Source organism: Oncorhynchus gorbuscha, linkage group LG13 (genome assembly GCF_021184085.1).
Source record: "Oncorhynchus gorbuscha isolate QuinsamMale2020 ecotype Even-year linkage group LG13, OgorEven_v1.0, whole genome shotgun sequence".
Lineage (NCBI taxonomy): Eukaryota > Metazoa > Chordata > Actinopteri > Salmoniformes > Salmonidae > Oncorhynchus > Oncorhynchus gorbuscha.
In genome coordinates this window covers 20,659,901-20,761,615 of record NC_060185.1, presented here as the reverse complement: position 1 = coordinate 20,761,615, position 101,715 = coordinate 20,659,901, and the positions used below count along the sequence as shown (strand labels likewise).

The 101,715-nt window shown below is 44.5% G+C and overlaps 5 protein-coding genes across 9 annotated transcripts; 2 read left to right on the top strand and 3 right to left on the bottom strand.

The window, feature by feature from the left end:
* Window positions 1-11,304: 11,304 nt before the first annotated feature.
* Window positions 11,305-26,196, top strand: vwa7 (von Willebrand factor A domain containing 7). The gene is made up of 17 exons (XM_046296364.1): window positions 11,305-11,423; window positions 14,029-14,274; window positions 16,693-16,926; window positions 17,112-17,208; window positions 17,286-17,420; window positions 17,649-17,844; window positions 19,077-19,246; window positions 21,213-21,325; window positions 21,530-21,646; window positions 21,733-21,942; window positions 22,257-22,389; window positions 22,495-22,647; window positions 22,754-22,846; window positions 22,981-23,261; window positions 23,602-23,738; window positions 23,970-24,129; window positions 24,357-26,196. The coding sequence occupies exons 2-17, from the start codon at window positions 14,035-14,037 to the stop codon at window positions 24,975-24,977; spliced, it is 3,090 nt and encodes a 1,029-aa protein (XP_046152320.1). The 5' UTR covers window positions 11,305-11,423; window positions 14,029-14,034; the 3' UTR covers window positions 24,978-26,196.
* A 1,964-nt stretch (window positions 26,197-28,160) lies between these two features.
* LOC123992247 (sperm mitochondrial-associated cysteine-rich protein-like) lies at window positions 28,161-29,853 on the bottom strand. The gene is made up of 2 exons (XM_046293427.1): window positions 29,815-29,853; window positions 28,161-28,496 (listed from the first exon to the last, which is right to left on the bottom strand). Exons 1-2 carry the CDS (start codon window positions 29,851-29,853, stop codon window positions 28,161-28,163), a joined length of 375 nt encoding a protein of 124 aa, XP_046149383.1.
* Window positions 29,854-35,950: 6,097 nt separating this feature from the next.
* Window positions 35,951-51,301, top strand: LOC123992567 (sodium- and chloride-dependent GABA transporter 2-like). 3 transcript variants are annotated; one of them, XM_046293791.1, is made up of 13 exons: window positions 35,951-36,327; window positions 36,589-36,723; window positions 37,521-37,661; window positions 44,609-44,696; window positions 47,633-47,765; window positions 47,931-48,169; window positions 48,312-48,436; window positions 48,539-48,651; window positions 48,740-48,877; window positions 49,164-49,266; window positions 49,502-49,602; window positions 49,867-50,037; window positions 50,782-51,301. In XM_046293791.1, exons 1-13 carry the CDS (start codon window positions 35,973-35,975, stop codon window positions 50,902-50,904), a joined length of 1,965 nt encoding a protein of 654 aa, XP_046149747.1. In that variant the 5' UTR covers window positions 35,951-35,972; the 3' UTR covers window positions 50,905-51,301. The 3 variants fall into 3 exon arrangements, with proteins under 3 accessions (XP_046149747.1, XP_046149746.1, XP_046149748.1); XM_046293790.1 differs by having other exon boundaries at window positions 48,996-49,266; XM_046293792.1 differs by lacking the exons at window positions 35,951-36,327; window positions 36,589-36,723; window positions 37,521-37,661 and adding an exon at window positions 38,089-38,116 and having other exon boundaries at window positions 48,996-49,266.
* Window positions 51,302-59,392: 8,091 nt separating this feature from the next.
* On the bottom strand, window positions 59,393-70,947 carry LOC123993890 (cyclin P). Of its 2 annotated transcripts, XM_046296361.1 has the most exons (9): window positions 70,775-70,943; window positions 65,200-65,325; window positions 64,686-64,761; window positions 64,421-64,593; window positions 62,364-62,462; window positions 61,987-62,142; window positions 61,596-61,754; window positions 60,235-60,413; window positions 59,393-60,100 (listed from the first exon to the last, which is right to left on the bottom strand). In XM_046296361.1, the coding sequence occupies exons 1-9, from the start codon at window positions 70,826-70,828 to the stop codon at window positions 59,923-59,925; spliced, it is 1,200 nt and encodes a 399-aa protein (XP_046152317.1). In that variant the 5' UTR covers window positions 70,829-70,943; the 3' UTR covers window positions 59,393-59,922. The 2 variants fall into 2 exon arrangements, with proteins under 2 accessions (XP_046152317.1, XP_046152319.1); XM_046296363.1 differs by lacking the exon at window positions 65,200-65,325 and having other exon boundaries at window positions 70,775-70,947.
* Window positions 70,948-71,802: 855 nt separating this feature from the next.
* On the bottom strand, window positions 71,803-96,402 carry LOC123992566 (RAC-beta serine/threonine-protein kinase). Of its 2 annotated transcripts, none has more exons than XM_046293789.1 (12): window positions 96,284-96,402; window positions 85,187-85,362; window positions 82,290-82,421; window positions 81,910-82,021; window positions 81,475-81,625; window positions 76,970-77,101; window positions 76,644-76,709; window positions 76,333-76,524; window positions 75,521-75,649; window positions 75,001-75,215; window positions 74,730-74,920; window positions 71,803-74,609 (listed from the first exon to the last, which is right to left on the bottom strand). In XM_046293789.1, exons 2-12 carry the CDS (start codon window positions 85,230-85,232, stop codon window positions 74,530-74,532), a joined length of 1,446 nt encoding a protein of 481 aa, XP_046149745.1. In that variant the 5' UTR covers window positions 85,233-85,362; window positions 96,284-96,402; the 3' UTR covers window positions 71,803-74,529. The 2 variants fall into 2 exon arrangements, with proteins under 2 accessions (XP_046149745.1, XP_046149744.1); XM_046293788.1 differs by having other exon boundaries at window positions 95,877-96,339.
* Window positions 96,403-101,715: the final 5,313 nt, after the last annotated feature.

Below are 101,715 nucleotides of genomic sequence, written 5' to 3'. Positions count from 1 at the left end.
GAAATATACCTGCTGGAGTGTGTGCTACGGGGGGGTTATGCTATGGTGACCAGTGAGCTGAGATAAGGCGGGGCTTTGCTTAGCAAAGACTTATAGATGACCTGGAGCCAGTGAGTTTGGCGATGAATATTAAGCGAGGGCCAGCCGACGAGAGCATACAGGTCGCAGTGGTGGGTAGTATATGGGGCTTTGGTGACAAAACAGATGGCACTGTGATAGACTGCATCCAATTTGCTGAGTAGCGTATTGGAAGCTATTTTGTACATGACATCGCCAAAGTTGAGAATCAGTAGGATGGTCAGTTTTACGAGGGTATGTTTGGCAGCGTGAGTGAAGGATGATTTGTTGCGATATAGGAAGCCGATTCTAGATTTAATTTTGGATTGGAGATGCTTAATGTGAGTCTGGAAGGAGAGTTTACAGTCTAACCAGACACCTAGGTATTTGTAGTTGTCCACATATTCTAAGTCAGAACCGTCCAGAGTAATGATGGTGGACGGGTGGGCAGGTGTGGGCAGCGATCATTTGAAGAGCATGCATTTAGTTTTACTTGCATTTAAGAGCAGTTAAAGGCCACGGAAGGAGAGTTGTATGGCATTGAAGCTTGTCTGGAGGTTAGTTAACACAGTGTCCAAAGAAGGGCCAGAAGTATACAGAATGGTGATGTCTGCGTACAGGTGGATCAAAGAATCACCAGCAGCAAAAGTGACATCATTGATGTATACAGAGAGTCGGCCTGAGGATTGAACCATGTGCCACCCCATTAAGACTGCCAGAGGTCCGGACAACAGGCCCTCCGATTTGACACACTGAACTCTGTCTGAGAAGTAGTTGGTGAACCAGGCGAGGAGGTAATTTGAGAAACCAAGGCTGTTGAGTCTGCCGATAAGAATATGGTGATTGACAGAGTCGAAAGCCTTGGCCAGGTGGATGAATACAGCTGCACAGTATTGTCTCTTATCGATGGCGGTTATGATATCGTTTAGGACCTTGAGCGTGGCTGAGGTGCACCCATGACCAACTCGGAAACCAGATTTTATAGCGGAGAAGGTACAGTGGGATTCAAAATGGTCGGTGATCTGTTTGTTAGCTTGGCTTTCAAAGACCTTAGAAAGGCAGGGTAGGATAGATATAGGTCTGTAGCCATTTGGGTCTAGAGTGTCTCCCCCTTTGAAGAGGGGGATGACCACGGCAGCATTCCAATCTTTGGGGATCTCAGACGATACAAAAGAGAGGTTGAACAGGCTAGTAATAGGGGATGCAACAATTTCGGCGGATCATTTTAGAAAGAGAGGGTCCAGATTGTCTAGCCCATCTGATTTGTAGGGGTCCAGATTTTGCAGCTCTTTCCGAACTTATAGATGAACATCTGCTATTTGATGCTAATGCAGTACACCACAGGATGCTTTTGTGCTGTCAAGGACAGTCAGGTCTGGAGTGAATCAAGGGCTATATCTTTTCCTGGTTCTATTTTTTTTGAATGGGGCATGCTTATTTAACCACTTACTCCTACCCGACACGCAGGCGTCCCATCTAGACATCTGGAAATGCAAATGCGCTACGCTAAATGCTAATAGCACTCGTTAAAACTCAAACGTTCATTAAAATACACATGCAGGGTACTGAATTAAAGCTACACTCGTTGTGAATCCAGGCAACAAGTCAGATTTTTAAAATGCTTTTAGGTGAAAGCATGAGAAGCTATTATCTGATAGCATGTAACACCCCAAAAGTCCCGCAGGGGACGTAAACAAAATAATTAGCATAGTCGGCGCTACACAAAACGCCCAAATAAAATATAAAACATTCATTAGCTTTGACCATCTTCTTTGTTGGCACTCCTAGATGTCCCATAAACATCACTATTGGGTATTATTTAGATTAAATCGGTCCATATATAGCCTAGATATCGATCTATGAAGACTGTGTGATCAAGGAAAAAAATTGTGTTTTATTACATAACGTAATTTTTTTAAATTAAAAAAGTTGACGATAAACTTTCACAAAACACTTCAAAATACTTTTGTAATGCAATTTTAGGTATTAGTAAACGTTAATAAGCGATCAAATTGATCACGAGGCGATGTATATTCTGGAAATAATGTCCGGGTAAATCTCAACCAAAATATCCGGTCGGAGACCGGAAGAAAGGCGCTACCTTGTGTCCGTTTGACCAAGAAACAAATTGTAGGCAAATGACAAGACTGTTGACATCGTGTGGAAGCTGTAGGTATTGCAACCTCGGCCCCATTTAATGTGGATCACATTCACCAATGGGTTCTAGTGGTGCATGGATATATTTTCCCATTTTCAGTGATCACATTTTCCTGCGCTTTTCGATGAAACGCACGTTCTGTTATAGTCACAGCCGTGATTTAACCAGTTTTATAAACGTCTGAGTGTTTTCTATACACACATACTAATCATATGCATATACTATATTCCTGGCATGAGTAGCAGGGCGCTGAAATGTTGCGCGATTTTTAACAGAATGTTCGAAAAAGTAGGGGTTAGGAGTAACAGGTTAAGATGGTGAGGAAAGCACTTTTAAAGAATAACCAGGCATCCTCTACTGATGGAATTAGGTCAATATCCTTCCAGGGTACCCGGGCCAGGTCGATTAGAAAGGTCTGCTGGCTGAAGTGTTTTAGGAAGCGTTTGACAGTGATGAGGGGTGGTCGTTTGACCGCTGACCCATTATGGACGCAGTCAATGAGGCAGTGATCACTGAGATCCTGGTTGAAGACAGCAGAGGTGTGTTTGGAGGGCAGGCTGGTTAGGATAATATCTATGAGGGTGCCCGTGTTTACGGATTTGGGGTTGTACCTGGTAGGTTCCTTGATGATTTGTGTGAGATTGAGGGCATCAAGATTTTAGGATGGCCAGGGTGTTAAGCATGTCCCAGTTTAGGTCATCTAACAGCACGAGCTCTGAAAATACATGGGGGGGCAATCAATTCACATATGGTATCCAGGGCACAGCTCGGGGCAGAAGGTGGTCTATAGCAAGAGTGAGAGACTTGTTTCTGGAGAGGTGAATTTTTAAAAGTAGAAGCTCAAATTGTTTGGGCACAGACCTGGATAGTAAGATAGAACTCTGCAAGCTATCTCTGCAGTAGATTGCAACTCCGCCCCCTTTGGCAGTTCTATGTTGTTGGAAAATGTTATAGTAAGGGATGGAAATGTCAGGGTTTTTGGTGGTCTTCCTAAGCTAGGATTCAGACACGGCTAGGACATCTGGGTTGGCAGAGTGTGCTAAAGCAGTAAATAAAACAAACTTAGGGAGGAGGCTTCTAATGTTAACATGCATGAAACCAAGGCTTTTACGGTTACAGAAGTCAACAAATGAGACCGCCTGGGGAATGGGAGTGGAGCTATGCACTGCAGGGCCTGGATTAACCTCTACATCACCAGAGGAACAGAGGACGAGTAGGATAGGGGTACGGCTAAAGGCTACAAGAACTGGTCATCTAGTACGTTCGGAACAGAGAGTAAAAGGAGCAGGTTTCTGGGCACGGTAGAATAGATTCAAGGCATAATGTACAGACAAGGGTATGGTAGGATGTGAATACAGTGGAGGTAAACCTATTTATTGAGTGACGATGGGAGAGATTTTGACTCTAGAAACATCATTTAAACCAGGTGAGGTCACAGCATGTGTGGGAGGTGGAACTAAAGAGTTATCTAAGGCATATTGAGCAGGGCTAGAGGCTCTACAGTGAAGTAAGGCAATAATCACTAACCAAAACAGCAATTGACAACGCATACTGACATTAGGGAGAAGCATGCGTAGCCTGAGTGATCATAGGGGTCCAGTGAGTAGCTCGGCGGGCTGGAGACACGGTGATTCAGACAGCTAACGGGCCAGAGATAGCAAGCTAGCAGAAGGGCCTTAGAGGGGCGTTGCTACGGAAGAAGGGGTAAGTTGAGCCACATTTATTTCTCAGAAACCATACACAACATTATTAATTTGACCAAAGATTTAGGAAAATGCCATCATTTCATGGTGTCTGTGAAGGAAGAAACCACATGGAAAAAGTGGTAAGTTAGGTCCAAAAATTGATTTTCTGTGTTAGAGTATTGTGTTAGAGTAATGGTCACCAACTGATCATCATGATCAACTGTTCGATCTTCAAGGCATCACTAGTCGATCACCAAAAATGTCTGTTGAAAACCCATTGATAAAAGCACAGAGTTGTCTTTGATTAAAGCACAAAGTTATCTTTGATTAAATCACAGAGTTGTCTTTGATAAAAGCACAGAGTTGTCTTTGATAAAAGCACAGAGTTGTCTTTGATAAAAGCACAGAGTTGTCTTTGATTAAAGCACAAATTTATCTTTGATAAAAGCACAGAGTTGTCTTTGATTAAAGCATAAAGCGTTTATCTTTGATAAAAGCACAGAGTTGTCTTTGATTAAAGCACAAAGTTATCTTTGATAAAAGCACAGAGTTGTCTTTGATAAAAGCACAGAGTTGTTTTTGATAAAAGCACAGAGTTGTCTTTGATTAAAGCACAAAGTTATCTTTGATAAAAGCACAGAGTTATCTTTGATAAAAGCACTGAGTTATCTTTGATAAAAGCGCAGAGTTGTCTTTGATAAAAGCACAGAGTTGTCTTTGATTAAAGCGTAAAGTTATCTTTGATAAAAGCACAGAGTTGTCCTTGATAAAAGCACAGAGTTGTCTTTGATTAAAGCACAAAGTTATCTTTGATAAAAGCACAGAGTTGTCTTTGATAAAAGCACAGAGTTGTTTTTGATAAAAGCACAGAGTTGTCTTTGATTAAAGCACAGAGTTATCTTTGATAAAAGCGCAGAGTTGTCTGATTAAAGCACAAGGTTATCTTTGATAAAAGCACAGAGTTATCTTTGATAAAAGCACAGAGTTGTCTTTGATAAAAGTTTGTTCCTTTTTTTAGAACTATTTAATATTTGTCTGAAAAGACAAACAGGTGGACCGGGAGATCTGTGGTGAAATCAGTGCACCTACTGCGCTGACCAATTCGATAGCTCAAATCACGACTCTGGCCACAGCAAAGCTTGATACGAGCCTACGTGAGATTTTCAAACTATGACCAGAGAGAGACTGTCAAAGAATACAGCAAAGAGCTGCTGTTTTCATGATTTAACTAGGCAAGTCAGTTACAAACAAATTCTTCTTTACAATGACAGCCTACACCGGCCAAACCCACAACACTGGGTCAATTGTGTGCCGCCTAATGGGACTCACAATCATGCCCCATGTTGATACAGCCCGGATTGAACCAGCGTGTCTGTGGTGATACCTCTAGCACTGAGATGCAGTGCCTTAGACCGCTGAGCCACTCAGGAGCCCATGAGTGAGTTCATTCTAAGTTTTTATTCTGCACTGTCAACACTGTTTAATCCAACACTATGACAAAACATCAAACAAACTTCTCCCTACTTCCACTTGCGCTGCAGCTGCAAGGAATGAGTGGCCAAGTGTATCGATAACCCTGCATTTCTATTATTATTAGCAGCGTGTCATGTCTGTTTTAATATTGAGGAATATTTCACTTTTTTCTGGTCATAGGAACAACATGAATTTGTGCACTTTGTAGCGACCAGAGCAGGCACAGAGTGCTTGCTCCCTGGGGCGCAAAACAAGTGTACCAGCAGGCTCCGGGGACCAAGGAACACATCACAGTGCTGGCCTTCTTCAACGCAGCTGGGGAGGACATCCCCCTGTTTATCATCTACCCCAAGTGTTTCCCAGGTGGCACTACACACTTGGAGCCCCCCCCCCAAGCCTTGTATGAACAGTCAAACAGTGGCTACATTGATAGGGACCAGTTCAGGAAGTGGTTTCAAATCAAATCAAATTGAATTAGTCACATGTGCTGAATACAACAGCCCCTAAACAACAATGCAGTAAAAACATTTTTTTTAAATGAATAAGAATAAGAAATAAAAGTAACCAGTAATTCAAGAGCAGCAGTAAAATAACATTAGCGAGACTATATACAGGGGGTACCGGTACAGAGTCAATGTGCAGGGCCACCGGTTAGTTGAGGTAATAAGTACATGTAGGTAGAGTTATTAAAGTGACAATGCATAGATGATAACCTCAGAGTAGCAAAAGGGGTGGGGGGTTGTAATGCAGATAGTCTGGGTAGCCATTTGATTAGATGTTCAGGAGTCTTATGGCTTGGGGGTAGAAGCTGTTTAGAAGCCTTTTGGCCCAAGATTTGGCGCTCCGGTACCGCTTTCCGTGTGGTAGCAGAGAGAACAGTATATGACCAGAGGCCTTCCTCTGACTCCCAACTGATGTAGAGGTCCTGGATGGCAGGAAGCTTGGCCCCGATGATGTACTGGGCCGTTCGCACTACCCTCTCTAGTGCCTTGCGGTCGGAGGCCGAGCAGTTGCCAAACCAGGCAGTGATGCAACCAGTCAGGATGCTCTCGATAGTGCAGCTGTAGAACCGTTTGAGGATCTGAGGACCCATGCCAAATCTTTTCAGGCTCCTGAGGGGTAATAGGTTTTGTCGTGCCCTCTTCACGACTGTCTTGGTGTGCTTGGACCATGTTAGTTTGTTCGTTATGTGGACGCCAAGGAACTTGAAGCTCTCAACCTGCTTCACTGCAGCCCTGACGATGAGAACCGGGATGTGCTCAGTCCCTTTCCTGTAGTCCACAATCATCTCCTTTGCCTTGATCACATTGAGGGAGAGGTTGTTGTCCTGGCACCACACGACCAGGTCTCTGACCTCTACCCTATAGGCTGTCTCATCATTGTCGGTGATCAGGCCTACTACTGTTGTGTCACTTGATCATGGTGTTGGAGTTGTGCCTGCAGTCATGAGTGAACAGGGAGTACAGGAGGGGAGTGAGCACGCACCCCTGAGGGCCATGTTGAGGATCAGCGTGGTGGATGTGTTGTTCCTTACCCTTACCACCTGGATCTAGGATCCAGTTGTAGAGGGAGGTGTTTAGTCCCAAGGTCCTTTGCTTAGTCACACTTTATGTGTTTTATAAAACTGCAATGTTTAAACTTTATTTTGTCCCTTTACATATCTACAGTCCATGCTGTGACTTCTTCCAGCACTGGTTCCACTGCAGGTGTGTGAAAAGTTGTTTTCATGAAACATGTTCTCCCAGCACTGGTTCCACTGCAGCAGGTGTGTGCTGTGACCTCCTCTGCCAGCACTGTTTCCAGGTACTGCAGAATCTGTGCTGTGACTTCTCAACTGCTGCAGAAAAGGAAGAGAAAAGCACTGTTTCCACCACCCATGTCAGGTTCTCAGTGCGCTGTTTGACTTCTGGTTCCACTGCAAGTGTGTGTTTCTGTGACTTCTGCCAGCACTGGTTCCACTGCAGGTGTTTATATGCTGTGACTTCTGCCAGCACTGGTTCCACTGTAAGTGTGTGCTGTGACTTCTGCCAGCACTGGTTCCACTGTAAGTGTGTGCTGTGACTTCTCCCAGCACTGGTTCCACTGTAAGTGTGTGCTGTGACTTCTCCCAGCACTGGTTCCACTGTAAGTGTGTGCTGTGACTTCTGCCAGCACTGGTTCCACTGTAAGTGTGTGCTGAGACTTCTGCCAGCACTGGTTCCACTGTAAGTGTGTGCTGAGACTTCTGCCAGCACTGGTTCCACTGTAAGTGTGTGCTGAGACTTCTGCCAGCACTGGTTCCACTGTAAGTGTGTGCTGTGACTTCTATCAGCACTGGTTCCACTGTAAGTGTGTGCTGTGACTTCTACCAGCACTGGTTCCACTGTAAGTGTGTGCTGTGACTTCTACCAGCACTGGTTCCACTGTAAGTGTGTGCTGTGACTTCTACCAGCACTGGTTCCACTGTAAGTGTGTGCTGTGACTTCTACCAGCACTGGTTCCACTGCAAGTGTGTGCTGTGACTTCTTCCAGCACTGGTTCCACTGTAAGTGTGTGCTGTGACTTCTGCCAGCACTGGTTCCACTGTAAGTGTGTGCTGTAACTTCTGCCAGCACTGGTTCCACTGCAGGTGTGTGCTGTGACTTCTGCCAGCACTGGTTCCACTGCAAGTGTGTGCTGTGACTTCTCCCAGCACTGGTTCCACTGCAGGTGTGTGCTGTGACTTCTGCCAGCACTGGTTCCACTGCAGGTGTGTGCTGTGACTTCTGCCAGCACTGGTTCCACTGTAAGTGTGTAAGCGTCTGCTTCTGACCAGCACTGGTTCCACTGTAAGTGTGTGCTGTGACTTCTGGTTCCACTGCAAGTGTGTGCTGTGACTTCTGCCAGCACTGGTTCCACTGCAGGTGTGTGCTGTGACTTCTGCCAGCACTGGTTCCACTGTAAGTGTGTGCTGTGACTTCTGCCAGCACTGGTTCCACTGCAGGTGTGCGCTGTGACTTCTGGTTCCACTGCAAGTGTGTGCTGTGACTTCTGCCAGCACTGGTTCCACTGCAGGTGTGTGCTGTGACTTCTGCCAGCACTGGTTCCACTGTAAGTGTGTGCTGTGACTTCTCCCAGCACTGGTTCCACTGTAAGTGTGTGCTGTGACTTCTACCAGCACTGGTTCCACTGTAAGTGTGTGCTGTGACTTCTCCCAGCACTGGTTCCACTGTAAGTGTGTGCTGTGACTTCTCCCAGCACTGGTTCCACTGTAAGTGTGTGCTGTGACTTCTCCCAGCACTGGTTCCACTGTAAGTGTGTGCTGTGACTTCTCCCAGCACTGGTTCCACTGTAAGTGTTTGCTGTGACTTCTCCCAGCACTGGTTCCACTGTAAGTGTGTGCTGTGACTTCTCCCAGCACTGGTTCCACTGTAAGTGTGTGCTGTGACTTCTCCAGCACTGGTTCCACTGTAAGTGTGTGCTGTGACTTCTACCAGCACTGGTTCCACTGTAAGTGTGTGCTGTGACTTCTACCAGCACTGGTTCCACTGTAAGTGTGTGCTGTGACTTCTCCCAGCACTGGTTCCACTGTAAGTGTGTGCTGTAACTTCTACCAGCACTGGTTCCACTGTAAGTGTGTGCTGTGACTTCTCCCAGCACTGGTTCCACTGTAAGTGTGTGCTGTGACTTCTCCCAGCACTGGTTCCACTGTAAGTGTGTGCTGTGACTTCTCCCAGCACTGGTTCCACTGTAAGTGTGTGCTGTGACTTCTCCCAGCACTGGTTCCACTGTAAGTGTGTGCTGTAACTTCTACCAGCACTGGTTCCACTGTAAGTGTGTGCTGTAACTTCTACCAGCACTGGTTCCACTGTAAGTGTGTGCTGTAACTTCTACCAGCACTGGTTCCACTGTAAGTGTGTGCTGTGACTTCTCCCAGCACTGGTTCCACTGTAAGTGTGTGCTGAGACTTTTTGTTTGTTTTGTTTGTTTTCATATGAAATTATTTATTTGTAAAAAAGAAAATACATGTCTAAAATATAATATACATATTTTTATTCAACCCATCTTGTGTATTTCTTCCTTTACTTTCCAAGTGCATCTCTGCAACACAAACTCCAACACTGTTTTAATTGTTTATGTCAATGCACATGACTGAAATTAACGTTTTATTTGATGTAAATTATTCATACTAATTTATATCTTAGTATTAAACTACTTAAGATTAATCTGTGAAACTAACGATCAGACATTTGAATACAACACTGAATATGTTGGTGAAGAACCATTTTTTAAGAGTCCACAGGAGGGCGCACCGGGCTACGCAATGAAAAGTTGACAGGCAAGGTTGGTAGGAAACGAGGTTGGTGTCATTTTTTAACAAAATTAAATGGATATATCTTGAACAAAATAGTAAGGTGGCCATTAACGGAACTGTATGCCGATTAATACGGGACGTATTTATTTAGTTAAGCCGCTTATCAAAAAGCTGCTAGTAGTATTTCCACTTAAATGTCAAACATGCTACGCTAATGTTAATAATTGTGATTATTTCCAGGGATACAGAACATCTTGAAATACAGTATATGTAGATGTCTTTGTTAGAAAGAATACTGTATTTCTCTTGACTGCGTGTAAAAAAATGGTTCAACTTACCCCACTAACCCCTACAGGAAGAATCATCAATAAGAAGGCTTTTGTTTTCTAACTGGTGAAAAAGCCCTAACCTACAGAACTCTCCCACACTGCTGCTCACAGACAGGTTGGGTAGGTTTACTTTAGATTGGGTTTTACAATTAATCTTTTGAGTCAAAAAGACCCGTGGTTAGACCTAGACTTTCCAGACAGGTGCAATGGGTTCTGTAACAAACTCTATTAAAACCAGTTAGTCCAATTCTTTCAGGTGGGAGGTCGCTAGTGCACAAGGATATCCCTACCGGACAAACCCTCCCTAACCCGGATGACGCTAGACCAATTGTGCATCACCCCATGAACCTCCCAGTCGGCTGCGACAGAGCCTGGTGGTGCAGCTAGTGCCCTAGACCACTATGCCACCCGGGAGGCCCTGACTATTTATATTTTTGACATCTTTTACTTTTACTTCACTACATTCCTGAAGAAAATAATGTACTTTTTATTCCATACATTTTCCCCTGACACACAAAAGTACTTGTTACATGATGAATGCTTAGCAGGACAGGAACATGGTCCAATTCACGCACTTATCAAGGGAACATGTGGTCATCCCTACTGTCTCTGATCTGGCAGACTCACTAAATATAGATGCATCGTTTGAAAATTATGCCTGAGTGTTGGAGTGTAGCCCTGACTATGCATAAATGTAAAAAACAACTAAATGGTGCCATCTGTTTTGCTTAATATAAGGAATTTTAAATTATTTATACTTTTACTTTTAATTTTGATACATATATTTTAGCAATTACATTTACTTTTGATACTTAAATATATTTAGAACCAAATACTTTTAGACTTTTACTCAAGTAATATTTTACTGGGTGACTTCTATTTGAGTAAATTTCTATTAAGGTATCAATACTTTTACAGAAGTATGACAATTGGGTACTTGTTCCACCACTGTACTGGATATGTTACAGCTAACCTCTCTGTGCCCCATCTCTTCTTAGAACAAACAGGCCAACGAGCTGAAGTGCAATGCTGAGTCTCTCGTTGGTTAGCAACTGCCCCCTTTCTTTATAAAGTCATAAGAAAGGATCTACTAGGAGGGAGAGGGTGTGGAGAGGGTGTTTTTCATCATAGAGGCCGGCCCAATGCTTTTCTTCCTGGGAGAAAAGAGAGGGAGTTAGGGATTGAGAGAAGGGGAGGGGGCCTTCAGTTGAACACTATGGCTGGTAATATATGCAGCCTTATTGTGGAGAGTCAATGCACCATGCATTAATGGGGGGGTACCTTCAGCCTTCCGTTTACCCCCTCAGAAAGACTCAGTGTCAACCAGAATCTCATGCAAGCTGCAACAGCGGCGCCCATCCCATCTATTACTTATTTATGTATTTTCATACCAGAGAGGACATCTTGAGACAAGGCCCAAGGACAACGGACTGGAAGACTCAATAACGGTGTGATATTCTAAATAACTTTTCTCTGGTTACAGACTGTGGTTGAAGGCTCAGCAGAACTCACATGTGGATTTCCTCTACAGACAGTTGACACAGCATGTCTGACACGTATGCCAATAGTGTCTGAACTCTGGAGATATATCAAACTCACTTATCAAGCAGGAAGTAGAAGGAACAGGATCAAGACAGGTCATGAATTAAGGTGAAAAAATGACTATGCCACGTACATACGTACAGTAATACATTAGATGATCAAAGTGAAGATGAGGGCTTTCGTCATCTGATATACACCAAGAAATTATAATAACTAAAGTAATTATAAGTAACAACTGCTTATGAAATGCAATGCTATTCAATGGTATTTATTTAAATCATTTTAGGTTCATATTTCTATGGCGGAAAATCCATGGTTACAAGTCAGCACAGGGGACTAAAATTGTTTATCTAATACAATATTATATAATACATGTATGTACAACTTTGTTTACTTTATTACTATGGCAATGATCATACACATTATTAGTTAACTTTGAGTGTGTTTGTAAATTCATTTTGGCAACTCCGGTTTCAGAGAACTGTCCTTTGAGTGTGCCAGAGTGCAGAATAACTGATGAATTTACTAACGCGTAACCCCCATTGAATATGACAGGTGTCAGTAAAGGTTGGCAAAAAAACTGAATTAAATTGTTGCAAGCAGCACAGTTACAGTCACTAATGCTCTAGATTGATGATAACAAGGCTTGTGATAGGACAAGCAGTAAAAGTGGTTGAGGTTAGAGACATGAAACTGATAGTCACTGTGGTGAGTATGCACAACAGAGAATGTGCTAGAATGCTTCAGAGATTCCAGAACACTGTTCAGTTGGAGGTTTGACATTTGGTGAGGCGTATTTAGGAGTTTTCACTTATCAATGCCCCATAAACATGGTGGATAAATGCAAAACGGTTCATGGCCTATTTTGTTCTACTTGGAAAATCTCTGTCACCACAAACAATTGTTTATGTGGCCACAAGGTTCAAGACACACATCCTCCTCAAAAATAAAGGAGGACAAAGGCACTCTTCATATAATGAATTAAAATGCCTTTATTTGTATGGCATGTTCAATGGAAACAAAGTTTCAAAACTCAGACGCGTTTCGGCTGCATGTCCTTCGTCAGGGAGTACAAAGATATGATAATACAATGTCCTCTTTTGAACAGCTTTTTCCAATCAACCCTGATTTGAAGAGGGAGTGGTTACAGAATTCATTGGACAACAGCTAGTAAGCAATACTATACACATAAAAAGTGAAATACTGTAGATATGTTATCAAAAATGCTATCAAAAATGCACATCCTCCTGTTCTCACAACTAACACAACACGTTATTACTATGGCGATGATCATACATATAATTAGCTAACTTTTGGGCGTGTTCGTAAATTCATTTTCGCTATGTATTCCGATTTCAGAGCACTCTCCTTTGAGTGTGCCAGAATGCAGAATAACTGATGAATTTACAAACGCAGAACACCCATTGAATATGACAGGTGTCAGTAAAGGTTGGCAAAAAAAAACATTCAATTGTTGCAAGCAGCACAGTTACAGTCACTAATGCACTAGATAGCATGAAAACAGCCTAACTAGCTCTGCTATGGGGAGTAAAATGGTCAGAGTGAGGTGTTCTCTCATTTGTGTCTGGAAGTAGCTAGCCAACGTTAGCCAGTTAGCTTGGGAGCTTGACTGCCATTGTGAGGTCAGAACACTCTGATCAGCCCTACTCCTCAGCCAGAGCTTCCAGTGTGCACTCTGAACACTCAGAGAGCGAAACACTCTGACAACGCTCTGAATTTACAAATGGCCCAGAGCGCACACTGACTCACTGGAGGCAATTGTGAAACGCACCCTTTAATTAGGGTTCAACATCAGAATTGTCAAGAAAACATCGCAGTGATGGGTACCACTCACAATCCAGCTAATCTAGTCATCAAGACATACTATGTCAGGTAAGCATCCTTATTTCAGTACAGTGTATTGTGACTCTCACCATGTCATTTCTGGTGAGCATGTACTTCAAAGTTAAATTAGGCTTCATTGTGCTAACCATTTTAACAATTTCCTACAGCAAGATAAGCATAGAGACAGAATAAAATATGTTTTCGGGTATTGATGAAAACAAGGCTTGTGATAGGACAAGCAGTAAAAGTGGTTGAGGTTAGAGACATGAAACTGATAGTCACTGTGGTGAGTATGCACAACAGAGAATGTGCTAGAATGCTTCAGAGATTCCAGAACACTGTTCAGTTGGAGGTTTGACATTTGGTGAGGGGTATTTAGGAGACTTCACTGATCAATGCCCCATGAACATGGTGGATAAATGCAAAAGGGCTTCATGGCCTATTTTGTTCTATTTGGAAACAATTGTTTATGTGGCCACAAGGTTCAAGACACTCATCCTCCTGTTCTCACAACTAACACAACACACATGGGAACATAACACACGTAACACACTGGTTTGCATTTTGTGTAAAGATACAATTATCAAAACAACATACCGAAGACCAAAGTCTAATGGAAATAATGTTTCAGGTGTAATGTCTTCTTCTCCCCACCCTATTCCCCAGGAACTGATGATGTCACAGAGCAGGGGTCATGGTGGGTCAGGGGTTCAGATGAGGGAGCTGTATGTTCTGCTGTGTGTGGTACTGACTCTACCAGGCTGCAGAGGCTTTCTCCCCAACTTCTGGTCCCGTGTGTTAACCCTGTCCTTGGACTCCTACACACACCAATTCATCACTGAGCAGGGTGTCCTCAATGTCACTCTGGAGACACTGAGCATGGCCAACACACACCAGCACACACAGGAGCAGGTGAGGCTGTGGTGTGTGTGTGTAAACACACATAATCACATTGCAGTACTGTGTTCCATCTTAAGAGCGTTTAATTCAGCTCCAGGTAATGCATGGAAGGCTGTCTATAGACACAAACATGTCTATAGACACCATGATGATGATGATGACTGCTGTCAGTATCACGACCAGCATTGTTTTATTGCTGCTTTTGGGAAATGTTGCTTTGGCTGCCTAGTAGCCTAGTGGTTAGAGCGTTGGACTAGTAACTAGAAGGTTGCAAGATCGAATCCCTGAGCTCACAAGGTAAACATCTGTCATTCTGCCCCTGAACAAGGCAGTTAACCCACTGTTTCTAGGCCATCATTGAAAATAAGAATTTGTTCTTTGACTTGCCTAGTTAAAGGTAATAAAATACAGAATCAATTAAATAGATTTCTCAAAACATAATAAAAAATATACAGTATCTGTGAGCAGCAATGAACAGGGTTCACAGGATGACAGAAAGGACACAGTTGGATAACAAAACAAGTACTATCATATAATAACTATATTCCTTCATGTACAACATCTGGAGAGAATCTGATGTATGGTTGATTAGGAATACATATGCAAAGAATGAGTTGAAGAGTTTAATTCCAAAACCCTAAATAATGTCATGTCGTGTATGTAGGTGGCTGGAAAGTCAGGCGCAGGAGAATCAAATTCGGTACAAATGGGAGTATTTTAATAACTTAAAACACAAACTCCTAAACCAAAGTCCATAATAAAATAAATGTGGGTACAAGAACCCGTCGCACACCAATCCATAAACCATGAACATAACAACAAACAATCTCTGACAAGGACATGAGGGGAAACAGAGGGTTAAATACACAACACTTAATGAATCGGATTGGAACCAATGTGTAAAACAAGACAATACTAATGTAAAATGAAACATAGATCAATGATGGCTAGAAGACTGGTGACGTCGACCGCCGAGCACAAGCCCGAACAAGGAGAGGCATCGACTTCGGAAGAAGTCGTGACAATATATCAATTTTCAGAAATGTTGGTAAATGAGCTTTTATTGTTTAAAGAAATTATGAAAGAGATTGGTGTGTTTTTCACTATCTAATCATGGCATGGCGTTGTTCAATAGTACCACATTATGAGTCATAATACCCATAAAACCTAGCGTTCAAACAGGAAAATTATTCCAATCGTTTTTTCCCACAATTTTCCCCATAGCGGATTTTAGAAACACTTAAAACAAGGTCTGTGTTTCGTGTAGGCTTACCCTGGCGTGATGTTTTGTTAACCATGTAAATCTCTCTCAGACAACATTACTTTTATTAATACTCAGATTTGAAAATACCAATTAGCATCAAAGTAGATATCATGGAAGACTTCAAATCCTTGCAAGCTTCTTTACGCCATCTGGTTTCATTTCAGAGAAACAAATAACAATGTTTTTTTTGTGCAAAATGCTATATATCCACCTCACTCTCAGAGAAATAAGTAGTACTACTAGGTTTTACACAGTCAAATGTAACAATTAAATGTGCCTATTTTCCTCGAAAGTACTTAATGTCACGATTCCAAAACAATACAATATTACAGATAGCAAATGAATTATCTTACATCTTGGAAAAGATTTGCAATGTTGTTCTTCTTGTTGATGAAAGTCATGCTAATGTTGGGTTTTTGAGCTCGTGCCCAATTGACTTCCATTCACTCCTTGAAGGAGAGCGCTCCTCGTCCCAGAATCGCCCAGATTGCACCCCGCGGCCCATTGATGTAGCATGGGCTGCGTACACAATGGCCGTTAATACAATTCAAAGGGAGTTTCCAATCTCCTTTAAAGTATCTCTGGCTCTGCTCAACTAATGAAGAGACATGAGAGAGCAGTTAGCTACTTTTGCTCACTCAAAACTCCGTCAAGGTACATAATAATGTTTTTGAAATAATCACTCCTATCTTAAATTTGACGAGGTGTAAGCACTTCTGACACCCTGTTATGATGACCTTATGGTACGTTCAAGACAACTGGGAATTCAGAAAAAAACGAGGTCATTTCATGACGTCTGTGATTTTATGTTCGGAAGGTCGGAGCTCTAGAAAGAGGCCCGAGTTCCAGACTTCTCCGACTTTGAATTCCGAGTTCAAAACTATTTTTCCCAGTCAGAGCTAGTTTTTTTTCCTGAGTTCCCAGTTTGAACACACTGAAGTCAGAAGTTGGAGATTTCTGAGTTCATAGTTGTTTTGAACGCTGCATTAGTCAGATATCACAGGAGGTTGGTGGCACCTTAATTGGGGAGGAAGGCCTTGTGGTAATGGCTGGAGTGGAATTAGTGGAATCCATAATGGTGCTGTGAATTCATAATGACGATGACAATGATGATGATGAATAAACTCAGTTGCTGGATGATGATGATGATGTTGACGGTCTCACAGGCAGGTCTGGGTCGGGGGTTCTGGCATGCAGTGGGGGAGGTGGTGCATTCCAATGCGGCCATGGACTTCCTGAGCTCCACACGGTCCGACCCAGTCTACCACTTTGACTCGGAGCGCGTGGAGGAATCTATGGCGATGCTACGGCAGTTCTGGGCCCAAACCCTGCTCTCTGCACAAGTCAAAGAGTACCAGGGGGCGAGACACAGTCTGGGACAGCTGCTACACTCATTGCAGGTACAATAGACAAAACACACGATACTCTGTAAGATAGCACATCATGTCAAATGTAAATATCACTCATCCAATAATAATTGGCGTTGTGGCAATTTGAATATGCAATGAGCCTTTTACATGAGAATGACAGGAGATGTCCCCAGTGTCTGACCTGCAGGATGCTGACTGTCTGTCTCTGTGAACAGGATTTCTACAGCCATAGTAACTGGGTGGAGATGGGTCAGGACTCAATATACCTCCACCTGCTGCATCCTGGGCAGCCAGCCTTCCCTGTAGCCACAGGTACAGTTAAAACACATTGTGGGTTAAATTAAAGAGATCTGAGTTCATAGTTCTCTTTGTCTATCTGTCCTCCCCAGAGGACACTCCTACCTGTATGGAGTGTCACAGCGCTACCTGCAGAGATAACCTCCTGCCCAGACTGACCCAAAGTCAGCAGTACCCTCTACTGCTCACCACTGGGTACTTCAGCACCTACCCACCCAAACCACAAGGTACGGAGGCCTAGCTATTTTCATTCCTGTGTAGATTGAAGAACTAACATCTGAGCCAGATACAGTATATTGATTCAGTTATTTGTAATCATAAATATATTTTTTTGAAATACTTCAAACATCTGCAAGCTTCAGCATGAGTGTGGTTTCCATTTGAAAAAATCTCCGTCACACTTTTTAATAACTTTATCTTTGATGAAGAATCATTATAAATACTGTGTTTTTCAGGGAAGTGTAGTCACGGGGGAGTACTGGACAGCAGTCGTCACCAGGGGGCCAAGGGGGGCATCAATAAGGACAGCACCTCCCCCCTCTTCTCCCCCCATCACTACCTCCATGTGGAGGCTGCCCGCCTCGCTACCACGGCAACCCTTACTGTGCTCAGAGACCTCCGAGACAGTGTGGGCAACATCAGCTTCCTCAGGTGGGGTCTATGTAGCCTTCATTATGATGTTAAATACACTTTTTTAAATAAAGTTTGATATGATTACATTTGAACTTGATCTATAGACAATCCATTTGTGCTGATATTCTGAACATGGTAAAAATGGTACACAGAACTCATATAATGTGTTGTAACTACTCGTGCTACTGTGTTTCCTGTTCTTGGCTGTACTATCCTGAGGGCAGACTGTTTCCTTCTGTTGGCTGTACTATCCTGAGGGCAGACTGTTTCCTTCTGTTGGCTGTACTATCCTGAGGGCAGACTGTTTCCTTCTGTTGGCTGTACTATTCTGAGGGCAGACTGTTTCCTTCTGTTGGCTGTACTATCCTGAGGGCAGACTGTTTCCTTCTGTTGGCTGTACTATCCTGAGGGCAGACTGTTTCCTTCTGTTGGCTGTACTATCCTGAGGGCAGACTGTTTCCTTCTGTTGGCTGTACTATCCTGAGGGCAGACTGTTTCCTTCTGTTGGTTGTACTATTCTGAGGGCAGACTGTTTCCTTCTGTTGGCTGTACTATTCTGAGGGCAGACTGTTTCCTTCTGTTGGTTGTACTATCCTGAGGGCAGACTGTTTCCTTCTGTTGGCTGTACTATCCTGAGGGCAGACTGTTTCCTTCTGTTGGTTGTACTATTCTGAGGGCAGACTGTTTCCTTCTGTTGGCTGTACTATCCTGAGGGCAGACTGTTTCCTTCTGTTGGTTGTACTATCCTGAGGGCAGACTGTTTCCTTCTGTTGGCTGTACTATCCTGAGGGCAGACTGTTTCCTTCTGTTGGTTGTACTATCCTGAGGGCAGACTGTTTCCTTCTGTTGGCTGTACTATTCTGAGGGCAGACTGTTTCCTTCTGTTGGTTGTACTATTCTGAGGGCAGACTGTTTCCTTCTGTTGGCTGTACTATCCTGAGGGCAGACTGTTTCCTTCTGTTGGTTGTACTATCCTGAGGGCAGACTGTTTCCTTCTGTTGGTTGTACTATCCTGAGGGCAGACTGTTTCCTTCTGTTGGTTGTACTATTCTGAGGGCAGACTGTTTCCTTCTGTTGGTTGTACTATCCTGAGGGCAGACTGTTTCCTTCTGTTGGCTGTACTATTCTGAGGGCAGACTGTTTCCTTCTGTTGGCTGTTCTATTCTGAGGGCAGACTGTTTCCTTCTGTTGGCTGTACTATTCTGAGGGCAGACTGTTTCCTTCTGTTGGCTGTACTATTCTGAGGGCAGACTCTTCAGTGTGAAGCAGCCTCCAGCGCTGGTGTTTGTCATGGACACTACAGGCAGCATGTTTGAGGAAATCACCGCAGCCCGCCTCCGTGCCCACTCTATCATCCAGGCCCGCGCCAACACTCCCGAGCAGCCTGGCACCTTCCTGCTGGTGCCCTTCCATGACCCAGGTGAGGGAGAGGGCATGACCAGGCCAGGGTGTTAGTTGACAGGGTTAGGGTCAGGGCCAAACCATGGAACCCTAAATGTTACCTGTGCCAAAAGTGTGTTACAGGCTAAACTAATTTCTTCAGTTTTGGGGCACCATTTTACGTGTAATTGTCTACAAGAGTATCAAACCTATATGACAGGCATTATGTTAATGTTATAGCTGCAATGTACAAGTTATTTGTTAGTTTATTAGGTTCTTCATTAGCTACTGCACTTGGAGAAGCTCCTCTTCCTGTGGTCCACATAAAACTATATTACATGAAGAAAATAAAAAAAATATGTACGGTATACAGTGCATTCGGAAAGTATTCAGACCCCTTGACTTTTTCCTCATTGTTAGGTTACAGCCTTATTCTAAAATTGATTTTAGCCCCCTCATCAATCTACACACAATACGGCATAATGACAAAGCAAAAACTGTTTTTAATACATTAGGGCAAATGTTTTAAAAATGTACATAAGTATTAGGACGCTCAGTACCTTGTTGAAGCACCTTTGGCAGCGATTACAGCCTCAAGTCTTCTTGGGTATGACACTACAAGCTTGGCACACCTGTATTTGAGGAGTTTCTTCCGTTCTTCTCTGCAGATCCTCTCAAGCTCTGTCAGGTTGGATGGGGAGTGTCCCTGCACAGCTATTTTTAGGTCTCTCCAGAGATGTTTGATCGGGTTTAAATCTGGACTCTGGCGGGGCCACTCAAGGACATTTAGAGACTTGTCCCAAAGCCACTACTGCATTGTCTTGGCTGTGTGCTTAGGGTTGTTGTCTTGTTAGAAGGTGAACCTTCACCCCAGTCTGAGGTCCTGAACGCTCTGGAGCAGGTTTTCATCAACTATCTCTCTGTATTTTACACATCCCTCGATCCTGACTAGTCTCCCAGTCCCTGCCCATGAATACAGCATGATGCTGCCAACACCATGCTTCACCGTAGGGATGGTGCCAGGTTTCCTCCAGACGTGACACTTGGCATTCAGGCCAAAGAGTTCAATCTTGGTTTTATCAGATCAGAGAATCTTGTTTCTCATGGTCTGAGAATCTTTCCAAGCGGGCTGTCATGTGCCTTTTAGGAGTGGCTTATGTCTGGCCACTACCATAAAGGCCTGATTGGTGGAGTACTGCAGAGATGGTTGTCCTTCTGGAAGGTTCACCCATCTCTAGAGAAAAACTCTAGAGATCTGTCAGAATGACAATCGGGTTCTTGGTCACCTCCCTGACCAAGGCCCTTCTCCCCCGATTGCTCAGTTTGGCCAGGCGGCAAGCTCTAAATAGAGTCTTGGTGGTTCCAAACTTCTTCCATTTAAGAAAGGAGGTCACTGAGTTCTTGGGGACCTTCAATGCTGCAGAAATGTTTTGGTACCTTTCCCCAGATCTGTGCCTCAACACAATCCTGTCTCTGAGCTCTACGGAGAATTCCTTCGACCTCATGGCTTGGTTTTTGCTCTGACATGCACTGTCAACTGTGGGACCTTATACAGACAGGTGTGTGCCTTTCCAAATCATGTCCAATCAATTGAATTTACCACAGGTGGACTCCAATCAAGTTGTAGAAACATCTCAAGGATGATCAATGGAAACAGGATGCACCTGAGCTCAATTTTGAGTTTAATAGCAAAGGGTCTGAATACTTATGTAAATAAGGTATATCAGTTTAAAAAATATATTTTTTAGAAATTTGCACAAAAAAACTCAAACCTGTGTTCGCTTTGTCTTTATGGGGTATTGTGTGTAGATTGATGAGGAAAAAAATAATTTAATCAATTTTAGAATAAGGCTGTAATTTTTATTTTTTTGTTTTTTTAAGTTAAGGGGTCTGAATACTTTCCAAATGCACTGTATATATAATTATATTGCGGTGCTACCAGTGTAACTCACGCAGTGTGTACGGTGCTGAAGTGAATACATTTCCCTGTGTTCCCTGTGCTCCAGGGGTGGGGCCGGTGTATGAGACAGAGAAACCGGAGGAGTTCATGAGCTATATGGAGAACCTGATGGCTCTGGGTGGAGGAGATGAACCTGAGATGTGTCTTTCTGCCATACAGGTAACACAGAGAGTAGCTACAGCTGATTTGACATCAAATGATTATCTTTTAATAACAGCATAGGATAACATACAGTAAACAGAACATCAATTGTACATAGCAACAGCCAAATCATCATTTTCAGAGGATTTCATATTTTAGCAGTTTTTTTTACCCTCTCTTTGTTGATAGTCTTATGTACATTCATGTACCTGTGTGTTACAGCTGGCCCTCACTCATAGCCCACCCTTGTCAGAGATATTTGTATTCACTGATGCCTCCCCTAAAGATGCTCACCTGTACAATGCTGTGAGGGCTCTTATACTAGAGAAACAATGCAAGGTAACACTTTTTGTTTTTGTGATCAAAATGATAAATGATAACAAAGGATCCCAGATAAACAATCCAATCCCTTCTGACTCCACCAGATGACCTTCCTCCTGACTGAAGACCCCAGTCACAAGATGAAGGGCAGCAGGAGGAAGAGGAGGAGGAGGAGGAGGGAGACTCTGTCCCCTGACCGTTTCGCTCTCTACTCCTCCCTGTCCTCTGTTTCCGGGGGACTGACTGTCTTCACCACTAACTCAGACATCCACCGTGTCTCTGCCATAGTTGAGGACAACACAGCTGCAGATAAGGTACCGCAACAAGGCAAAATGCTCACTGTGGTAGAGTACAATCATTATCTACCGAGGTATACCTGCCCATACTGATCCACTATTTGTCTGAAATTAATAGGTTTTGTTACTATATGATACAATGCTAAATAAAATAGTTTCTTAGAATGGTACTTCTCTGTTTATTCTTTTCAGGCAGGAGACCTGTCATTGGTATTATCCCTAAGCAGATGAGTTGCCTCCCACATGTTGTCCTAGGTCTGGGATTTTTAGACTACAATACGTCATTTGGGAAACACTGCCCTCACGCCAAAGCCTTCTGTCTCCCTCTGTAGGTGACTCTGCTACATGCAGAGAGTGATAGTGACTCCAACTTATCCCACTCCTTCAGTGTGGACAATGCAGTGAAGTGCGTGACCCTTCACCTCACTGGAGACCTCAGACAATGTGTCCTCAGCAGCCCAACTGGTACGACTACACATGTCACACACTGACATGCAGATACACACATGGACGACAGCCTTTTCTGTATGACATCTTCCTTCTCTCATTGTCTCCCTCCACCCCTCTCAGATCGTACTCAGTCTCTGTTGAATCAGCAGGGTCCCCTGGCAGAGTGTGAGCAGTTTCAGGGTCTGTACAGGATCAGTCTGCTGTCCCCTATAGAGCCAGGCCAGTGGCACCTCAACACCATTGCTGATGGTCACGTCACCTTTAATGCCATAGGTACCCCATCTGTCACTATACTACACACAGTACCTGTTCCCACAGAGTAATCATGAGCAAAACTCGAGTAGGCCGAATGATAACAGAGTAATACCTGTCTCCAAAGCTGACAGCAATGTGGACTTCCTGTATTACTTTGCTGTGGAGGCCAATGGAACGCATCCAGGCCTGGCTAAAGTGGAGGGGAGTCCAATTGCAGGTGAGGGGGGTGTGGTTTTTGGCTAGAGTACAGTATATATTTATTTATCCTTCATTTGTCTAGCCTATACGCTTCATGACTAAAAAAATCATGACCACATCTATTCATCCATTTGCTGTTTCATGTCCATTCAGGTGTCCCAACCTTTCTAGTGCTGACTGTCACAGGTCTATTGCCCAATGAGAAGGCCTCTTTCAGTCACGTGACCCTGCTGGGAGCCAATGGGGAGAGCCTCCAGAAAGTGTGGCTAAACTCGTCCTCTTCATCTGCGTCCTCTGGAGAGGAGCTGGTTGGCTGGATGGCCTCTGTTCCCAGGGTGCCGTTCTGTGTCCGTCTATCCGGCAGAGACGGGGGAGGGAACCGCCTGGAACGCGTCTCCACGGAGATGATCCAGCACACACACATTAAGATACAGGTACAACAACAACAACAGCAACAAACAGCCAACTGATACTGTACAGCCCAACATCTGGACATCATGGACAATAAGGCCAAGCACAATGCTGCACTGTGCATAACAGAACACACCACAAAAATCAGTTGTCAAGCAGAACATTACAAATAACAAGACAGTCTAGCACAACACAGCCATGAACACAATAGAAGAAAGAGTAAGACATTATGCACCTTCTCCCTCCCTCCCTCCCTCCCTCCCTCCCTCCCTCCCTCCCTCCCTCCCTCCCTCCCTCCCTCCCTCCCTCCCTCCCTCCCTCCCTCCCTCCCTCCCCCTCCCTCCCTCCCCCTCCCTCCCTCAGGTCCTGTCTATCCCACGTCTGGTTCCTGGCCACAGTACGACAGTATTTTTTGATGTTCAGAACCACGGCCCCGCCCGAAACCTCACCCTGACCGCTGACGATGACCGGGGATATCTCTCTCAGAGAGGACCACACAGGTAGACAGGGCAAAACGGACCAACAATGTCAAACTGTCACAAAATGGCTAATTATTATAATAATGAATAATTTATTACACTTTTATAGCACTTTGCATTACAGACAGAATCGCAAAGCTCTTGTTAAGCAAAATAAACAATAATTAATTAAAAAAGATATACTGTATAGCAGATAGTAATCACTGCTCCCTGCTCTATGTTATTTCTCATTCTAAAATGTTTTTCTCTCAGCCTCTCTGTGGGGGAGAGAGGGTCAGTGAGGGGGGAGGTGGAGCTCCAAACTCCTAAGGGGGCTGAGGCAGGAGGGGCTGTCACTATGACTCTGACAGTGCGAGTGCTGGACTCCCTGGACTCCAACTACGCAGTGTTGCACCTGACTGTGGTTCCTCCGGTGAGACCCATACACTGAGACAACCGAGCTTCTACTATGAGTACAATACATACATACTGTAGAAACAAGGCCTTTGAATCTCGGCTTTGGAGATCAGAAGCTCACTGGAATCAAGCATTAAAAATACATAGGGAAATGTCTATTTAATATACACATACTACCCCTCTTTATGTCATCATTTCCTGTGTTGTATCCCTGATATCACATCCTGTCCCCTTCTCCATCAGAATCCTGACATGTCTCCCCCATCATGTTCCATCATGCGGGTAGAACACACCTGCCCAGGCCCGACTCAGTGCACAGGAGTCAGATGGACTGTCTCTCTGGCTGTGACAGACAGGGGGTGCTCTGGCCTGGCTTCCCTCCAGCTCTCTCAGGGTCAGGGCATTCTCACCCTGCTCCACAGCCCCACAGACCCCCTAGGGGACAGCCTGGAGGAGAACCAGCCCACCCCCAAGCACAAACCTCAGAACCAGAGAGACAGTGAGAGGACAAGCCCAGCACATGGGGAGAATGGCTATGCTGAACTGGATCCCAGGCTGGCACAAGGTAACCCTCCTCTGAACGTGGCCCAGTGGACAGGTAGATTGCCCAAGCCTCTGTGGGTGAGGTACACCTCCCCCTGCTGCTCCCCCCAGGCGGAGCTCCTGGTGTGGGACAGGGCCGGAAATATGAGGCGCTGCCATCTGACCGCCAGCCAGCAGAGGGGTATACGGGAGAGGAGTGGAGTGTCAGACAGTGCTGGAGAGATGCCGGTGCAAAGTTGCTTCCTGTTGTTTTCATTGTTGAGTTTGATTTGGACTGTTCCCCTGTTGGTTGATGTGGGATCATTTCTGTATGTCAAATAACCTTAAAGATGTTCTGTAACCAAAAGGCTTCTGTTTTTATGGGCCACTAGAAGCACACTTTAGACTTCAGTTCCTCACTTGAATCTTTCACTGGAAAGCAGACAATGATGAATTAAGTTGATTTTTAAATAGTACTTTCTTGACATTGTGTCATACAAACCCTTATCCTTGTTGTCATTTGTTTTTGTTAATATATTTTTTTATTACCCCTTTTTCTTCCCAATTGGTAGTTGCAGTCTTGTCCCATCGCTGACTCCCGAACAGACTGTTTACACCACTACAAGGTGTTAGAGACAAATAAATGCTGTGTCCTTTTTATCTTTTATTTAACTAGGCAAGTAAGTTAAGAAAACATTCTTATTTACAATGACGGCCTACCCTGGCCAAACACTAACCCAGACGAAACTGGGCCAATTGTGCCCTGCCCTATGGTACTCCCAATCACGGCCGGTTGTGACACAGCCTGAAATCAAACCAGGGTCTGTAGTGACGCATCTAACACTGAGATGCAGTGCCTTAGACCGCTGCACCAGACTTGAATTACCCGTGAATGTAGTTCACCCAGTCCGAACCATTCACGGTGGTGTTCAAATCAAATCACCTGTGTGCACTACATTGTAAACGTTCATTCAAAGGCTAGGATGTAGCAACCTCATGCTGGGCATAGGGAATGTTTAGTATCATGTAGTAGTTTAAACCTATCCATGTTACATTGAACTGGGTGAATGGAATATGAATGACAGTCATCCAATATGCTGTAATAAAAATAAGGCCATGCTCATGAAAAAGAAGTCCACCCTCATCTTAAACGGCTTCGACTGCCACTGGTCAACATGTTGTTGTTCTTTAACTTGCACTCACGCACACACGCATGGGCACACACCACACACCACACACCACACACCACACACATAAATCATTACCATGGACAGTCACGTCATATTTAGATTACATTGATTAGACTAAATCGTTTTTGGTAAATGTTAGTTGTCACTGTATTCGACTAAGCATACTGTAGGTGATTAGATGATGTTGAAATGGTGCTGGAATAGTGGAGGCAGCGGCTGTTTTCTTTGCCACTTGCTGTAACAGGTTGTAAGTTATAGTTGTTTAGTCGTCCCAACATTTCGGAAACATGAACTCGCTTGACCATGTTGTTGGTCATGTAACTATTTGTTACATGCAATATGTTTTGTGGACTTCACTGGACAGATGTTGCTCTCCGTAATGTAATGAAAGAAATGTGTGGTTCAATTTATTCTGCCACTGTGTCTTCGTATTGTCTCGGCCTTTAGGCCTATATATCACAGTGGCAAGGCATATGAACAGGTTATAGAGCAAACAATGCCATTATCACAACACATAGATTGTTCTGTGTCTTTTTTTCCTGGCTTGACTTCCCTGGCGATTTTACCCAGGCACAGCTACTGTTTAACAGTCACACAAAACTTCTCCAGCCCTGGAAATGATCGATAAATTCTCCATGGAGCTACTTCCTGATGCTAACCACTCCTTCAATGATATGCTGAAACATTGATTTGTGGTTTCAAGTGTATCTTGCAGCTAATGTAACAGTAAGATAACAATTAACAGGATTTGTTTTTACAACATCAACCACAACAACAAAAACAGAAAGTCTACCATTTGTAAATGACAAGGTTTTTATAGAGCACTAATTCATACAGATATTTCTTTGGTGTTCAGAAATGTATACAGATCAACTACTTCGTTAACTGAAATACAAAGCCCTTATCGCTCAGAATATGAGCTAGCACTTGGAAGACCAGAACACTGTTAGATAATACTTGGCAAGTGCAGTATAAAACGGTAAATGACATGCACCTCATCTCTCTCCACTTCTGAAAATGACTTTTTAATGAATCATTGGTCACCCTCTTCCTCTTGATTTTGAGCTGAAATAACATGTGGCTTGTTTACTTTACTCTGACCAAACATAACACCTAGTGTAGCAAGAGGTTATAAGATGGACTCTTACCTACTACTCTCCTCCATACTAAGTTGAAATGATCCACAATGGCAATGAAAGGCCCAATCACACCCCTCATGAACAGGACAGCGAGTATTAAGATGAATTTAACAGATACCATTTTTTATTTGACCTTTTTTCGGTTACTAGTCCAACGCTCTAAACACTAGGCTACCTGCCGCCCAAATGATGCCTTTCACTATGTACATGTTGGCCAGGTTCTTCTTTGGAACTGGATAGAAAGTTCACACGTGTGAACAAACTACATGCTGTCAGTGGAGACTGAGGGAATGTCGGCTCATAATAATGGTCAGAACGGTGTTTCTTGTGTTTGATACCATTCCATTCACTCCATTATACTCCATTCCAGCCATTATTATGAATCGTTCTCCCTTCAGTGGCTTCCACTGCATGCTGTAGTATATCTCCAGCCAATTCAATTGTAAATGATATTGGGAAATGTACCTGTGCCTTACCATCCCATTCCTTACTCAACAAATGCAACTTAGTCACTTGGGCTCCTGAGTGATGCAGCGGTCTAAGGAACTGCATCTCAGTGCTAGACGTTTCAAATCTGACGGCTTGTATAGCCATGCCTTTAGCTCTCTGTTGCACCGTCTTGGCACACATATTTCGTCTTACCATGTTAATGATTGTAATATTCACTTGTTACTCTCACAACCGTATCCATTACATATCGATTACAATTCAGATTTCGATTGACGTCCCGCCAGAATTCAATTCCCTCGGGGTGGTTCAACCATTCTGGCATCACAGCCACTTGTTTACCACTGCTGTTGTACGAATAGACAATGACATCATCTATCATTACTGAATGGACGAGTTTTGGATTCAAGATCCATTGGGTTGCGATGCAATGAAGAGGAGGGGCTGGAAGACAACATTTGAAGTTATCGTTTCTGTAGCCTGTTTCAATAGAAAACATTAAGACAACATGGTGTAGTCGTTGTGTTTGCTGGGTTTAGCCTTTAAACAAAAGTATACCAAGTAAAACTGCATTTGGTTTGTTGTACTATGATACAACTTGGTGAGACAAGAATTCCAAAAGCATAACTCAAATAATGAATAAACTAATATATTCTTGTTGGTGTATTCATGAACACAGCTTATGAGCTGAAGTGTAACAGGAAGTTGGCTTGAGTCAAATGACAGAATATCCCACTTCTGATGTTTTTTTAGGGCTCTGGAGTGGTGCAGCGGTTCGATTCTGGAGTGGTGCAGCGGTTCGATTCTGGAGTGGTGCAGCGGTTCGATTCTGGAGTGGTGCAGCGGTTCGATTCTGGAGTGGTGCAGCGGTTCGATTCTGGAGTGGTGCAGCGGTTCGATTCTGGAGTGGTGCAGCGGTTCGATTCTGGAGTGGTGCAGCGGTTCGATTCTGGAGTGGTGCAGCGGTTCGATTCTGGAGTGGTGCAGCGGTTCGATTCTGGAGTGGTGCAGCGGTTCGATTCTGGAGTGGTGCAGCGGTTCGAATCTGGAGTGGTGCAGCGGTTCGATTCTGGAGTGGTGTAAAGCTAGTGAGGGAGATGTGAGTCTCAAGCTTCAGAGATCTTTGCAATTTGTTCCAGTCATGGGCAGCAGAGAACTGGAAGGAAAGACAACCAAAGGAGGAATTGGCTTTGGGGGTGACCAGTGAGATATATCTGCTGGAGCGTGTGCTACGAGTGGGTGCTGCTATGGTGACCAGTGAGCTGAGATAAGGCGAGGCTTTACCTAGCAGAGACTTGTAGATAACCTGTAGCCAGTGGATTTGGCCACGAGTATGAAGCGAGGGCCAACCAACGAGAGCGTACAGGTCGCAATGGTGGGTAGTTTATGGGGCTTTGGTGACAAAACAAATGGCACTGTGATAGACTGCATCCAGTTTGTTGAGTAGAGTGTTGAAGGCTATTTTATAGATGACATCACCGAAGTCGAGGATCGGTAGGATGGTCAGTTTTACGAGGGTATGTTTGGCAGCATGAGTGAAGGATGCTTTGTTGTGATATAGGAAGCCGATTCTAGATTTAATTTTGGATTGGAGATGCTTAATGTGAGTCTGGAAGGAGAGTTTACAGTCTAACCAGACACCCAGGTATTTGTAGTTGTCCACGTATTCTAAGTCAGAGCCATCCAGAGTAGTGATGCTGGATGGGCGAGCAGGTGCGGGCAGCGATCGATTGAAAAGCATGCATTTAGTTTTACTTGCTTTTAAGAGCAGTTGGAGGCCACGGAAGAAGAGTTGTAAACAACAGGTGTAGACTTACAGTGAAATGCTTACTTACTGTGCTGTTTACTATGCAAGCGAAATGTCAGAAGTCAAAATCAAGCTGGTGTAAGCACTTAATGACAATGTCCATGCAAAAAAGATTATATCCATGATAAATCCTCTAACTAACTCTATGGGATGGGTGGCAGGTAGCCTTGGGGTTAAGAACATTAGGCCAGTAACTGAAAAGTTGCTGGTTTGAATCCCTGAGCCGACAAAGCGACACAAATCTGTCAATGAGCCCTTGAGCAAGGCACTAAATGACTAAAATGTCATTGAAAATAAGAAACTTGGCTGCCAAGCTATATCTGGTTTTGAGTTTAATTTGGACTGTTCTACTGTAGGTCAGCATGTGTGGCATATATACATAACTCAAGCTCTGCTGTGAGACCAGTAAAAGACATCGAACTCAAGCAACCACTGGAAACCACTCAACCTAGCACTGGAAACCACTCAACCTAGCACTGGAAACCACTCAACCTAGCACTGGAAATCCCTTTGACAAGACACACACGATTGGGGACCAGTGCAGTTTAAACACATCTCGTGCACAAACATAAACATTTCACTGTGGATTAACTTACCAAAATACCTTTGTGTTCATCATGGGCCACAAAGTACATTTTTGTTAAATTTCTCATAGGAAAACCACTGACTCCGCCTAGGAGAGGGTTAAAAATCTATGAATCTTTCTGTCTGAATTACAGCTGTAACGACCTTTTGGGAATAATTAAGCTTGGTTAAGCTTCTCTAGTGTCCGTGAGTTATTTACTCTGAGAAATTAGAACCTAACAGAGGTTTGTTTGTTTTGTGACACTTTCTCTCGCAGCTCTTTTTCCCATCCTTCAGTCCTATGTTGGTTTCTGCCTCACTCACAATGCTTTCTGCCTCACAATGCTTTCTGCCTCACTCACAATGCTTTCTGCCTCACAATGCTTTCTGCCTCACTCACAATGCTTTCTGCCTCACAATGCTTTCTGCCTCACTCAATGCTTTCTGCCTCACAATGCTTTCTGCCTCACAATGCTTTCTGCCTCACTCACAATGCTTTCTGCCTCACTCACAATGCTTTCTGCCTCACTCACAATGCTTTCTGCCTCACTCACAATGTTTTCTGCCTCACTCACAATGCTTTCTGCCTCACTCACAATGCTTTCTGCCTCACTCACAATGCTTTCTGCCTCACTCACAATTTTTATTTCATTTATTTTTAATATTTTTTATTTTACCTTTATTTTACTAGGCAAGTCAGTTAAGAACAAATTCTTATTTTCAATGATGGTCTAGGAACAGTGGGTTAACTTCCTGTTCAGGGGCAGAATGACAGATTTGTACCTTGTCAGCTCAGGGATTCGAATTTGCAACCTTTCGGTTACTAGTCCAATGCTCTAACCACAAGGCTACCCTGCCGCCAATGCTTTCTGCCTCAATCAAAATCCTTTCTGTCTATTCCCTCACTGTACTGTTGCCACTTTGGACCTACTGTGTATGACCTGCCTGCCTCCTGGTCCCTTCCATTAAACACCTTCAGCTCTGTCTCCTATTGTGTTCATTACAGTATGACATGTTTTTACAAGTCTGGTTTAAGCCTCTGTCTTGTCATAGGCTGAGGATAAAAGCACATAAACCAAGCCACTGGTTATAGCAAATGAGCTCCTTCCTCTCGGTTGACGCAAAACAGTGACTTGTGGCCTGCAGTACCCGGACTGGGTCATACCGTGGTCAGACTTGGGAGTCACAGTGGAGGTCTCTCTGACTGCTCCTCTCTTCCACAACAGACCAACACAGACTGAAAGAGAGAGCCAATCACTGTTAAGATACTGTTCCTCCAGAAGCTGGATCGGGTCTTGAACTGTGGACATACATGAAGACAGTTCAAAGTGTCAGTCATTTAAAAATGACGTTCCAAATGACCAGGTTACATTTTCCTCATACTGTAGGTAACAGTTCATTCCTTGCGGTTTGGCCCTGTCCGGGGGTGTCCTCTGATGGGGCCACAGTGTCTCCTGACCCCTCCTGTCTCAGCCTCCAGTATTTATGCTGCAGTAGTTTATGTGTCGGGGGGCTAGGGTCAGTTTGTTATATCTGGAGTACTTCTCCTGTCCTATTCGGTGTCCTGTGTGAATTTATGTGTGCTTTCTCTAATTCTCTCTTTCTCTCTTTCTTTCTCTCTCTTGGAGGACCTGAGTCCTAGGACCATGCCCCAGGACTACCTGACATGATGACTCCTTGCTGTCCCCAGTCCACCTGGCCGTGCTGCTGCTCCAGTTTCAAGTGTTCTGCCTTATTATTATTCGACCATGCTGGTCATTTATGAACATTTGAACATCTTGGCCATGTTCTCTTATAATCTCCACCCGGCACAGCCAGAAGAGGATTGGCCACCCCACATAGCCTGGTTCCTCTCTAGGTTTCTTCCTAGTTTTTGGCCTTTCTAGGGAGTTGTTCCAAGCCACCGTGCTTCTACACCTGCATTGCTTGCTGTTTGGGGTTTTAGGCTGGGTTTCTGTACAGCACTTTGAGATATCAGCTGATGTGCGAATGGCTATATAAATAAATTTGATTTGATTTTTTATTTGATTCCTTAACAAATGGAAAGATGACACAAATTCATGTTCCCTTATCCCGGGTTACTGTGATGTTCCTGGCTACACCGCTGTGGAGCAGCTGTACCTCTGGGTGTCCTGGGATCCCTGTGGGACACTCGGGCTCTTCCTCAGCTGGTACGGACCATCTCCGTTGGGCAGCACCTCTCCAATGCTCACCCTGTCCACCAGGGGAAGCCCCTGTGCGCCCAGCCACTCCACCTGCACTGTCTGCGGGTAGAACCCTGTCACATACCCTCCAAGGTGGAGGTCATCTGTAGGCCTCTTCAATCAATAACACACACTTGAGGGACTGCGAGAACGCCAGGCGTAATCAAGCCACCTCAACGTTCATAGTGTTGTCAACATTGTCTCTACCACTGACATCCTTTTCATTTCAAGACTAAACTTTGTCTACCTTTTTTTTTGTCGTGGATCCAAGGTGCGTATTTAAATGGTCTTTAGCCTTTCGATGCCTTTAGCCTTTAGCCTTTCTCGTAGTAGTAAAGGCTCTCCAGGTCAAATGCCCCGTTGGCTCTGCACTTCATGACATGGACAGCTTGAAGGACTGCAGCCACCCAGGTCTGCCCAGAATTGTCAGGGGTGTATATGGAGGTGTAAATACATACAGTTCATTATTCTTCAATGAAAATTAAATAGAAAAAAACGACATCCTGTTTAACTTGTTATTTTGTAAATAAATTATCAAGATTATAATCTAATGGCTATACAAAGACAGAGTCGACAACACTCACCTGTAAGGTTATCATGCTGCCCAATTGTAGTCCAGGTGAATCCCAAAAACCTGTGAATGATTCTGGAGACGAAGTTCATTCCCCTCCAATGAGAAACACGTTGCTCGTTGCTGCTGAGCCAATCAGGCATTGGGGCGTCAGCGTCCATGTGCATGATGCTACTGTCATACTGGAGGATGGTTCTGTCATCTAAACTCCACGACCCCATGAACTCTGGCAGACCTGCCACACCCTATGACCCTATGTGATGTAGGTGGAGGACCTGGGCATCTGCATAACAACAGAACATTCAGAGAGAAAATGTAATTGTAAATATGTTAAGCAAAGATGGTTAATGTGATTAATATAAATAATACATGTGCCATGTAAATGTCCTTAAATACACCAACCTGCATATGGTATGATATGATATGGTATAATATGATATGATATGGTATGATATGGTATGGTATGATATATGATATGTATGGTATTATATGATATGGCATGATATGATATGGTATAATATGATATATGATATGGTATGATATGGTATGGTGTGATATGGTATGGTATGGTATGGTGGGGTATGATATGGTATGGCATGGTATGATATGGTATGATATGGTATGATATGGTATGGTATGGTATGATATGGTATGGTATGGTATGGTATGGTATGATATGGCATGATATGATATGGTATAATATGATATGGTATGATATGGTATAATATGATATGGTATGATATGGTATGATATGGTATGGTGGGGTATGATATGATATGATATGATATGGTATGGTGGGGTATGATATGGTATGGTAAGATATGGTATGGTGTGATATGGTATGGTATGGTATGATATGGTATGATATGGTATGGTATGGTATGATATGGTATGGTATGATATGGTATGATATGGTATGGTATGATATGGTATGATATGGTATGGTATGATATGTATGATATGGTATGTATGGTATGGTATGATATGGTATGATATGGTATGGTATGATATGATATGATATGGTATGATGGTATGGTATGATATGGTATGATATGGTATGGTATGATATGATATGATATGGTATGGTATGATATGATATGGTATGATATGGTATGATATGGTATGATATGGTATGGTATGATATGATATGATATGATATGGTATGGTATGATATGGTATGGTATGGGTATGATATGGTACCATTCTCCCCTTTCTTTGATTGTTTGAACCAGTGCATAACTCATCATGTGTCTTTAGTAGGGTCTCTCTAGGCCATGTCTTTGATGGTTTCTAGAGCCCATGTCTTTGAGGGTCCTTTCAGGCCTCCTTTCACTCTAGGCCTTAAGGCCTCAGTAACTCTCTTTGAGTAGCATTTCAGGCCTCAGTAACTGATTGATGCACTTTGTCTTTGAGTAGGGTCCTTTCAGGCCTCAGTAACTGATTGATGCATGTCATGTTTGTCATTTATTGATGTACTCTAGAGCCCATGTGTCTTTGAGTCCCAGTGTCATTTTTTGTCTTCTCCTTGTCCCTGACTTCTCCTTCTATTTTCCCTCTGCTGGTCTTATTAGGTTCTTTCCCTCTTTCTATCCCTCTCTCTCCCCCCTCCCTCTCTCACTCTCCCGTTCTCTTCTCTCTATCGTTCAGTTCTGCTCCCATGGTAAGATGTGATATGGTATGGTATGATATGGTATGATATGGCTGCAAAGCAGAGCCCAAATCAAGATAAGCTTCATGTGAAGATGGATGTGTGCACCTTGAGTGTGAAGAGACGAGTTTCCATTCACACTTTTGTTACTGTGGGTTTGTTGACTAAGCCTCATTACCTTGTTGTACAACACACTGATTGGTCCCTTGCAAAGATTGCATCACAGACTCCGAGTAGCACGTCAGTTTTCCTCATACACGTACAGCAGACAGGTTTGACTAGTTAGGAATTTCCCCTTCATTTCTGTCAGGAATCATGATCACACTGTTGAACATAACAAATGGCACAGTGTTAATGGTTGAGACAAAAGACATTTAGATTTAAATTAAATTAAAAACTTTATGAATGCAAGGAGATGGAATGCCATTCCTCCCCTTTCTTTGAACATCGTATTGTTTTGAACCCGAAGTAGATTATGTAGGTTAATCATAACTCATCATGCTAATTTATTGATGCACTCTAGAGCCCATGTCTTTGAGTAGGGTCCTTTCAGGCCTCAGTAACTTATTGATGTACTCTAGAGCCCATGTCTTTGAGTAGGGTCCTTTCAGGCCTCAGTAACTGATTGATGTACTCTAGAGCCCATGTCTTTGAGTAGGGTCCTTTCAGGCCTCAGTAACTTATTGATGTACTCTAGAGCCCATGTCTTTGAGTAGGGTCCTTTCAGGCCTCAGTAACTGATTGATGCACTCTAGAGCCCATGTCTTTGAGTAGGGTCCTTTCAGGCCTCAGTAACTTATTGATGTACTCTAGAGCCCATGTCTTTGAGTAGGGTCCTTTCAGGCCTCAGTAACTGATTGATGCACTCTAGAGCCCATGTCTTTGAGTAGGGTCCTTTCAGGCCTCAGTAACTGATTGATGCACTCTAGAGCCCATGTCTTTGAGTAGGGTCATTTCAGGCCTCAGTAACTGATTGATGCACTCTAGAACCCATGTCTTTGAGTAGACTGGTCCTTTCAGGCCTCAGTAACTCTGGGAATTGAAAGACATTGATGCACTCTAGAGCCCATGTCTTTGAGAATGTAGGGTCCTTTCAGGCCTCAGTAACTTATTGATGTACTCTAGTCCTTTCAGGCCTCAGTAACTGATTGATGTTCACTCTAGAGCCCATGTCTTTGAGTAGGGTCCTTTCAGGCCTCAGTAACTGATGTGAGCCCATGTCTTTGTGACCTTTCACTCTAACTGATTGATGCACTCTAGGGAGCCAGCCCATGTCTTTGAGTAGGGTCCTTTCAGGCCTCAGTAACTTATTGATGTTCTCTCTCAACCCAACACATACTCTAACTCTAGAGCCCATGTCTTTGAGTAGGGTCCTTTCAGGCCTCAGTAACTGATTGATGCACTCTAGAGCCCATGTCTTTGAGTAGGGTCCTTTCAGGCCTCAGTAACTTATTGATGCACTCTTTGGAGCCCATGTCTTTGAGTCTAGGGTCCTTTCAGGCCTCAGTAACTTATTGATGTACTCTAGAGCCCATGTCTTTGAGTAGGCCTCAGGATGTCCCCATGTCTTTGATTTTTCGTAGGGTTTTGGGTTTCAGGCCTCAGTAACTGATTGATGCATGTCTTTGAGTAGGGTCTGTAACTTATTGATGTCTTTGAGGACTCTGATTGATGCACTCTAGAGCCCATGTCTTTGAGTAGGGTTCTTTCAGGCCTCAGTAACTTATTGAAGGATTGTAGTCGTCCAAACGCAACGGTAAAGTTGGAATGTGTCTGTCTGAGTCAATGAGTACATTTCAGACTCCTGCTGCTTCAGTCACGCTGGCTGAACTTGGGATAGATACCAGCCTTCAGAACACAATGGACGGACAGGCATATGGGAGAGATGGAACAAATGGAAAAGCATGGATAGAGGGTGAAAAAAGAAAGGATGACGACCTGGGTCAGAAGGAAATGTTGGTGAAGGAAGGATGTGCAGTGAAGGAGGGATCAGCGAAGGTGAAGATGGAGGAGAGAGGTCACTGGGGCAGCAAGACGGAATTTCTTCTGGCCGTAGCAGGCAATGTGGTGGGACTAGGTAACGTGTGGAGGTTCCCCTACCTCTGCTACAAAAATGGTGGAGGTGAGTCCATGAAGGAGAGGGTGCCATTGTTATTCAAATGATGATCAGCTGATCAAATTAGGCAACTTAGATCACTTAAACCCATGTATCATACGGTATGTTTGATACAGTACCGTTCGTACAGACCAGGTATAGAGATCACAAAGCCAAGGTATGGAAGCATGGCATTTCTCTTCTTGTTTCTATAAGGTACTTTATAGTAGCTATATAGTAGCTATCATTTTGTTCTCATGTAGTGATCTGGTGGTGTGTATTTGTCAGGGGCGTTCCTGGTGCCGTACCTGGTGTTTGTGATGACCTGCGGGGTGCCCTTGTTCCTGCTGGAGACGGCCATGGGACAGTACACTCAGGAGGGAGGCATCACCTGCTGGAAGAGGCTGTGCCCATTGGCCGAGGGTGAGCACCATGGCAACACGATGACACCCCCACCCACTGAGGAGTCACAGAAACAGGGCTGTAGACAGGACAGGCAGAAGAACATAGGAATAGATGATGCTCAAACCTTTTCAATTCATCTGAATTGGACTGTGTAATTAATGAATTAATCCTAAATAAGTTGACACAAACTCCTGACGACAAATGAAAGGAATCCATCGCCGTTCTAGGAGGCCGAAAACACTGACACCACCTCGGTGCCACTGGATAAGAATAACATGAAGAGTTTCATTTGTGAATACAGAGGGGTTAATATGTAAGCAGGCTGGAGGCACAACAAGTGCCAAGCCTGGGGACACTTTCTCACAGATCAAAGGTAAATGCTTCTGTCATTTACATATACATTTTTCATTTGAGTCAGATGCTCTAATCTAGAGCAACGTATAATTAGTTCAATCAGCTTAATTAAGGTGGCTAGGTGAGACAAACACATATCACAGTAATAGTAAGTACATGTTTTCATTCAGTAGAGCAGCTATCAGCAAAGTCAGTGCTAGAAGGAAAAGTGTTAGAGCAGGAAAGGTTTTATTACATTTTGTTAGAGGGAGAGGGGAGTAATAGTTCCTTTTTGTAATCAAGTAATCAAGTTTCTTTTTGAAGAGATGGAAGATGAGTGGGAACTGTTTGTCTGAGCCTTGTTCCCCAACCTTTGGCAGAAAGAACGTGTGGTAATTCACTCTTGATAAAGTTAGGGTTAGTGTAACACCTGTCCATTCAGGACCATGTGAAAATCATCTGGTTATGTGTCTCCCTCTCAGGTATCGGCTATGCAGGGCAGTTGATCCTCCTCTACAGCTGTATGTGTTACATCATCATTTTGGCCTGGGCTCTGTTCTACCTGGTCTTCTCCTTCAGCGCTCAGCTCCCCTGGGCAAGCTGCACCAACCCCTGGAACACTGGTAGGTAACCGGGGCAAGCTGCACCAACCCCTGGAACACTGGTAGGTACCCTGGGCCGGCTGCACCAATCCCTGGAACACTGGTAGGTACCCTGGGCCGGCTGCACCAACCCCTGGAACACTGGTAGGTACCCTGGGCTGGCTACACCAATCCCTGGAACACTGGTAGGTACCCTGGGCAAGCTGCACCAACCCCTGGAACACTGGTAGGTACCCTGGGCCGGCTACACCAATCCCTGGAACACTGGTAGGTACCCTGGGCAAGCTGCACCAACCCCTGGAACACTGGTAGGTACCCTGGGTCGGCTACACCAATCCCTGGAACACTGGTAGGTACCCTGGGCCGGCTACACCAACCCCTGGAACACTGGTAGGTAGGTACCTTGGGCAAGCTGCACCAACCACTGGAACACTGGTAGGTACCCTGGGCAAGCTGCACCAACCCCTGGAACACTGGTAGGTACCCTGGGCCGGCTACACCAATCCCTGGAACACTGGTAGGTACCCTGGGCCGGCTACACCAATCCCTGGAACACTGGTAGGTACCCTGGGCCGGCTGCACCAACCCCTGGAACGCTGGTATGTACCCTGGGCAAGCTGCACCAGCCCCTGGAACACTGATAGGTACCCTGGGCCGGCTGGACCATTGGTACGTAGTACTCCAACTCTCCTCCAGGTGATTTCACTCACGTTTTTCGTATGTATTTTAACTAACTTTCCCCAGGTCATTGCTGTAAATGAGAATGTATTCTCAGTCAACTCACCTGGTAAAATAGTAAAAGAAATATAACATAAAGGGTGTTCTTTACCATAAGAATTGTTAGAGCAAGTTTTAGTTGTAAACATTATGTTCTCGGGAGCACGTGATGCCGCAGAGCTGAATAGACGTTGACAAACCGAGATCTTCAAAGTTATTCTATTTTTACCTAAATAACAATATTCTAACATCGGCTGATAAATTGTCAAGTACTTACCTTCCCAAAGAGCCATGGACCTCCGACCGAGAGGCAAGAAGGACGACCAAAACGTTGTTGATTCCCAAGATAACGATAACGCTACAGCTAGCAAGATTAACATTAGCCCTCAGATGACAGTTCCAGACTGTTGCTCTCAGCAGCCTCTTGCGAGCCTGCCGACATGCTGGCTACTTTCCTCCGGGAAATTCAGGATGGTAACAGAGGTCTTTCTCTGAAAATTGATAAGAAATCGGCTGAACTCCATTCTTCCATTGACAACCTGAAATCCTCCATTAATGAGCTCCTTTTGAGAACGACTGAGGCAGAGTTGCGCATTAGCACAGTTGAAGATACCATCTAGACATGACCAGGTCTTGATACAACTGCAACAGGACAATGCCTACCTCAAAAACAAGGTAGATCAGATGGAGAACCAGAGTAGACGTAGTAATATCTGTGTGGTGGGATTGAAAGAGGACAGCGAGGGCCGTGACCCGGTCCGTTTCTTCACTCAATGGATCCCGGAGGTCCTAGGCATAATCAACTTCACCAAGCCGCTGGAAATCGAACGCGCCCACAGAACATCAGCGCCGAAAACCCAGGCCAGATGAGCCCCCACGAGCCGTCCTGATCAGGTTCTTCTGTTTCCAAGACAGAGAGAAGATACTGCAACTCGCAAGAGCCAAAGGGGACATCACCATCGATGGAAAGAGGGTCAGCCTTTTCCCAGATATGAGCGCGGATCTCGCCAGACGTCGCAAGCAGTTCAGACCTGCCGCCGAAGCACTGAAGGAGAAGAACATCACGGGCTACCTCATCCACCCTGCGCGGATGAAAGTTCAGTACAAAGGCCGAAGCCATCTCTTCAACACACCGGGAGAAGTGCACACTTTTCTCAAAGAACTGAGCAACGTCTGAGCCAGGACGGTCTCTCTGGGGGATAAGACGCAACGTCTGAGCCAGGACGGTCTCTCTGGGGGATAAGATGCTCTGGGGGATATAAGATGCAACGTCTGAGCCAGACGGTCTCTCTGGGGGATAAGATGCAACGTCTGAGCCAGGACGGTCTCTCTGGGGGATAAGATGCAACGTCTGAGCCAGGACGGTCTCTCTGGGGGATAAGATGCAACGTCTGAGCCAGGACGGTCTCTCTGGGGGATAAGATGCAACGTCTGAGCCAGGACGGTCTCTCTGGGGGATAAGATGCAACGTCTGAGCCAGGACGGTCTCTCTGGGGGATAAGATGCAACGTCTGAGCCAGGACGGTCTCTCTGGGGGATAAGATGCAACGTCTGAGCCAGGACGGTCTCTCTGGGGGATAAGATGCAACGTCTGAGCCAGGACGGTCTCTCTGGGGGATAAGATGCAACGTCTGAGCCAGGACGGTCTCTCTGGGGGATAAGATGCAGGACGGTCTGAGCCAGGACAGTCTCTCTGGGGGATAAGATGCAACGTCTGAGCCAGGACGGTCTCTCTGGGGGATAAGATGCAACGTCTGAGCCAGGACGGTCTCTCTGGGGGATAAGATGCAACGTCTGAGCCAGGACGGTCTCTCTGGGGGATAAGATGCAACGTCTGAGCCAGGACAGTCTCTCTGGGGGATAAGATGCAACGTCTGAGCCAGGACAGTCTCTCTGGGGGATAAGATGCAACGTCTGAGCCAGGACGGTCTCTCTGGGGGATAAGATGCAACGTCTGAGCCAGGACAGTCTCTCTGGGGGATAAGATGCAACGTCTGAGCCAGGACAGTCTCTCTGGGGGATAAGATGCAACGTCTGAGCCAGGACGGTTTCTCTGGGGGATAAGATGCAACGTCTGAGCCAGGACGGTCTCTCTGGGGGATAAGATGCAACGTCTGAGCCAGGACAGTCTCTCTGGGGGATAAGATGCAACGTCTGAGCCAGGACGGTTTCTCTGGGGGATAAGATGCAACGTCTGAGCCAGGACGGTCTCTCTGGGGGATAAGATGCAACGTCTGAGCCAGGACGGTTTCTCTGGGGGATAAGATGCAACGTCTGAGCCAGGACGGTCTCTCTGGGGGATAAGATGCAACGTCTGAGCCAGGACGGTCTCTCTGGGGGATAAGATGCAACGTCTGAGCCAGGACGGTCTCCCTAGGGGATAAGATGCAACATCTGAGCCAGGACGGTCTCTCTGGGGGATAAGATGCAACGTCTGAGCCAGGACGGTCTCTCTGGGGGATAAAATGCAGTTTGTTTGTTTTCTCTTATCCGGATTGAACTGCTGGTATCTCCCGGTCACTATAATTGATTTGTACATTTTCAACTAACCGTATATCTATTCACAACGTTTGTTTTCAATTTAGAGAGCTCACAGGTTTTAGTTTACGCCAAGGTTTAGCTAGTAAGAGCAAGATGGAAAGGGAGCAGCAACGTATCTCTACAAGTGTGTTCATGTTTGATTGTTGGGATTGTTGTTTTCGTCTGACAATCGGGGTGGGTGGGATTTTTATTATTTTTTTCTTCCTTTTTTCTATATTTATTGTTTCCTTCCTAAAGAAACACACAGGTCACTTTTTATTCACACCCACACAAGACACACACACACATAGATAACTTTTTACTTTTGACCCAACTGTTTCATAGAGTGTTAGATGTCGAGTATCTCCCCAGATTGCTTAGTGACCATTCTCCTCTGGTATTATCAATCTCCATTTCTACCAAGGTAAATGGAGCATATAGATGGAGACTAAATTCTACACTCCTAAAGCAACCTGAATTTTGTGCATTCATCAAAGAGCAGATCAATATTTTTACTTTGACAAACAAACCCTCTGCTCCTGACAGCTTCATTCTTTGGGACACATTGAAGGCCTATATGAGGGGACAGATTATTTCCTATACTAAAGGGCTGAAGAAAAACATGGTGCGGAACTGAGTGCTCTTGAATCTGAAATCTCAGAGCTAGAGAAAACCTACCAAAGAGGTTCGACTAAAGATCTATACAGGCTTTTGGTAAATAAAAAACTTAAATATAATATTCTGAACACATATCAAGCTGAGATGACCCTCACTCAATCAAAACAGTGTTATTACGAGCTTGGAGGGAAAGCTCACAAAGTATTGGCATGGCAACTGAAAGCAGAGGAAAGTAAGAGGACAATTAATGCCATAGAAACTCTTACTGATGAGATATCTTTCGACCCTACTGAAATTAATAATACTTTTAAGAAATACTATGAAGACCTTTACACTTCCCAATCAAGCGATGATCTATCAGAGATCGACTCCTTTCTCTCCTCTCTCAACCTCCCATGCCTGTCAGGGGAAGACAGCGAGCGCCTGAGTGAACACTTCTCAGTTCCTGAATTGTTGGAGGCCATTAAATCCTTACCTTCTAATAAATCTCCTGGGGAGGATGGCTTCCCTCCAGAGTTCTATAAAGAATTTAGGGAGCTGTTGGTTCTCTACCTTATGGAGGTACTTAAAAAAGCCAGAGAAGACAACTGCTTTCCAGAGTCCTCTCTCAAGCAGTGATTACTGTAATCCACAAGAAAGGGAAAAACCCGCTAAAGTGCACCTCCTACAGACCAATCTCTCTCCTTAACACAGATTGTAAACTGGTCACCAAGATGCTATCTAAGAGACTGGAGTCATGTCTTCCCCTGTTGGTCAACCCAGATCAGACTGGCTTCATAATTAATAGATTGTCCTCCAATAATCTCAGAAGGTTCTTTGATATAATTCACCTTGCTAACAAAAACAAAAGACCTAGTGTCGCAGTCTTCCTCGAAGCTGAAAAGGCCTTTGATAGGGTTGAATGGCCATCCCTCTTTCGCGCCTTGGAAAAGTTTGGTTTAGGTACCGTGTTTGTAAATGTGATAAAATCACTCTACAAATCTCCTAAAACTAGGATTGCTACCAATGAGACTACTTCCTCCTCGTTCCCTCTTTATAGGGGGAACAGACAAGGTTGGCCAATTAGCCCCCACCTCTTTGCCCTCGCCATCGAACCGTTGGCTGAGGCTATTAGAACGTGCCCTGACATACATGGCTTTGAGGTGGGCCCCCATACCCATATATTATCACTCTTTGCGGACGACCGTATCTTATTTCTAACAAACCCAGAACACTCCCTCACTTGCAGATCCTACTACAGTGTTATAGTTCTTTCTCTGGATATAAGGTCCATTTTGATAAAAGCGAAATCTTACCGTTGTCTGTCTTTGACCATCATACCATCAAGCACAAGTTTCCTTTTAGATGGTCGCCTATGGGCTTCACATATTTGGGCATAATGGTGGATGGTAATCTGAACAACCTCTATAAACTCAATCTGGCCAGTTTGTTGCAAAAGGTGGAGGTTGACCTTTGTAAATGGATGGACTTAATTCTCACTCTACTGGGTAGAATCAATGTAATTAAAATGAATGTCCTGCCCAGGTTTCTATATCTGTTTCAATCTCTCCCTATCCCTGTTCCCGCAGCATTTTTTTCCTCTCTCAACAAGCTGACCAGACGGTTTATCTGGCACGGCAAAACCCCTAGGGTTGGCCTGGATAAACTGACCCTTGATTACAGTCAAGGGGGCTTAAACATCCCCAATTTTAAAATGTACTACTGGGCTGCACAGTCTAGGTTTCTGGCTCAGAGGTTTGACAATGGTCCCTCTCCCTCATGGTTGAACATTGAAAAGCTTGAGGTAAATGATGACACTGGGGCATAATTGTTTTACAAATGGGACAGAAAATCTATAAAAACCATCACAGACAACCCTTTAATCATACATTATGTCCTGGCATGGTGCAAACTGCATGAGCTGTTCGGACGAGAGGGATTCCTTTCCCCTAAAACCCCTTTATGGAACAATAGATTGATTCCTATGTTTTTCCAGAATAGTAACTTTAGACCATGGTCTGATAAGGGGATCACACTTCTGGAACATTGTTACGAGGAGGGAGTTCTTATGTCTTTTGATCAGCTGAAACAGAAATACCACATGCCTAACAGGGACTTCTTCAGCTACCTACAACTACGAAACTTTATTAGGGTGACTCTCAAGGGACAATGGAACCTACCTAAGATGTCACTTATTGAACAACTCTGCCACGCAGACCAACCACTGTTCAAGACCATTTCCCGTGTTTACAATGCTCTTATGTCAGGTCTAACACTGCCTGGGCTAGATAAACCCCGACTTAGATGGGAGAATGATCTGGGTATTGATCTTGATGAGGATCTATGGAGTGACCTATGCAGGGATGGTGTTACATCCACATTGAACTCCAGATACAGACTGATCCAGTTTAATTTCCTCCATCAGCTCTATATCACCCCATCTAGACTGCACAAGTTCAACCCAGATATCTCCTCCCTATGTTTTAGATGTGGCTCAGATGAAGAAACATTCCTCCATTCCACTTAGCAGTGTTCAAAACTACACGGTTTCTGGCAGGGGGTATGCGATACCATATCCTCAATTCACGGGGTTGCAACTTTACTAACACCAATCTTAGGCAAAGCCATACTATAAAGCTAACAGAAATATTGCTAGCGATTGCCAAGAAATGTATTGCCTTGAAATGGAAATTGGATTCCTCCCTGCCAGTTGCAATGTGGCTATCGGAAGTTAATAGTTGTATCCCTTTGGAGAAAATCACTTACTGCTTGAGGAATAAGTTAAAGACATTTTACAGAATTTGGCAACCTTTTATTGACTATATGGAGAATCTCCCCTCACATCTCATTGATTGAATCTATATATAATCCTCACATAATGTTTCACACGTAATGTATAATATGTAGCCTACAGCAGGTGATCCAATGTTTCGTTGTTATTTTTTTATTTATTTTATGTTTGTTTATATAATAATAATACATTTTTACAAATTGTTACGCTCGTCTGTTACTGTCACTTTGTCCTATCGTTGTCTAATCTTTTCACTTTTGTTTTGAATGTTGTTAATTGGAAAATGCATTTTTTTTTACAAAATTAAAATTAAAATGACATTATGTTCTCTCTTCCCCATTAGATGACTGTGTTGACTTCTCCTCTCAAAACCGTACTTTCAATTGGACTGGACAGATGAACTCAACCTCTGCAGCCACTGAATTCTGGGAGTAAGTTTACGGATTCAACATACCTTGATCTTCCAGTTGGCCACAACATAAAAGACAATGTCAGTTTGTCTATATTCTCCACAAGTCTCTTTCTCTAGGCGTCGTGTGCTGGTCATCTGGGGGGTATAGGGGAGGTGGGCAGTGTCACGTAGGAGTTGCTGCTGTTTCTCACCCAACTCTCTGTCTTATCCCCTCTCTGTCCCTCCTCTCTCTGTTTCTCACCCCCTCTCTGTGACACTCCTCTATCTGTCCCTCCTCTCTCTGTTTCTCACCCCCTCTCCGTCCCTCCTCTCTCTGTCTCTCCTCTCTCTGTTTCTCACCCATCTCTCTGTCTCACCCCTCTCTGTCTCACCCCCTCTCTGTCCCTCCTCTCTCTGTCTCACCCCTCTCTCTGTCTCTGTCTCACCCCTCTCTCTCTGTCCCTCCTCTCTCTGTCTCACCCCCTCTCTGTCCCTCTCTGTTTCTCCTCTCTTTGTTTCTCCCCCTGTTTCTCTCTGTCTCTCCCTCTCTCTCTGTCTCCTACACCCCTCTCTGTCCCTCTCTCTCTCTCTCTCCTCTCTCTGTTTCTCACCCATCTCCCCCTCTCTGTTCTTCCCCTCTCTGTTTCTCCCTCTGTCTCTCCTCTCTCTGTTTCTCCCCATCTCTCTGTTTCTCCTCTCTTCTGTTTCTCCCCACCCTCTCTGTCTCTCCCCCTTTGTTTCTCCTCTCTCTGTTTCTCTCCTCTCTCTGTTTCTCACCCATCTCTCTGTTCCTCCTCTCTCTGTTTCTTCCCCCACTCTGTTTCTCCTCTCTATGTCTGTCTCCCCCCTCTCTGTCCCTCCTCTCTCTGTTTCTCCTCTCTTTGTCCCTTCTCCCCCTCTCTGTCTCACCCATCCCTGTCCCTCCTCTGTTTCTCCCCTCCACTCTCTGTTTCTCCTCTCTCTGTTTCTCCTGTCTCTCTGTTTCTCCCCCTCTCTCTGTTTCTCACCTATCTCTCTGTTTCTCCTCTCCTCTCTGTTTCTCCCTCTCTGTCCCTCTCTGTTTCTCCCCTCTCTCTGTTTCTCTCCTTTCTCTGTTGTCTCCTCTCTCTGTCCCTTCTCCTGTCTCCCTCTCTGTTTCTCCCCACCTCTCTGTCTCTCCCCTCTCTGTCTCCTCCTCTCTCTCTGTTTCTCCTCTCTCTGTTTTTCACCCATCTCTGTTTCTCCCCCTCTGTCTCTCCTCTGTCTCCTCTCTCCTCCTCTGTCCCTCCTCTCTCTCTCTCTGTCTCTCCCTGTCTCTCTGTCCCTCCTCTCTCTGTGTCTCTGTTTCTCCTCTCCACTCTCTCTGTTTCTCCCCTCCTCTCTGTCACCCCTCTGTTTCTCACCCATCTCTTTCTCTCTCTCTCTGTTTCTCCCTCTCTCTGTTTCTCCCACCCTCTGTCCCCCCCACTCTCTGTCCCTCCTCTCTCTGTCCCCCATCCTCTCTCTGTTTCTCCTGTTTCTCTATGTCTCTCCCCCCTCTTTGTCCCTCCTCTGTTTCTCTGTTTCTCCTCTCTCTGTTTCTCCCCCCTCTGTCTCTCCCCTTTCTCTGTTTCTCCCCCTCTCCCTCCCCCCTTTGTTTCTCCTCTCTGTTTCTCTGTCTCTCCTCTCTCTGTCTCTCCCCTCTCTGTCCCTCCTCTCTCTGTTTCTCCTCTCTCTGTGTCTCCCCTCTCTGTCACCCCCTCTCTGTCCCTCCTCTCTCTGTTTCTCCTCTCTCTGTTTCTCCCCTCTCTGTCACCCCCTCTCTGTCCCTCCTCTCTCTTTTTCTCCTCTCTCTGTTTCTCCCCTCTGTCACCCCCTCTCTGTCCCTCCTCTCTCTGTTTCTCCTCTCTCTGTCCCTCCTCTCTCTGTTTCTCCCCTCTCTGTCCCTCCTCTCCCTGTCCCTCCTCTCTCTGTCCCTCCTCTCTCTGTTTCTCCCCTCTCTGTCCCTACCCCCTCTCTGTCCCTCTTCTCTCTGTTTCTCCCCTCTCTGTTTCTCCTCTCTCTCTGTTTCTCTCCTCCTCTCTATGTCTGTCTCTCCCTCCTATCTCTGTCTCTCCCCTCCCCCTCTGCTTCTCTCCTCTCCCCTCTGTCTCTCCCCTCTGTGTCTCTCCCCTCTGTCTCTCCCCTCTGTGTCTCTCCCCTCTGCCTCCCCTCTCTGTTTCTCTCCCCTCTCTGCTTCTCTCCCCTCTCTGTTTCTTCTCACCCCCTCCCCCTCTGTGTTCTCCTCTCTCTGTCTCCCCTGTTTCTCCCCTCTCTGTCTCTCTCCCTGTCCCTCCTCTCTCTGTCTCTCTCTCTGTTTCTCCCTGTCTCTCTCTGTCCCTCTCTCTCTGTTTCTCCTCTCTCTGTTTCTCTCCTATGTCTGTCTCTCCCCTATCTCTGTCTCTCCCCCCTCTGCTTCTCTCCTATATCTGTCTCTCCCCTCTGTCTCTCTCCCCTCTGTCTCTCCCCTCTGTGTCTCTCCCTCTGCCTCCCTCTCTGTCTCTCCCCTCTCTGTCTCTCACCTCTGTGTCTCTCTCCTCTCTCTCTGTCTCTCTCCTCTCTCTCCGTCTCTCTCCTATCTCTGTCTCTCTCCTATCTCTGTCTCTCTTCTATCTCTGTCTCTCCCCTATCTCTGTCTCTCCCCTCTCTGTCACTCACCTCTGTGTCTCTCACATCTGTCTCTCCCCTCTGTCTCTCCCCTCTCTGTCACTCCCCTGTATCTCTCTCCCCTGTATCTCTCCCCTCTGTGTCTCTCCCCTCTCTCTGTCTCTCTCCTCTCTCTCTGTCTCTCTCCTCTCTCTCCTATCTCTGTCTCTCTCCTATCTCTGTCTCTCTCCTATCTCTGTCTCTCCCCTCTCTCTGTCTCTCCCCTCTCTCTGTCTCTCCCCCTCTCTCTCTCCCCTCTCTCTGTCTCTCCCCTCTCTCTGTTTCTCCCCTCTCTCTGTCTCTCCTTTGTGTCTCTCCCCACTATCCATCTAGGCGTCGTGTGCTGGCCATCTCGGGGGGCATAGAGGAGGTGGGCAGTGTCAGGTGGGAGGTGCTGCTCTGTCTCATCGTCATGTGGGTCATCTGCTACTTCTGCATCTGGAAAGGGGTCAAGTCAACAGGCAAGGTGTGTGTGTGTGTTTATGCACAGCACATATGCACACACACACAGCATATGTTCAGTTTAGCATTGAAACAGTACAATCTCTTATCCTTTTTCTCTCATGGCTTTCTTTCTTTGTGATTTTACAGCCTCTCCCTGTCTCCATCCATACACACGCTCTCTCTCTAGGTTGTATATTTCACTGCTACCTTCCCCTACGCGATGCTGCTGGTACTACTGATCAGAGGCCTGACTCTGCCAGGGGCCCTGCAGGGGGTCCTGTTCTACCTCTACCCTGAACCAGACAGGCTCTCTGACCCCCAGGTGTGGATGGAGGCCGGCTCCCAGATCTTCTTCTCCTACAGTGTGGGAGTGGGCTCCTTAAACGTGCTGGGCTCCTACAATACCTACAACAACAACTGCTACAAGTGAGTCCTTATCCTCTGTGTGTGCTGACACGGTGTGTGGTGACTGTGTGTGTTGACACTGTGTGTGGTGACACTGTGTGTGTTGACACTGTGTGTGGTGACACTGTGTGTCCCCCAAATGTTGTGTCTGTGTATGTTTCAGAGACTGCCTGTGGCTGTGCTTGCTGAACAGCGGCACCAGCGTGGTTGCTGGGTTCGCAGTTTTCTCAGTCCTGGGGTTCATGGCTCATGAACAGGGCGTTCCCATTGAGGAGGTGGCGGAGTCGGGTACTGCACAAATGAGTTTTTATTGTTGTTTTCAGGACAGTTGGACACTTGGATGAAATGAAGTGAAACAAATCCGTTGTATTTTAAACTGGGTTCTCTCAGGTCCTGGGCTGGCGTTCATAGCGTACCCCCAGGCAGTAGCCATGATGCCCCTGCCTCAGATGTGGGCTGTTTGTTTCTTCATCATGATCATTCTACTGGGTCTGGATACACAGGTTAGCTATTATCTACACAGTCCACACACAATAGTTCACACATTCATCTCTAAAGTTTAAAGGCGTTCTGCATTCCTCCCCCATCCAGTTTGTTGCCATGGAGGTGGTGATGACGTCAGTATCAGACCTGTTTCCCACGGTGCTGCGGAGGACTGGGCGCAGGGAGCTCTTCCTCCTCTTCTTCTGTCTCACCTGCTTCTTCTTCCAACTCATCATGGTCACAGAGGTCAGAGAGAAAGAGAGGGTAGAGAGAGAGAGAAATGCCAGGAATTGTGTTCCAGATCTCTGTGATCTACTTAAAGAGAGTGTTTGTCCTAGTCACACCTCTCTCCTCCTGTCCCCAGGGTGGGATGTATGTGTTCCAGATCTCTGTGATCTACTTAAAGAGAGTGTTTGTCCTAGTCACACCTCTCTCCTCCTGTCCCCAGGGTGGGATGTATGTGTTCCAGATCTCTGTGATCTACTTAAAGAGAGTGTTTGTCCTAGTCACACCTCTCTCCTTCTGTCCCCAGGGTGGGATGTATGTGTTCCAGCTGTTTGACTACTATGCCTGTAATGGAACCTGTTTGCTCTTCCTCTCTGTGTTCGAGTCCCTGGCCATGGGATGGATATTTGGTGAGGCTGATGTGAACTAACCTGGAATACATTTCTGTCAATGATTTCTGTCGAATAAAAAATATAATTTATAAAATATATATAAAAGATAAACACTGTAGTGCCATAGAATCCTATAGAATGGTAAACCAGTATCATTCCACTATCAATCTTATTGAGATGATAAACCTGATATCAATACAACATGTCAACATTTGGATAATGTCAATAACATGCACCCAATCTTGCGCACCAGGTGCAGAGCGTATGTATGGCGTAATAGAGGACATGACAGGGATGAGGCCTAACCCCGTCTTCAAGCTCTGCTGGCTCTACCTGACCCCTCTGGTTTCTCTGGTGAGTTTCAGGCTTTGATGGACAGTAAAGGCAAGCAAGACTCACATTGTGCAATCCTCTAAGGTACCAGGAGATGGCACTATCACAATGCAATAGGTTACAAATTCATATTTTGCCAAATGGTACCTGTTGCATTTGGACGTTCACTTGCTTTACACAAGCAACTATGTTCACATGCTCACGTCAACAAGGACTGATCTGGAGTTATTCTAGAAGTTAAAAGCATTAATGTTGAAGAAATCCTCATTCCCTCGTCTCTCCCAGGTGTCGTTCATCTGCTCTCTGGTGGAGTACCAGCCCCTGACCTTCAACCGCTGGTATGTGTACCCAGGATGGGTGTATGTTCTGGGCTGGCTGTTGGCCCTCTCCTCCATCGTCCTGGTCCCCGGGTGGGCCCTGCTGCAGATCTGCACCGGGACAGGCAGCCTTAGAGAGGTGAGAGTGGGACTGCCGTGTGACAGGCAGCCTTAGAGAGGTGAGAGTGGGACTGCCCTGTGACAGGCAGCCTTAGAAAGGTGAGAGTGGGACTTCCTTGTGACAGGCAGCCTTAGAGAGGTGAGAGTAGGACTGCCCTGTGACAGGCAGTCTTAGAGAGGTGAAAGTGGGACTGCCCTGTGACAGGCAGCCTTAGAGAGGTGAGAGTGGGACTTCCCTGTGACAGGCAGTCTTAGAGAGGTGAGAGTAGGACTGCCCTGTGACAGGCAGCCTTAGAGAGGTGAGAGTGGGACTGCCCTGTGATAGGCAGTCTTAGAGAGGTGAGAGTGGGACTGCCCTGTGACAGGCAGTCTTAGAGAGGTGAGAGTGGGACTGCCCTGTGACAGGCAGTCTTAGAGAGGTGAGAGTGGGACTGCCCTGTGACAGGCAGTCTTAGAGAGGTGAGAGTGGGACTGCCCTGTGACAGGCAGCCTTAGAGAGGTGAGAGTAGGACTGCCCTGTGACAGGCAGCCTTAGAGAGGTGAGAGTGGGACTGCCCTATGACTGGAGTTAAAACTCGGGTTTCCTTTGTGGATTGGTCATAGAATAATTATGTTAGAGGGTCAAATTGGAGGACATATAGATCTTAAATTATTTTTGTAAACTGAGTGGGTAGGTATTATTAATTCACTATAAATTATTGAAGAAACCAACAACCACTAAAGTTGACATGTTGATGTGCTGACTTTCTCCTCAACTCCCCAGCGTTTCCTCCACTTGTGTCGGCCAGACAATGACCTCCCGTTGACCCGGAAGAGAAAGGCTGTCCTCTGGAGCAGAGATGGAGGTACACTCATGACTGCAGCAGAGGAAAGCACAGACAACTGATACACACCCAGAAAAGCTTCTGTGTCAAAGCTCTTCGTATACTGAACGTTTATTTCAACACCAAGCTGAACTCTTGTATCTTTACCAACACGTTGAGAGAAACGCATTGATAATGAACAATGGTGCATGTTTCAATAGTGTCATCATGTTCCATATTTGAAGTGTTGCCACCTTACATTTGAAAGGACAAAGCTCAAACAACCTAGAGACACTGTAGGTTGTCATTGTACAAAACAATGTTCTTTCAACTGTCCCCACTCAGGGCTTAACATGTGTAGTGGCTTCCTTTAGTTTTTACCATAGCCACTGCCCAAGCCTGAAGTGGGGTTGTTTGATACGCACACAGTCCACACTCAAGGTTTCCAAACGGCCAAACATTCAATGACATCCAGGGATATGGTGCAACAAAAATGTTTATTCTTCTTATATCTAACAAATAAATGATTCTTCAATCAACTTAAAGCATAGAATACTTGATATGGAAAATACATATTATGACCTGTCTGTATGTCTGTATGGTCAAAAAACTATACCGCTCCCGCATCTAGCAAGGACTCCCTCCCCCGAAGGCCCAACTTCCTGCCTTTATCCTAACACACTTACCACAATACAATGAATAGGCAAGAGGTGGGGCCAAAAACTGAGTTACACAAACAAATGAATATTTCTCAATCAGGTAAATATAAATCATAAAACGTACATACCTAATATTTCCTCATTTACAATAATATTTAATATACATGGAGCTCCATATATTAGGTCTTTTATACAAATATGTCCAAATCGGCTCCAACAACATGGGTTACTGGCAGCTCATGACTTTCCTTTCTGAAGTCACTCAATCCAGTTTCCATGGTAGCAGTTGTAGTCACATAAAAGGTTATCTAGGTTGTCAGTTTCTTATTATGAAAGACCACCTTTGGCTAATATACAGCAACTCTGACTAATGGCATTTTTGTTTTGTAAATTAGTGCTTTACCTCAACGTTAACCTTCACTTGCATTTTTATAATCCTTACTAGACATCAGAAACAGGATGTTTTTCTAGAAACACCAATTAAAGTAGATTAAAAAATGAAGCGTGTTTTGTCTTTGTCACATAGAAATGTGTGTATTGGCACTCCCTTAGATGAGACTCAAGAAGCAAACACAAACACTTTTTTCTACTACACAGTATTTAGTCTAAAATCACAATACTTTGTCAATACTGAAGCCGAAAGGAAAGACAAAGGGAAGATGAGAGAAAGAGAGGCAACTCCTCATGCTAACACATACTGTAAAGAAGGGGAACTTATTTAAAGGGGACTTGACTTGCTGTAAGAGGATGAGTCTAATGGTGCCATCAAATACATCCCTAAAATCATTCAGTCGTTTTGACTTGGCTCACTGTGACATTTACCACCTGTAACCTCCTCCTCCACCTGTCACCTCCTCTTCCACCTGTCATTCCTCTACCCATCAGTCACCTCTTCCACCTCCTCTACCCATCAGTCACCTCCTCCACCCATCAGTCACCTTATCCACCTCCTCTACCCATCAGTCACCTCTTCTACCCATCAGTCACCTCCTCTACCCATCAGTCACCTCTTCCACCTCCTCTACCCATCAGTCACCTCTTCCACCTCCTCTACCCATCAGTCACCTCTTCCACCTCCTCTACCCATCCGTCACCTCTTCCACCCACCAGTCACCTCTTCCACCAGTCACCTCTTCCACCAGTCACCTCCTCCACCTGTCACAACATTTATTTCTCTCCTTTTAGTTCTGCTGTCCTATGATTGGCAACCTCCTACACTCTTGTTACAGTTTCATGCTAGTACCCCTGAAGTACATTTTGTGGATAGGCCCTCTGTGGATAGGCCAAGTACCCCCTGGGGTCCTAGTACCCCTGAAGTACATTTTGTGGATAGGCCCTCTGTGGATAGGCCAAGTACCCCCTGGGGTCCTAGTACCCCTGAAGTACATTTTGCGGATAGGCCAAGTACCCCCTGGAGTCCTAGTACCCCCGAAGTACATTTTGTGGATAGGCCCCCTGTGGATAGGCCAAGTACCCCCTGGGGTCCTAGTACCCCTGCTCGGGAGCCATTGCTTTAGCACACGTTAATAAACCCCACATACAAAACGCATGAAATAAGTAAAATAATTAGGCCTAAAAAATACATCTAAGAAATAAAATTACTAAACAATACTTGTCAAATTTGTATCTATGTGCTTCTTAATAGTGGATAAAGGGCCGGTTGAGCATGGACAGCAGTGAAATAGTCCACATAAAGCAACTGTGGTCAGTGAATTTTTAATAAAATAGTTTTAAAAATCTGTCTCAAAGTACATATATATAAAAATCACCAACAGTTTACCTAATAATTTACACTCTTTGCCACTGAAGGCTCACTTCCCAAGAATAGCGCTCCGTCTCACCTTATTGTTGATTAGAGCACTTAATTTCTAGATCCTTCTTTATGTCATCTCGAAGCGTCTATCGCTGCGTTTCTATTACACCTATCTCATTCAGTTTATAATCTAGCTGCCGGGATGTGAAGACTGCCTGAAGCCTAACGGTTAGTTCATACGAGACGATTCTCAGTCCTAAAATTGATAAAATCGGTACCCAACCTGAAAAACCCCCCCGCTTCCTAGACCTCCCCTCTGGTTTCCACTAGTTGCCACAGCCACAAAGTCAAATTGGTTATAGGCCTATTGTAAAAATTCATGAAAACAATAGCTTTTTTTGTCGTAATTTAAGGTTAGCAGTATGGTTAAGTTTAAAATCACAGTTTAAGAGGAGACATTGCAGACATGCGTGTTGGACTTTGTGGCTGTGGTAACTAGTGACGACCCTCCCCTTGCTAGAACGACAAACTGTTCTCGTCGATATTAAGGAATTGTTTGTGTGCTGCCCTCGAGCCCCAATCTGGGAGAATGTAGAATAATAAATACTACTTAGTTTGCGGTGGAAACTGAGCTGCACTTCCGAACCTCCTGCCAAATGTATGACCATATTAGAGACACATATTTCCGCAGATTACACAGATCCACAAAGAATTTGAAAACAAACCCGATTTGGAAAAACTCCCATATCTACTGGCTGAAATCCTCCTTTGGCCACCTCTCCTTCCAGTTCTCTGCTGCCAATGACTGGAACGAATTGCAAAAAAAAAATCACTGAAGCTGGAGACTCATATATCCCTCTCTAACTTTAAGCACCAGCTGTCAGAGCAGCTCACAGATCACAGCCCATCTGTAAACAGCCCATCCAACTACCTCATCCCCATACTGTTTTTTGTTTGTTGCTCCTTTGCACCCCAGTATCTCTACTTGCACATTCATCTTCTGCACATCTATCATTCCAGTGTTAAATTGCTAAATTGTAATTATTTCACCACTATGGCCTATTTATTGCCTTACCTCCCGAATCGTACTAAATTTACACACACTGTATATAGATTTTTATTTTGTATTATTGACTGTGTTTGTTTATTCCATGTGTAACTCTGTGTCGCCACTGCTTTGCTTTATCTTGGCCAGGTCGCAGTTGTAAATGAGAACTTGTTCTCAACTGGCCAACCTGGTTAAATAAAGGTGGAAAAATATACTAGTGTGCCATCACAGCAGCAAGATTTGTGACCTGTTACCACAAGAAAAGGGCAACCAGTGAAGAACAAACACCAACGTAAATACAACCCAATTTATGTTTATTTTCCCTTTTTAACTTCAACTATTTTCACATCGTTACAACTGTATATATCTACTTCACTTGCTTTGGCAATGCTATCATATATTTTCCATGCCAATAAAGTCCCTTGAAGAGCCAGAGCGATTCTTACGTGCTGACCAGACCGGACACGTAGCGAGCGTCACAAAATAAATGTAGAAATCCATGTTATTCAATTATGGCTCCCACACTGCTCACGTGCAGCAACGAGCGTCTGCGTTGCCAAGAGCTAAAATAGAAGTCATTCCTATTTCTGACGCAGATCTTGCTGAAAGTCCTGCCTCTCCCATCTCCTCATTGGTTTATAGAAGCAGGTACCCACGTGCCATCTCCTCATTGGTTATACCCACGTGGGTGATTGAAAGACGAACTGTGTTGCCGGTCGGTGTAGTAATACAATGAAAGTTTAGATTCCGATCACCATATAAGTTCAAAGATGAAAAAGCCTGGGAGGAGGAGAGATGACTACAAAACGGCAAACAGAATCGTTTATGTGTGGGTTAATTGTTGGAGTAGAGGAACTTGTGCATTTCAGGTAAAATAAGAACTCAATAACTTTTCCGCCGCAACCAGTGATCCGGGTCAACGGCATCAATGTAACAGCATGGCTTCCATCCATCTCCTCGCCCCTACCTGGGCTCGAACCAGAGACCCTCTGCACATATCAACAATGAGCATCGCTCGACAAAAGCTACGGCCCTTGCAGAGCAAGGGGAACAACTACGTCAAGGTCTCAGAGCGAGTGACGTCACTGATTGAAACGCGATTAGCCGCTAACTAGCTAGCTATTTCACATCGGTTACACCAAATTAAAAAATGGAAATATATTTACATAAATATTACAGCGATTACAGCTTCGAGTCTTGGCTATGACGCTACAAGCTTTGCACACACGTATTTGGAGAGGTTCTCCCATTCTTCTCTGCAGATCCTCTCAAGTTGTATAGGGAGCTTTGCTGCACAGCCATTTTCAGGTCTCTCCAGAGATGTTTGATCAGGTTCAAGTCAAAATCTAATAAAATTTTATTGGTCACATACACATGGTTAGCAGATGTTAATGTGAGTGTAGCGAAATGCTTGTGCTTCTAGTTCCGACCATGCAGTAATATCTAACAAGTAATCTAACAATTTCACAACTACCTTATCCACAAGTGTAAAGGAATGAATAAGGATATGTACATATAGATATATGGATGAGCGATGGCTGTGTGGCTTAGCCAAGATGCAGTAGATGGTATAGAGTACAGTATATAGTGGGGCAAAAATGTATTTAGTCAGCCACCAATTGTGCAGGTTCTCCCACATAAAAAGATGAGGTCTGTAATTTATCATATGTACACTTCAACTATGACAGACAAAATGAGAAAGAAAATCACATTGTAGGATTTTTTAATGAATTTATTTGCAAATTATGGTGGAAAATAAGTATTTGGTCAATAACAAAAGTTTCTCAATACTTTGTTATATACCCTTTGTTGGCAATGACAGAGGTCAAACATTTTCTGTAAGTCTTCACAAGGTTTTCACACACGGTTGCTGGTATTTTGGCCCATTCCTCCATGCAGATCTCCACTAGAGCAGTGATGTTTTGGGGCTGTTGCTGGGCAACACGGAATTTCAACTCCCTCCAAAGATTTTCTATGGGTTGAGATCTGGAGACTGGCTAGGCCACTCCAGGACCTTGAAATGCTTCTTACGAAGCCACTCCTTCGTTGCCCGGGCGGTGTGTTTGGGATCATTGTCATGCTGAAAGAACCAGCCACGTTTCATCTTCAATGCCCTTGCTGATGGCAGGCTTTGTACTTTGGTCCCAGCTCTCTGCAGGTCATTCACTAGGTCCCCCCGTGTGGTTCTGGGATTTTTGCTCACCGTTCTTGCGATCATTTTGACCCCATGGGGTGAGATCTTGCATGGAGCCCCAGATCGAGGGAGATTATCAGTGGTCTTGTATGTCTTCCATTTCCTAATAATTGCTCCCACAGTTGATTTCTTCAAACCAAGCTGCTTACATATGGCAGATTCAGTCTTCCCAGCCTGGTGCAGGTCTACAATTTTGTTTCTGGTGTCCTTTGACAGCTCTTTGGTCTTGGCCATAGTGGAGTTGAGTGTGACTGTTTGAGGTTGTGGACAGGTGTCTTTTATACTGATAACAAGTTCAAACAGGTGCCATAAATACAGGTAACGAGTGGAGGACAGAAGAGCCTCAACAAAGAAGTTACAGGTCTGTGAGTCAGAAATCTTGCTTGTTTGTAGGTGACCAAATACTTATTTTCCACCTTTATTTGCAAATAAATACATTTTTAAAAAAATCCTACAATGTGATTTTCTGGATTTTTTCCCTCATTTTGACTGTCATAGTTGAAGTGTACCTATGATGAATGTTACAGGCCTCATATTTTTAAGTGGGAGAACTTGCACAATTGGTGGCTGACTAAATACTTTTGCCCCACTGTACGTCTTGTATTTGTGCCGTTGAATTGAGACTACTTTGTCTCTATACTGACACTTTGCTTGTTTGATTGCCTTGGAGGGAATAGCTACACTGTTTGCATTGCATTCGGCCATGTTTCCGGTCACCTTGCCATGATTTAAACCATGGCAGCGAATGCAGATCCTCTGAAGGCCATCATTCCACGGTCTCCGGTTGGGGAAGGTTTTAGTCGTCACCGTGGGTACGAATTCATCAATGCACTTGCTTATAAACTCACTCTTGAATCAGCGTATACATCAATGTTGTCGTCTGAGGCTATACGGAACACATCCCAGTCCATGTGATCGAAGCAATCTTGAAGCATGGAATCAGATTGGTCGGACCAGCGTTGAACAGACGTGAGCACAGGTATTTCCCATTTTAGTTTCTGTCTATAGGCTGGGAGCAACAAAATGGAGTCGGTCAGATTTGCTGAAAGCAGGGCTTTGTATGAGTAGCAATGATCCAGAGTGCCGCCAGCAAGTCCAGGCTTTGGCTGGGCCACTCAGAGACTTGTCCCGATGCCACTCCTGTGTTGTGTTGGCTGTGTGCTTAGGGTCGTTATCCTGTTGGAAGGTGAACCGTCCCCCCAGTTGGAAGTCCTGAGCAGGTTTTCATCAAGGATCGCTCTGTACTTTGCGCAGGTCATATTTACCACAATCCTGACTAGTCTTCCAGTGCCTGCCGCTGAAAAACATCCCCATATCTTGTCTCGGAGCTCTACAGACGATTCCTTCCACATCATGGCTTGGTTTTTACTCTGTCATGTACAGTCAACTGAGAGACTTGACAGGTGTGTGCCTTTCCAAATCATGTCCAACCAATTTAATTTACCACAGGTGGACTCCAATCAAGTTGTAGAAACATTTAAGAATGCTCAATGGCGAGAGCATGCACTAAAGCTCAATTTTGAGTCTCATAAGAGAGTCTAAATACTTAAGGGATTATGGCTAGCGGAACCCCTCAACATTCCGCTGAAAAGGCAGCGCACAAAAATCTAAAATATATTTTAGAAATGTGTAACTTTCACACATTAACAAGTCCAATAAACCAAATGAAAGATAAGTCTTGTTAATCTACCCATTGTTCCGATTTCAAAAATGCTTTACAGCGAAAGCACAACATGATTATGTTAGGTCAGAGCCAAGTCACAAAAACACAGCCATTTTTTTAGCCAAAAGATAGGCGTCACAAAAAGCTGAAATATAGATCAAATGAATCACTAACCTTTGATGATGATCAGATGATATTCATAGGACATCATGTTAAACAATACATGTATGCTTTGTTCGATAAAGTGCATATTTATATCAAAACATTGTTTACATTGGCGCGTTACGTGCTGTAATGTTTTGCTTCCAAAACATTCGGTGAGTTTGCAGAGCCACATCAATTTACAGAAATACTCATAACATTGATAAGATATTGTTATTCACAGAATTAAAGATAGACTTCTCCTTAATGCAACCGCTGTGTCAGATTTTAATAAAAACTTTACGAACAAAGCATACTATGCAATAATTGGAGTACAGCAATCAGAGACCAAAACAACCCAAAAAGATATCCACCATGAGTCAACACATGTCAGAAAAAGCATAAATATTCACGTACCTTTGATGGATCTTCATCAGAATGCACTCCCAGGAATCCCAGTTCCACAATAAATGTTTGATTTGTTCAATAAAGTTAATCATTTATGTCCAAATAGCTACTTGTTGTTAGCGCGTTCAGCCCAGTAATCCATCTTCATGAGGTACGAGCACTAGATACTGTAGACACTATTCAATAGGCCAAGCTTTGAAAAACTACAAAGCTCTGATTTCCCACTTCCTGGTAGAATTTCTCAGGTTTTCACCTGCCATGAGTTCTGTTATACTCAGACATCATTCAAACAGTTTTAGAAACTTCAGAGTGTTTTGTATCCAATACTACTAATAATATGCATATATTCACAACTGGGACTAAGTAGCAGGCTGTTTACTCTGGGCACGCTTTTCATCCAAATGTGAAAATGCTGCCCCCTATCCCAAACAGATTTAAAAAAAAAAACATAATAAATGGGCACATTTTTTCCTAATAGCCTGTTTTTCCTGTCATTATATGTAGAGGTATTACATTGTTTTTCATAAATGTTTAGAATAATGCTGTAATGTAACAAAATGTGGAGAAACAGGTCTGAATACTTTCCGAGATCACAGTAGACAGTTTATCTGCTGGACAAGGATTGTCCCAACTTTCAAGAAGCCCTGAGCTAAGGTGGCAGATGTAGCCAGGCTATATAAATAAGTGCAGGCAGAAACTTAGAGGTAGCTTACAACAAATGCTAGCAGACAACTTTATTTAACATTATTAAAAAGTTCCATTAAACCATCTCACATTTAAACAATGGAAGCCTGCTTTTTTGTCCAACATTTTCAAGAAACAGTAAAAATGATAAACATCATCAAAAGACAAAACATTTTTTTAAATTTTATTCGCAATTAGATCCAAGATAAGAGCATAAAAGAAATGTGGCACTGGCCAGTCCAGAACAGGCACTCAAGTCCTGCTTAACCATACAAATCAGTTAGGTACTGCATATTATATTGACGTGCCCTTCCTCCCCCTCACACCTCTTCTTGATGTGGTGGGTCAAATGTAATCTCGCAAGCCTTCATCTCAAGCTCTCTCGTTTACAATATGAAATGTCTGGAAGTAAAAGTTGACTAAGGGCCAGCAGTCCTCATTTAGGATGTCCGTCTCCCTTCCTCAAAATGTGATACTGATTCCTCCTAAAAATGGCCCATTCCCAGAGAAAAACAGTGACGCGCACCTCATGTGTAGGCTACTGTGGGGCTTCAGGTGTGTGTAGTTGGCAGGCCCAACAGACAGGGGGCACTCAGCAGGGACGGGTGGCTGCTGACATGCATGGTCCCTGCTGTGGAGTACTTGAGGAAAGTAGCGCGAGTGTCTTTGCTCTGGGCCCGGGCTGCAGCCCCTGCCTGGATGAGCATTATCCTCAGCAGGGTCGTCTCACTGAAGGAGGCAGACAGGACAAAAGGTGTGGGTCAAAACACAACAGAAGTACATTCTACTTCAAAGTCTAATAGTGAAAATTATTGGGTATCATATCAAGTATATTTGCAATCAAGAAAAGAGCCTCTTCTCACCTGCCTACGTGGATACTTGAGGCAACACACCAGGCAGTCTCTCCCTCTGGGGTGGGGGGCTCCTGCAGTACCCTGCGGGACAGACAGAGGGCAGCACCAGCCAGGTGGGCAGCCAGGAACACAACACACTGTCCCTCCAACAGAGAGAGCTCCAGAAGGTAACGGGCCATCCACACCACCTGGACGTAGAGACACGGAAAGGGGGACGTTCCAGGTTGTCTTAATTGCGGTTGTGCTGCACATCTCAGATTACTAATATTTTCATGTGGATCTGATAATGTGAGCAGTTTGACTAGCAACTAGGTTAAAGCAGTCATTTGACTAGCAACTAGGTTAAAGCAGTCATTTGACTAGCAACTAGGTTAAAGCAGTCATTTGACTAGCAACTAGGTTAAAGCAGTCATTTGACTAGCAACTAGGTTAAAGCAGTCATTTGACTAGCAACTAGGTTAAAGCAGTCATTTGACTAGCAACTTTGACTAGGTTAAAGCAGTCATTTGACTAGCAACTAGGTTAAAGCAGTCATTTGACTAGCAACTAGGTTAAAGCAGTCATTTGACTAGCAACTAGGTTAAAGCAGTCATTTGACTAGCAACTAGGTTAAAGCAGTCATTTGACTAGCAACTAGGTTAAAGCAGTCATTTGACTAGCAACTAGGTTAAAGCAGTCATTTGACTAGCAACTAGGTTAAAGCAGTCATTTGACTAGCAACTAGGTTAAAGCAGTCATTTGACTAGCAACTAGGTTAAAGCAGTCATTTGAGTCTTTGAGCAACTAGGTTAAAGCAGTCATTTGACTAGCAACTAGGTTAAAGCAGTCATTTGACTAGCAACTAGGTTAAAGCAGTCATTTGACTAGCAACTAGGTTAAAGCAGTCATTTGACTAGCAACTAGGTTAAAGCAGTCATTTGACTAGCAACTAGTCATTTGACTAGCAACTAGGTTAAAGCAGTCATTTGACTAGCAACTAGGTTAAAGCAGTCATTTGACTAGCAACTAGGTTAAAGCAGTCATTTGGCCAATGCGGTTTCTGTCTGAACATTCCCAGGGCGCCACATAGCACTTGCTAATTGACATTCTGCATTGTGCGGTTTATTTCTGAAAGTTGTATATCCCTATTAAGATGTCCAGTGAAGGTAGACATGCAATTTGTTGACATCACAACACCGTACCGTTTACATATTATCCTGAATGCTAAACAAAAAACGTGTGTTAAATTCACTGCTCTGTCATTTGAGGGAACTGTCGGAGGCACTCGTCTCGTTAACTCTCCAACATTTAGAGAATAAAGGAGCCAACATAGCATCCATTCTAGAATCTGGCCAAACTGCTCAGGGTTAAAGTGGTGAGGGTTCACCCACCTTGGCACTGCAGTGGGCGATTGAGGCAGAGAGGAGCAGGAAGTGCAGGGGAGAGCAGTGGGAAAGCTCAAACTTCAGCTCAGTGAGGACTCGGCGCTCCATACGGAGCAGCTGTCTATTGGAGTAGCCATTCTCCATGAGGAAGCACAGCTCAGACACCTGGAGAGAGGGAGATGTTTAGAGAACACTAGAGAAAGCCCTGGTCCAAAAACAACCCTGCTCAATCCCCTTCTCTAGCTCCCACTGTCAGTGTTTTAAAGTCTGGAAGAACCAGACATATATCCAACTCTTAATTGATTATGCTACACCAAGCTAGGCATAATGGCTTCAGTGAGGGAAAACATTGGTCAAGAACACCATATGTATCTGACCTAGGTTTGATGTAGAGTACCTCAGGGAGAAGACACTCTTCTTTCTTGGCAGCCAGGAAGAGACAGACCACTCCCAGTAGCTGCAGTTTGGCTGTGTTCACCTTGATCTGGTGTAGGCAGCGGTTCAGGAGGTGGACAGACAGGTAGAGGGTCTCCTCTGAGAAATGGAACACCTCCTGTAAGAGGCAGGGGTGATGGGAGGACACAATGGCCTGAATTCTACCACATACATTTAGTCTTAGATAGGCTGAAGGGCATCTGCTTAAAACCTGCTTCACTTTAGAGGGTCAACCTGTTGTCAAGTGCACATTTTCTAAATTTAAGAAGTAGCAAGTTGAGTACATTTTAACCAGGAAATCCTTTTAGATAAATAGTAGAGGACACGAGGGCAACTCACATGGACTTGGATGAGCCAGTCGACCAGGATGGCACGGGTGGTGTATGTGAAAGGTCTGGGTAGGTCTGCATTGGGGAAGGTGAACCGCAACTGACTTCTCTGGAAAAGGAGGCAGTGTCAATTAGAGGTCGAACGATTATGATTTTTCAACGTCGATACAGATTATTGGAGGATCAAAAAAGCCGATACCGATTAATCGGCCGATAAAAAAAATGTATTTGTAATAATGACAATTACAACAATACTGAATGAACACTTATTTTAACTTAATAAAATACATAAATAAAATAAATTTAGGCTCAAGTAAATAATGAAACATGTTAAATTTGGTTTAAATAATGCAAAAACAAAGTGTTGGAGAAGGAAGTAAAAGTGCAATACGTGCTATGTAAGAAAGCTAACGTTTCAGTTCCTTGCTTAGAACAGGAGAACATATGAAAGCTGGTGGTTCCTTTTAACATGAGTCTTCAATATTCCCAGGTAAGAAGTTTTAGGTTGTAGTTATTGTAGGACTATTTCCCTCAATACCATTTGTATTTCATTGACCTTTGACTATTGGATGTTCTTATAGACACTTTAGTATTGCCAGTGTAACAGTAAAACTTCTGTCCCTCTCCTCGCTCCTCCCTGGGCTCGAACCAGCAACACAGCGACAACAGCCACCATCGAAGCAGCGTTACCCATGCAGAGCAAGGGAAACAACCACAGGCTCAGAGCGAGTGACGTTTGAAACGCTATTAGAGCGAGTGATGTTTGAAACGCTATTAGCGCGCGCTAACTAGCTAGCCATTTCACTTCGGTTACACCAGCCTCATCTCGGGAGTTGATAGGCTTGAAGTCATAAACAGCGCAATGCTTGACACACAACAAGCTGCTGGCAAAACGCATGCAAGTGCTGTTTGAATGAATGTTTACGCGCCTGCTTCTGCCTACCACCGCTCAGTCAGATACTTGTATGCTTGTATGCTCAGTCAGATTATATGCAACGCAGGACACGCTAGATAATATCTAGTAATATCAACCATGTGTTGTTAACTAGTGATTATGATTGATTGTTTTTTATAAGATAAGTTTAATGCTAGCTAGCAACTTACCTTGGCTTACTGCATTCGCGTAACAGGCAGTCTCCTTGTGGAGTGCAACGAGAGAGAGGCAGGTCGTTATTGTGTTGGACTAGTTAACTAAGATTGGATCCCCCGAGCTGACAAGGTGAAAATCTGTCGTTCTGCCCCTGAACGAGGCAGTGAACCCACCGTTCATAGAACGGCATTGAAAATAAGAATGTGTTCTTAATTGACTTGCCTAGTTAAATAAAGGTATTACATTTTTTTTTAAAGGCAAATCGGTGCCCAAAAATACTGATTTCTGATTGTTATGAAAACTTGAAATCGGCACTAATTAAATCGGCCGACCTCGTGTCAATGACAGAAGTACAGCAAACCAACAAAATAACTCCACTTGCTTGGTTTCCAGCCCATTGGCAAAAGATTTATGTGGATATTCAAACAACTTCCCAGTGCCGTTTCCACCAAATTGAAATTTGCAGACAAAAATAAAGTTTGCATTTCCATCACAGCTTCAACTCTACCGATAGTTTTGTCACAAAAACTGTTGCATTAAATAGCAAATGTGCAGACTCTGTCCTTCGTGACTCAAAGTTTATGGTTGCTAAAATCAATAGCTTGCTGAATTAATTTTACAGACAGAAAGATCACACCATGTTGAACGAACAAATGCTCTGTCCACATTTATAAAATTGTACCAAAACTTCCTATTGGAGCACAGCTGACGTGATATATTTTTTTATTATACGGTATGACTACCAGCATAAAAACTGTAGATGGAAACCTATTTACTGATTCAAATGTAGAGCGTTTCTTGACTAACAATACAAGCCTACTCCCAATCTTGTTCAACTTTCCTAAGTTGTGACAAGAGTGTGAGCTAAAGCCTAGGAAGCCAAAAACCCTAGGAATTAACTCTGGGATCTAACAAGACTATCTGGGTCTGACGCAAAGCTACTCATGAAATGGAACCACCTCTATTACACCCCCCACCATCATGTCAGAGAAGATGTCCCATGCGTAGCTCCTGTCGTAGATAAGACCAAGCGTCTCCATGGCCAGCTCAGTCTCATGACGAAGCATGCCAGGCACCAACGCCTGCAGGCTATAGAGGCCCTGGAGGCCATGCAGGTAGATCAGCACAGCCTCTTCCTCCATACAGCCACCTGACCTTAGTAGAGATAGGGTTAACTTAGTACAGACATGGCTTGACACACAATTATATGTTATATTTGGTAGAGGAATATATTGCAGTGACCTGAATGAGAGGGGCTGTCGTCCTCATGGAAGCCCATGATAATGCCATCATCTGTTGACACAGGCAGCCTCCTGGCCTGCACAGACATACACAGCAGGACAATTACATTAACACAGAGCGTGAAACAGAAGGATAAAATATCAAAATATGGTATTGTAAGATTGCATTAATATGGAGACTCCACATACTGTTCTGAGACTTCATTAATTGATTTGATGTGAAGTGTACTCGATGCATAAAGACTAGAGAGCAAGCAATGGGGTGAGACATTAGTATATGCACTTGAATGTGGGCCTTCGCAGCTGGGGTTTATTCATTATGCCATTTATGTTGCAAAACCCTCCTTAAACATAAGCCAACTGAAAGGAACCTACCTGAATTTGTCCAATAGAACCTCAAATTTTACAGTATGGACTAATGATTACACTCCAGAACAGACGGAAGAGCATTAACCGGGGGAAGAGGAAGTGGAATAGAAGGCAGGTCAGGCTCTATTAGAATGAAAGAGGTGTACCCATCTGGCCTCTGGTTCAGTTTTCTGGTAGGTCCCCTTGGACTCTCCCTCCTGGGGCTGCCAACGCTCTTTGGGCCCACAGGCATTGGCCAAGGCTCTTAAGGGGGCTCGTCTCTCTTCCGCCACCTGTGTTGGAGGCAGCCAAAAATACATCTTAGGTAACCCTTGTGTACATCTTCATCCGTCCCTATATAAACTCAGCATTGCCTGCAATGACAAGCAAAGTTAAGATGCGGTGACACCCCAGACCACGACGGAACCTCCAGCACCAACACGATCCCGTTCCAGAGCACAGGCCTCGGTGTAACGCCCATTCCTTCAACGAGAAACGCGAATCCGACCATCACCCCTGGTGAGACAAAACCGCAACTCGTCAGTGAAGAGCACTTTTTACCAGTCCCGTCTGGTCCAGCGACGGTGGGTTTGTGCCCATAGCCGACGTTGTTGCCGGTGATGTCTGGTGAGGACCTGCCTTACAACAGGCCTACAAGCCCTCAGTCCAGCCTATTGTGGACAGTCAGTACTAATGGAGGGATTGTGCGTTCCTGGTGTAACTTGGGCAGTTGTTGCCATTTTGTACCTGTCCAGCAGGTGTATGGATGTACCGATCCTGTGCAGATGTTGTTACACGTGGTCCGCCACTGCGAGGACAATCAGCTGTCCGTCCTGTCTCCCTGTAGTGCCGTCTTAGGAGTCTCACAGTACGGACATTGCAATGTATTGCCCTTGCAACATCTGCAGTCCTCATGTCTCCTTGCAGCATGCCTACGGCACATTAACGCAGGTGAGCAAGGACCCTGGGCATCTTTCTTTTGGTGTTTTTCCAGAATCAGTAGAAAGGCCTCTTCAGTGTCCAAAGTTTACATAATTGACCACAGTCTGTAAGCTGTTCGTGTCTTAACGACCGTTCCACAGGTGCATGTTAAGCATTTCACTGTAGGGTCTACACCAGTTGTATTTGGCGCACGTGACAAATAAACTTAGATTTAATGTTCATTAATTGTTTATGGTTCATTGAACAAGCATGGGAAACTGTTTCAAGCCTTTACAATGAAGATCTGTGAAGTAACTTGGATTTTTACAAATTATCTTTGAAAGGCAGGGTCCTGAAAAGGGGACGTTTCTTTTTTTTGCTGAGTTTAAATCCTAATAAGCATTCTAAAAACAGAAATGACAAATTACAATGCCCCTCCCCTGGACTACATTTAAAAATCACTAAACCATCCACTGGTCTGAAATTGAAAATGCATTTAGAAAGTATTCAGACCTGCACTTGTTCCGCATGTCGTTAGCCTCCTAAGATGGATTCAACCCCCCCGCCCCCCCTATCAATCAATCTACACACAATACCACATAATGACAGAAACCAGGTCTAGAAATGTACTGTATTAAAAACGGAAACATTTACATAAGTAGCCGGACCATTTACTCTGTTCTTTGTTGAAGCACCTTCGGCAGCAATTACAGCCTCAAGTCTTCTTGGGTGTGATGCTACAAGCTTGGCACACCTGTATTGGAGAGTTCCTCCCATTCTTCTCTGAAGATCCTCTCAAGCTCTGTCAGGTTGGATTGGGAGCTTTGCTGCATAGCCATTTTCAAGTCTCTCCAGAGATGTTTGATCAGGTTCAAGTCTGGGCTCTGGCTGGGACACTCAAGGACATTCAGAGACTTGTCCAGAAGCCATGCCTGTGTTGTCTTGGCTGTGTGCTAAGGCTTGTTATCCTGTTGGAAGGTTAACAGTCGCCCCCAGTCGGAGGTCCTGAGTAGGTTGTCATCAAGGGTCTCTGTACTTTGCTCCATTCAGCTTTGCCTCAATCCTGACTAGTTTCCCAGTCCCTGCCACTGAAAAACATCCCCCCCCAGCATGATTCTGCCACCGCCATGATTCCCCGTAGGGATGGTGCCAGGTTTCCTCCAAATGTGACGCTTTGAATTCTTTGGCCTGAATGCCATCTTGGTTATATCAGACCAGAGAATGTTTATGTTCTGAGAGTCCTTCAGGTGTCTTTTGGCTAACTCCAAGCGGGTTGTCATGTGCCTTTTACTGAGGAGTGGCTTCCATCTGGCCACTACCATAAAGGATGATTGGTGGAGTGCTGCAGAGATAGTTGTCCTTATGGAAGGTTCTGCCATCTTTAGAGAGGAACTCTGGAATTCGGTCAGAGTGACCATGGGGTTCTTGGTCACCTCCCTGACCAAGGCCCTCTCCCGATTGCTCAGTTTGGCCAGAAGAAGAGTCTTGGAAGTACTTTGGAACCACCATTTAAGAATAAATGGAGGCCACTGTGTTCGAAGGGGCCCAACAATGACAGTCATTTTTTGGTACCCTTCCCCACATCTGTGCCTTGACACAGTCTTGTCTCGGAGCTCAACAGACAATTCCTTCAACCTTGTGGCTTGGTTTTTGCTTTGACATGCACTGTCAACGGTTTAACCTTATATAGACAGGTGTGTGCCTTTCCAAATCATGTCCAATCAATTTAATTCCCCGCAGGTGGACTCCAATCAAGTTGTCGAAACAGCTCAAGGATGATCAATGGAAACAGAATGTACCCGAGATAAATTTCATAGTAAGGGTCTGAATACGTAAGTGAATAAGGTATGTTTTATAAATTTGCCAACATTTCTAAAAACCTGTTTTCGCTTTGTCATTATGGGGTATTGTGTCTAGATTGATGAGATTGTATTTAAAAAAAAAATCAATTTTAGAATAAGGCTGTAATGAAACTAAATGTGGAAGGGGTCTGAATACTTTCCAAATGAAGTGCACACACACGTGCGCAATGTCACCCCTCATCTCTGATTCTCCACTGGGTGGGCAATATCAAATGCGCCTAGGGGCCATTTAATGTGGTCTCAATCATTTGATTCACAAGCTACTAAGCAGATAAAAGTTATATTTCTAAGACGCTGGGATGGTGTAAATAAAACAAGGCAGTTTTTACACACTGCAATAAATATTCCAACCCTATGCCCGTCTGCTCTTCTCTTGCTGATCAAAATAGTTTGTGTGCTTCTTAACCAATGGCTGTGCAGTGTAGAGCTATGGTGGCAGTTCAGGAGGGGAGTCAACGGAGTCAAATAGTTTTTGATTAGAAACCCTAACCCCACACGGCCGCGTGGAAACCCTAACCCCACACGGCCGCGTGGAAACCCTAACCCCACACGGCCGCGTGGAAACCCTAACCCCACACGGCCGCGTGGAAACCCTAACCCCACACGGCCGCGTGGAAACCCTAACCCCACACGGCCGCGTGGAAACCCTAACCCCACACGGCCGCGTGGAAACCCTAACCCCACACGGCCGCGTGGAAACCCCACACGGCCGCGTGGAACCCCACACGGCCGCGTGGAAACCCTAACCCCACACGGCCGCGTGGAAACCCTAACCCCACACGGCCGCGTGGACCCCAACGGCCTAACCCCCCCACACGGCCGCGTGGAAACCCTAACCCCACACGGCCGCGTGGAAACCCTAACCCCACACGGCCGCGTGGAAACCCTAACCCCACACGGCCGCGTGGAAACCCTAACCCCACACGGCCGCGTGGAAACCCTAACCCCACACGGCCGCGTGGAAACCCTAACCCCACACGGCCGCGTGGAAACCCTAAACCCCACACGGCCGCGTGGAAACCCTAACCCCACACGGCCGCGTGGAAACCCTAACCCCACACGGCCGCGTGGAAACCCTAACCCCACACGGCCGCGTGGAAACCCTAACCCCACACGGCCGCGTGGAAACCCTAACCCCACACGGCCGCGTGGAAACCCTAACCCCACACGGCCGCGTGGAAACCCTAACCCCACACGGCCGCGTGGAAACCCTAACCCCACACGGCCGCGTGGAAACCCTAACCCCACACGGCCGCGTGGAAACCCTAACCCCACACGGCCGCACACCACACACTAAACTAGTGCAACACAGTTTTCCCTGCCATGACCCACCAAGAGAAGATGACGTGCAGCCTCGTGGAGGGGGAAGAAATGTTTTATAGTTATGATTATTTGTATGTAGTATTTGATCTATAGGCCAAGAACGCGTTAAACTGATTACTCGATTGTGGGGGTTGAATAGTGTGATCGGTAACAGTTGGTGGGAATCACAATCAAATAAATCTGTAGAATAAATTCTAGCTCTTAAAGGGGCAGTAGCCTACCTTGGGTGTACAATCTAATTTAAAGCAGTTATTAATCTGCAGTAATTCTGCCATTTCTTCTGTTACCAATACTATTTACATGTTAATAGTAGCTTCTGATTACAATTACATCTAATCTTTTAACTAAATTCAATCTATTAGCTTCCTAAATGTACATAGGCACACATACACACATATATATATACACACACTGTTCAATAACACGTCCTGATGGAATGGCTTGTGCTTTACCATGTAAAACCCTGAGAGCATTGAGTGACTGTTGTAAAAAGACCTTGGTTTGTTCCTAAATATAGCAATGTGAATGCAAAGAGAACAGAAGCCTAACCAACAACGAAAAGGGATGAGAGTTCTCACCCAAAGGCAGTACAAACATTTAACATTTATTTTACCCCAGCGTTCACTTTAAAGACTGAGATGGCTTATTTTATTAAGAGGAGATGTGTAAACACCCTTATTAACAAAACTCCCTCCTACAGAAGATGCCTTTGTCCAATGACATGTGTAATGGACCTGAGCATCATGATCAAGGGCTACAAATGATTTATGAAACCATTCCCACACAAAACCAGAAAATGAATGTAAATTGTTTTAATACTTTTATTTAACTAGGCAAGTCAGTTACTAACAAATTATTATTTACAAATTGCGGCCTACCAAAAAGGCAAAAGCCCCCCCTGTGGGGTTGGGATTAAAAACATAGGACCACTAACATCACGACAAGAGAACCCACAATACATAATGGACCTAAGAACACAGCATGTTAGCGCCACATAACACAACATGGTAGCAGCATAAAACATGGTACAAACATTATTGGGCACAGACAACAGCACAAAGGTAAGGCAGATACAGTTGTAGCTGCTTCGCGTGTTGTATTGAATGTAAGTGTCCATGATTGAGTCTTTGAAGAGATGGAGATAAGTGTTTTTTTTTGCAGCTCGTTCCAGTCGCTAGATGCAGCGAACTGAAAAGAGGAGCGACCCAGGGGTGTGTGCTTTGGGGACCTTTAACCAAATGTGACTGGCAGAACAGAACGGGTGTTGTATGTGGAGGACGAGGGCTAAAGTAGGTATCTTAGGGCGAGTGAGGCCTACGAGGGCTTTATAACTTGAGCATCAACCAGTGGGTAGTGCGACGGGTATAAAGATATAAACAGTTTATTTAGTAAATATTTTATTCACCAATCATGCAGTTAAAATAGAGTTACGGGCTTCTAAGTAAGCATTTAACGGGAAGGTTAACACCTGTTACATTCGGCGAATGGGAAAAAATAAAATGTGATATACTTGGAAAGGGATAAACAAACTCGCAGGTGTGGGTCACCGGTGTTGTGCGCCATTTAAATGTTTAGACACATTATGGGACGTCGAATACACAAAACTGTACGCATTATATTTAAACTTTAAACTCACCTTCTTGTGCAAGTCCAGCAGTGGGATGGAATCGCAGAATCCAGTCTTGGCCATGATGCTTCGATCCGGAGAGAAATTCACTTCGAGGCGCTGCAGCTACTTGAAACCACGAGGAGTGGGAGATGAGACGCGAGACACAAAACAGTCAACATTATCTGACAGTCGGCTAATAAACACACGTGATTGACTAATTAGGGTTGGGGAGGTAGACGTCATGATTTGCATGTGTGTGACTGATCCCTGATCAGTTTACACTCTTACATAATTCAGCACACATTTGGCAGATGAGGAATTAGCCTACATCAATCAATTTGTCATTCAAAACTTTTACAATACAATGCTTATTTGCATTTTTGTTGTCACGATACCCAAACGGACACACAACATTTTATTAGATGTTCAGGAGTCTTATGGCTTGGGGGTCGAAACTGTTTAGAAGCCCCTTGGACCTAGACTTGGCACTCCGGTACCGCTTGCCGTGCTGTAGCAGAGAACAGTTTTTGACTAGGGTGGCTGGAGGCTGAAAATTTCAGGCCTTCCCCTGACACCGTCTGGTATAGAAGTTCTGGATGTCAGGAAGCTTGGCCCCGGTGAGGTACTGGGCCGTACGCACTACCCTCTCTAGTGCCTTGCGATCAGAGGCCGAGCAGTTGCCAAACCAGGCAGTGATGCCTGTTTTGCTCTCGATGGTGCAGCTCTAGAGCCTTTTGAGGATCTGAGGAACCATGCCAAATCTTTTCAAACTCCTGAGGGGGAACATGTTTTGTCGTGCCCTCTTCATGACTGTCTTTTTGTGCTTGGACCATGTTAGTTTGTTGTTGATGTGGACACTAAGGACCTTGAAGCTCTCAATCTGGTCCACTGCAGCCCTGTCTATGAGAATGGGGATGTGCTCGGTCCTCGAACACATCACAGGCTGGGAGCAGGGCACCGGAGAAATTAGGGGTATAGTGCCTTGCTCGAGGGCACAACGGCAGCAGGTAGCATATGGGACATTGAAGCTGGTAACCAAATGAAGAGACAAACACTTAATTCAGTAAAAGTCTTTACTGGCACATAATTGTCACAATGTAAAATCTTGTAACAAGGGAGCTGAAGCTGTCTACCAGGACATCGTCTTCTCCCTAAAAACATAGCTCCTCCCCAGGTAAACCTCAACTCAAAAACAAGCTAAGAATTATTGGTACACCAGCATTGCGATATGACATTCGTGACTATTGATCACATTCAAAATACAGAGAAGCAAGGTAATCATTGTAAAGCTACAACTCACATTCTATCTACAAAGCTGTGGATTTCCCCTCTTCTAGCCTATAAATGATGCATTCATCAAACCTTTTTGGTATTTACATTGCCAGTGAAGAGTTCCATATCGATTGTCTGTGTGTAAAGCCTTCAAGAGAGGTCAGGGGTGTTGGCTTGCATGTTAGGTGTACACACTACTAGACAAAGCATGTTCAATTTATTGAGACAGAGAGCAACAAGGTTCAGAGACGTGTGGCTTTACTGCCAGTGTCAACATTACAAAAGGTCCACAACACCCCCTCGTGGCCATCCTAACATTGAAGACGACATGAGAGGTCCATCAGAGGGAGGTTGTTCCTGAAATCCGGTCCTGCCGTTTCTGAAGCTGCATTTACCAGGGCTGAATATGGGCCTTAGTCAAAAAAGGATGGTGGAGGGATGTTTCCCATAGCCTCAGCCGTGGAGTACAGCAGTCAGACTATACTAACCCACTGAGGTACGGAGGATACAGGTACAGAGCAGACTCGAGAGCTGTTCTACAATGCCCCACATTGTACACACACAAAGGAACACATGAATGATCGAAATAAACAACCTAAAGAAATATCAACATGTTTAAACTTGTTTTATACACAAACACACACATTTAAAATAATATATAATTGAGACAATGTCTTCCAAAGTTTTGGAATAGGTGGACCAAAAGGGAACAACTTATATCAAGAACAAAGATAAATGAAATGTTCCATGAGTGAAGGAATCTTTTTTTTAAAGGCAAAAATGAAATGTCACAGCACTTAGCTGTAGCCCACAATGGTTGTTTCACCTGTGACCACTTCTCTATATGCCTTACGGGGAGTAGGCACGCATTCAAGACTGGTGCATCATGTGAGGGTTCCGCTCCCGTCAAAATCTGTCTACGAGAGAATACAGCGATAAGCAGATTGACTACCCTCCCGCCTTTGGGACGACTCCCTTTGTTTGAGCAGAGACAAGACCATCTCGTCATTATATACAGCATCACACCAGAATTGGAGTCAATTCCATTTCAGTCCATGACTAACGCCGTTGACTTCCTAAATTGACCCCAAAGCTTGTTTACATGTTCCTACTCCGGCATACTGACAAATGACTTAGTCTGTGTCTTATATTACTTTAAAAATACAAACCACAACCTTCAATATCAACCTCGTGATGAGTCCAGCTTGGCCTCATCACAAATAATAATTGATCCATGATTATAACGTTTTCATCCTTAAATATGGAAACGTTCCAATTATTTAAAAAAACAACAGATCTTTAAAATCAAAATAAAAAGTGAACAGATGATTCGAAAAAATGATTGACAGCTATTCTCCAGGATATTTCTGCTCAGAGGGAGTGACAGCTACTGGAAAAATGTGAATGGCTGTGGGGATCTGGACTGGGCTCCGGACAGGGGATTGGTCAGGCTGGCGCTGTGGTCACTCTTCTATTCTTTATTTTCTCACGACCATTCTAACCACCAGGGGAACAAGTCAATCCACAGGGCTGCTGAAGTTACAACTCCACCACCTCTCTTTTCCCTTTTAAAAGTCTCATCGACTGTGCTGTCCTTTCTTCTCCCTGTTTAGCCGACATGCAGAATCCAAAGATATCCATGCAGATGCATAAACATAAAACTGATGTTGAAATTCAAATGGTTGTTCATACATTCTCTTCAACACACTCAAACCCATTCCTATACACAGTGCAAGCAGGGAAATGGCTACTCTTCAAGGTACACACTTCTTCTTACCCCTCTCCCACTCCCAACCCACTTTCCCTCTGTAGGAACAGTCCACACAACTTGTAACAGCAAGTTTCAGCAAGAGCACTTGTAAATTGCAGAAATATGGCTTTTAAAACCGTAACAATCTAAATAAAAACGTGTTGAAATATTTTTCTTCTTCTTTCATGTGTTTGGATTATTATTATTTTATTATCCAGTTAGTAAAAAAAACTAAAAATCATCTGCGGTGTATGGAAGGATTGATGTGTTGCTTGTCAGAGTGTTTGTGTGTGTTGGATAGGTGCCGCATGCGTTTGGCTGGTGGTGGAGTGGTATTTGCTGGCATAACCCAGGGATGGTAAAGTGTTGTCGATGTTTTGATGTGCCCAGTGTAGTAGTAGTGTGGAGGGCAGACAGGTGGGGTCCTGCAGGCATGGCCAAGGGCAGCCCTGTCCTGTTCCACCTGGTCCCGTCAGAATGAGAGACAGGGCCGCCAGTCTAACCACACAGGCCTGCTGAGGTCAGTCATCACGTCATGCTCTAGGATCCATGTTTTCACCACTTCCTGGTGTGTGTGTGTGTGTGTCTTGTGCAAGTGTTTGTTTGAGTGTGTCAGTTTGTGTGCACGCGCGCACCCATTTCCCCAGCAGTGCTAGTGTATGAACATGTGGTAGCTTGCCTGCTCAATGTGAGTGTGTGAGGTCAGTCCCGTATGCTGGTGGCGGAGTAAGAGAACTGAGGGAAGTGTGTGCGAGAGAGGTCAGTCCCGTATGCTGGCAGAGTAAGAGAACTGAGGGAAGTGTGTGCGCTGGTCCTGGTCTTCTGCGTCTAAGCTGTGGTCTGGAGTAGACAGAACCACGAGATTTAATACACAAACAAGGACATGTTTTATTTTTCTTCCTACAATGAAAAAACATTTTTAAACAGTGAGACAAACACAAAGAGACACATTCAACTTACACTTGTCCGGGGGCGTTACGGTGATGGTCTGTGCCGTGAACTCATCGTCAAAGTAGCGCGTGTCTGTCTCCGACGTCACCTGGGGCTTGAAGGGAGGCAAGAGCTTCCTCTCTACCACATCCTGCCAGTTGATGGTGGTGAAGAACATATGAGTCATCACGTCTTTGGCATCTTCTTGTCCACCTCCAAGCCTACAAAATGATCAGTAATCATCAGCATCGTCACTATTTTCTTCACTCAATATATATAAATATAAGACAGAAATACACACCTCTGCTTGGGGTCCTTTTTGAGCAGGCCAGCAAGCAGGGCCTTGGCTTCGGGGGCCAGGTTCTTGGGGAAGCGGATCTCCTCCATGAGAATGAGCTCAAACAACCGCTCGTGGTCCTGGTTGTAAAAGGGCAGTCGACCGCACATCATCTCATACATGACCACACCCAGACCCCACCAGTCCACCGCTCGGCCGTAGTCATTGTCCTCTAATACCTGGAGGGGAGAGAGATACAAAGCGAAATAGAAAATCCAATTATATGGAAGCCATTACAATGTGAACAATGAACTATTTGCAGACGGGCTGTCTATTCCGGTTGATAATCATTTACTTTACAATGGTAGAGTTATTAACATTGTATGTTAAGCATTCTTTGCTGGATAGAGAATTATTGACTGGAAACCAATCCAAGATGAGAAACCAGCAAGGAATGCATCTGGAATTGTTAACTGGACACACTGCCATGTACTGTTCAAAGCACAACTAGAATGTATGATTTTGTTCACTACACTGTAGTTACCTCAGGTGCAAGGTATTCTGGAGTCCCACAAAAGGTCTTCATGGTAGCCCCATCTGTGATTCCCTCTTTACACAGTCCAAAATCGGTGATCTTTATGTGTCCATCTTTATCCAGCATTAAATTCTCCAGCTGGAAGAGGAAGACAGAGAGAGTGACCACAGGAGAATCAGCAGCAGAAAACACCACCGCTGACATGACAGCTAACTGTAGAATGGACCACAGACTTACAGGCTTTTCATCAAGAGGCTGGTGCTCAAATCAAATCACAATGTAATGTCGCATACACATATTTATATATGATGGGATGTATAGACGCTGTGGACAGAATATGTAGTATATCTGAAGAACACGTAGGATAGAATAGTCACACACACACACACACACACACACACACACACACACACACACACACACACACACACACACACACACACACACACACACACACACACACACACACACACACACACACACACACACACACACACACACACACACAGCTGAATAGAATGGACTTGATTAGAATACAGTATTTACATATGAAATGGGTGAAACAGTACAGAAACATTTCAAACAATAGGAAATATGGGCCGTTTTCCTTGACCCAGATTAAGCAGTCTGTGGTAGTATAGGACTAGGCTCAATCCTAATTCAGAAGCACTTTTAGTCCAAGACTGGGCTTCATCTGGGTCCAGGAAAACAGACCATATTTCATATTGTGCGAAATGTTAGTCTTGAGAAAATACTTTCAATGTGAGGAGGTGCGTCAGGGAAACATCAGCCAGACATCCAGTCAGGGAAGCAGCCATTACCTTAAGGTCTCTGTAGACAACGTCTTGTGAGTGGAGATACTCCAGCGCAGACACAATCTCCGCACCGTAGAACCGTGCCCGGTCTTCTGTGAAAACACGGTCTCGCGACAAGTGAAAGAACAGCTCTCCTCCGTTTGCATATTCCATCACAAAGCATAGCCGGTCATGTGTTTGGAACGCGTATTTCAGTGTCTGTGTTTGAGGTGGGGGGAGGAGTCAGAATTAGTGACCACATTTGAATCAGGTGGCTCCTTGATGAAATGTTGTAATCGGTGTTCAGTAAGGTCAGATGATGTCAGATAGGAACTCACCGTTAAGAAGGGATGCCTTGTATTCTGAAGGACTCTGCTTTCTGTTACCGTGTGTGCTACCTCATCCTTATGGAACACATCACACAAAAACACACCATGAGGGACAGATGTTCACCCAGCAGTATACAGCTGGACTTGGACTTCTGAGCCACTCAAGAACCCACAATAGAACCAAGTAGTAACAGTCATCAAAAGCAGCATACTTCCAGGGGTATGGTGCAGAAGTCTGGCCTCGTACAGAACGGAACACTTTTCCCTATACATAAGGAACCATTTGGACGTCTCTGTCTGAGCGACTGTCATTTCCTTTGATGCCAAATGGTTACCTTAGCGATGATGACTTCTTTCCTCAGGATCTTCATGGCGTAGTACATTCCTGTGGCCTTCTCCTTCACCAGGATCACCTTACCAAACGTTCCCTTCCCTAGCAGCTTCAGGTAGTCAAAGTCACTCATGGTCTGTGGGGGGGAGACAAACACCATGAGAGTTCAGATCTCAGGCTTATTTCAAGACAGTTTGGATGACAGGATTTATTTGACCATGACAATTACAGAGTATAAGTAATAAAGAGTTTACATAGACCCGCACAACGGTTTTATATGAAGAACGGGCAGAGAATGGAGCAGAAAACGCACCAACACACACTATGGCCCAGGTCACATAGGGAGATGGTAAACCCGCTGTGATGAGGTACTGTTACTAAGGAGGAGATATTCAGAACGAGGATACAGAGTTTCCAATGGACAAACGCAGCCACATCTAGAGGAGGGCTGTTGGACAAACACAAAGAGCACTGACAGGTATGCTAGGTTGGTAGGGGACAGTGGCAGGTCTGCTAGAGGGACTGGAGGACAGGTCCACTAGGTTGGTAGGGGGACAGTGAGGGACTGGAGGACAGGTCTGCTAGGGGGACAGGAGGACAGGTCTGCTAGGGGGACAGGTCTGCTAGGGGGACAGGAGGACAGGTCTGCTAGGGGGACAGGAGGACAAGTCTGCTAGGGGGACTAGGGGGACAAGTCTGCTAGGGGGACTAGGGGGACAGGTCTGCTAGGGGGACAGGAGGACAGGTCTGCTAGGGGGACAAGAGGACAGGTCTGCTAGGGGGACAAGAGGACAGGTCTGCTAGGGGGACAAGAGGACAGGTCTGCTAGGGGGACTAGGGGGACAGGTCTGCTAGGGGGACAGGTCTGCTAGGGGGACAGGTCTGCTAGGGGGACAGGTCTGCTACAGGTCTGGGGGACAGGTCTGCTAGGGGGACTGGAGGGCAGGTCTGCTAGGGGGACTGGAGGGCAGGTCTGCTAGGGGGACTGGAGGGCAGGTCTGCTAGGGGGACTGGAGGGCAGGTCTGCTAGGGGGACTGGAGGGCAGGTCTGCTAGGGGGACTGGAGGGCAGGTCTGCTAGGGGGACTGGAGGGCAGGTCTGCTAGGGGGACTGGAGGGCAGGTCTGCTAGGGGGACTGGAGGGCAGGTCTGCTAGGGGGACTGGAGGGCAGGTCTGCTAGGGGGACTGGAGGGGGACAGGTCTGCTAGGGGGACTGGAGGGCAGGTCTGCTAGGGGGACTGGAGGGCAGGTCTGCTAGGGGGACTGGAGGGCAGGTCTGCTAGGGGGACTGGAGGGCAGGTCTGCTAGGGGGACTGGAGGGCAGGTCTGCTAGGGGGACTGGAGGGCAGGTCTGCTAGGGGGACTGGAGGGCAGGTCTGCTAGGGGGACTGGAGGGCAGGTCTGCTAGGGGGACTGGAGGGCAGGTCTGCTAGGGGGACTGGAGGGCAGGTCTGCTAGGGGGACTGGAGGGCAGGTCTGCTAGGGGGACTGGAGGGCAGGTCTGCTAGGGGGACTGGAGGGCAGGTCTGCTAGGGGGACTGGAGGGCAGGTCTGCTAGGGGGACTGGAGGGCAGGTCTGCTAGGGGGACTGGAGGGCAGGTCTGCTAGGTTGCTAGGGGTACAGGAGGACAGTGACAGGTCTGCTCAGTTGCTAGGGGGACAGTGACAGGTCTGCTAGGTTGCTAGGGGGAGTGACAGGTCTGCTAGGTTGCTTGTGGGACAGTGACAGGTCTGCTAGGTTGCTTGGGGGACAGTGACAGGTCTGCTAGGTTGCTTGGGGGACAGTGACAGGTCTGCTAGGTTGCTTGGGGGACAGTGACAGGTCTGCTAGGTTGCTTGGGGGACAGTGACAGTTCTGCTAGGTTGCTTGGGGGACAGTGACAGGTCTGCTAGAGGGACTGGAGGACAGGTCCACTAGGTTGGTAGGGGGCAGGAGGACAGGTCTGCTAGGGGGCAGGAGGACAGGTCTGCTAGGGGGCAGGAGGACAGGTCTGCTAGGGGGCAGGAGGACAGGTCTGCTAGGGGGCAGGAGGTCAGGTCTGCTAGGGGGCAGGAGGTCAGGTCTGCTAGGGGGCAGGAGGTCAGGTCTGCTAGGGGGCAGGAGGTCAGGTCTGCTAGGGGGCAGGAGGACAGGTCTGCTAGGGGGAGGAGGTCTGCTAGGGGGCAGGAGGACAGGTCTGCTAGGGGGACAGGTCTGGGGGACAGGTCTGCTAGGGGGACAGGACAGGTCTGCTAGGGGGACAGGACAGGTCTGCTAGGAGGACAGGTCTGCTAGGAGGACAGGTCTGCTAGGGGGACAGGAGGACAGGTCTGCTAGGGGGACAGGTCTGCTAGGGGGACAGGTCTGCTACAGGTCTGCTAGGGGGACAGGAGGACAGGTCTGCTAGGGGGACAGGAGGACAGGTCTGCTAGGGGGACAGGTCTGCTAGGGGGACAGGAGGACAGGTCTGCTCGGTTGCTAGGGGGACAGTAGGTTGCTAGGGTGACAGTAGGTTGCTAGGGTGACAGTAGGTTGCTAGGGGGACAGTAGGTTGCTAGGGGGACAGTAGGTTGCTAGGGGGACAGTAGGTTGCTAGGGGGACAGTAGGTTGCTAGGGGGACAGTAGGTTGCTAGGGGGACAGGTCTGCTAGGTTGCTAGGGGGACAGGTCTGCTAGGTTGCTAGCGGGACAGGTCTGCTAGGTTGCTAGCGGGACAGTGACAGGTCTGCTAGGTTGCTAGCGGGACAGTGACAGGTCTGCTAGGTTGCTAGCGGGACAGTGACAGGTCTGCTGGGTTGCTAGCGGGACAGTGACAGGTCTGCTGGGTTGCTAGGGGGACAGTGACAGGTCTGCTGGGTTGCTAGGGGGACAGTGACAGGTCTGCTAGGTTGCTAGGGGGACAGTGACAGGTCTGCTAGGTTGCTAGGGGGACAGTGACAGGTCTGCTGGGTTGCTAGGGGGACAGTGACAGGTCTGCTGGGTTGCTAGGGGGACAGTGACAGGTCTGCTAGGTTGCTAGGGGACAGTGAGTTCTGCTAGGTTGCTAGGGGGACAGTCACAGTTCTGCTAGGGGGACAGTAACAGGTCTGCTAGTTTGCTAGGGGGCAGGAGGACAGGTCTGCTAGGGGGCAGGAGGACAGGTCTGCTAGGGGGCAGGAGGACAGGTCTGCTAGGGGGCAGGAGGACAGTTCTGCTAGGGGGACAGGAGGACAGGTCTGCTAGGGGGACAGGTCTGCTAGGTTGCTAGGGGGACAGGTCTGCTAGGTTGCTAGGGGGACAGTCACAGTTCTGCTAGGGGGACAGTAACAGGTCTGCTAGTTTGCTAGGGGGCAGGAGGACAGGTCTGCTAGGGGGCAGGAGGACAGGTCTGCTAGGGGGCAGGAGGACAGGTCTGCTAGGGGGCAGGAGGACAGGTCTGCTAGGGGGCAGGAGGACAGGTCTGCTAGGGGGCAGGAGGACAGGTCTGCTAGGGGGCAGGAGGACAGGTCTGCTAGGGGGCAGGAGGACAGGTCTGCTAGGGGGCAGGAGGACAGGTCTGCTAGGGGGACAGGGAGACAGGTCTGCTAGGGGGACAGGGAGACAGGTCTGCTAGGGGGACAGGAGGGCAGGTCTGCTCGGTTGCTAGGGGGACAGGTCTGCTAGGGGGACAGGAGGACAGGTCTGCTAGGGGGACAGGTCTGCTAGGTTGCTAGGGGGACAGGTCTGCTAGGTTGCTAGGGGGACAGGTCTGCTAGGTTGCTAGGGGGACAGGTCTGCTAGGTTGCTAGGGGGACAGGTCTGCTAGGTTGCTAGGGGGACAGGTCTGCTAGGTTGCTAGGGGACAGGTCTGCTAGGTTGCTAGGGGGACAGGTCTGCTAGGTTGCTAGGGGGACAGGTCTGCTAGGTTGCTAGGGGGACAGGTCTGCTAGGTTGCTAGGGGGACAGGTCTGCTAGGTTGCTAGGGGGACAGGTCTGCTAGGTTGCTAGGGGGACAGGTCTGCTAGGTTGCTAGGGGGACAGGTCTGCTAGGTTGCTAGGGGGACAGGTCTGCTAGGGGGACAGGTCTGCTAGGTTGCTAGGGGGACAGGTCTGCTAGGGGACAGGTCTGCTAGGTTGCTAGGGGACAGGTCTGCTAGGTTGCTAGGGGGACAGTGACAGGTATGCTAGGTTGCTAGGGGACAGTGACAGGTATGCTAGGTTGGTAGGGGGACAGTGACAGGTCTGCTAGGTTGGTAGGGGGACAGTAACAGGTCTGCTAGGTTGGTAGGGGGACAGTGACAGGTCTGCTATGTTGATAGGGGGACAGTGACAGGTCTGCTAGGTTGACAGTGACAGGTCTGCTAGGTTGCTAGGGGGACAGTGACAGTTCTGCTAGGTTGCTAGGGGGACAGTGACAGGTCTGCTAGGTTGCTAGGGGGACAGTGACAGGTCTGCTAGGTTGCTAGGGGGACAGTGACAGGTCTGCTAGGTTGCTAGGGGGACAGTGACAGGTCTGCTAGGTTGCTAGGGGGACAATGACAGGTCTGCTAGGTTGGCAGCAGAACACTGACCACTTTGTTGCGGGACTTGGACATGGCCACCTCCATCTCCTCCATGCTGCTGCAGTCGCTGGGGGAGCCAAACGTGACGTCCATGGGCGCCTCTTCCTCTCGCATCTTCAGGCCGTTGGCCACCGCTTGGATCGCCCTCATCCATTCCTCCCTGGAAGGAGAGAAAAGGTTAAATGTAGATGACTTCAAGCCCAAAAGACATTAATGTACATTGACTGAGTGTATGTGTGTTTGTGTGTAGATATGGTGGATATGAGGGTGATTAACTAGTGAGGTCAATTGAGGTCACTAATGGGGTCAATTGCAGATCTCTAATCCTGGTTAAAGTAAAAATAATACAACTTGGAGAAGGAGGGCATTGACCAGTTTAAAGAGAAACAAACACCCACTCAACTCTTCCATGTTGTCCCTGCCTCTGGACCTTTCTGTTCTCACCTTTCTTCTTTACTCTCCACGTGGAAGGTGCGCTCTATGACTGTGGTCCACTGTAGGCAGCGGATGACAAACGTGTTGGGCCTGGGCCTTTCTGTCTTCATCAGCTGGCATTCTGCAGACAGGAAGTAATCGAGAAGTTAGAGTGTGCTACTCTGAGTGAATCTCAATAATCGTCCCTCGATTCCTCTCCTCCAGTCTTCTCTAAAAACCTCCTCAAAAAGTAATCTTATGATGTGAGGAGAGGATTCCAGGAGAGGAAACACATAATAAAAAAATAATAAAAAAAATAAAGAGAGCCAATCTGTGTGAACACCACCAAGCAACTCTCATCCAAGTACCACCAGGCTCTAGAAGTTGGCCCAAAAATGACAGAGACCAACCTGCCACAGAGAAGTTGTTGAGGGGTGGGAGACTGTGGTCGGACGACATTTCTGGTTTCTCCTTGTAGCCGATGAAGGAGCCATCACTCTTCAGGATGAAGTACCGCGGCCTCCACGTCTTAATGTACTCTCCTGCAGGGAGCGGGAGTTAGAGAGGGGGGAGAGCGGGAGTTAGAGGGGCACATGAGCCATGCATACAGTGGAGAGAACAAGTATTTGATACACTGCAGGTTTTCCTACTTACAAAGCATGTAGAGGTCTGTAATTGTTATCATAGGTACACTTCAACTGTGAGAGAATCTAAAACAAAAATCCAGAAAATCACATTGTATGATTTTTAACTTAAGATATAGGGGGAAGCATTTTCACTTTTGGATAAATAGCGTGCCCAATTTCAACTTCCTGCTACTCATGCCAAGAATATAAGATATGCATGTTATTAGTAGATTTGGATAGAAAACACTGAAGTTTCTAAAACTATTTGAATCATGTCTGTGAGTATAATAGAACTTATGTAGCTGCCAAAACCCCGATGACTAACCGTTCAGATTTATATTTTATTGTAATTTTTTAAAAGTCTGTCTGTCTGTTCACTGAGGTCTCATTCGTAAACGATATTTCTTAGGAACTTGTTTTCAATTCCTACCGCTTCCACTGGATGTCACCAGTCTTTGGAATTTGGTTGAGGTTATTCATTTGTGCAATGAAGAATTACGGTCATCTAGGAACTACGTAACACTGTTGAGAGTTGCGCAAGACTTGAAAATTAGCTTGGTTTGTTGTCTTCCTGTGTTGAACACAGATAGACCAGTCTTCAATTTGATCGATTATTAACGTTTAAAAATACCTAAAGTTGTATTACAAAAGAAGTTATAAATGTTTTGGCAAAGTTTACAGGCAACTTTTGAAATATTTTGTAGTGACGTTACGCAATTTGGAAGCTGTTTTTTTCTGGATCAAACGCACCACATAAATGGACATTTTGGATATATATGGACGGAATTAATCGAACAAAAGGACCAATTGTGATGTTTATGGGACACATTGGAGTGTCAAAAAAAGATGCTCGTCAAAGGTAAGGCATGGTTTATACTGTATTTTATTTCTGCGTTTTGTGTTGCGCCTGCAGGGTTGAAATATGCTACCCTCTTTGTTTACTGTTGTGCTACCATCAGATAATAGCGTCTTATGCTTTCGCCGAAAAGCCTTTTTAAAATCTGACATATTGGCTGGATTCACAACGAGTGTAGCTTTAATTTAGTATCTTACGTGTGATTTAATGAAAGTTTGATTTTCCCTGGCTGCATTTTCCCTGGCTTTTGGCCAAGTGGGACGCAAGCGTCCCCTATACCATAAGAAGTTAAATCATTCATTTGCATTTTATTGCATGACATAAGTATTTGATCACCTACCAACCAGTAAGAATTCCGGCTCTCACAGACCTGTTAGTTTTTCTTTAAGAAGCCCTCCTGTTCTCCACTCATTACCTGTATTAACTGCACCTGTTTGAGCTCTTTACCTGTATAAAAGACACCTGTCCACACAGACTCCAACCTCTCCGCAATGGCCAAGACCAGAGAGCTGTGTAAGGACATCAGGGTAAAATTGTAGACCTGCACAAGGCTTGGATGGGCTACAGCATAATAGGCAAGCAGCTTGGTGAGAAGGCATCAACTGTTGGCGCAATTATTAGAAAATGGAAGAAGTTCAAGATGACGGTCAATCACCCTCGGTCTGGGGCTCCATGCAAGATCTCACCTCGTGGGCATCAATGATCATGAGGAAGGTGAGGGATAAGCCCAGAACTACACGGCAGGACCTGGTCAATGACCTGAAGAGAGCTGGGACCACATTCTCAACGAAAACCATTAGTAACACACTACGCCGTCATAGATTAAAATCCTACAGTGCACGCAAGGTCCCCCTGCTCAAGCCAGCACATGTCCAGGCCCGTCTGAAGTTTGCCAATGACCATCTGGATGATCCAGAGGAGGAATGGGAGAAGGTCATGTGGTCTGATGAGACAAAAATATAGGTTTTTGGTCTAAACTCCACTCTCTGTGTTTGGAGGAAGAAGGAGGAGTACAACCCCAAGAACACCATCCCAACCGTGAAGCATGGAGGTGGAAACATCATTCTTTGGGGATGCTTTTCTGCAAAGAGGACAGGACGACTGCACCGTATTGAGGGGAGGATGGATGGGGCCATGTATCGCAAGATCTTGGCCAACAACCTCCTTCCCTCAGTAAGAGCACTGAAGATGGGTCGTGGCTGGGTCTTCCAGCATGACAACGACCCGAAACACACAGCCAGGGCAACTAAGGAGTGGCTCCGTAAGAAGCATCTCAAGGTCCTGGAGTGGCCTAGCCAGTCTCCAGAGCTGAACCCAATAGAAAATATTTGGAGGGAGCTGAAAGTCCGTATTGCCCAGCGACAGCCCCGAAACTTGGAAGGATCTGGAGATGGTCTGTATGGAGGAGTGGGCCAAAATCCCTGCTGCAGTGTGTGCAAACCTGGTCAAGAACTACAGGAAACGTATGATCTCTGTAATTGCAAACAAAGGTTTCTGTACCAAATATTATGTTCTTCTTTTCTGATGTATTAGATACTTATGTCATGAAATAAAATTCAAATTAATTATTTAATCATACAATATGATTATCTGGATTTTTGTTTTAGATTCCGTCTCTCACAGTTGAAGTGTACCTATAATAAAAATTAAAGAACTCTACATGCTTTGTAAGTAGGAAAACCTGCAAAATCGGCAGTGTATCAAATACTTGTTCTCCCCACTGTATTAGGGTTTATGTTTAACTAATTCTGAGTAAAGTGGACACAGTGTCCTAGAAACATAGTAACAGACGCAGTGAAACAGCAACTAGTAAAGCTCAGCTCACCCCTTTTATGGAGCCAGCCCTCTCTGACCACACTGATGTCGTTCATGCTGAGGACGGAGGGTTGCTGGGTGTCAGGGTGGGGTCACAGTGGGAATAGGGGGGCAGGGGGTGGGGGGAGGCTGTGACTTTTGGCGACGGGCGTCCGATGTGTCTCTGACAAAAACGTCACTCAATACCTGGGGGACAGAAAGACCAAAGATAAAGATATTAGCCGCAATTGAAAGAGAATACATATTCATTGATTATTATTACAAATGAAAAGCTGAGTAACGATGATCATGAAAACACGTCACTGCGTTGGCTTATGACAATGGAAAATAATTGCCTGCATGACGATTACATAAACATCACTTTCCAAGATGTGTGTGTAATGTAAACTGGAAATAAGAGGCACTGTCAGATAGGAAAAACACTGTTGCATGGCAGGGGGCGTGGCAATGAGCGTGGTTGATCGTCGGGGAGGCTACATTTTAGAGTACATTATAGAGGCCCCCATCTTGGTGCCGCAGAAGTTAATTTCCTGCAAATTGTACAAATTTCTCCATTGAGCTGAGAGAACATTTTGCCGTTTTAAAGCTAGTTTCCTGCAATTCTATAGATTCTATAGATAGTGTTCTTTTGCTCAAACATAAAATACTTCTAAATTCATTGTTTTTGGAATGTTCTATTCTGCCTGTCTAGCTTCTATTTTTAAGTTCTTAAAGATGATATATAAATATAAAATAAATAAATAAATAAATATTTATATAATAATAAAAAACTTGACCTTGGCGGCATAAAAAAAAAAGTAGGATTACAATGGCAGAAGGCTGCTTTGTGATGGTCACCTGTACAATGGTAGAGTAAGGGATAGTACATTACAGCCTTAATCTAATTAAATCCATTTTAAACACACAATAGCAAAAACAGGCAAGTTGGATGTTTACAAACACCTTAGCCAAATACATTTAAAAACTCAGTTTTTCACAATACCTGACATTTAATCCTAGTAAAAATTCCATGTCTTCGGTCAGTTAGGATCACCACTTTATTTTAAGAATGTGAAATGTCAGAATAATAGTGGAGAGAATGATTTAATTCAGCTTTTATTTCATCACATTCCCAGTGGGTCAGAAGTTTACATACCAAATACTAATTGAGTGTAGCATTACCTTTAAATTGTTTAACTTGGGTCAAATGTTTCAGGTAGCTTCGCTCTGGATAAGAGCGTCTGCTAAATGACTTAAATGTAAATGTAGCTTTCCACAAGCTTCCCACAATACGTTGGGTGAATTTTGGCCCATTCCTCCTGACAGAGCTGGTGTAACTGAGTCAGGTTTGTAGGCCTCTTTGCTCGCACACGCCTTTTCAGTTCTGCCCACAAATCTTCTATAGGATTGAGGTCAGGGCTTGTGATGGCCACTCCAATACCTTGACTTGACTTTGTTGTCCTGAAGCCATTTTGCCACCACTTTGGAAGTATGCTTGGGGTCATTGTCCATTTGGAAGACCCATTTGCAACCAAGCTTTAACTTCCTGACTGATGTCTTGAGACGTTGCTTCAATATATCCATATACATTTTCCATCCTCATGATGCCATCTATTTTGTGAAGTGCACCAGTCCCTCCTGCAGCAAAGCACCACCACAACATGATGCTGCCACCCCGTGCTTCACGGTTGGGATAGTGTTCTTCGGCTTGCAAGCCTCCCCCTTTTCCTCCAAACATAACGATGGTCATTATGGTCAAACAGTTCTATTTTTATTTCATCAGACCAGAGAACATTTCCCCAAAAAGTACAATCTTTGACCCCATGTGTAGTTGCAAACCGTAGTCTGGCTTATTTTAATGGCGGTTTTGGAGCAGAGGCTTCTTCAATGCTGACCTGGTTTCCTCCAGCATCTTCACAAGGTCCTTTGATGTTGTTCTGGGATTGATTTGCACTTTTCGCACCAAAGTACGTTCATCTCTAGGAAACAGAACGCGTCTCCTCCCTGAGCGGTATGATGGCTGTGCGGTCCCATGTTGTTGATACTTGCGTACTATTGTTTTACAGATGAACGTGGTACCTTCAGGCCTCTGGAAACTGCTCCCAAGGATGAACCAGACTTGGGAGGTCCACAATTTTTATTTCTGAGGTCTTGGCTGATTTCCTTTGATATTCCCATGATGTCAAGCAAAGAGGCACTGAGTTTGAAGGTAGGTCTTGAAATACATCCACAGGTACATCTCCAATTCTCAAATGATGTCAATTAGCCTATCAGAAGATTCTAAAGCCATGACAATTTTTCCCCAGCTGTTTAAAGGCACAGTCAACTTAGTATATGTAAACTTCTGACCCACTGGAATTGTAACACAGTGAATTATATGTGAAATAGTTTGTCTGTAAACAATTGTTGGAAATATTACTTGTGTCATGCACTGTATATCATTAACGTTTATGAATAAGCAAATCATCTAGCCTAGGCAGCCAATGTGCATATCTAGCCTTGTGCATATCGAGCACGCATAATTGGCTTCCTAGGCTACATATCATCATCATCATCATCTATAGCTATTTCTTTACATAACCAATATTTACAGTTACACCCCTGTTTCTGCATGAACATTTTGTTCCTCTCAAAACATCTTGAGTAGTCTGATGGTGCCCAGAATATATTGTTTGCAACTTATTTGGCTTTCCACCTCTGGGAGTACTTGGCCCATCCACAGGGGGTACTTGAGAAGACTCATGAGACCATAGGCCTACTGGTAAAATATACATAAAGGGGGTACTTCAGTGGTACTCTGAACAAAGCAAAATGTACTTGGTGTTACATTAGGATAATTTTAATACTGCGCTACAATTGCTCCAACACTAGCAGTCTTAGCAAGAGACAACAATAGTCATGTCATTCATGTAAATGTTATCAAACATATAGACATTCAAGCTCAGGACAGTACAATAACCTAGTCACCCCCCCCCCCACCTCCAAAAGAGCAAACATTTGCCCATAAAACATGCAGACAGTGAGAAACTTTAAGTGAAATAATATGTCTCTAAACAATTGCTGGAAATATTCCTTGTGTCATGCACAAAGTAGATGTCCTAACCGACTTGCCAAAACTATAGTTTGTTTAAAAGAAATTTGTAAACTTCTGACTTCAACTGTAGATAAAAGTATTCAAAGCCTTTACCTAGTACTTTATTGAAGCACCTTAGGTTGCGATTTACAACCTTGAGTCTTTGGTAGGACGCTACAAGCTTGGCACACCTGTATTTGGGGAGTTTCTCCCATTCTTCTTTGCAGATCCTCTCAAGCTCAGGCAGGTTGGATGGGGAGTGTCGCTGCACAGCTATTTTCAGGTCTCTCCAGAGATGTTCGATCGGGTTCAAGTCTGGACTCCGGCTGGGCCACTCAAGGACATTCAGAGACTTGTCCCGAAGCCACTCCTGTGTTGTCTTGGTTGTGTGCTTAGGGTCGTTGTCCTATTGAAAGTGAACCTTCGCTCCCAGTCTGAGGTCCTGAGCACTCTGGAGCAGGTTTTCATCAAGGATCTCTCTTAACTTTGCTTCATTTAGCTTTCACTCGATCCTGACTTGCCTCCCAGTCCCTGCAACTGAAAAACATCTCCTCAGTATGATGCTGCCACCACGCTTCACCGTAGGGGTGGTGCCAAGTTTCCTCCAGACGTGGTGCTTGGCATTCAGGCCAAAGAGTTCAATCTTGGTTTCATCAGACCAGAGAATCTTGTTTCTCATGGCCTAAGAGTCTTTAGGTGCCTTTTGGCACGCTCAATGCGGGCGGTCATGTGCCTTTTACTAAAGGCCCGATAGGTGCTGCAGAGATGGGGGAACCTTCCAGAAGGACAACCATCTACACAGAGTAACTTTGGAGCTCTATAGAGTGACCATCGGGTTCAAATCAAAATCAAATAAAATTGTATTTGTCACATGTGCCGAATACAACGGGTGTAGACCTTACAGTGAAATGCTTACTTACAAGCCCTTAACCAACAACGCTTTAAGAAGTAAAGAAACAAGTATGAAGTAAAAAAATAGAAAATAAAATGAACAAATAATTGAACAGCAGCAGAAAAATAACAATAGCGATGCTATATACAGGGCATATCGGTACAGAGTCAATGTGTGGGGGCACCGGTTAGTAGAGGTAATTGAGGTTTATATGTGCATGTAGGTAGAGTTAAAGTACAATGGAAAGACAAACAGATAGTAGCAGCAGCATAAGCTAAATGACTTAAATGTAAATGTAAATAAAAGAGGGGTGTGGGTAGCCCTTTTATTAACTGTTTCGGAGCCTTATGGCTTTGGGGGTAGAAGCTGCCTTTGGACCTAGACTTGGTGCTCCTGGTTCTTGGTCGACTCCATGGCCAAGGCCCAAACTTCTTCCATTTAAGAACGATGGAGGCCACTGTGTTCTTGGGGACCTTTAATGCTGCAGAATATTTTCGGTACCCTTTCCCAGATCTGTGCCTCGACACAATCCTCTCTTGGAGCTCTACGGAAAATTCCTTCGACCACATGGCTTGATTTTTGCTCTGACATGCACTGTCAACTGTGGTGTGTACCTTTCATAATCATGTCGAATCGATTGCATTTACCACAGGTGGAAACAGGATGCACCGGAGCTCAAATTCGAATCTCATAGCCACGGGTCTGAATAATTCATATATTTTTTCACCTCTTTTTCATGATAGTTGGTAGTTACAGTCTTGTCCCATCGCTGCAACTCCCGTACGGACTCGGGAGAGCCGAAGGTCGAGAACCGTGCGTCCTCTGAAACATGACCCCGCCAAGTCGCACTGCTTCTTGACACAATGCTCGCTTAACCCAGAACCCAGGCACACCAATGTGTCGGAGTTAACACCGTACACCTGGCGATCATGTCAGCGTGCATGGCGCCCGGCCCGCCACAGAAGTCGCTAGAGCGAGATGGGACAAGGACAAACCGGCCAGCCAAACCCTCCCTTAACCCACACAACGCAGGGCCAATTGTACGCCGCCACATGGGTCTTGCGGTCAAGACAGGCTGCGACACAGCCTGGGATCGAATCAGGATCTGTAGTGATGCAGATAGACCTGCGTTGCTGTGCTTTAGAACGCTGCGCCACCCGGGATGCTAGGGTCTGAATACTTATGTACATAATGAATCTGTTTTAAATGTGCTCCTAAATTTTATAATAAGGCTGTAATGTAACAAAATGTGGAAAAAGGTGTCAATACTTCCCAAATGCACTGTAAATGTGTTGGTAACATTTTCAGTGGCCATTTTTAAAAGTAGTCCTTGTGCATAGTTCTATTGTTTGTTAAAACCTCTTAAGGATCTGACCCTTTTTTCAATTTCTGCCTAAAACAACCAAATCTAACTGCCTGTAGCTCAGGACCTGAAGCAAGGATATGCATATTCTTGATACCATTTTAAAGGAAACACTTTGAAGTTTGTGGAAATGTGAAATTAACATTGGATAATTTAACATTACATCTGGTAAAAAGTAATACAAAGAAAATAAACATGAGTTTTGTTTTTGTACCATCTTTGAAGAGAGAAAGAGAACGGCCATGATGTATTATTCCAGCCCGGGTGCAATTTGGATTATGGCCACTAAATCATCAAGTCTCTGTTGACTGACTCCTCTTTCTGATTCTGTATGTGAATCCTCATCACCAGAAAGTGTTGGGTCTGTGTCTGTTCTGCAGCCGGCTCTGTTCAGTTAGAGCCCAGCGGCCACCTGTCTCAGCTTGCCCTGGCACAGGCTGGCCGTACTCTTGGTTACCATGGGCACCACACTACCGAATAATCCCCACCTTGTGATGCACTGCCCACTGGCTGTTACACAACTAGGCTACACAATCAAATAACTGCCAACTACCTTTCATCTCCCCCACCCCCCGCTGCTGCTTCCTTATCTCATTTACCCAACTCATACACACGTGAAGTCCTTTAGAGCAGGGATTCCCAAACCTTTTCACTCGGGCCGCCATTCCAGCATTGGGGAACATCTTGGCCCCCCCCCCGCGCGCACGATCCACGTCTATTTCTATGCGCACAAGCACTGCCGATGACACAAACTGTTCACATCCCTCTTGTTGGTGGAGACATTTTGTGGGTTTAAAGCAAATTTTCTTGCAATTCTATACATTTTGTCATGTGTATGCATGTGATATTTGAGTGACTAAAACAATATATATGGCCTAGAAAACATGACCTGAAGAACTGACGATGCAATACCCAAGGTGCATTCTACAATTACAACTTTAAAGAGTAAGTTAAGTTCCTGCCAACCCCTCAGTTTGGGAACCACTGCTCTAGAGGAACAAGACAAACAGAACTAGTGCTACCATCATGGTAGTAACATGACCTTATTGGGTCAAATCTTTTGCAGCTAGCTTGAGCGGTTGCCTCTTTTCGGTTTGTTTACCCATTACTCTGACTTCCAACTGACATTTCAAAAGAAAATGGCATGATGCAAGTCGTAATGACAGATGGAGGTAGGCAACAGTACTGGTACTCTGGTGTTGCCAGGTAAAGAGATGAGCTCTCTACTGGTATGTCACTAGCGATTTGTTTTGTTCCAAGGGATGGGCAACATGCCTGAACACTGCAGTGTCAAATCTCAGATTAGACCTACACAGTAGAGGTCGACCGATTATGATTTTTCAACGTCGATACGATTATTGGAGGACCATAAAAGCCGATACCGATTAATGGGCCGATTTATTTATTTATTTGTAATAATGACAATTACAACAATACTGAATGAACACTTATTTTAACTTAATATAATACATAAATAAAATAAATTTAGCCTCAAGTAAATAATGAAACATGTTCAATTTGGGTTAAATAATGCAAAAACAAAGTGTTGGAGAAGAAAGTAAAAGTGCAATATGTTCCATGTAAAATATGTGCCATGTAAGAAAGCTAACGTTTCAGTTCCTTGCTCAAGAACATGAGAACATATGAAAGCTGGTGGTTCCTTTTAACATGAGTCTTCAATATTCCCAGGTAAAAAGTTTTAAATTGTAGTTATTATAGGAATTATAGGACTATTTCCCTCAATACTATTTGTATTTCATTAACCTTTGACTATTGGATGTTCTTATAGGCACTTTAGTATTGCCAGTGTAACAGTATAGCTTCCGTCCCTCTTCTCGCTCCTCCCTGGGCTCGAACCTGCAACATAACGACAATTTGCGCACGCTAACTTGCTAGCCATTTCACTTCGGTTACACGAGCCTCATCTCGGGAGTTGATAGGCTTGAAGTCATAAACAGCGCAATGCTTAACGCACAACAAAGAGCTGCTGGGAAAACCCACGAAAGTGCTGTTTGAATGAATGTTTACGCGTCTGCTTCTGCCTACCACCGCTCAGTCAGATACTTGTATGCTCAGTCAGATTATATGCAACGCAGGACACGCTAGATAATATCTAGTAATATCATCAACCATGTGTAGTTAACTAGTGATTATGATTGATTTATTGTTTTTTAATTTTAAGTTAAGTTAAGTTTAATGCTAGCTAGCAACTTACCTTGGCTTACTGCATTCGCCTAACAGGCAGTCTCCTTGTGGAGTGCAACGAGAGAGAGAGGCAGGTTGTTATTGCGTTGGACTAGTTAACTGTAAGGTTGCAAGATTGGATCCCCCGAGCTGACAATATGAAAATCTGTCGTTCTGCCCCTGAACAAGGCAGTTAACCCACTGTTCCTAGGCCGTCATTGAAAATAAGAATGTGTTCTTAACTGACTTGCCTAGTTAAATAAAGATTAAATAAAGATGTAAAAAAAAAAAAAGTTGGCGCCCCCCCAAAAAATACAGATTTCCGATTGTTATGAAAACTTGAAATCGGCCCTAATTAATCGGCCATACCAATTAATCAGTTGACCTCTACTACAAAGCACAATCCAAACTGCAGCTCATCATGGCAACTGGTCTCCTGGCCAATAGATTGACATGTGAGTTTCAAAGAATCAAATGTGAAGTTGTTCTGCTTTAGAGGCTGAGCTTTTCCCTTCATCAACTAATAGGTCAGACGTCTGTTGGGATCCAAAACATTTTGCTTCCTATCTCCAAGATGGCAGAAACAGCATAACATTATATATTTTAGTCATTTATTTGACACACTGATTCCGAGCAACTTAGAGGAGCAATTACGGTTAAGTGCCTTGCTCAAGGGCATATTGACTGATTTTCCACCAAGTCAGCTCGGGGACCTTTGGTTACCGGCCCAAAGTTGTTAAAAGGAAAACGCCACCCAAAAACTATTAGTCCATTATTGATATAGTCCCAAAATGTTTTGCATGTCAGCAATCAACTTTAAGACATTTAACTTTGAAAATAGAGACTAATGAAACAAATACCGAAAGACCATTTTTGGCTGAAATTGTCCTTTAACCGTTAGGCTACCTGCCTCCCCACAGGGGAACCAGCATTATCAATTCCTAGAAACACAATGGGACAACACGTTCTGCTTCAGGATAGGCTACATAGATTTAACCACATTCTATTAGGAGAGGAGTAGTCAAATGTTCAATGATTATTTGTTAACACAATAAAATGATAAACAGTGAGAGGGGCCTGACATTACACAGAAGTGACTGGTGTCTGTTTGAACTGTACTGTTTGCAGAGATAAAATCCAATGGATCCCTTCCACTTAGTCAATTCCAAATATATTATTAAAATAATCAAGTGTAAATCTGTGGGCTATTTAATGGGTTGATTTTGATGAGAACTGGGTACCAGTAAGACACTTGAATTGATACAAATTCAAACAACACCAATAACAGCATCAACTAGGTGGGTAGGTTGCTACTTTCAAAAGAAAAACGTGCGTGTGGGTGACATGACTTAGCTAAATAACATTACTGCACAAAACACATGAGGCTACCTCAACTGAAGCCTTATATGACCGGGCCTTTTCAGAGTAGCGTTACGTCGAACGGTGACCATGAATCGATATTAGACGACTCAAGTCATCATAAATCGTGGAGTTTAGTTTAATCGGCTAGGTCGCCATCTACACCTGCCCCTTGTAAAAATGTTGTTGACAGATAAAATGACAACTGCATGGAGGCGTGGGTGAATGAACAACAATGGATAATGAATGGTTAGTTAATAATAACACACTTAACTAAATTCGCCTCTGCAGGACCTGCTGTGAACAATGGCCGGTTAGCTAGCCTTCTGGCTCTCTCTACCTAGCTACCAATGACTGATGTTTACAAAATGAAGTTACAATTAGCCATCCTGTATGGCCTACTGAAATTAATAACATTAACTAAGCAACGTTAGCAAGACAAAACGTTAACCTTACTAGATAGCTAGTTACTTACTAAACATGCTAAAATAAAGCCAAAGATGCCGGTAACCTATGAAAGTTAGCCAACGACCTGACCAATTTGTTCATATTAACGTTATCAACCAAACAAACTGCTATTTACCAACAAAGAACATGGCTTGATTAGTCATTTTCATCAGCTCTGTTGGTGGTCCAACATGTACGGAGTGACAAGACAAGGAGGGCCTTTAGCATCTGGCAAAATAATACTTGAATCAGTTATAGAACCCATTGCCCTTTATGGTTGTGAGGTCTGGGTTCCGCTCACCAACCAAGAATTCACAAAATGGGACAAACCACAAATTAAGACTCTGCATGCAGAATTCTGCAAAAACATCCATCTTCCTTATACAATGTAAAGCACAAAGTATGCAGCGCAGAATCCTGCCTATAACCGTTAATTATCAAAATCCAGAAAAGTGACGTTAAATTCTACAACCACCCGAAGAAAATATTCCCTAACCTTCCATAACTAAGTCAACACCTAGAGAGAGATTAACCTAGAGAAGAATCCCCTAAGCAAGCTGGTCCTGGGACTGTGTTCACAAACAGACCTCACAGAGCCTCAGGACAGCAACACAATTAGACCCAACCAAATCATGAGGAAAACATAAAATTAATTACTTGACACATTGGAAAGAATTAACAAAAAAACAGAGCAAACTAGAATGCTATTTGGCCCTAAACAGAGAGTACAGAGGGAGAATAACTGACCCAAAAGTAAGGAAAGCTTTGACTCTGCACAGACTCAGTGAGCATAGCCTTGCTATTGAGAGGCCACCCTAGGCAGACCTGGCTCCCAAGAGAAGACAGGCTATGTGCACACTGCCCACAAAATGAGGTGGAAATAACCTCCTGCCAAATGTATGACCATAGAGACACATATTTCCCTCAGATTAAACAGATCCACGAAGAATTTGAAAACATATTACATTTTGTTCCCATATCTATCGGGTGAAATGCCACATTGTGCCATCACCGCAGAAAGATTTGTGACCTGTTGGCACAAGGGCAACCAGTGAAGAACAAACACCTTTGTAAATACAACCCATATTTATGTTTATTTTCCCTTTCGTACATCATTATGACACTGTACATAGCCATATGACATTTAAAATGTCTTTATTCCTTTGAAACTTTTGTTAATGTAATGTTCACTGTACATTTTGTATTGATTATTTCACTTGCTTTGGCAATGTAAACATGTTTCCCATGTCAATAAAAGCCATTTGAATTTAATAGTAAATTAACGTTTTACTGCCGTTAGTTGTGTGTTGTTAACAGCTAGCTGGCTAACATTCGCTGGTTAGTTACTAACAGCTAGTTCTCAATCATTCGAGTTCTGCGTCGACTGACGATAAGCTCCTTACCTTGACTTCTGTAGATACTTTAGCCAAAGAGACCCTCTCCCCGAAATAATAGCAAACTGGATAACGCTCTCACGAAGTAGCAAATCCTCTGCAGATTCTCCAAGGTGGTGTATTGAACTCTGTCTCACATCCTCCAAAAAAATAACCAACGAATGCCAGCTGAGCTTGTTTTTCTTCCCACAACGGCGGCGTGTTATTGCAGGTTAGTTAGCTAACTTAGCATAACGTTAGCTAGCAAGATAATGTTAGTAAAACGGTGGTCGTGTAAACTCGCGAATTGTACGTTAGTTTTTACTATTCAACTTTTAAAGAATTACAAATCGTTATGATTTGGAATTACAGTTCATATGTATTTTTTTCCGGCATTATTGTTCTCCCTTTTACGTTATAACAATATTTGCTTTTACCTTCAGTCCCCTGTTATTGCTGGTGCTTCAATTATAATCAGCAGGCCCCGTCCAAACGCTCACAAACAGGATATGACGTTTTGAGAGGCCACCCCACATGAAACAACTGAGAACTCGAAAAGAAACACCAACTATTTGTTTGCACTTGAAAAGAGATACTACAAAATAAAATGTGTAATGGCACTCAAAATTGATGACGTGTATGGGGCGGCAGGTAGCCTAGTGGTTAGAGCGTGGGACTAATAACCGAGAAGTTGCAAGATCGAATCCCTGAGCTGACAAGTTAAAAATGAACCATTATTCCTAGGCCGCCATTGAAAATAAGAATTTGTTCATATCTGACTTGCCTAGTTAAATGAAGGTAGAATAATGCAAAGATTCCATTACAATAGCTGATATTATCAACATTTGTCTAGTCCTTTTATGAAAACCTTTACAACTCACAATTTCAGGAAGATGGCTGTGATAGCTACATTTGCCACATTCAGAATTACGTCCCTGTAATTGAAGATTAGTTCCACTGTTTGCGATTCACCTGTGTCAATCGAAGAAATGAGATGAGTTCTGAATTCAATGAAAAAAGGGAAATAACCTGGGCCTGATGGCCTGTCAGATGAATTATATAGGCAGTTTTGGGAGATACTAGAATGCCCTAATTTTTAATATGTTTCAAGGTTTCATTGAAAATTGTAAAATAGTCTCCACTATGAAAAAGGGCCTTATTTCACTGATTCCGAAGCCTGACAAATACCCTTCTTTCATTGACAATTGGAAACCAATTACTTTATTAAATATTGATTACAAATGTATTGCTCTGGTTTATGACAAAATATATATTTTTTACATAGATAAATAGTTATGTGATATTAAACCTTACTACTTCCAAAATATTCAGTATCAACAGAAGTGTACAACAGAGATGCCCAATTTCAGCCTTTTTATTCATTTTGGTAGTGGAACTTTATCTCTAGATATTCTTAATAATACAAATCTGCATGGCTTATCCATTTTTACATAGCAATCAACATTTCCCAACTGGCTGATGATACAACTTCTTTTTTTTAAAGACAAAGACCAGGTCGTCCATACCCTTAATGCTATCACTGCATTCTCTATCACATCTGAATTCAAACTGAACATTTCTAAATGTGAAATCTTATGATTATATGACTCTGATGTAAAGAAATAGAAAATATTCCCGTAAAGGGCTGTGTTAAATATTTAGGAATACATCTACCAAAAAAGCACTTAGTCAGACATTAATTTGTCACATTTAAAAAAAAAGAAAACCAAGAATATATGTAATAATTGTCTACAAAGGGATCTTTCTATACTTGGGAGAGTGCTTCTGTCCAAGGCAGAGGGACTGTCTCGCTTTGGGTGCGCCTCATTATCTTTATGTGTAAATCCCTCTACTATAAAGACATCAACAACACCTTTATTGACTTCATCTGGAAAAATACATTTTACAAACTAAAAACGTCAGTCCTCTCAAATAAAATATCTGAAGGAGGTCTGGAAGTGTTGGATTTTGTTGACATAAATAACACTTTCAAGAGCAATTGGTAGAAAATATGTTTGGTCAATACAGAATCAATTTGGTATTTAATTCTAAACGATGTGTTTAATAAGTTGGGAGGTATTCCGTTTGAACTGAAATGTAATTATATTCCTGAAATATTACCCGCTAAATTGGCTAGGTTTCACCAACAAGCTTTAATGTCCTGGAAAACATGTTTCCTGCACAATTTTTAACAACTCAAAGCTCTTTTGTGGCATAATTCAGACATAACTGTAAAGAAGAAGTAATTGTTCTACCCTAGCTGGCATGAGAAGAAAGAATATTCACTTTGTTCTTGATGTTTTTGACAACAGGGGTAATATTCTTTCATGTTTCTTTCACATTTCAATTTATAACATTGAATGTTTCCAATACCTTTCAGAGAGTTTATTTCTGTGATCAAAACCATTCCCAGTGGTCTTACTATTTTTTTATTTTTTTTTATTTCACCTTTATTTAACCAGGTAGGCAAGTTGAGAACAAGTTCTCATTTACAATTGCGACCTGGCCAAGATAAAGCAAAGCAGTTCGACAGATACAACGACACAGAGTTACACATGGAGTAAAAGAAACATACAGTCAATACTACAGTATAAACAAGTCTATATACAATGTGAGCAAATGAGGTGAGAAGGGAGGTAAAGGCAAAAAAGGCCATGGTGGCAAAGTAAATACAATATAGCAAGTAAAACACTGGAATAGTAGTTTTTTAATGGAAGAATGTGCAAAGTAGACATAAAAATAATGGGGTGCAAAGGAGCAAAATAAATAAATAAATTAAATACAGTTGGGAAAGAGGTAGTTGTTTGGGCTAAATTATAGGTTTTGGGGGTGACCAGAGAGATATACCTGCTGGAGCGTGTGCTACAGGTGGGAGATACTATGGTGACCAGCGAGCTGAGATAAGGGGGGACTTTACCTAGCAGGGTCTTGTAGATGACATGGAGCCAGTGGGTTTGGCGACGAGTATGAAGCGAGGGCCAGCCAACGAGAGCGTACAGGTCGCAATGGTGGGTAGTATATGGGGCTTTGGTGACAAAACGGATTGCACTGTGATAGACTGCATCCAATTTGTTGAATAGGGTATTGGAGGCTATTTTGTAAATGACATCGCCAAAGTCGAGGATTGGTAGGATGGTCAGTTTTACAAGGGTATGTTTGGCAGCATGAGTGAAGGATGCTTTGTTGCGAAATAGGAAGCCAATTCTAGATTTAACTTTGGATTGGAGATGTTTGATATGGGTCTGGAAGGAGAGTTTACAGTCTAACCAGACACCTAAGTATTTGTAGTTGTCCACGTATTCTAAATCAGAGCCGTCCAGAGTAGTGATGTTGGACAGGCGGGTAGGTGCAGGTAGCGATCGGTTGAAGAGCATGGATTTAGTTTTACTTGTATTTAAGAGCAATTGGAGGCCACGGAAGGAGAGTTGTATGGCATTGAAGCTTGCCTGGAGGGTTGTTAACACAGTGTCCAAAGAAGGGCCGGAAGTATACAGAATGGTGTCGTCTGCGTAGAGGTGGATCAGGGACTCACCAGCAGCAAGAGCGACCTCATTGATGTATACAGAGAAGAGAGTCGGTCCAAGAATTGAACCCTGTGGCACCCCCATAGAGACTGCCAGAGGTCCGGACAGCAGACCCTCCGATTTGACACACTGAACTCTACTACACGAATTAAAACTGATCTTAACTTTGGTGATGACCACAGAGCTTATCCAGAACTCAGTTTGGAAGGTGTGAGCTTGAGAAATCTTGTTGTAACAAATACATAAGACACATTTTCCATTCACTGAACCAACTTACGACTAGAGGAAAACATTTCTGGAACATGGTTATTCCTGACATTGTCTGGAAAAAAAGCTTGGTTGATGCCTTACAAATATTGTATACCAAACGAATTTAAGGAACTGCACTTTTAAGGTTCTACATAAGATATATCCATGTAATTCTATGTTGTCGAAATAAGTTGATATTGATGATATCTGCGTTTTCTGTGAAAAAGACGGTGAATATCTGACTCACTTGTTCTATGAATGTAAATCTGTGATATATTTTTGGAAAAACCTTGCAGTGTACTTATTGACCTTTTTTAACACTGCCCATGTGTTTAACATGAAGGATATAATATGTTACTATTGCAATGATAACAAGACCATTGAAATGATTGTGATTCTTTTTATTCTTGCTGCCAAATACTTTATACACAAACAAAAATTCCACAATTCTATACCAAAATTACAAATATCTTGTTAAGACATTAGCCATAGTGAATAACAAAAAGAATAGCATCTTGCTGAATCATTACAATGATACTTTTTTCTGAGTGACTACAATTGCACTAGAATTGTCACATTTTTTAAATATTTTTTAAAATATATATTTTTAATGTTATTTATATATATTTTTTGTTGTTGTATGTATTTAGTATTTTCTTGTTTATACCGGTGTTTTGTTTTGTTAGACATGTTTGATGTAGGGATGTAAGTTGATCATTTTGTATAATAATAAATATATACAGTACCAGTCAAAAGTTTGGACTCACCTACTCATTCAAGGGTTTTTCTATATTTTTATAATTTTCTACATTGTAGAATAATAGGGAAGACATTAAACTATGAAATAACACATGAAATAATGTAGTAACCAAAAGAAGTGTTAAACAAATAAAATATATATTATATGGGAGATTCAAAGTAGCCTTGATGACAGCTTTGAACACTTTTGGCATTCTCTCAACCAGCTTCACATGAAATGCTTTTCTAACAGTCTTGAAGGAGTTCCCACATATGCTGAGGACCTGTTGGCTGCTTTTCCTTCACTTTGCTGTCCGACTCATCCCAAACCATCTCAACTGGGTTGAGGTCGGGTGATTGTGGAGGACAGGTCATCTGATGCAGCACTCCATCACTCTCCTTGGTCAAATAGCCCTAACACAGCCTAGAGGTGTGTTTTGGGTCATTGTCCTGTTGAAAAACAAATGATAGTCTCACTAAGCTCAAACCAGATGGGATGGCATATCACTGCAGAATGCTGTGCTAGCCATGCTGGTTAAGTGTGAATTGATTTTTTTTTTAAATCACACATTGTCACCAGCAAACCACCCTCACACCATCACACCTCCCCCTCCATGCTTCACGGTGGGAACCACAGATGTGGAGATCATCCATGCACCTACTCTGCATCTCACAAAGACACTGCGATTGGAACCAAAAATCTCAGATTTGGACTCATCAGACCAAAGGACAGATTTCCACCGGTCTAATGTAAAAAAAAAATATATATTTTGATTTGTTTAACACTTTTTTTGTTACCACAAAAACACCATGGGACCACGCAGCCATCATACCGCTCAGGAAGGAGAGGTGTTCCGTCTCCTAGAGATGAACGTACTTTGGTGCGAAAAGTGCAAATCAATCCCAGAACAACAGCAAAGAACCTTGTGAAGATGCTGGAGGAAACAGGTACAAAAGTGTCTACATCCACAGAAAAAAAACGAGTCCTATATCGACATAACCTGAAAGGCCGCTCAGCAAGGAAGGAGCCACTGCTCCAAAACCGCCATTACAAAGAGCCAGACTACGGTTTGCAACTACACATGGGGACAAATATTGTACTTTTTGGAGAAATGTCCTCTGGTCTGATGAAACAAAAATAGAACTGTTTGGCCATAATGACCATTGTTATGTATGGAGGAAAAGGGGGAGGCTTGCAAGCCAAAGAACACCATCCCAACCGTGAAGCACGGGGGTGGCAGCATCATGTTGTGGTGTGCTTTGCTGCAGGAGGGACTGGTGCACTTCACAAAATAGATGGCGTCATGAGGATGGAAAATGATGTGGATATTTTGAAGCATCATCTCAAGACACCAGTC

Coding starts and splice junctions, on each gene's coding strand:
- LOC123993890 (XM_046296361.1), bottom strand. CDS start 70,828: ATGGCCAAGACTGGATTCTGCGATTCCATCCCACTGCTGGACTTGCAC. Junction 64,594..64,685: donor CGACAGCCCCTCTCATTCAG/GTCACTGCAATA, acceptor TACTAAGGTCAG/GTGGCTGTATGGAGGAAGAG. Junction 62,463..64,420: donor ACATCTTCTCTGACATGATG/GTGGGGGGTGTA, acceptor CTCCTTTTCCAG/AGAAGTCAGTTGCGGTTCAC.
- LOC123992566 (XM_046293789.1), bottom strand. CDS start 85,232: ATGAACGACATCAGTGTGGTCAGAGAGGGCTGGCTCCATAAAAGGG. Junction 81,626..81,909: donor GTGGAGAGTAAAGAAGAAAG/GTGAGAACAGAA, acceptor CTCTCCTTCCAG/GGAGGAATGGATGAGGGCGA. Junction 76,710..76,969: donor AAGAAGTCATCATCGCTAAG/GTAACCATTTGG, acceptor GTGTTCCATAAG/GATGAGGTAGCACACACGGT.
- vwa7 (XM_046296364.1), top strand. CDS start 14,035: ATGATGTCACAGAGCAGGGGTCATGGTGGGTCAGGGGTTCAGATGAGG. Junction 21,647..21,732: donor TACTAGAGAAACAATGCAAG/GTAACACTTTTT, acceptor TGACTCCACCAG/ATGACCTTCCTCCTGACTGA. Junction 24,130..24,356: donor ACCTGACTGTGGTTCCTCCG/GTGAGACCCATA, acceptor CTTCTCCATCAG/AATCCTGACATGTCTCCCCC.
- LOC123992567 (XM_046293790.1), top strand. CDS start 35,973: ATGTGTCTGTCTGAGTCAATGAGTACATTTCAGACTCCTGCTGCTTCA. Junction 48,170..48,311: donor TACAACAACAACTGCTACAA/GTGAGTCCTTAT, acceptor TGTATGTTTCAG/AGACTGCCTGTGGCTGTGCT. Junction 49,603..49,866: donor TGACCCCTCTGGTTTCTCTG/GTGAGTTTCAGG, acceptor CGTCTCTCCCAG/GTGTCGTTCATCTGCTCTCT.
- LOC123992247 (XM_046293427.1), bottom strand. CDS start 29,853: ATGTACTTTGTGGCCCATGATGAACACAAAGGTATTTTG. Junction 28,497..29,814: donor ATGAACACAAAGGTATTTTG/GTAAGTTAATCC, acceptor CTCCCTCACTAG/CTTTACACCACTCCAGAATC.